At 55.1% G+C, this 139,015-nt stretch overlaps 4 protein-coding genes across 8 annotated transcripts in view; all 4 read left to right on the forward strand.

Moving 5' to 3' along the window:
• The first annotated feature begins 10,816 nt into the window (after positions 1–10,816).
• ZMIZ2 (zinc finger MIZ-type containing 2) lies at positions 10,817–60,315 on the forward strand. Of its 3 annotated transcripts, XM_045002806.1 has the most exons (20): positions 10,817–11,113; positions 38,033–38,157; positions 39,333–39,450; positions 39,967–40,169; positions 40,552–40,613; positions 40,659–40,744; positions 44,639–44,902; positions 45,460–45,639; positions 46,140–46,205; positions 46,937–47,108; positions 47,709–47,850; positions 48,725–48,935; positions 51,628–51,733; positions 52,577–52,734; positions 53,058–53,125; positions 53,557–53,625; positions 54,765–55,012; positions 55,436–55,608; positions 56,265–56,519; positions 58,643–60,315. In XM_045002806.1, the coding sequence occupies exons 2-20, from the start codon at positions 38,108–38,110 to the stop codon at positions 58,748–58,750; spliced, it is 2,739 nt and encodes a 912-aa protein (XP_044858741.1). In that variant the 5' UTR covers positions 10,817–11,113; positions 38,033–38,107; the 3' UTR covers positions 58,751–60,315. The 3 variants fall into 3 exon arrangements, with proteins under 3 accessions (XP_044858741.1, XP_044858740.1, XP_044858742.1); XM_045002805.1 differs by having other exon boundaries at positions 40,552–40,744; XM_045002807.1 differs by lacking the exon at positions 46,140–46,205 and having other exon boundaries at positions 40,552–40,744.
• Positions 60,316–92,959: 32,644 nt separating this feature from the next.
• On the forward strand, positions 92,960–97,007 carry LOC123364700 (peptidyl-prolyl cis-trans isomerase A-like). Of its 2 annotated transcripts, none has more exons than XM_045007026.1 (5): positions 92,960–93,113; positions 95,399–95,429; positions 95,577–95,665; positions 95,983–96,155; positions 96,678–97,007. In XM_045007026.1, the coding sequence occupies exons 1-5, from the start codon at positions 93,042–93,044 to the stop codon at positions 96,811–96,813; spliced, it is 501 nt and encodes a 166-aa protein (XP_044862961.1). In that variant the 5' UTR covers positions 92,960–93,041; the 3' UTR covers positions 96,814–97,007. The 2 variants fall into 2 exon arrangements, with proteins under 2 accessions (XP_044862961.1, XP_044862962.1); XM_045007027.1 differs by lacking the exon at positions 92,960–93,113 and adding an exon at positions 93,835–93,852.
• A 26,134-nt stretch (positions 97,008–123,141) lies between these two features.
• On the forward strand, positions 123,142–126,974 carry LOC123364570 (phosphoglycerate mutase 2). The gene is made up of 3 exons (XM_045006798.1): positions 123,142–123,614; positions 125,272–125,452; positions 126,778–126,974. Exons 1-3 carry the CDS (start codon positions 123,201–123,203, stop codon positions 126,945–126,947), a joined length of 765 nt encoding a protein of 254 aa, XP_044862733.1. The 5' UTR covers positions 123,142–123,200; the 3' UTR covers positions 126,948–126,974.
• A 10,235-nt stretch (positions 126,975–137,209) lies between these two features.
• LOC123364431 (melanin-concentrating hormone receptor 2-like) overlaps positions 137,210–139,015 on the forward strand; it is a 5,437-nt gene continuing 3,631 nt past the window's right edge. For both annotated transcript variants that reach the window (XM_045006560.1, XM_045006561.1), the window contains exon 1: positions 137,210–138,326. In XM_045006560.1, coding sequence (XP_044862495.1) covers positions 137,791–138,326 — 536 coding nt within the window. In that variant the 5' untranslated portion in view covers positions 137,210–137,790. The remainder of the gene's footprint in view (positions 138,327–139,015) is intronic.

Here is a 139,015-nt window from a genome sequence, read left to right on the forward strand (position 1 = left end):
CTGGCTTTCCCCCCCACACCTCGTCAGCCCTGTTTAGCTGGTCCAGGGCCTGGCGGTCCGGAGGAGGCCCGAAAAGTTCTTTTAACCAGGGCCCGAACCCGCTCTCGGTGGCCCTGGTACCAATGACAGAGGGAAGGATAGGAGAGAGGTCCTGGAGGCCAAATTTAGGCTGCTAGGTAAGAGATTGAAGTCCAGGATGTCTATGGTAGCATTCTCTGAGATGCTCCCAGTTCCATGCACAGAGCCAGTTAGACAGGCAGAACTGCAGAGTCTCAATGCATGGATGAGACGATGGGGTAGGGAGGAATGGAACCAGATTGCTGGCACTTAATATTAAAAAAGTTGTAGAACACTTTTTAAACTAAGGGCTGGGAGAAAGCTGACAGGTGCGGAGGAGCACATGGTTCGGACATCCTTTGGGGAGGATCTATTAATAGAGATTCTCTGTGCTCTAGTGAGGATGAGAGGATGGAAAATGATAAAACACCGGCAGAGTCTGATCAGAAACAGTCAAATAAAAAAAGAGTCCCATTCAATTACATTGTGTAATGGCAGACAGCTAAAAGGAGTCAAGTTTTTAAAGTGCTCATATACCAATGCTAGAAGTCTAAATAATAAAATGGGTGAATTAGACCCTAGTATTAAATGAGGATATTGAGATAATAGGTGTGATGTTGCACCCCATAATGCTTCATAGAAATATGCTTATGAATGTAAATATGACATAACTGGACTATGTTTTATGCTAGATATGCCATGTAACATATCTGTGCAAAGGTTATGTTCTTTGCATGTATTCATCCTATCTGTATGAATGCATCATTCTTGTATCCGAAACTAGAAATAAGAAATATAACTCTGAGGCCCTATTGTAATTATGCAAAGTGTGGGCCATTAATGGTGGTTTGGAATCTTGATGGCTCCCATTAACCAGGACAATTGACTGCAGATGGGTGTGTTTTACCTGTAAGTCTTCCTGTATACCTGTGTGCTGGCAAGTGGGCAATGAAGTCTTGCAGTGACCTGTAATCATGTCACCTGAACTGGAATCCATCTTTAACCTGCTGCTTTTCCATTTAGAAGGAGGGGTGGGAACCCAGAGAGGGACAAAGGATTCCCACCTTATGCAACAGATATATAAGGGGGTTGAACAAAACAAAAGGGTCTGCAATCATGAGAAATCCCCTAGCTACCACCTGAGCTGGAACAAGGACTGTACCAGGGGAAAGGATTGGGCCCAGACTAGGAAGGAGGCTAGTCTGTCAGAGAAGCTTATTGGAACATTTCTGAGGGTGAGATTTACCTGCATTTAGTTTCCTACTGTATTAGGCTCAGACTTGCATGTTTTATTTTGTTTGGTCATTTACTTTGTTCTGTCTGTTACTTGGAACCACTTAAATCCTACTTTTTGTATTTAATAAAATCAGTTTTTACTTATTAATTAATCCAGAGAATGTGTTAATACCTGTGGGGGCAAACAGCTGTGCATATCTCTCTGTCAGTGTTATAGAGGGTGAACAATTTATGAATTTACCCTGTATAAGCTTTATACAAGATAAAACGGATTTATTTGGGGTTTGGACCCCACTGGGAGCTGGCTATCTGGGTGCTGGAGACAGGAGCACTTCTTAAGCTGTTTTCAGTTAAGCCTGCAGCTTGTGGAGGACGTGGTTCAGACTTGGATCTGTGTTTGCAGCAGGCAAGTGTGTCTAGCTCAAACAAGGCAGGTTACTGAAGTCCCAAGCTGGCAGGGAAAACGGGCTCAGAGGTAGTCCCAGCACATCAGGTGGCAGTCCCAAAGGGGTTTCTATGACCCAACCTGTCACAATAGGCATCACAGAAACTTGGTGGAATGAGGATTATCAATGGGACACAGTAATACCAGGGTACAAAATATATCGGAAGGACAGAACAGGTCCTGCTGGTGGGGGAGTGGCATTATATGTGAAAGAAAGCGTAGAATCAAATGAAGTAAAAATTGTAAATGAATCAAACCGTACCATAGAATCTCTATGGATAGAAATTCCATGCTCTAATAATAATAATAAGGGATATATTACCGACCACCTGACCAGGATGGTGATAGTGACTGTGAAATGCTCAGGGAGATTAGAGAGGCTATTAAAATAAAAAAATGCAGTAATAATAATGGGGGATTTCAATTATCCCCATATTGACTGGGTACATGTCACCTCAGGATGGGATGCAGAGATAAAGTTTCTTGACACCTTAAATGACTGCTTCTTGGAGCAGCTGGTCCTGGAACCTACCAGAGGAGAGGCAATTCTTGATTTAGTCTAAGTAGAGCACAGGATCTGGTCCAAGAGGTGAATATAGCTGGACCACTTAGTAATAGTGACCGTAATATAATTAAATTTAATATCCCTGTGGCAGGAAAAACACCACAGTGGCCCAACAATGTAGCATTTAATTTCAGAAAGGGGAACTCCACAAAAATTAGGAAGTTAGTTAAACAGAAAGTAAAAGGTACAGTGCAAAATGCGAAATCCCTGCAAGCTGCATGGAAACTTTTGAAAGACACCATAATAGAGGCTCAACTTAAATGTATACCCCAAATTAAAAAACATAGTAAGAGAACCAAAAAAGAGCCACTGTGGCTAAACAACAAAGTAAAAGAAGCAGTGAGAGGCAAAAAGGCATCCTTTAAAAAGTGGAAGTTAAATCCTAGTGAGGAAAATTAAAAAGGAGCATAAACACTGGCAAACGAAGTGTAAAAATACAATTAGGAAGGATAAAAAAGAATTTGAGGAACAGTTAGCCAAAGATTCAAAGTAACAGCAAATTTTTTTTAAGTACATCAGAAGCAGGAAGCCTGCTAAACAACCAGTTGGGCCACTGGACGATCGAGGTGCTAAAGGAGCACTCAAGGACGATAAGGCCATTGCGGAGAAACTAAATTAATTCTTTGCATCCATCTTCACGGCTGAGGATGTGAGGGAGATTCCCAAACCTGAGCCATTCTTTTTCGGTGACAGATCTGAAGAACTGTCTCTGATTGAGGAATCATTAGAGGAGGTTTTGGAACAAACTGATAAATTAAACAGCAATAAGTCACCAGGACCAGATGGTATTCACCCAAGAGTTCTGAAGGAACTCAAATGTGAAATTGCAGAACTACTAACTGTAGTCTGTAACCTATCATTTAAATCAACTTCTGTACCAGATGACTTGAGGATAGCTAATGTGATGCCAATTTTTTTTAAAAAGGGCTCCAGAGGTGATCCTGGCAATTACAGGCCTGTAAGCCTGACTTCAGTACTGGGCAAACTGGTTGAAACTATAATGGACAATATTGTCAGACATATAGATGAACATAATTTGTTGAGGAAGAGTCAACTTGGCTTTAGTAAAGGGAAATCATGCTTCACCAGTCTACTAGAATTCTTTGAGGGAGTCAACAAGCATGTGGACAAGGGGGATCCAGTGGATATAGTGTACTTAGATTTTCAGAAAGCCTTTGACAAGGTCCCTCACCAAAGGCTCTTACGCAAAGTAAGCTGCCATGGGGTAAGAGGGAAGGTTCTCTCATGGATCAGTAACTGGTTAAAAGATAGGAAACAAAGAGTAGGTATAAATGGTCAGTTTTCAGAATGGAGAGAGGTAAATTGCAGTGTCCCCCAGGGGTCTGTTCTGGGATCAGTCCTATTCAACATATTCATAAATGATCTGGAAAAAGGGATAAACAGAGTAGGTGGCCAAATGTGCAGATGATACAAAATTACTAAAGATAGTTAAGACCCAGGCAGACTGTGAAGAGCTACAAAAGGATCTCTCAGAACTGGGTGATTGGGCAACAAAATGGCAGATGAAATTTTATGTTGATAAATGCAAAGTAATGCATATTGGAAAGCATAATCCCAATTATACATATAAAATGATGGGGTCTAAATTAGCTGTTACCACCCAAGAAAGAGATCTTGGAGTCACTGTGGAGAGTTCTCTGAAAACATCCACTCAATGTGCAGCGGCAGTCAAAAAAGTTAATAGAATGCTGGGAAGAATTAAGAAACGGATAGATGGTAGGACAGAAAATATCATCTTGCCTCTATATAAATCCATGGTATGCCCACATCTTGAATACTGTGTGCAGATGTGGTCGCCCATCTCAAAAAAGATATACTGGAATTGGAAAAGGTTCAGAAAAGGGCAACAAAAATGATTAGGGGTAAGAAACTGCTTCCATCTGAGGAGGGATTAATAAGACTGGGACTTTTCAGCTGGGAAAAGAGACGGCTAAGGGGAGATATGATTGAGGTTTATAAAATCATGACTTGTGTAGAGAAAGTAGATAAGGAAATGTTGTTTACTACTTCTCAAAACACAAGAACTAGGGGTCACCAAATGAAATTAATAGGCAGCAAGTTTAAAACAAATAAAAGGAAGTATTTCTTCACACAACGCACAGTCAACCTGTGGAACTCCTTGCCAGAGGATGTTGTGAAGCCCAAGAACATAACTGGATTCAAAAAAGAACTAGATAAATTCATGGAGGGTAGGTCCATAAATGACTATTAGCCAGGATGGGCAGGAATGGTGTCCCTAGCCTCTGTTTGCCAGAAGCTGGGAATGAGCAACAGCGGATGGATCACTTGATGATTACCTTTTCTATTCATTCCCTCTGGGGCACCTGGCACTAGCTACTGTAAGAAGACAGGATACTGGGCTAGATGGACCCTTGGTCTGACCCAGTAGGCCCATTCTTATGTTCTTATGACCAGACCCTGGTGTCCTGCACCTGGCTGGAGGGGGTTGGGGGTGCTTTCCCTTAGCCCAGCTTGAGCATGTGAGGGGAGCAGAGTGCCCCTGGCTTGTGTGGATTGGGGTGTGCTTGCCCTGCACTCAGCTTCAGTGGTGGTGGTGGGGCTGGGTGCCTCTAGCCTGGGGGCAGGGATTGGGGATGCTTGCCCTGTGCCCGTCTCTGGGTATGTTTGGGAGGCAGTGTCATCCCCTTGTGCGCAGTTTGGGTGCTGCAGTCAGAGGGGCCTCCGTGGCCCAGAGTCTCCCTAGCTCTCACATCCCTTGGTGGGGGTGGGGTAGCCGCCTAGAGGCTTGTGATGTTCCCATCAGTCCTTCTGGTTTGAGGTCCTCCTCAGGCCTTCCTGGGGGTGGGGGGTGCTGGGGGCACTGCAGCTGGGTAACCATTGGAGAGGAGGGACGCAAACGCCTGGCTACTGGGAGGTGGAAGGGTGTGTTCCTCAGCTCAGTGGCTGTCTACAGGTCCAGCAGGTGTCCAAGGCTTCCTGCCTGACATCCTATTGATCTGCCAGTGAGGCTCCTGTAAAGGAGCCACAAGGCAGGGGTGAGGGCCCCTCTGTGCCCCTGTGCTCAGCTGACTGCAGAAGCCCTGGGCATGGGATGGGCCAGAGGAGGAAGGGGGTGTGGCTGAGGTGGACCTGTCCTCAGAGATTCTTGCACCCCCGCAAAGCTCCAGCGAAATAGGGTCACAACTTAGGGTAGCCCTCAGGCCAAAGCAGCTGCCAGGTGAGGGAGGCAAAAACCGGTGCAGGGGTGACGGGCTCAGAGTGCGGGTCCTGGCTTAGGGAAAGCCAGCAAGCCCAGGCTGTTCCAGAAGCACCGGCTCCCAGCTGTGACCATGTCTCCTCTCACCACGGAGGAGGTGCTGCAAGAGTGTGAGGGGTCCCAGACAAGAGCTCTTCTCCCTCTGCAGCAGCTGTCCTGACTCTGATCTGCCCCTTGCCCCTCTCTCTCTGCGCCCCCCCACCCATCGCTAGGAGCTCCTTCTCTGCCTTGCACTGGCTGCCTGCTGAGCGCTACCCTTAGCCTGGAGGGATGGTGATGGTGCACCGTGCTCTCTAGGTTGCCCCGGGGCTCCCACTGGTCATTGTAAGAGCTAGCTGGACTCTAGCATCATGTCTGAGCTCCAGGCCGGCCAGCCCAGTAGCTGGGGGAGACAGGCTGGCTGGATGTGGGCTGAAACATTGGCCTACACATTCAAACGGAAGGTTCCACTTCAGCAAAAAGCACAGATGCTACAAAGTCTGGGGATGAACCTCAGGGCTCGAGTAGTGAGCGGAGATCCAGGGCCTCACTGGCTTGTTTCCATGAGGAGGGGAAATTGACGATATGAGGTAGATATTTCTCTGGTGCCATCCTGTTCACTTACAGGGAATGTACACCATGTCCTCTTTCCCTGCACGCAGTAGAAACAAAAAGCAGCAAGCAGTTTCTTTGCTCAGAAATCCCTCAGTCCACCTCTCCAGAGGGCTCTCTGCTTCCTCTCAGGGCCAGGCTCATAACTGCTTCTCTCGATGTCGGCTTTTTCTGCTCCGGCACACAAACTGCTTGCCAAATAATCCCTTGGCACCCACATTTGCAACCAATTCCAAGGAAACCCCTCAGACCATACAGCCTAGTGCTTTGGGTGGTGACTTCTATTGCTTCCAGCTATTGCTACATAAAGGGCAATTTAATTACTCTTTCAACTTAGCCTGAAAGAAAGGTGCTTAGCACACTACCTGTGTGATTGTCCATTTATCAAAGACCCACTTCATAGCAATCATTAACCCTTTGCAGCATGATGCGACAATTCTAGAATGATGAACCAATTCATCACATCAGTAACTGGGAAATCAGCTAACTAGACCGTATCTTTGATCTGTTAACAGGCTCTGTGCTTTCTCAGGGAAGCACAGAATTCTCCAAGTGCCTCCCCCTAAGGAAGGTGACACACAGAAGTTAACAAAGATTTTTTTCCTGGTCATTTTCCCCATGTACAATTGGCTTTATTCTCTGTTTGCAAATTGCTGCGCTGGCCCAGTTGTGCCTTGGCTTCATGCTCCAGGCAGGGATTGAGAGAGTCAAATCATGTAACATTTGCTGACAGGTCTGGAAACATTGTTTCTCTGAGGGATCTCCAGGGAGGTCACAGCAACAGCAAACCCCAGCTCTGCTCAACAGCCTCCTGGAGGGAGAGTGAGCTTGGAGGGGGATGTTCCAGAAAAGTGACCTGCGAAGGAAATAACAAGTCTGTAACTTCTTGGCTGCTGCCTGATAGCGAACAAAGGCCTGACATGAGCTTGCAGGAGGACTCCTTAGAGCTCTCTCAGCCTTTCTCTGGAGGGAGCAGAGAGCTTTTTCCCCAAGGGTTGGGCAGGCATTTGAGAGAATGGCGAGTGGTCTGAAGCAGTCAGAGCTTGGTTGGCGTCGTAACCCTGCCAGATCTCCAGACATCTACAGGGCCTTCTGGGACTAGACCTGAATTTACAGTGTGAAAAACAACTGGGGCCCTCTCCAACCTGCGTTATCCAACATTCAGAAATGCCCCTCCCTCCCCCGTTGTTGTTGACTCAGGAGTGGGGTACAAGGATCTGAGCTACCCTGGGTGAGTCTGCACCGCATACACGTTCCCTGGAAGTCCTGCCGCAGCATGCAGCGGCTTCAGTGGTTGCTCTGGAGTCCGGTGTCATTTGTTCCAGGGCAGATCAGGGAGGGGACATCCTCACATCACTAGCTCCTGGCTTCATACCAGAGCAGTGCCGTCAGGGGTCAGGCAGTGAAAAGAGCCTTGACATGGTGCCTCTTGTCTCAGCTTTGAACAGTGGGTAAAAATTAACGTGTTCTCCTGTATCCAGGGCCAATGGGAATAACTGCCTCAGAGCCCCTGCCCTCCTCTGAATGAAGGTCTCCTGTGGAGGGGCAGGAGTGAAGTATCCAGTACGTCCTGCCAGATTTCAGCTTTCATTCAAGCAAAGCCCTTTTTAGCGGGGAAGGAGAAAAGCTTCTGTGTGAGACCAGGCTGCATTCCTGAGTCTGCAGCCAGCCAGTGTGAAGCAGTGTGCAGCATCCATTTAATAGGGCTGTTGATTCTGGAACCTAATGGTGGCAGTGCAAATGGCTACAAGGTGTCATTACTGCTCTGCTACTAGAGTTTTATCCCACTTAGTAGAATCTATACAAAAAGTCTAAGTTTTAAAGGTGAAATTGAGTGAACGTTTTATCAAATACTTGGTGTTATTTCTCAGTGTAGGAATCTTGGAGGGAGCAGAAAAGATGGACTTGTGGGAGAAAGGGAGGTGAGAATAATACTGTAGTGTGGTCGGATGTCCTTCCATGACTAGGGACTCTGGGCCAAAACTTGGATAGACCCTCAGTCTGTTGGAAATTTGGATAGGGTTCAGCTTGTCAAAAAAAGCTCAAGAGGTGATGTGATTGCAGTGTGAGTATTATTATTATTCAATCTTTGTATTCTCATAGCACCTTAGAGCCCTTGTCCTGGACGCTTTGTGCCCAGTGCTATACAAACACACAACACCCTTCCCAGGGAGAAAACACCAGGTGCTAATAGAGAGAAAGGCAGAGCAAGAACCAATGGCTGGAGGCTGACACCAAACAAATTAAAATGAGAAATAAGGCACAAATTTGTACTAGTGCTGGTGAGTAACCACTGCAACAAACTCCTCAGGGAAGTGGTGGCTTCTACCTCTGTTGATGTCTTCAGATCAAGACTGGCTGCCTTTCTGGAGGATTCTTTAGCCAAACACAAGGTATTGGGCTGCATGACGAGGTGACTGATAAAATTCTCTGGCCCATGTTACACTCCCAAACCAACGGGCAGCAGCACCCTCCACTGGGAATAGGCATGGCTGCTGTCTCCAGAGGTGCTAATACCAAGGAGTCAAGGAAGTGAAAAAGAGGGGTGAAAAAGATAAAGAGCTGAAGAGGAAAAGGCAGGTGGAGGGTGACCAAACAGCAAGTGTGAAAAATTGGGAGCGGGGTGGGGGATAATAGGAGCCTATATAAGAAAAAGACCCAAAAATCAGGACTGTCCCTATAAAATCAGGACATCTGGTCACCCTAGGTGGAGGAAGTATAAAGGTGGGACTGGAGAGGCCTATAACATCATTATCCCACCAAGCCCCATGCCTGCATTTATTCTGTAAGATCCATAGGTGACTAACTCAATCCATAGTGCTGAAACAGAGTTGTGTGCCTTGATTGTTCATTCTGAACCCTAATGAGAAATCACACACAAGTGCTGTGCACTATTCCACTGTGGATCAGCCAGGGCCTACTCTGAAAGCCCCGGTGGCTTGTGGCTGGCACTCTGGCACCCTCGCACCCATTTGTTTCTTGTTACAGCTTACAATAGAGACACCTCTGTACGGGGAAAGGCTCATGCATCTGCACATGGAGGGCACCAAAATCTGACACCAAACTGTATTCCAAGCCAGTGCACCATGTCTCTGTGTGTGGGGGGGCACATTCCCTGACTCTTTGGCTGCACTGCTGGAAAATAAAATAGTAATGAAATATGCTGTTGAAACAAACTCAAACAAACAACAAATCCGCTCCCAGGAGACACCCAGATCGTGTCCTGGGGAAAACCCGATTAATTAAGTGACAGGAAGGAACAGGAACCGTTTGAAAAAAAGAGGTAAAATGTTCCACTTTTGCCTGTCAGAGTGGGTGACAGCTGTTCCTCTGGGGCCCTGCAATAGGATCCCCTGCGCATGAGCTCTGAGGCACCTCAGCAGAGGGGAACTGAAGCTGCCGTGTAGGCCCAAAGAGGAATGTGGCCAGGTTTCATAAAAACAGGCCAGAGTTTCCAGGGTCCTTGGAAAGCTCCTGTCCCTAATCGCCTTTAGGGAGCAGTGAGGCCCAGGAGAGGGGGATGGGTTCTTCCCTGCAGTGCTGCCTCCCCTGTTCAGGGGCTGATTTGGGCCCTGTGCATCTTCCACCATCATAGCACCAGGGGGGCTGCAGCAGCAGGAAAACATCAGGTCAAAGGACTGCCCTGGTCCAACCTCCTCTTGCCCCCCTCATCTGACATGCCCCTGCCCCAGGCTATTACTCAGAGGGGGCTTTATGCCTGTGAGTATCCGATGTCATCGCTGGTCCATGGGGCTACCAGGGGCTAAGGGCCTTGGGGGAGTTTACATTCAGAGCTGATTCTACAATATACTGCACCTGAATCTCTACTGTACAGAGCATGGCAGCTCAGCTTGGCTCAGGCAACGCAGGGTGGATCAGGGGCGTGGGGGAGGGATGGGGGTGTTGTGTTCATAACAATAATACATAGCTGTGCTTTTCATCTGGGAATTGTGTGGGGGCGACAGCGTATGGTGGGCGTGGGAGACTGCTAGGGTGAAGTGCCTGGATGCGGGGCCTCTAGGGTGTTTTGCCTGAATTGCGTAAGGTGCTGTGTTGGGGAGCGGAGTCGGGTGCACACATGTCAGGGGTGGGTGGCAGCATCATCTTGGCTGCCATGAGGAACAAAGTTCAGGCCCTCGGGAGATGAAAGCATCAGCAAAAGGGCCAAGGCCTGGATCCCCAAGGCTATTTAGGCTACAAACTCCCCTGGGGAACTGTAGCCGAGGCCTCCTAACTGGGACACATCGCCCCGCTCTCTGGCGGGTCACAATGCCAGGGGTGGGTGGCTGGGAGGCACGCAACCAGGTCCTGTGGGATGATCCCGAGCTCATGGCGAGGTGTGCGGAGCCCCCAGAACACTGTCCTCAAAAAAGGGGGCCACCCGCACAGGTGGCAACCCCTGTGGGGGCGCGCAGTCGCCCTTTCCCTGCATGGGCTGAAATCCCAGTGCCCCTGTGCAGCCAACCCGGCCTCCAGCAGAGAGCAAAGCCCTTTGTTTGTCTTTCCCACCCCGAGTGGGGGTGGGGGGCTGCATCCAACTCCCTCTCCCCCCCCCCAAAATCCCCTGCCTGCAGATAGGAGCTCCATTGCTTTCGCCTGGGTGGGGGAGGGAGGGCTCAGCCTCCCAGCAGGCTATGAATATTGATGAGGCTGCCGGGCTGCTATTGTGCAATTGGAGCTGGGAGGGAGGCAGGATGGAGGTGGGGAGCTGCGCGCAGCGGCTCACTCACCCCGCGGTGGCTCAGGCAGCGGCAGCGGCAGGAGCGGAGGCAGGGCACGGAGGGGCCGCAGAGCCAGGGCTTTGTTAGTTGCACCCGCCGAGCTCCCCCCTTCCCCCACCGCCGAGCCCCCCCGCCCCCCAGCCATGGAGCCGGGCCAGCAGCAGGCTCAGTGAGCCCCCCCCCCCCCGCCTCCCCCAGCAACGCCGCGCAGGGAGGAAGAGGGCGAGGAAGGCGAAGGGCCATTTTTGTCTCCTTGGAAGGTAAGTGGCTGGGCCGGAGCGGGGGCTGGGCACGGCCCGGGGGGAGGTTGGGGGTGGGGGGCGGTGGCGACCCCGGGCTGGGGTAAGGGGATGCCCGCCGGGGGCTGGGGAAGGCGCCCCCCGAGGCCGGGGCGGCGGGAAGGGGGGGATATTTTGCGCCGTCTCCTTTGTTGCATGGAAGGAAAACCCTTTGCAAGCGGCCCGGTGCCCGCGGGGAAGGAGGTATCGGGGGGCGGGCTGCTCCGGGGGCGCTGGGGCGGGCTGCTCCGGGGGCGCTGGGGCGGGCTGCTCCGGGGTGGGGACGGGGTCCCCCCGGCTCCCCCCGCCTGGGAAGCTGCCATTTTTGTTGGTATTTTTTTTTTGTTTGATTTTTTTTTAAATGCTTCTGGTTGCGGTTGAATTCGGGTTCGGGCTGATGGATGCCCAGGAAAAGTGGGTTTCCATGGCAACAGAGCTGATGCCATGGGCGAGGTGGGTCGGGTGCCATCTGCGGGGTGGGAGCGGGGTCGCCATCCGGGGCCCCCGCTGGCCGCCCAGCTGCAGCTGCCTGCGCGGTGTGGGGCAGGTTCTGGGGCGTGCTGGGGCGGGGGGACGCTGCTCCGGGCATGGCTGGGCGAGGCGAGGTGGGCACTGGGCAGGACCCCTTCGGGGGATGCCGGAGGGAGCCGGAAGAACGGGCCCGGAGTGGGTCGGGGGCTGTGGGCCAGCCCTGGGGCCTGGCTGCCTGCAGAGAGGGGGCAGGTCTGCAGCTGATCCAGGCGCTGGCGGAGGCCGGGGTCTTGGGAGGGGGCCCCCGGGGTGGCGAGAGCTACCAGAGAGCCCAGGGTTGCTGGGAACTCACACGCGAGGCTTCCTGGTCTGCGTGGGAGTGGGCTTGGGGGTTTCCAGTCAGTGCCTGCGGTCTGGGGGCTTCCCCCCTCTTGGCTCCAGCCAAGGACTCCGGCCCAGCTGAGTGCAGATGGATGGGAAGGGAGAGGCCTTGGGCTGGCGGAGGGCGGGGGGGCGGAATCCTTGAGCTTGTCCTAGATTGACACTCGGGCTGTTCCAGCCGGTTTTCAGGCCCTGGACAGTGTCTCTGTGGCGTGTTGGTTTAGGTGCATGAGCTGCAGGCTGCTTCTGGTTTCTGCCCAGCAGCGCCCAAGCAATGGCTTATCTGTGCCACCAGAGGTTTTCTGCCTTCTTGCTGTTGTCTGGTACGCCGTTGGCAATGGGGGAATCTCTCCTCCTGCAGACTGGCCATCACAGGTCCAGCTGGCTTCTCCCGACTGGGCCTGACCCACCCACCGCATTTCCCAGCTTGGAGGATGCTGGGTTGGGAGCACAGAGAGTCTCTCCAGGTGGCGTGGGTGGGGGGCTGCCTGCCCCTGCAGGGCGCATCTGGCGTTGTAGTGTTGCCTTTTCCTTCTCTAGGGCGACACAGGCCCATGGGTCCTGGGGCATGCATGGCTGTGACCCTCCAAAGAGGCTGCTTGCTTTGCTGGGCCTTGGGGACAAGCAGCTGACCCAGCAGCAGCAGCTCTTGGCTTCTGGGGATGTTTTACTTTGAACAGAGGATCTGTGGGTACTGATTGGTCACCGTGGGTGCCCAGCCCTGCTGTCTGATGGGCCATCCACATACCCAGAGGCTTTTTTCCTGCCAGGGATTTCATGATCCAATATAATATCAGCCATAATTCAGAAGTGGTGCGGGCAGAACCCCCAGTTTGTCACAGCTGGGTGGACTGAGAGGCCGCAGACAGGGGACGGGGCAACTGCTGCATGAGTCTTTTGCGGTTTGGTCTCTAAGCTGGTCCGTTTTACCCCAGCTTTAGGACGGCTTTGTACCAGTGCATTGGGTTTTTTTGGCGGAGATCCAGGCCAGGTGGGGACATGTGGCAGGAGGTTGGAGGGGGAGCTCGTTGGGGGAGGGAGGTGGTGGCTAGGGATATTTACTGTGATGAGCGTTTGTGGGGCTGAAACATGGTATCTGCGCCCCCCCCCTTCCCCCCGGACAGCCTGTTTGCACTCTGTGGCCACCTGACAGCGGGGTAATGCTTTGCAACATAATCAGGCAACCTGGCTGGTCCGGCGCTTTGACTGCCAGCAGTGCGGCAGGTCCATTGGCCCAGCTTGTTGGGACCAGCCCCAGCCTTACCATCAGCGTAACACAGTGCACACTGGGAATATCTCCTGACCTCTGGGCTCCTAAATTCCACCTTCCCCCACCCTCCTGGAGGCCTGGCCTCTGCTTAAGTGTCTTCTCTAGAATCTGCTAGCTTCAGCCCTGGCCTGGCATGCCCATCTATTGTCCCTTTGACGCCACCCCTTGGGCACTGTAGCATGACCTCCTGGAAAGGGTTGGTTGGTTTGCACTGTGGGATGCACTGGGATGGGGAGGCTGGGTGGAGCCTGCTGCTGTGGTGTGACTTTGTTCCCTGGTTTCCTAAGAGTTGGCAGCACTGGTCCCACAGATGAGAGATGGTCCAGAGCCGTGGTGCAAGGCAAGTTCGTGTCCCACTGCTATGAATGGGCTCACGTTCCGGTGACTCTGCATAGGCACTGTCCCAGTGGACTAGCTCTCCGGTAATCGCAGTGTGTTGGCCCTTCACCATCCTGTCCACACACGGGAGGGATCATAAATCAGGTGCTGGAATCCATGGCAAAGCCAGAGGTAGCTTTAGGGGTGGGGGCATGGCAGCTTCCAGCTCCGGGGCTCTTTTGAGCAGTGCCCACACGTGGATGATTGTTATGGCCAAGACTCACAGAGAACATCCGTTCCCTCCCCCTAGCCTTTTGAGAGACTCCTGTGGTTCCCCTCCTGTCCTGTGCAGGGGATTTCCACGAGCAGGAGGGATTTGGGGAAGAGAGGGAGACTTCTTGTCAAGTGACATCTCCACCATCTTTCAGCCCCATGCCTGTGGATCGTGAGCTCCATCCTGAGCATGGCAATGCAGGCTGCTCTGGTGTCTGCTTCAGCCCTGCCAGAACTGCCCTGGCTCCTTCACGACTGCCCCCTTCGCAGTGTGACTGCTGCTGGAGCCCCAAGCTCAGGCTGGGCTCCGGCCCAGCAGGAGGCCAGACATGCCGGTCTTAGCATGTCGGGCTGCAGGGGGGCAGAGCTGTGAAAGGAGGGCCAGAAGTCTGGATTGGCTGTGGGGAGAAGGTCTTCTAACTCCAGGCCCCCGAGCCTGGCCCACTAGCGGCCATCCCAGGGGATGGAGCCCTCAGACAGTCAGACCCTAGCAGAGCCTTGTGCTTTCATTGGAAGGCCCTTTTCCCCAAGCCCAGAGAGGGGCAGAAATGGGATAGACGCTGCCTCCCAGCCTCCGCTGCAAACCCTCCTCGCTGTAATCGGATGAAACTCTCCCAGGTCCCCTGCTCTGCCCCTCGCTGTTGCTAGAACAGTGGCTGACTCCGTATCTGCCCTCCCCCACTGGGTGCGGTGCCCACTGTCCTGGCAGGTTCACAGCTTGCATGTTGGCTCGGGTGCGCGTTGAAAATAGTTCACTAGGTAACTAGGTTAAGCAGAGGCTCATCCACCCACCCACCCACTTATATAATGCTGGGCGGGCCCCGGGTGAGTGTCTTGGAAAGTCAGGGTGTGCTACATCCCTGGCTGCCTGGTTGGCAGGAGGTGGGGGGACGGCAGAGGCTGGGTTGAGCCCGAGGGGCGGTGAGGGGAGTAAAGGAATGTGAAGTGATGCACTCAGGCCAGCCATAGGTAAGTGGGCAGCGGAGCCCATCGGTCATTAATCTTGCTCCCTAGTGAATTGGTCCTGCTGTGTCAAGCAATGGAACTGGCTGCCAATAGATCGGAGAAAACAAACAGTCAGCATCCGTGTGACAGCCCCTCACCTGCGATCAGTGAGCGTGCTGCAGCACCTGGCCCCTCTTGATGGCCGGGACTGTATGGACATGCCGCTCGGGCTGAAATGCCGGCAGCCACCTGATGAGTCTGATCTTGACCCATGGGGGCCCCGAGAAAACAAGGACAGGACAGGGCATGCACAGGCCAAAGGGCAATATGCTTTCTCTTGGGGGAGGCTGGGAAACAGAGGGTCCCCAACCTTTGCTGAACAATATCTTGGAGCAGTCTCATGCCACTATGTCCCCTCTGAATGCTAGCCAGGCACAGAGCTGCTTAGCAGTTAAACTCCAAGGCAATCAAGCCACCGCCTTCACGCTTCCAGTCACTGTTGCAGAGACTCCCATGATCTGTCACCCCAGAGTGATGGTGTACCTGCTCTACCGTGGCTTGTTCTGTAGATCTTTGCCAGAGCATTCGTGTGCCATCAGGCGGTGCGCAAGTGGCTGGCTGCAAAGTTAGAGAGAGAGAGAGCTACAGAGCCAGGTTACTGAGCTGTGTTTGCCAAGGGGAAAGTGTCAAGCTCTTGGGGATCATAAAAGAGAGGGAGTGTGTGGGCCCTGGGGAACCTATCACTTCCATTAGCAAGGGGAGTGAAAAGTATCTGTGAATGACCCACTCTTCCCCCGCCCCCCAAGGCATCGCTGGATTTCCCTGGTTGGAGATTCCCGCCCCCCCCCCCCCCAAAAAAAAAGCCAACAAGTGAGTTTGGACTGAAAAGTTACAAGCAACTGAGAAGGCAGGTTTGGAATGGAAGCATCCCCGAATCCTCTGGTGTCTAGAACCTCTGTGAATGGGAGCCCAGACACCTCTCTGTGCTTCAGCATCTGCACCGGTAACACAGGGGTGCCTATTCTTTATTGTCGGGAAAGGGCTTGGAGATCCTTGGCTGAAGGCCGGCTCATGGAGAAGGCTTGTGAGTTAGACCACTGGGTCCAGAGGGGTGTATGTGTGGGGGGAGGTCAGGGCTGTAGCTCTGCTTTCTGCCCTCCTGGGCTTGGGGTGCTGTGGGTGCCCGGCATTAGGTACTATGGGCATGGGGAAGCCCTTGCTCCAATCTTCCTGCAATGGTGTAATGGCTTAGCTAGTCCTTGCCCTTTGTGCCAGGTGCTGTATCCCCACAGTCAGCTGAACCTGAGCTCCCAGTGCATCGCTGTGGCCAAAAGGGGCTAATGTGATCCTGGGTTACAGAAGCAGCAGAATGTGGAGTCGGAGCAGAGCGGTTCTTTTCCCTCTGTAGCTGGCACTGATGCAACCACTGCTGGAATCCTGTGTCCGGGTCTGGTGCTCACAATTCAAGGAGGATGTTGATAAATTGGCAAGGGGGGCAGAGAAGAGCCAGGAGACTGACTCAAGGATTAGAAAACCTGCCTTCTAGTGAGAGACTCCAGGAGCTCCATCTATTTAGCTTAATGCAGAAGGTTATGGGAGGACTGGATCCCAGTCTATCAGCATCCTAAGTCAGTGTCCCAGCACAGTCCATTTTGCTGGGCCTGTTGGTCCTCCGACATCCAGACAGTGGATGTTTTCACTGACTGGGAGCTGCGAGGGCCCAGTGCCTCAGAAAACTTGCTCCCAGGAGCCTTGCGTCAGGCTCCCGAAACCAGCAGCTTCTCTGGAACACATAACCAACCTGCCGTTTCTACACACTCGCTCCAGGCCAGGAGGATAAATGGGGATTTATATGCTGCAGCGGCTCCGGATATATAGCTGCTCCCCCAGTCAGTGTCAGAACGACTGGAGATCATCTCCCATGCAACCCGTGCCCAGAGCTTGGTACCAGGCCACTCAGTGCTTCATGCCCTGGTGGGGAGAGATCCCTTAGGGGGTGGGTGGCTGGAGTCCCCCAATCGGAGAGGCTGTGATTCCAGCATGGCCCAGCCAGCCTGCCGGGGCGGGCTTAACTAGCACCAGCAGAGTCACAGGGCCTCGGGCAACTGGGGAGAGAAACTTCCCTGGGGTTGCTCAGCCAGAGCCTCTCATGGCTATGGCCCTTCCTGGCCCTGGAAGATCCCTTCCTGGACTAGGAGCAGATCATGTGTTTGCGTGTGTCCTGGTGTGTATGCCTGGGGAGGGTCACACGCATGTGCATGTGCCCTGGAGGAGGAGGAGTGTGTGTGCACGCCCATGTGTGTAACAAGACCCTGCCCCACTGGGGCACTGCCATGGGGTGGTGGAGGTGAAAGGTCCTGGGGCCAGCACACAGATTCTTTTCCATGACAAAGGAGCCTCTGATGGCAGAGCCAGTCCCTTTGAGTGGGAGGTACCCCCTCCCTATGGGGGTGGGGTCGGGCTAACAGCTTCCATTGCATGAGGGGCTCTGCCCGGCAGGCCCTGGGGGGATTGGGCCTGTCTCTCCTTGCTGCTCCTAGGTGTGGGGTGGGGGAATCGGAGCCTGCCCCTCCATAGTTTATTCCTACCTGGAGGTGGGGGGGGGGTGACCTGGGAATGGAATTGTGAGTAAATTCCGAGCTGCATCCGGGTGACCCTGACCTCCATCCCTTGGGGTGGGGAGCATCCCGGGGAGGAGGGCAGGGTTGTGCCACCTAAGAGAGCTCCTTAAACACCCAGTGGGGACCTCTGACCCTGAAGTTTGACCCCATCGCTTTCCAGGCCACCATCTGGGGCGGGATGGGGAGGGTCCCTCTGGCAGGGACCTTCGTGTCAAGGGGGCTGGGACAGCGAGTCCACATATTCCCCCCCCCACCCCCCCCCCAGCTCAAGGGGACCTGGCTGCAATGTGACTGCACCTCAGATCTTGCCTTGTCACTTAAGGACCCTGAAGGACGGGGGTGTGCCCTCACTGCTGGAGGGTGATTGGAAACAACAGGTGGGCTCTGCAGAGGAGGAGGCTCTGGAGGGGAGAGCCGGGCGAGCGGCCGGGGGCCACGCATGGAGCTGGCCCGTTGTTTCGTTCCCCAATAGATTGCAGTGTCTCGGGCCCCTGGGAATCTGGGTCAGAGCAGATCAGATACCCTGCACTGGGGGAGGGACAGCCGAGTGCTGGCTCAGCTGCTCTGGATCTGAGCCACTGTGCGGCTGGCTGGGTGTCACAGTTGCACTGGGGCTCAGCACCTCCCACCAGGAGCGGAGACCAGAGGGAACTGAAAGTATCTGCATCTGGCCTACAGCAGAAACCCAGCCATCAGCCTGGAATTACCCCAGCCCCACTGGGGCGGGCCTAGGGGAGGGAGAGACTCTTCTTAGCTCCCCGTGGGGCCCGGCATCACCAGTGCTCGGTGCCCTGCCTCTGTGTGTGAGGGTGACCAGGAACCCTGCAGCGAGTTAGGGGAGTAGGGTCCCCAGGCAGGAGGCCACATGCCCCTGCCAGCCAGCCAGCTGCAGCGGGGACATGGGCCCTGGAATGGCTATACCTGAGGCCTCTGTTTATTGCCCGTCTGGGTGCAGCTCCTCTTGCTGCCCTGGTGCTACCAGCCCATACGCAGCCCGCTCCCTGTGATGGAAGGCTGCCCCCTGGCCTTGCCTCTTTCCCTGCTGTGGCCCCTACCCTGCTGATTTCTCTGCCTGTTGCCCCTTCGCTGTCCCATCCCGCTCCTGCATCCGACTGTTCAACGTTAGCTGCCGGGTGCTGCCAAGGGGCCACAACGGGGGCCAGTGCCAGAGGAGCAGGGAGCACAGAGAGAGCAGACCCCACCTTCACCAGCCTTGTTCTCAGCCCCTTGGCCAGCTGGCACCCAGGCACCAACCCAGCCTGAGCCCCTAGGCTTAGGTTCTGCGCTTCCTGATCTCCTGCGGCCCTCGCAGGGACCCCAGCAGGGCATCCTGTCCCCTGAGGATGGAGCCTGCCCAGTGCTGGATGTACACATCTGTGTGTGGGGGGTGGGGTGGGGGGAGAGTCCCATGGCCCTGGAAAGTGAACGCTGGGCTGGGGGAGCCCCTGATACCAGCCACTGCCACAGGCTGGGAGCAGAGCAAGTCACTGCAGAGCCCCCACCCTGTGGGGGGAGGGGCAGTGTGGAAAGTCCCTGTGATTTCCCCCTCCCCTGCGTAGGGGGGTGTGAGTGCCCCACAGGGGAGTCGGGTGGGGGATCCAGCCACGCAGGGAGTGGTGGGTGGGTGGGCGGGTGGCTGGTACGCTCATTCCTGGCATTCTCTGTAATAATTAGCATGATCCCCCCCATGTGTCATTTCCCCCCTCCCCCCATGGGGGCAGTACAGGCTCCTGGAAAGCTGCTGCTGTGTGTGAGTGACTCCTCCGTGTCCCAGCCACCCCACCCCATCCCCAGGGGCTCCCAGAGACGCTCTGGCTCCCCCTGCTGCCCTCCCCCCAACTCTAGTTCAAATAGATCAGCTGTGTTATTTACAGGATAAAGGAGAGAGAGAGAGACTGGAATATTTGTGTGTCACTGGGAGAGCATGAGACAGCATGTGTGTATCAGGGACAGCGTGTGCAAGCCATGTGTGATCGTTTCTAGGCTGTAAATGGCCGATTTTATTCTGAACTCCAGCGCCATCCCTCCAGGAACACCCTCCGCCCATCCTCCCGGGGCCTGGCTGGCCCGGGGTCAGAACCCAGAGGATCGGTGGCAGGGGGCCTTTCCCAACCCATTTGTCAGTCCAGGTCCCGCCCAGGTGGATAAAGAGCGAAGGCCCTGCCCCCGGAGTGGGGCCTAGGCACCTAAGCCGCTGAGAGGCCAGAGGTTGGTGCCTTCCTCCGCTTGGGCTACCCAGCCAAGAACCATCTGTTGGGGTCAGGCACCTCAGCCAGGCCAGCCGCCCTGGCTGGGCTGTGCCCTGGCAGCCCAGCCTCTCTCTGTCCCTCCTCCGGCTCAGTATCTCTCTTATGCCTCCCCCCACATTCGTTCCCTGTGCAGTGCTGGGATGCCCTGCCCCACCTGTGTCCGGCCCTCCTGCTGTGGGGACTGGCAGTTCTCCGGCCTGCTCAGAGTTCCCCTATGGGATTGGGCCCCACTAGGATGATAGGGCCTCCCCATTTGTGAGAATCCCGCTGCAGGGTGAACCCCGAGGGTGTGAAGGCTAAGACAGCCTGGCAGATGCCAACTGGATCAATGTGTTGCGAGGCTCCGACGTGCTGGGCCAGAGAAGGACCTAGAGAGCTGGGGACAGCAGTGGGGGTCACTTAGCCCCTTGTGTTCTCAGCACACATGGTACTGCCCCATCAGCCCCCATTTACTGGCAGCTTCCGCAGGATTCCAGGACCCCCTGACCCCAGAGACTGGCTGGTTTCTCCAGGGGAGGGGGGATATGGTGGCAGAAGCAGACTACTCTGCCTGTATCTGGCCAGCATCCAGGGCTCTCCAGCCAGCTCCTGCGACCAGCACTAAATCCAGCCATGCGACTCTCTAGCCATCCCCATTCGGCCTGTGTGTGCCCCCTGCTCCTGCAGAGTGTTGGAAGGGGAGGTGCTACCCCACCCACCCTGCACTCTGGGCCCATCTGGTTCCAACCCGGGTTCTGCCGAGTCCTCAGCCCTGGAGCTGCTTCCCCATAGCTCGGTGCCCCCATGGCATATCCGAGTTGGATCTGCTGCCTTTAGTTGCCTCTGGCTCCTGTGAGCACTTGCACAACCTCTGGAAGAGCCAGCTGAGCTCCCACCTTGTCAGTAGAAGTGGTTAATGAGGTCCAGGATCAGGACTGGCATTGCAGGGTGTGGGTGGGGGAGGGGCTTTGCAGGTATTGCCAAAGTTAGGACTTGGCCTGCAGGGTTTTTGGTGGAGGACGCAGGAGGGGGTGTTCTCTGCTAGCCAGGCCCAGCATTTGGCCCAGGAGTGGGATTAATGCCCGGCCCCTCAGGGCCACCCGAGCTCTGCTCTGCAGGGAGGCAGACAATAGCCACAGCGCAGTGCGTTGTACCCACTCTGTCCCTCATGAAGTGCCCTGTGCATGGCACCCTGGCCAAGGGGCTTTGATGCCAGGCCCTGAAGGAGTTTGCAGGTGGTAAGGGGATGGCATGGCTGGGCACATGGCACTCGTGGGGTTGCTATGGTCAACAGAGCCACACTCTGTACCTGTGATTAAACCCAGGGAGCCCAGGCACCACTGCCATGTCTCTCAGTGCTGGACCTGTGCCCATGTCCTCACTTCCCTGCCTGAGGAGGTCCCATTGCTGTGATGGGACAGAAACCCAGCCCCTGCTTTGCTGTTGGTGCTATCCCCTCGCACAGTGTGGGTCCTGCTTCTGCTGGAGCTGCCGCTGGGCAGCACAAGTGTCTGCCCCTTGCCCCAGCATGCTGCTCCTCTCCCACCAAGCGGTGGGGCTCAGGGAGGGCAGTGCCATTGTGCGCTGTTGTTGCCAGGGCCTGCACCTCCATGTTAAACACAAGGGCAGCTGCCATCTGCACTCCATGCCAAAGAGCCGCAGCTCTTGGGTTCCTGGCAGGCTGCCAGCCGGGCTCTGCTGGGCAGGGCTGGGGTGCCTCTCCCCTTTCCAGGATCAGGTTACCTTCCCTGCCTGGCTGCACACAAAGGCCTCACGGCTGCTTCTTGGCTGAGAGCTCAGTGCACAGAGTGACTTGCATGGATCCGTCCCTTGGCACCAGGCTGCCCAGCAGAGAGAGTTGCTGGAGAGGGACACTGGTGGGGAGCAGAGAGGTGGCAAGTCCCAGGCACCGGGTGGGGATGCTGCATCTTTTACATGGGGAGCTCCCCAATGCGCAAGGCTCAGATACTGCCCCAGTGCTCCCAGTTCAAAATCCCCTTGCCCCAGCATCCCAGGAGACAGCGCTGCAGCCTGCTGGAGCCAGCGGTTCTGCTATTCAGCCTTAATGTCACCCCATTCCTGCTGCTCCCACCTTTGTGCCTCCACTTACCATCCCGCCCCTCCCTTTTGGCCGGGCACTGGCCCAGCTGGAGATCAGCCATTGACTAGCTGTGCGGGTGGTCTGACCCTCCTGTGGGCTGTAGGCACCTCTCCCTTGCCAGTGTGACGCCACACTCCAGAGGGGGCTCTCTCCGAGTGGGGCTGGGGGGATTCCCTAGCAGAAGGGGCCATTGGACTGTGGCCGGCACAGTTTGCTGGGTGACACCCCCACCCCTCCCCCCACGCCGAGCAGCTGTGTGTGGAGACTGTAGTGCTCTGCCCTGCCGTGGGGGCGTAGAGACCACCGGGGCCTGCACAGGAAATGCAGATGCCGAGGCACATCCGGGAGTGCCCCCCTTCCCCTCCCCCACTGCCCCAGGAAGTGGCAACTGCATTTCCAGGTGCCTGGGCCCCCACTGCTGATGATCTCTCCCACCCGGGACAGCCTGGCCCTGAGGGGCAGGGAGGGCTGTGCCCATTGGGCCCCTGCTCCTTACCTTGTGCTCAGAGTCCTAGAATCTGCGCCTGGCGAGGGAGAGGGAGGCACCTTCTCCTCCCCACCCACCCACCCTGCAGGCCACGGAGCATGCAGCATCCCAGGCTGTGTGGGGAGCTCCCGGCTACTCCAGCCCCAGCCTCTCCCAGCAGGGGGTGCTGTGGGGAGCGGGGTGGGAGCTCCTGGCTACTCCAGCTGTGGCTTCCCCGAGCAGGGGGCGCTGTGGGGAGCAAGGCAGTTGGCTGTTGGGGGAGCTCCCAGTCCCGGCTGCTCCCAGCAGGAGGAATAAGTTAATAGTCCCAGTTAGAAATCACTAAACCCTGTGAGCCTGGCCATGACCCCATATGCACGGAGGCCTGTGCATGCAGATCCCGGGGATCCCCGCTTCAGCAGGGTGGGGAGGGAAGCTTCAGGATTAAAGCCCACGCTGGGGCGACATGCCAGAGCGGGTTTCATCCGCAACTGCTAACGTGGAGCAGCTGAGCCTGATGCCCGCAGCATGAGCCCCTAGCTCCAGGCCGGCACTACTTCCCTCGAGCCTAGTGGCTCAGTGCACCTCAGGACCTGCAGTCTCTGTCCTGCTGCTTCAGTGGCCTCCTCTGCGGGCAAGGTGCCAGTGGCTCTGGGGGTGCCAGGGCACCTACTCCACTTCTCCCCATGCATCCCCACCGCTGGGTGGGTTTGCTGACAGCTCCACAGAGGACTGCATCGGGGTGGTTCCGTGTGCTTTGGCCTCCAGCAGCTTTGCCAGTTCCCAAGACTGGCCTCCCACAGGAGCAGAGAGGGCCTCAGGCCTGCTGCAGAGGGAAGGGGTTAAGGCAGCAAAGCTCGCCTCTGCCCCTGGGCGCAGGGAGGAGGCCCCGTGTCCTACTGCTGATTCACAGGTCGGCCCCCCTGCCCTCTCCTGCGGTGCCTCCTGGGCTATAATCCCTGGGAAGGAACAGGCTGTTTCCTTGTTCCAGGAACATGTTCTGCAAGAAGCACAGAGGGCACAGATGTGCGCTGCAGGGGAGCTATGTGCAGGCAGACGGTCAGCGCCAGGGAGCACAGGGCAGGCCCACCTGGAGGGGCCTGCAGCACAACTTGTCCACCTGCACCCCCCCCCCCCATCCAGCCAGCTACCGGAGCCCAGCACTTACCCCCCCCACCCCCCAATCCCGTACTGCACCTGCAGAGGCCCTGGCAGGCTCAGGACAGGGCTCTTCCCCAACCCAGCTCCCCAGGAGGAGCAGCACGCAGAAGCCAGAGAATTGTGCCCTAGGGGAGAGTGGTCCTTCCCTCCAGGTGGGGGCTGGGGAAGGAGCCTCATCTCCTCCCAGCCACCAGGGTACCCCCAGCACAGGGACCCCCAGCCATCCCGCTTCAAGACCGTGGATTAGCTCTTCATCCCTGGGATGGGAAGGGGATGGGATTGGATTTTCTGCTATTTTACAAAAGGCTAATGCACGGGCAATTGCTAATGTGGCAAACTGGCATCCCTGCCCAGCGGCTAGCAGGGGGCTTGGGTGCAAGGACCTTGCCCCATGCTTCAATTTCCTAGTGAGCACCTGGGGTGAGCATGTACATACAGAGCTGTCCCCCCTCCCCAGACCCCTCCCCAGACGTTGCTGGGCAGGAGGGCATTCTCCCCTTGACTCTCTGCTCTCCAGAATCCTCCCTGGGCCAGTGCTGAGGACGTCCCTTTCTTGCCAAGCATTGGCCTGGAGTTGGAGAGGGCCAGCTGCTACCCACGCTGGGGAGAAGCTGGTTTAAACTTGTCCACTGCAGGACATTGGTTTGAACTGGGAGCAGCTCCTGAAGGACAGCGCATTTCTCCCCCCCTCCCCACCATGGGAATGCGGTGCCCGTGCCGGGGTCAAAGCTGCAGGATGTGCCATGGCCCTGTTCCAGGTGCTGGCAGCCAAGTGGGAGTAGGGCCAAGGCAATCGTGGCTGTCCCCGCAGAGCTCTGCCCTGCCATGGCACAGGCCAAGCTGTGGGAATAATGGGAGGGAGAGACACTGGGCCGTGCCCCAGAGTGCAGGAAGGGCCAGCTGCTGATGGATGGCGCCCGGGTCTGAAACAGGGCACTGGCGCCCCATGGGCAGGGGTAAGGTGCATCAGCACCCGGATGGGGCTCAGCATGCCCAGTGCCTGGGCTCCCTCCTGGCTCCTGCTCCCATCAGGGCAGCCAGAGTCTGGTAGCTACAGTGTCCCCAGTTCTACCAGCAGGCTCTGGTGCCCCTGTGTGCCAGGGAGCCGGGGCAGGGCTCGGCACAGGTGCAAGTCAGATGGGGCAGGCACAGCAATAGAAGAGTGGTGGGGGCAGAGTCAGGGCCGGCTCTAGGTCTTTTGCTGCCCCAAGCAAAAAAAAATTTGGCTGCCCCTCATCCCCATCCCTGGGCTCTCACCCCCACACACACCAGTTCCTTCCCCCACCCGCACCCCCTGCCGCCCCAGCCCTGGGCTCTCTCTTCCCCCCCAACCCACACCCCATACCCCCCCTTCCGCTCCCCCCCACCAGTGCTGACTCCACCCGCTCCCCCCTCACCTCCAGCCGGTCCGGCGCTGGCAGGGTCGGGATAAGTAGTGGGGCTCCCAGGCCGGGCCTCAGCCCAGGGTCCCTCCAGGACCGGCCAGGACCCGGGAGGGCAGAGCTGGGGGACCGCCCTGGCAGGGGGCTGAGGAGCTGGGGCAGGGCAGCCCTAGAGGGAGCAGAGCGCCAGAGAGTGGGACAAGGACCCTACATGGCAGTGCCCCGCCCTCTATGGCCCTGCTGCTGCTGCTTCTGGCTACCCTGCCGCAGTCCCTGGGTGGCTCGGGCCACTTCGCCCAGCCCTGGCTGCGGCGCTGGGGGGCGGACACTCTGCAGCACCTGCAGGTGGCTCCCCCCAGCCCGAGTGTCCCCCACTCAGAGCCTGCCCAGCCCAGCAACAAGGTGCGGGCGCTGCTCCCCTGTGGTGCAAACTGTGCCCCCCACGCATGACACGCTGCTGCTGCCAGGGCCAGCTCTAGGCTTTTGCCACCCAAAGTGCAAAAAAAAAAAAGTGTCTGGAATGCTGCCCCTGAAAATGTGCTGCCCCAAGCACGTGCTTGGTTTGCTGGTGCCTAGAGCCGGTCCTGGGCAGAGTGCCACCCTGGCATGTGGGCAGGGAGGCAGAGAGCCCCCCCAGGGCTCCATGCCAAGGCCCCAGGCTTTGGGCATCGTGCTGTGGCCTACCCCCACAGAGCCAGTCGCAGGCCGTGGGGCCTCGCTAGTGACTCAGGGCTCCATGGAAGGGTTAGTCACTGCCCCCGCTAGAGCTGCCAGCTGCCCCTTCCCCCAGGCTGAGCAGGAAGGCAGGGGCCTGGCTGCAAGCGGGGTGGGAACCCCAGGACCTGGAGACAGATGCCTCCACCGCCCCTTCTGCATTGTAGCCTGTTATGCCCGGCTGTGGCTTGGTGTGAGGCTGGGCCTGGGCCTGGGCCTGCCATGTCCCTGCAGTACCAGGGGAGCGGCCTGACCCCCTGCCCTCCCCCTGCTGCACTGTCCCAGTCCAAAGCCCTGTCTGGGCAGGGGAGCCCCTGCCTGGCAAACACTCTCTGAGGCCCAGGCAAGGAGAGGAGCTGGGGGAGCCAAGCCTGCCACAAAGTGCACCCTGCACCCTCCCTCACCCCCTCTACTGTGTCCAGGCCCCTCCCAGGCTCAGCCGTGGTACTGGAGTGGCTCTGATCACCCCTGCAGCGCTCAAGCCACCTTGCAGGGCTCTCTATGCAAGCTTGGTGCTGACCCCCATCACCTGACCTACTCCCCTAGCAAATGGACCCTTTGGGGGTAAGATCCCCCAGCTCTCTGCAGCTGGCACTCTGACACATTGCAGCCACCTCTGGGATGGTGCCATGCACAGCAACATAATGCCAGGCAGGAACCCCTTCCCTGCCAGCGAGGAGGTTTGGGCCAGACAGCAGGTTTAGTGCCCACCCTCTTGCAAAAAGCTCTGGTAAATCCTTCCCATCCACACAGTGGGCAGGACTCTGTGTCACCACTCCTCCTGGATGCAGAGCCATCCCTGACTCAGAGAGGAGAGTGCCCACACAGAGGCACCTGTGCTACCGCCTGGGTGACACTCTAAGCATTTGCCAGCTCTAGTGCTGTTTAACTTGTTCGACCTGCTCCAAAGACCTTTGCTTGTCCTTAGATCAACCCAGGACATGATTAGCCTGTGGAACTCACTGCCATCGGATAGCACTGAGGGCAAGAGTAATGATTGACAGAAGAGACTTGACCTTGTATCTGGATAATGTGGCTGGGCAGAGGATGGTGCTGCTGTGTGAAACTGGGGTATTACCACTTACTCGCCCTCCCAGCCCCTGTCTTCCTGCTGGCTGTATAAAGCAGCTGGGCCCAGTCACCTGGTATCTCCAGCTGCCTTGACTTCCCAGCCCCATAACCCTTTCTTGTCTGCTCCTTGTGACCCAGAGGGGCACCGTGCACTCCCCTGGCACTGATACACACCTTCCTGCTAGGGGGCATGAGCCAGCTGCTGATCAGGGTCAGGAAGGGATGTTCCCCATGGACAGCTTATTCCAGAAGGACCCACCAGGGCATTTCTTGCCTCCACAATCCCAGCCGGGGATGGAGCAGCTCCAGGCTGAGTGCTTATTTGTGTCATGTTGCCCCTTGTACCTCAGTCCGTCGTTCTGTCCTACTCCCTCCTGCCCTGTGTCTGGCATGCCCAATTCTGCTATGGGCTCTGGCTGAGGAGTGCGATTCCAGTGTTTATATCACACAGACTGGAGCTGTTTGGAGTTTCTGCATAAGGCCCACAGCTGGGCTAGCAGGGGCTGCAGACTGGGATTGAGGGGCACTGGCAGAGCTGTGGCAGGGAAAACCGCAGGCTGGGGTTGCAGGGGGCTGTGGGTCAGGATTGAGGGGCATCAGCAGCTCTGAGGCAGCAGGCAGAGAACCCATGTGTCAACTCCAAGAGCAACCCCCTCCCCATTTTACTTCCCACGGAACGAACACGTGGCTGGAGGCTCCTTCCCAGGGCACTGACAGTGGCACAGGCTAGATCAACAGGGTGGCTACACCTCGTGGCCTTGCCCTGCAGCCTGGCAGCTGGGTGGGTGCTGGAGTGGCAGGGCGACCTGGGGAGCTGATGGATGGGGCAGAGCATGGCCATTCCTGGCATGTTCCTTGACCCTGTGTATTGCTTCTCCTCCCCCTCCCCTTTAAATGCAGCCTCCTCCACCAGCCCTTGGCAGGGTCCCCTCCCGGGGGCTGTTGCTGTCCACAGCAGGGGGGCCTAGCAGCCCCTGTTTCCCCATTTGTGGCAGGATCCATCTCCTTCCATTGCCTTGCAAGGTCATTTACAAGTGGGAATGGAGTCCTTGCCCGCCTGTCATGACTCCGTAAGGGGCAGGATCAGGCCCTGAGTCACTTGCTTCTCCACTCGGCTCCTGCCTTGTCTCTGGCACTGGCATTGGCACTGTGAGAGCCTTCTCCTCTGCAACGTCGGTGCTCGGAGCAGCCCCCGGGCTTTGTCTTAGTGGCCCTGCAGCTCAGCCACACAGCCAGCTCGCTGTCCCTCTCTCTGCAGGGTCCCGCTGCTCTTGCAGAGCCGTCTGCCCTGCTCTGGGATGGGTGGCGGGTGACGAACCCTGGGCCACCTGTGGCGAGGTGGCCCCGTCTCTGCATTTCCCCGTGGTGGGGCTGTGTCACCCCTTCACACTGCTCCCCGCACAAGGAGGTTACGGAGAAATCTAATTCAAGCATTTCCTCCCCCTTCCCACCCTGACCTCGGGCTTTGCCAAGGGGCGCAGGGCTGGAACACTCAGCTGGCCGGCTGGTCCCTGGAGGGCAAGTAGGGCAGAGAGAAGGGATTGTGTTGGGGGGATCAGAGGGGGGCATTGGAGGGGGCTGTTGTATCTGAGCCATCACAGAGGCACTGGTGATCACACACACACACTCTCTCTCTCTCTTTCTCTGCAATATGGCAGAATGCCCCTCCCCACTCAGCATGGGACAACTGGGACTGGCATCTGCTCTGCTGGTGCTCGACCTGCTCACTCAGCCAGGCTACAGGAGATGCGGGGGATCCCTCTGGACGCACGGCCTCCCTCCCACCAACTATTTTCATGAGTGTGATTGATTTTATAGTGCTATGGGGGAGGCAATGGGAGAAGGGTGGGGGTGGCAAGCTGGCCTTCATCCTGAGGGATAGGACGGTCTTTGTGCGGCATGGGGTGAGGTGCCCTGCATTGTCTTTACACCCCTGGGAGGTCATCTAGTGCCTCTCCGACACTTAGAGAGAGGATCGCCCTGCAGCGGCTCCCCATGGTCTCTAACACACAGTCGCATGGTCCTTATCTCTGCCCTGCTACAGAGGCCGTGCCAGGGTCCCAGGGCAGAGGGCAGCATAGAAATGCTCTGCAGGTTAGTGAATCTCTGGTGTTTCCAGGAAGACTGGGAAGTCTGTGTCCGGTTTGGAGAGGGGCTGCGGGATCCGTGCTAACACTGCAACCCTCATTCATCCATTAACAAGGCTAATCATGCAGCTTACACATTGCACAACGAATCAATCAAGAGTCAGGACATGCCCAAATCAGAGTGAACAGTTTAACCAAGTGCCTCTGTCTGTGTTCTCCATCAACTGTGCCCCTGTAGGTGCTTGCATTTTGACACAACTTTCAACTGTAGGGTCTCATAACCCAGGATAACACTGTCTTTCATTTCTGCAGCTACACTTGTATCCAAGAGAATGTGGGCATGACGGTATAATGCAAATGACCCAAGGAGGCAGAGTTAAGGAGATATGTGGTCGGCCTGAACTTTTGCTGTTCTTGACTTGAATGCATATAACAGTGGACTGTAGTTTTGCATTTAATTTCCTAGTTGTTTAAAGGAAAATCTCATGTCAGTAGTGATCCCTAAACATTCAAAACCACTTCTCTGTTTTTTTCAAACTTGGCTTCATTTTTAGATCTTGCTGAGATCTGCCAAACAAGCCAAGTCTGAAGGAAACCATTGGAATTAGTTATTTTGTTTGTCTTCTAAACTTTTTATTAAGGCAAAGTTACAATAAAACATTGCCATACTATATCATACATTACTTTTTACTTATTCAGGATCAGATTAATAGTCAAAGAACCTGGCTAAAGAACCTGGCTCGCTGGCTGGGGAGCCCTCCTCCTTTGAGTACACTAAAAAAGATGACCAAGTTCTAAATAACTATCTTCTTTTCAATGTCTCTTGCATGTGAAAGCTTTTCCGTGACAAGGCCAGTTCATATTTTACTATACCACAATTCCATAGGAAGAGAAGTCACGTTTTTCCAATACAAAGTCTTGCTGATAACAATAAAAAAGAAATAAATTTGTCATTCTGTTTAAAAGGTAGATCCTTTGTGGGAACATTAAGTAAGCAGGTCAAGGGGTCTCTGGGAAGCCGGCATTTTGTTATAAGATGAATCTCTGTAATAATTTCCTGCCAAAACCCATTTAATTCCTGTGCAAGTATGTTCCTTTTTCCCTTCAGCCCTTCCAACAGAGCACTTCCCTCGTGGCAAAAATACGCCAGATCTTAACTGGATTAAAATGCCATCTGCACAGTCGTTTCTAAAAACGTTCTTTGTGAGCTATGCAAATTGAAGGTGTGTAGCTCCTTTCCCGTGCTCATCTTGAATTAGTTTGAAAGGCTAGAAGTCAGCAAAGTGGGTGCCAACACAGTAAGTGTACTTACAACCTGCGTGAAAAGCATCTGTATTCACCGAGTCTCCAAGGCCCAGATCCTCAAAGACAGGCACCTAAATATGAGTATCTTAGGGAATCGTAACTCAGGCTTTTTGTCAAGGGACTGGTCTCGTGCAGATAGAGCAGGGAAGAGAGCAGAGTTTGGGGGTCTGCAGACGCCCCCCTCAATAGCAGTCTGGATAGAACATGCCCTGGTGCAGGGAAGTGGATTTGTTTTGGTTTTTCAGTTTTGCTGAAAAACTGTTTAGAATTTTGATCACTTAAAAAAAACCCAACTTCAGGTGATCTTGTGTGAGGAGCCAATGAAAATGGAGGGGGAGAGAGGGGAGTCTGAAAACTGATTCTCAGCCTGAGTGATCAGGCGAGACTGGATACCAGCTGCAGTGCTGCCTAGCACTTCTCCCTCCCTTTGGCACGGGCAAAATCCTGTTGTGTGGTGTTAGTGTGTTAACATGGGACAGGCGGAAGGGAGGGAGAGCTAGCGGTTAGAGCAAGGGGGCTGGGAGCCAGTGCTCCTGGGTTCTATCCCCAGCTCTGGGAGGGGAGAGGAGTCTAGTGGTTAGAGCGGGGGAGGGGGGGCTGGGAGCCAGGACTCCTGGGTTCTGTGCCAGTAATCTCAGTCAAATCCCGTCACCGCTCTGTGCCTCAGTTTCCCTCACCTCCTAACAGGGATAATGAGCCTGGGGCTGTATTGATTAATGTTTGCTTGGAGCTCTTTAGGGAGCACTAGAGTTGGATAGAGATGTTGTAGGGTTTGCCCCACCCAGGTGGCTGCCTGGGGCTACAGCCCCCAGCCCTCCCCAAGGGTGCCATGGGATGGAGGTGGCAGGAGTTTTCCTGCAGTGAAATCCCTTGTTTGTAAGCTCCCCTCTGCAGCCTCTCTTGGTGCTGGCTCCTGCGGGGAGAAGGCCATGCTGTTCCAGAGGGGCTGTGGCTGGGAGGGGGTGGGTGGGTGTCCCTGCTGCTCCAGCTTGTCTCCATCACAGGACAGACTCCAGGGAGGGGCTTGCAGGGAGAGCCCCCTGGCTGGGGCCAGCCCACTGCAGCCGGAGCTAGGACTGGGTCTTGCTGTGCCCTCATGCTAGATTACCAGCGCTGGCCTGCCAGCCTTGGGGAAGAGGGTGCAGAGCCCAGCTGTAGGGGGTCACTCGGGAGGGAGGGGTCTGGCCTGGTGGGGCTTGCCATTGTGCAGAGATCCCTTAACCTGATCTCTGCCTGGTCTGACCCTGGCCCCCCTCCCCCATTGGCTGGTTGGCTCTGGGAAGCAGGGAGCTGGTTAAAGCCCCACCCCCATTAGCTCAGTTGTAAGGGGGGAAGAATGGTGGAGGGGGGGTGGTTGGGATAGGGGGAGACTTGGTTAGTGGATGTCTCTTGTTTGGGGGAAGGGCAATGCAGAGCTGGGGTGGGGAGTAGCAGGATGTCCTGGGGGCCATGCCCTGGAGGCTGGGGTAAGGATTTATTTTACATCTGGCTGTCTGCCCCACTGGCTGGATTCCCCAGGCCGAGACTGAAAGCAGAATTTCAGAAGCTGATCCCTGCCCCATGGAACAGGGGCTGGGTGCAGTCCCTGGGAGGAGAACCCAACCTGGCTCTGCGCCCCTGAGGCGGGCTCTGGGTGCCCAGTGCTGGGACAGAACCTGACCCGGATCTGTGCCCCTGGAGCGGGTTCTGGGTGCCCAGTGCTGAGAAGGGAACATGACCTGCATCTGTGCCCCTGGTCCGGTGCTAGGAACGCAGGGTTGAAGTGGCTGTTGTGTTGTGGGCAGTCAGAGCCGAATCGAATTCCCTTCTCTTGGGTGTGTGTGTGTGTGCAGGTGGGCATCCCAGGGCTTTGGAGGAGAGTCCTGGCACTCCTTCCCTCCCCCCTCCGCCCCCCCCCCCCCGTGCATGGGTCCAATCAAGGTCTGCTATTTGCTGGTCAAACCCCAGCCCGGCCCCTTGCTGAGCACTAGGGAAGAGGGTGCTGTGTTTGGGCAGTGCCAGGAACCACACTGCCCCAGCACTGCTAGCTGGGATGGCAGTGCTGGGCCTCTGGGGTGCTGGGTGTGTATGGGTGAGGGGGTCACAAACAGACCTGTGTGCAGGGCCATCCAGAGGATTCAGGGGGCCTGGGGTCTTCGGCGGCGGGAGTCCTTCTGTTCCGGGTCTTCGGGGCACTTCAGCGACGGGTCCCGGAGCAAGTGAAGGACCCACTGCCGAATTGCCGCCGAAGACCCGGAGCGGAAGAAGCCCTTGCTGCTGAAGACCCGGAGCGGAAGAAGCTCTGGGTCTTTGGCAGCGGGTCCTTCACTCGCTCCGGGTGTGTTTGGCGGCACTAGAAGGACTTGCTGCTGAAGACCTGCCGAAAACTCTCATGGGGGCCCCTGAAAACTCTCTTGGGGGCCTGGGGCAAATTGCCCCACTTGCCTGCCCCCCTCTGGGCGGCCCTGCCTGTGTGTGGGCCAAAACACCTCTCTCTTTCCCCCAGTGAGTAGGCTGGGCCTTGCAGTGGAGGAAGGAGCCTGATTATCTGAATGTACAGGAGACAGCTGAGTTAGGTGGGTTCATAATGCTGATATTAGGAAGGTTAGACATGTGCTTTGCACGCCACTGGACTTTAGTCCAGTAACTACAGGGTTAATTTATAATGGCAGTGTGTGCATGTGACCTACTGTGTTTCTCTCTTTGGGTGATAAAAGGGGACACATTGTTGCAACTGATGTTCTAGCCTGCAGCTGTGCTTAGTCTGGAAGAAAAGCTATGGGGAAGGGGAAATGGGGTCTGACACTGGACCAGAACGTGCTGTTTGCTCTTCTAAATGGCTTTGGGAGATTTTGTTTCTACGTTTTAATCCAGACGAGCCCTTGGATGTTCACAGTTTTCCAAAACATGCGCTGTCTGGGGCAGGAATTTTCCAGGCTTGGGGGGTTTGCTTGAAGGAAATAATTGGTTTTTTAAAATTATTTTATTTTGGAAAATTTGAGCAAAAGCCCTTTGAGTCACTGGAGGTGGAGAAAATATCCAGCCGTATTCAGGGCAAAGTCGGCTGAGGTTTGACTTCAGGGCCGTCCTGGGGACTGTGGCCTTGGCTTGGGTTGGAGACCAAATATTTTTGGTTTAGTGACTGAGGTACGAATGGTTGAAAATCACACGCTGAGCTTGAGCAGTAGATATTAAGTCTCAAGGGCTGGGATCCTGCAAGCGGATCTGTGTGGACGAAGCCCTGGTGAGGCTCTGACCCTGCTCATCTGGGACTGTTTGCAGGATCTGTGCACAGCTAGCGAAGATTGCCCTGGAGAGGCTGTGTGGCCTAGGGGATATAGCACTGGATAGAGACTCAGGAGCCTGGGTTCTATGGCCAGTTCTCCCACTAGCCTGCGAGATGCTTGGTGAAGCCACTTCCCTAAGTTTGGATTCCTCTCCTGGGGCTGCACCCAGGGAGGAAAGTGACTGTGTGAGGGGAAAGTGTGCCTCAGTTTCTCCCATTCTTTGCAAAGCAATGAAGAGTGCAGGTTAGTAGTATTAATATTATTGTTGGTTGAAGGGACATCTGAAAGCAATGGATTTTTTTCCTCTTAAAAACCTAGGAAATTCAATTCAAATAACTTTTTTAGCGCAGCACTAAATTCGCAGAGATCAGAGCAAAAAAATACATGCAGAATTGATGATTCCCTGTTCTGTTCATTCCCTCTGAAGCACCTGGCATTGGCCACTGTCGGAAGACAGGATACTGGGCTAGATGGACCTTTGGTCTGACTCAGTCTGGCTGTTCTTATGTTCAGAACTTAAGACTCCCATGGCACTGCCACCTCAGCCCCGGGGCTCACACCTGAATTCTCTGTTCCTCTCTTTGGGATCAAATGTGCAGCATAACATAGGTGCTGAGCTGATGCTACTAGTGGGACCTTAAACTTGAGTACTTTCTATCTTACTCTATTAATTGCACTGTAGTGGTGCCTAGGAGTGCGTCACGGACCAGGACCCCAGAGTGCCAGGTGTTGGACAAACCTAGAACAACAAGTCCCTGACCCAAAGAGCTGGGAATTTAGCTGGGCAGCCGGCACGTTGCAGCCGGGGGACGGTGGGTTGAACTTAATAAAAGTGAGGTCTTTGTTAAGGTGCCTGGTGGGTGTAGGCAGAGCTCAGAGGGGTGTCTGGAAGCCTGGTGGGTGCTTGGAGTTGGAGATTGGGGACATCCTGTCAGTTAGGGACAGGGTTCAGCACAGTTCACTGGGGCTGGGTCATTAGTTAAGGACCAGCTGGTCAGGGGAAGGGGGCGTGGGGCTCAGTGCTGGAGATGTAACAATCCTTGCTGTAGTTTTCCTGTCACAAGCAGAGCACCTGTGAACACCCCTCCCCCAGCTCCCCTCTCAGGCCTCCCCCTAGCCCTGCAGCTCATGCGGGGGGGGGGGGGGGATGTGCAGCTCCCGCCCCTGCAGCCCCTTTGCATCCTGCCCCTGTTCCTGCAGCTGAGCTCATGCGCTCCCCTCCCCCATTGAGAGCACCAGCCAAGCAGCGTGCCATTGAGGGCCCAGCCAGCAGCCCCCTTCCCCCTCCCTCCAGACAGGCCTCCTCTGTCTGCTCAGCCAGGCACCGCCCATATGGGGAGAGGATGCCCCTGCCCCTAGCCGGTGGAGGGGCAGCAGGCAGACAAGTCCTTGCTGAGGCAGGATCCCAGGCTCCCCACGGGGATCGGGAGCCCCTGACTGGGGTGTGGGGTGCTCTGGCCACAGGCCTGTCTCCGACACACAAGGGAAGCGGGCGGTGGCAGGGAGCCAGGGTTTACTGTTTCCCCTGCTCTGGTGCTCCATGGCTGAGAGGTGGAGGCTGCTGGGCGGAGGGGGGGCTTCAGTTATTGCCCCAGGCCTGCTTCCCTTCCCCCCCCCAGCACCAGGCACAAAGGGGGAGGGCAGCCTTTGCCCCGCCTTCCCACCCCCTGCTCCAGAGGGCCGGGCCGGATTCCCGCGCTGCCGGCTCCCTGCCAGGAGGCCTTGGCTCCACTGTGTTTGCAAACAGGATCCAGGAGCTGGTCGGGGCTGTTCCAGCCGGAGACGCTTTCCTTCCTCACTGTGCGTGGGATGGCATGCTGCTGCATGCGGGGACGTTGGGCACGGGACGTTTCAGGGCGCCCCACAGCCAGTGCTCCTGCCCTGCTCCCCACAGTGACCCTTGCTGGGAGAGGCTGGGGCTGGAGTAGCTGGGAGCTCCCCCCACAGCCAGTGCTCCTGCCCTGCTCCCCACAGTGACCCCTGCTGGGAGAGGCCGGGGCTGGAGTAGCTGGGAGCTCCCCCCACAGCCAGTGCTCCTGCCCTGCTCCCCACAGCGCCCCTTGCTGGGAGAGGCCGGGGCTGGAGTAGCTGGGAGCTCCCCCCATAGCCTGTGCCCTGCCCTGCTCCCCACAGCGCCCCTTGCTGGGAGAGGCTGGGGCTGGAGTAGCTGGGAGCTCCCCCCACAGCCAGTGCTCCTGCCCTGCTCCCCACAGTGACCCCTGCTGGGAGAGGCTGGGGCTGGAGTCGAGCTCCCCCCATAGCCTATGCCCTGCACTGCTCCCCACCGCGCCCCCTCCTGGGAGAGGCTGGGGCTGGAGTAGTTGGGAGCTCCCCCCACAGCACCCCCTGCTGGGGGAGACAAGGGATGGAGTAGCCAGGAGCTCAACCCACAGCCAGTGCTGCTGCCCTGCCCCCGACAAAGCCCCCTGCTGGGAGAGGGCGTTTCCTAAAGAGACCTTCTCTCCCTGCCTGCTGTGCCCGGGGCGTAGTGGCCCCTGAGCCAGGCGGCGGGTGCTGTGGGTTTTCTCTGGTTGCGTCATGCCACCGGCTGCGAGCTGTGGGCCAGGGAGAGTTAACCCAGCAGAACTAGGCCAGCCCTCCAGCCCGCGCATGCCAGGACCTTGTTTTGCCAGATATGGGCAGGACGCCAAGTTCCTGCTGGCTGCGCTGTGAAGCTAACGTAGTTGGTGCTGCCGAGCCAATGTGACCACTTCCCCTCAGGAGAGCCCCCGCACGTCATTGGGGGGGCAAGAGAGGAGTTCTGGGGGCCCAGTACAAGGGGATGGGTGAGACCAGGGGGCCAGCCTAAGGCGGTTGAACTGAGTTGAAGAGTTCACCTTATCTGACCCGACCAAAGGTCTGGGACGCAAACACTGTGCAAGGCGCCAGGGTCCGCCCCTGCCCGGCCTTGGGAAGTGGTGGGGAGGCTGTGGGGTGCCAGGGATGGACCGGGAGGAGGGCAGGTGCGGCCTGGGACTCAGGACTCCAAGGTGCCGTTCCCGGCTGAGCTCCAGCCTCCCTGGGTGACAGCTCCCTCCCCACGGCCCTCTGCCACCCAGGGATAAAGATACCGTCCTTGCCTGATCATGCTCATGAGATGCCATGGGGCTGCGTGGGAGCCTCCATTGACATGGAGAGGGAGTGCAGCGAGATGGAGAAACATGGCCCGTGGGAGGGGGCTTCAGCAGGCAGAACAGACGTGGGCGAGCGCATCGGCCCTGTGCCTAGCCTTGCCCTGCTCTCTCCCCAGCGCTGTCTGAGTCACAGCCCCTGCCACCACGGCCCAGTGTCCAGTACTGCCCTGTGAGTCTCCTAGGGGCAGCATGGGGCCACCCCATGGACCCCCAAGGAGGTGGCACAGCATTAGCACCTTGGGGAAAGGGTTACTCAGGCCAAGACGGGCAACGCCCTGGCACCTCAGCCCCTGGGCAGAGGGGCATCACTGTGTGTCAGGGAATGTGGGGGTGCAGAGGGGTTGGGGGCTGTGTGAGCAATCGTGGGGGGACAGGTTGTGGCAGTGGGCAGATTGTGCAGCGGTGGACGTATTTGCGGTGTCCATGGGGGTTGTGTGTCTGCGGGGGTGTCTGCGGGATTGCACCTGAGTGGGCTGCATGCGCAGAGGGCATTTATTTGTGGGCAGGGCTCATGCGTGCGAGGACCAGTGTGTGTGCTTGCAGGGGGTTGGGGGTGTGGGATGGGGGGGTGCTTTTATGTGGTGGGTTGTCTGTGCAGGGGGCTGGGGAGGGAGATATGGGGGAATGATGAATTAAGAGCATGCATGTCGCTGAATTGGAAATGACCCCTTGACCCCTGCACTTGCCTCCATGCCCACCCCGAGCCCTGGGATGAGTGCCCTCCCGGAGCCAGGCCTGGGTGCTCTGGCAGGGCCTGATTCTCTCTGGGAGCTGTGGGGGTCTGCTAAGTCTTGCCCTTGGTTCCAAGCAACTGCTGCTTTCTGAACCCACCGCCTGCTCTAGGCACCCATTGGCCCTCGGCTGTGCAGGGATACCGGCTGGGCGGCTGTTTTTCCATTAAACGTTTTTGTGTTGGTGGGAATGGATCAGTGTCACCGACGCTTGCTCCAGGGGGCAGGGGGCTGGCAGGGGAGGATCCTCAGATTTAGGATGGCCTTTCTTGGGGCATGGGGGGAGGAAGGAAACAGAGCGAGCCCCAGGAGAGCAAAGCACCCACGTGGTTAGGGTGCTTGGTGGAGAAGGGGGAGGCTGACATCTGTTGCCAGGTGGGCAGGCATTCATGTTCCCTCCCTTCCCCTGCTGAGTTTGGAGGAGGGATTTGAATGTAAGTCTCTTCTCCGCCTCCTCTTCCCCTCCCTCCCCTCCCCCTCCCCACGCTCACCACCACCACCAGTGCTCTAATCCTGGCCTGCTGGGGAAGGAGAGGGCATGGCCTCTCGCTCTCTGTTTTCTCATTACAATGTTGAAAGGTCTCCATTGTGTTCTGACATGGAACGGGAATAATTTTCACAGGGAAAACCATCCCCAGTGCAGGTCTAGCGGGGAGCTTCCCCCCCCCCCAGCCAGAGCTGCTGCCCCATTCCTTACAGTGCCCCCTGCTGGAAGAGGTCTCCCCACACAGCACTTCTGCCAGGCTCCCCACAGCTGGCGCTGCTGGGAGAGGCCAGGGCTGCAGTAGCTGGGCGCTCCCCGCACAGCTGGTGCTGCTGCCCCGTTCCCCGTAGTGCCCCCTGCCGGGGCTGGAGTAGCTGGAGCTCCCCATGCAGTGCCCCATGCCGGGAGAGCCTGCCTAGGGAGCTAACACTCCATGTGGCTGCTGCCTCCTTGTCGTGTTAATGCCTTGGCGCTCTGTCCATCCCTCCCCAGTCTGGCTGGAGCCACCCAGCAGCCGTCGCTGTTCCCGAAGACCCAGCACGCAGCCCGCTCGCCTGCCTGCAGCCAATGAACTCCATGAACCCAATGAAACCATCCCTCCCACCCACGCCGCATGGGTGAGTGTTTCTGTTCATCGGACCGTCTGTCTGTCCCTCGCACACCTTGGAATTTGGGGGTGGGCTTTCCAGGGAGATGTATGGGGAACTGGGGCCCTCCCTCACCGCTTCTGCTGGCTGGGATGGGGGGAGCAACAGAGCTCCCCATGCACAGCTCCAGCATTACCCACCATGTGGCACCAGAGGAGGGGGTGATGTGTCTTGTATCAGCTCTGCACAAACCTCGCTGATAACCACCTTGTGTTGCCTCCTGCCCTGTCCCTGCTCCCCTACATAGACTCAGCGCCTCCTCCCCCGTCATGGATCCCCCCCAACTTAGCACCTCCTGCTTGGCAACAGATACCACCCCAGCTCTTTCCAACACTTATAGATAAACTCATAGACCATCATGATCATCTAGTCTGCCCTCCTGCACATGGCAGGCCACAGAATCTCATCCACCCACTCCTGTAACAGACCCCTCACCTCTGGCTGAGTGACTGAAGTCCCCAAATCTTGATTTAAAGGCCCCAAATTACAGAGACTCCACCATTTCCACTAGTTTAAACCTGCAAGTGACCCAGGCCCCATGCTGCTGAGGAAGGCAACCCCCCCCCACCCCGGGTCTCTGCCAGTCTGACCCGGAGGAAAATTTCCTTCCTGATCCCAAATCTGGAGATCAGTTTGACCCTGAGCATGTGGGCAGGACCCACTAGGCAGACACCTGGGAAAGGATTCTCTGTAGTAACTCAGAGCCCTCCCCATCTAGTGTCCCATCACTGGCTGTCGGGGGTATTTGTTGCTAGCAGTTGCAGATCGGCTCCAGGCCATTGTAGGCAGCCCCATCACACCATCCCCTCCATAGATTTATCAAGCTCAGTCTTGAAGCCAGTTCAGTTTTTTGCCCCCACTCCTCCCCTTGGATGGCTGTTTCAGAACTTCACTCCTCTGATGCTTAGAAACCTTCACCTAATTTGAAGCCCTAACTTGTTTCTGGCCAGTTTATATCCATTGGTTCTTGTGTCCACACTGGTGTTTACCTTAAATAACTTCCCTTTCCCCCCTCCTCCCCATCCACTGGAGCCCCCTTCCCGGCCATGGATGCCTCCTGCCCTGGCCACGTGTGTCTGTCCAGTTGCACCACCACCCCCACCAACCTCCCAAAGGGATTTTTAATGGCCTTGTTTTCTTTCTAGTGATGGTTCATTTGCATATGAGTCAGTTCCTTGGCAACAGAGCACCAATCAGCCTGCAGGATCTCTCTCCGTGGTAACCACCGTGTGGGGCGTCAGCAACAACACGTCCCAGAGCCAGGTACCCGCGGCCACTTCCCCAGGTCACGGGACGCAGCTGGGGGTCCCTTGGGTGTGGCAAGGGCAAGGTCTAGAGAGCTGCCCAGAGCTGCGGTGGTTTTGGGAGCGCCTAAAACATTGCCAAGGGGAAAGCGTCCCTGAGACCTGTCCTGGGACCCATACCCACCTCCTGCCCCTCTGCCAATCCCTTCTCCCCACCCTTTGTCCCTGCCACACCAGCCCCCCACATATGTCCCATCCCAGCTCCCTTCCTCCCTCCAACCCCAGCCCCACACACCACCCCCACTCCATTAGCTCCCCACAAACACCGCCCCTTGCTAACTCTGTGCCTACACGTGTTCCTCCACCAGCCCCCCTCACCCCTCCACCTCCCTCTTTCCTTCCCCCACTCCAGGCACGCTTCTGGGGCTTGGGCTGCAGCCCCTTGGCTAAGGGGTGTGTGGTGAGGGGCTCCCGGGGCTGGGTGCTGCCTCTCTCACCCCCTTACACCACTTCTTTCGGGATCTGTCCTGTGCAGGTTTTTGGAAACCCCATGGGCCCTGGGGGAAACACCTCTGGAAACCCCATGATGCCCGGCATGGCTGGCAACGGCTCTGGAATGAACTCGCCTCAGTTTATGGGACAGCAGCCTTTCCCGGAGGGGGCCACCGGCAAGGGCTACGTGCAGCAGGGGATGTACGGCCGTAGCACGTACCCCGGGGGGCCGGGCTTCACCACTAGGTAAGTGGGGGGCTTGGCATGGCTTGGATGGTGTCATGCCCAGTCTCTGTGTGGTGGGAGTGCTCTCCTGACCACGATGGCTTCTCAGGGTCATGGGCAGCCCTGGTGTGATGGGAGAATGGAGCTATTCTCTCTGATAAGCCCTCAAACACCCCATGCCCACACAAACTGCGGTGCTGTGCTCCCCCTGCTGGCCAGATAAGGAGCCATCCTCATCCTCCCACCATCATTGATGGCACTGGGGAGCCCAGTCTTGGGATGGGATGGAGGCTCCTTCAGGGAGATGGAGTTGGGGGGGGAAACGCCATTACGGCCTTCAATGCAGGGAGTCCCACAGCCCTTTGCAGGAATGGCCCTGTGACTTCCCCCCCCCTTTTTCTAGTTACGCAGGCAGCCCCAACGGCCCCGGCGGCATGGGCCTCCCTTCGCACACGGGCCGGCCCCCAGCCGACTTCACCCAGGCAGCTGCTGCAGCCGCTGTGGCCGCAGCAGCTGCCACAGCCACGGCCACGGCCACAGCCACGGTGGCCGCCCTGCAGGAGAAACAGAGTCAGGAGCTGAGCCAGTACGGAGCGGTAAGAGATGTGCTCCCTCAGCCTGCCAGCTGCTAGCAGGCCGGGGACACTAGGCTGTAGTATTAAATGGGGGTGTCAGCGTAACTCTGGGGCCTAGCAGCCCCGATGGTGGGTACGGGCTGGGGATGGTGCACAGGTGCCTCAGTGTCAACAGGAGCAGTGTTGGCATTCTGGGGGCCCGGCGGTGCTAGGTTGTGCTGGGTGCCCCAGCGGAGAAGCAGGGTGTTGGGGTTGGTGGGAAGATGTGTAGGAGGGGAGATGGGTGCTCTGGCAGTGGTAGGTATGTGTGGGGTGGGGTAGGTGATGTCCATGGGGTGGGGTGTCAGTGATGGGAGTTGGGTGCTGGGTGCATGTGGGGGGGGGTGAGTGATGAGTGCTGAGTCTATGTGGGGGTTCAGTGATGGGGTTGGGGCGTGGGGGGGTCAGTAATGGGTACATTGGGGGGTCAGTGATGGGGTTGGATGTTGGGGGGTCAGTGATGGGTGCATGGGGGGTCAGTGACGGGTTTCGGTTGGGGGGCTTCAGTGGTGTGGTTATGTGGGTGGGGTCAGTGATGGGTGTATTTGGGGGGGTCAGTGATGGGTGCGTGGTGGGGTCAGTGATGGGGTTGAGTGTGGTAGGTGCTGGGTGTTTGTGGGGGGTCAGTGATAGGGTTGGAGGTGTGTGGGGGGTTGCGTGGGGGAGTCAGTGATGGGGTTGGATGTGGGGGGATCAGTGATGGATGCAAGGGGGGGTCGGTGATGGGGTCGGTGTGGGGGGATCAGAGAAGTGTGCATGGTGGGTCAGTGATGGCATTGGCAGTGTGTGGGGGTGTCAGTGATGGGGTTGGTTGTGGTGGGGTTCAATGATAGGTGCTGAGTGTATGTGGGGATTCCGTGATGGGGTTGGGTGTGGTAGGGTCAGTGATGTGTGCGTGGTGGGGTCAGTGATGGATTGAGTGTGTGGGGGTTCAATGATGGGTGCTGAGTGTAGAGGGAGTCAGTGATGGGTGTATGGGGGGGTCGGTGATGTGGTTTGTTGTGGGGGTTCAGTGATGGGTGCATGCAGGGGTCAGTGATGGGTGGATGGGGAGTCAGTGATGGGGTTATATGTGGGTGGGGTCAGTGATGGGTGCATGGGGGGTCAGTGACGAGTGTATGTGGGGGGTCAGTGATGAGGTTGGGGTTGTTTGGGGAGTTCCGTAATGGGATGCTTGGCACGGGTCAGTGATGGGTTTGGGTTTGGTGGGGTTCAGTGCTGGGTGTGGAGGGGGTCAATGATGGGTGTGGGGGGGTCAGTGATGGAGTTGGGGGGGTTCAATGATGGATGCGTGGGGGGTTCAGTGATGGGTGTACATGGGAGGTCAGTAATGGGATTGGATGGGGGGTTCAGTGATGAGTGCATGGTGGAGATCAGTGATGGGGTTGGGTTTGGTGGGGTTCAGTGATGGGTTCTGGGTATGGAGGGGGTCAGTGATGTGTGTATGTGGGGGGTCAGTGATGGGGTTGGATGTGGGGGGATCAGTGATGGATGCAAGGGGGGGTCAGTGATGGGGTCGGTGTGGGGGGATCAGAGAAGTGTGCATGGTGGGTCAGTGATGGCATTGGCAGTGTGTGGGGGTGTCAGTGATGGGGTTGGTTGTGGTGGGGTTCACTGATAGGTGGTGAGTGTATGTGGGGATTCCGTGATGGGGTTGGGTGTGGTAGGGTCAGTGATGTGTGCGTGGTGGGGTCAGTGATGGATTGGGTGTGTGGGGGTTCAATGATGGGTGCTGAGTGTAGAGGGAGTCAGTGATGGGTGTATGGGGGGGTCAGTGATGTGTTTTGTTGTGGGGGTTCAGTGATGGGTGCATGCAGGGGTCAGTGATGGGTGCATGGGGAGTCAGTGATGGGGTTATATGTGGGTGGGGTCAGTGATGGGTGCATGGGGGGTCAGTGACGAGTGTATGTGGGGGGTCAGTGATGAGGTTGGGGTTGTTTGGGGAGTTCCGTAATGGGATGCTTGGCACGGGTCAGTGATGGGTTTGGGTTTGGTGGGGTTCAGTGCTGGGTGTGGAGGGGGTCAATGATGGGTGTGGGGGGGTCAGTGATGGAGTTGGGGGGGTTCAATGATGGATGCGTGGGGGGTTCAGTGATGGGTGTACATGGGAGGTCAGTAATGGGATTGGATGGGGGGTTCAGTGATGAGTGCATGGTGGAGATCAGTGATGGGGTTGGGTTTGGTGGGGTTCAGTGATGGGTTCTGGGTATGGAGGGGGTCAGTGATGTGTGTATGTGGGGGGGTCAGTGATGGGATTGGATGTGGGAGTCAGTGATGGGTGCGTGGTGTTACCTGAGGTTCTTTCAACGCAAAGCTCTTGGTAACTTTTACCCTGTGCGAGGTGGTGTCAGGAAATAAATCAGTGACCGATAGATTGCTGGCACGAACAGGACAACACAAGGGTGCTTTCACCTAAAGCTAAACTTTACTTAGTCTCAAGCACTTACACACATCCACAACAGGTTAGTAAAACACCCCCAACCCTCGATAATTACCGGAGCTGAGTGTGGCTCTCGAATGGCACAGCAGCAGCCTTCTGGTGGGGACCGCAAGATGTGTCCAGAGGGAGAGTCCCTGAAGAGCCCCTCCTGAGGAGTCCAACTACCTCAAACTTTTTCCCCTTATTTATACATTACTAATACAATGACATGTCACTTAAAGAAAACTTATTAAGCAAGCAGTTTCAAAGGTCAAGCAAGAGGTTTCCTTCTGATCATCCATTAACCAGTTGTGGTTTTTTCCAGAGTTTGCACGCCTTGAGGCCCTGACAGACACATTCCTGAGGGCACATATAGACAAGCTTCCTATTTTTCTAAAATGCATATATCAGCAATTTCAACACAATTCTTATCAGGAAGGATGCGGGGTCAAGCTGCCCTTTCTGTGGCACCCCAAACCCCTTCCCCTCCTGCCTTGGTTATGTTATGGCTGCTGCATGGCCATTTTACGGCCTGCTGACTTGGCTGCTTTTAGCAGTAAGCAATAGTGATCCGGGCACTTTACTGGGTTTGCCAAAATCTCCCCTACAGTGAGGGGTCAGTGATGGGGTTATATGTGGGTGGTGTCAATGATGGGATTCGGTGTGGGTGGGTTCAGTGATGGGTGCTGGCAGTGTATGGGGGGTTCCGTGATGGGATGCGTGTGGGCGGGGGGGGGTTCAGTGATGGGTGCTGGGTGTATGTGGGGATCAGTGATGGGGTTGGTGGTGTGTGTGGGGGTTTAATATAGAGATATGCCTATCTCATAGAACTGGAAGGGACCTTGAAAGGTCATCAAGTCCAGCCCCCTGCCTTCACTAGCAGGGCCAAGTACTGATTTTGCCCCAGATTCCTAAGTGATGGGTGGGGGGGGGGGTCAGTGATGGGTATATGTGGGGGGTTCAGTGATGGGGTTGGATGTGGGGGTGTTCAGTGCTGGGTGCATGTGGGGCGTCAGTGATGGGGTTGGGGTGTGTGGGGGTTCAGTGATGGGTGTATGTGGGGGGTCGGTGATGAGGTTGGGGTATGGGGGTGTTCAGTGCTGGGTGTATGGGGATCAGTGATGGGGTTGGCGGTGTGGAGGGGGTCAGTGATGGGTGTATGTGGGGGGTCAGTGATGGGGTTGGAGGTCGGGGGGTTCAGTGCTGGGTGCTGGGTGTGGTGGGGTCAGTGATGTGGCTGGATTGGGGGGGCCAGTGATTGGGTGCGGGGAGGTGTTTCAGTGATGGGTGCTGGATGTGTGGGGGTCAGTGATGGGTGTCGGGGGGTCAGTGATGGGGTTTGGTGCTGGACACCTCAGCAGTGCTGAGTCCTAGGGTGTGAACCAGGAATTGTTGCAGTGCCCCATGTGCTTTGTTTCCTTTCCGAGTGGTTCTGATCTCTCTACTTATTTCTCCAGATGGGGGCCGGGCAGCCATTTAACAGCCAGTTTCTGCCTCACTCGGGCCCCCGTGGACCCGCTGTGCCAGCTGGGATGAACCCTGCCAGCATGGGGGGCGTGATGGGCCCTTCAGCAATGTCTCCCATGAGCATGAACCCCGCCAGGGCCCCTGGCATGACCCCCTTGTATGGAGGACAGAGGCTGCCCCAGCATGGGTACCCCGGGCCCCCACAGAGCCAGCAGATCCCCCGGCAGGGGGTCAAGAGGACGTATTCCAGTGACGTGAGTACGAAGCAGGGATGAGGCCAACATGACCAGTGGGCAGGGGATTTGTGTCCCATTGCAATTAAACAGCCCAGAGTGACCCCTAATGCTGGGACCCAGCCTGCCGCTGCCCAAGGAGGGGGTCCTGGGCCTGGGGAGGCTGGGAGCCCTGCAGCTCTGGAACCTCTTCTGTCCCCTCAGGAGAGACCTGATGCCCAGCTTTAACCCTGAGCTTGCCAAAAGTGATAAGCCGAGAGTTCCCCGGGGCTAGAGGAGAGGGAGCTACTGCAGGCCCCACAAACTCCAGCCCCCAGGGTGGGGGCACACAATGGTGCTGGGGGAGGCAGAATTTTCAGCGAGGCTCCTAGCTCTCAGCTTCAAGCCTGACTGGGGCGACTCAGCCGGGTGAACGGAGATTACTGGGCGTGGCTCTTCTGGAGTCTTGCTCAGCACTGCTGGTCAGTGAGCGATGCATCACCTCTGTGCTGGCCTCCACCCCAGAGGTGGCTGCATGGTGGGGGGTTCCGCTCTTCCTGGTTTCAGGGCTGTGATGCCATCTTCTCTCTCCCTCTCAGGGTTACCCTGGGCAGCAGTACATTCAGGGGGCCCAGTACCCCACCCAAGCTGCCCAGTATGCCCCCAGCGCACCCCAGCCATCTGCCCCGTCCCCCTCATACCCTGGCCACAGGATGCCCATGCAGCAAGGAATGGGCCAGTACCTCTCTGCCTCTGGCTCTGCTGGACCATACTACAAGGTACGTAACTGTCAGGGTAACGCTGCAGAGACTATATGGGGGGAGGGTGTTGGGGGGCATTGTACGGGGTAGGATAAGGCAGCCTCCACTGGGGGGAGCACATTGTCTTAAAGTTGCCCCTCACCCCCAATTGCTCCAGTGCCCCCTGCTCCAGGAGCTTCTGTGGAGTTAACCCTCTGTCTCCCACAGCTGAACCCCATTGTAGAGAGGGCCCAATGGGCTTTTCTGGAGTCAGCCAGCAAGGCAGAATTGGGAAAAGAACCCAGGAGTCCTGGTTTCCAGGCTCAAGCTTTAGCCCCAAGACCATCCTCTCCCGCACCCCATGACTCCTGCCTGTACCCCTGACCCATCTTGCTGCCTACACCCTGAGATGAGGCCCCCCCCAGGATGGGGTGAGGAGGCCAGTCCATGATGGACAGTCTAGCGGGTCTGGGGTGGGCTGAAATCTGAGGACTGGGATGCTCCTCTAAAGTTGTGCCTTGGGGTCATCTTCTTCCCAGCCAACTGACCAGTTCAATGGGCAGAATGCCAGCTTCACCAGCTACAGCCAGGCCTCCATGAATGGGGTGAGTCACCACACCGAGGGCCAGCCCTGGCACCTCCCTGCTCTGGGACCTAAGGGGCAGCCAGGCCTGCTCTGCGCCCAGTACTGCCCCTTGTTCCTGTGTCCGCTCTGCCTCCCCTGGTACTGCCCCATTACTGCACCTGCTCTGCACCCCAACCCCAGTACTGCTTCCCAGTACTATGCCCGCTGTGCCCCCGAGGTCCTACCACCCTAGTATGGTGTCCTCTCTGCCCCTATGGTGCTACCTGCCAGTCCTTTATCCCCTCTGTCCCCCAGCATTGCCTTCCCAGTACTGTGTCCGCTCTGCTTTTCCCGGTGCTACACCCGCTCTGCCCGCCAGTACTGCACCTGCTCTGCAGCTTCCCGCCAGTCCTGTCCCCTGGCACTACACCCACTCTGCCTCCCAGGTGCCTCCACCCAGTGCTGCCCGAGGGGCGTGCTTGTTCCAACCCCGAGTCCCCTGGCTCATCTGGCAGGTTGCTCATGGGCATGCCAAGTAAATTCTAGAGGCACCGGTAGCTCTCCCTGCGCTGCAGGGGTCTCCCAGCCTCCCTCTTTCCTTGGCATCTCTGCCCAGAGGAGCAGGCCCCCTACCTCTACCTCCCTCCCGCTTCCCCCGCATCTCCTGTTCCCCTCCTAGTCCCTAAGGGGACGCGCCCCCTGTGCTAAAGGTCGGGTTCGCCCAAAGGCGGGGCTTGATCTGACGGCCACGCTGTGTTTGTCTCCCTGCAGCCTGGCCGGTCTATGCCTGGCTACCCCAGCTCCCCGCTGCCCGGGAACCCCACACCCCCCATGACGCCCGGAAGCACCATCCCGCCATACATGTCCCCAGGGCAGGACGTCAAGTCTCCCTTCCTGACAGACATCAAGCCCACCATCAGCTCCCTGCACCCGTCGCCTTCGGGTGAGTCCCATCTGCAGGTCTTTGGGATCCAGCCTGGGCGCCGGAAGCAGAGGAGTGCCTTCCCCACCAGCTGGGCCACCCGGGCCCATCACCCATGGGTGCTGCAGAGAGCATGGGGGTGGGGGGATGAATCCAGAGCAGGGGGAAACGCGGCAGCTCCTGGGCTGAGACCCTGGCTGCTCCGTGGCTCACTAGATGTGGGCATGGCGGCTCCCGGCCCACAGGGCAAGGGGGAACAGTGCAGGGGTCTCTCTCTCTGAGCCAGGATGGAATTTGGGGGGCACGGCCCCTAAAGGGGGCAGATGGAATGTTGAGGGACTGGGGGTTCCATGGCAGTTGGGGAGGTGGAATCAGGTCGGGGGAGGAGCTAGCAGAGGGGGAGGGGCATCCGGGGCTCCACCCAAAGAGGGGAGGACAGGACGCTGCCCCCCCCGATCATGTTTGGGAGAGGAGGAAGGGGCAGGGGGCTCCAGGCCGGCCCCATGGCCTGGCGCTCCCTGCAGCTGGTGCCCGTGGTGCTGCGGGTGCGGTGCCTGCCGGTGCCCAGGGCCCTGCACCGCTGGCCCATCCCCAGCCTGAGCCCCCCTCCCCCCACCGCAGGCAACCCGTGCGAGGAGCTGCGCCTGACCTTCCCCGTGCGGGACGGGGTGGTCCTGGAGCCCTTCCGCCTCCAGCACAACCTGGCCGTCAGCAACCACGTCTTCCAGCTCCGGGACTCTGTCTACAAGACGCTGATGCTGAGGTGAGGCCTCCCCCCGGGCTCCGCTCGCAGCCCCCCTCACCCCTAGCGCCGGCAGGGTCCCCCCCCCATCCCACTGGGGTCATCGCAGAGCCGTAACAAGGGCGAGGCGAGGGAGGCACTTGCCTCAGGCGCGCAAAGCAGAGGGGCGCAGCTCTACCCCCCAAGCGCGGCGGAGAAAAAAAACCAAAAACACGATCGGCGGCGCTTCAGCAGCAGCTCTACTGCCATTGCTTCTTCGGCGGCAATTCGGCGGCGGGTCCCTCTTGGAGGGAAGGACCTGCCGCTGAATTGCCACCACCGCTTCATTCATTCTTCGGCGGCAATTCGGCGGCGGGTCCTTCCCTCCGAGAGGGACTGAGGGACCTGCCGCCGAATTGCCACCGAAGATCCTGGAGCCGGCCCTTGCCTCGGCTGCAAAAATTCCTTGTTACGGCTCTGGGTCATCGTCTCACTGGCCTGGCTGCTCTCACGCCTGCTGGTGGAGATGCAGGCTGGCCCAGCATCGGGGCAGTCCTGGCACCAGGATGGTGCCTGGCCCTCCTGGCTGTGCAGCAGCTTTGGCATCCCCCTAGGGGCAGCTCCCCACAGCTGTGTCTGCTCCTTCGCCCACCCCCCAGTCCAACCATCACCCTCTCGTCCCTCCACCCCAAGGCACTGCCCTCTGGCCCCTTCGTAGCTAGGATCCTCACCGCTGAGTCACAGCCCCATCCTGTTTGCCTTCTCTCTAGCAATGGAGAGTACCTGGCCGATGCCCTGGCCCTGGAGCTACCCTAAGTCCCTGTTCCACAGGCTCCTAGCCTATCTCCCTCTACACCCCCCTTGGCCTGTCCAAAGAACTCCCTGGGGTCACTCAGCTAGCTTTCCTCCTGCCCAGGCCTGACCTGGAGCTCCAGTTCAAATGCTACCACCACGAGGACCGACAGATGAACACTAACTGGCCGGCCTCAGTCCAGGTCAGCGTCAATGCTACGCCCCTGACTATCGAGCGGGGAGACAACAAGACTTCTCACAAGCCCCTCTACCTGAAGCAGGTGTGCCAGCCCGGGAGGAACACCATCCAGATAACGGTCACCGCCTGCTGCTGTGTAAGTGACCTTCACTCCCCTGCCTGCCCAGATCCAAGTACATGCACGGACTGACAAGCTCGCAGACCCTGCCAGACGCACACAAGCGTGTGTGTGTGTGTATGTGTGTGCACACATGCTTGTTGTAAAGTTACATCACACCGTGGGCCCAGTCCTGCTCATTTGGCACTGGTGCGACCGCTGCTAGAATCCTGCGTCCAGTTCTGGTGCCCACAATTCAGGAGGGGTGTTGATAAATTAGAGAGAGGGCAGAGAAGAGCCACAAGAATGATTAAAGGATTAGAAAACCTGCCTTCTAGTGAGAGACTCGCGGAGCTCAGTCTGTTTAGCTCAACAACAACAAAAAGGCTATCAGGTGACTTCATCACAGTCTGTCAGTACCTACGTGGGGAACAAATATTTAATAATGGGCTCCTCAGTCTAGCAGTGAAAGGTCTGACTGGCTGGAAGTTGAAGCTAGACAAATTCAGACTGGAAATAAGGTGTAAATTTTTACCAGTGAGAGTAATTAACCAATGGAACAATTTCCCAAGGCTCGTGGTGGATTCTCCATCACTGACATTTTTTAAATTAAGATTGGATGTTTTGCTAAAAGATCTGCTCTGGTCTATCGCCTGGTTCCATTTTTGATTTTTCATCAAAGAAACAAATGCTGAATGTTTCCATTCGACAGTGCTGCTGCCACACCTCATAGGAGTTGTAGTTCATTTTCCTCTTATCCACATTCTACTCGAAGGGCCAGATTCCCGAGCCAAACTCGCTTTCCCATGATGCACCACAGTCAGGGACTCCCATGATACCACCACCTGCTTTCATCAGGAGGAGAAACTGAAGTCCAGCCCATAGAGAATGAGAGCATGAGGCACCTGAACTACAACTCCTGTGAGGCACCACAGCAGTATTGCCCAATTGAAATATTTTAGTTTTCATTTTTTTGACGAAAACCCAAGATTTTTCATGGGAATAAAAACCCATTTCCTGACTACGGCCAGTCAGAGGCCAGATGCCACACACCATCTCTGCCAGGCCAGGAGATGTGGGCATGGCCTCCCAAGGGCACCTGTATCTCACAGCATCCACATGCTGCATCCAGCAGCATCCCAGAGGGGCACCTGTACCTTTGCCTATTGGAGGCAGTGTGGTCTACTGGTTAGAGCAGAGCAGTGAGATCCAGGAGTCCTGAGCTGGAGCCCTGGCGTTAGTAGGGAGGGTGGAGTAATGGTTAGAGATGGGGATGGGAACTCATTCCTTAGTTCTGTTCCTAGCTCTGGGAAGGAGTGTGGCCTAAGCCATGTGCACACTAAACTTACCTTCCAGGCTTGCTTAGTTAACGCATGTTGAGCTCCACCATTTAAAGGCACCAGAGAAGGGCAAAAGATTATTAATGGTTGGGATGGTTCCCAATTGGTTCCTTACTCCCAGCATGCACCACCCCCCAACAGAAAATCTAGCCCTGACTAACCAAGTTCAGCTAGACCAGCAGCATGGCAGCCCCATCGGGTGGAGATACAGTGCATCCTGGGGTAGGTGGATTGACCTCTGGGGCAGGTATTCCAGAAGTCACAGCCTGGATTCTGGGAGGGAGGGGAAGAACCAGAACTGGATTTCTGTGTTCCCTGGAGCAGACTATGAGAGAGAACCTAAATTCACAGCTTATTGAACCAGAAGGGACCACTCAGATTATTTAGGCTGACCTCTGGCATAACACAGGCCATAGGACTGCCCTGAATTAATTCCTGTTTGAACTAGAGCAGATCTTTTAGCAGAACAGCCAATCGTGATTGAAACCTTGCCGGTGACGGAAAATTCATCCCAGCCATTGGTCGGATGTTCCAATGGCATATTACAGTTAAAAAACACAAAACCAAAAAAACCCCAACACCAAAAAAAAAAACCCACACCTCGTGTGAAAAGAACATTAAGGTTGCAAAGTCAAGAACTCAAAAGCTAGGAAATTCCTCAATGTAGGTTGCCTGTGCACTTTGCTTATACCAGAGGGCAACCCCTTGTCACGTTTTAACCCCTGCCCCAAAGCGTGGGGGTGCTAGAGCTTCTCAGCGAAATGCTCGCAAGAGTTTTTTCACCATGGGCAAAACGAGGTGTTATTCCCTAGTCTTGGTCTTGGAAACAGCTGAGCCCTTTTCTCTGAAACTTGCCCAGAAAATGCAGCCTGAAGCAGACTCTCGGTGTGGAAAAGTTCAGCCTGAGCAGTTAACATTTGGAAAAGTTATAAATAGCTAAAAAAGATGCCTTAGAATGGGAAGTGTCGAGCAACCTTAATCCTAGGTGGCACTACTGCTGCCATCCATAATGTCCGCCTGGAAGGGGCTTTGGGTTCAGCCTCTGGGTAGCTGGGAAAGCTCTGCACAGCCTTTGGGGATCAGATGCAGGGTGGCCCTGACCACATATACTGGACACAGTCTATAGCCATGTCATTAGGAGTGTGGGTGGCCATTTAAAAGGGCCAGGGACTCCAGACACACTAGAAGGCTCAACGAGACAGTTCAGTGGAGCCTGTTGGCTGGGATTCTTGTGCAGAGCCCTGAGGATCTACTGGTGCAATCGATAGATGTGGATATGGAAGCCTGGAGGCCCTGGGGGAGAGGCATGGCAACGCTGGTCTGATTTGTGCACACGCACAAATGCTCACCCTCTCCTGGCCCAGCTAACCTCTCTCTCCTCCTCTTTGCAGTCTCACCTCTTTGTCCTGCAGCTGGTGCACCGGCCCTCCGTTCGGTCAGTGCTGCAAGGGTTAATAAAGAAGCGCCTGCTACCAGCTGAGCACTGCATCACCAAAAGTGAGTGCCCCCGTTGGGCCGCAAGATGGCTCCTTTGACGTGTCATCAGCTTGGAGGCCTTAGCCCTGCGGGCAGTGCTCCTGGTGGAGCTGCTGTAGATGGGAGCTGGAAGGAGGAACTCCAAGCAGCACTGGGTTCTGTCTTTGTGGGCTTATAGTTAGAGAAATGGACTGGGAGTCAGGACTCCTGGGTTCTCACCTTGGGCATGCCCCTGCCCTCCTCTGTGCCTCAGTTTCCCCAGCTGTTAAATGGAGATAATGATACTGAGCTGCCACACAGTCAATTAGTGACTAAGGAGCTTGGAGAGCCTCGAGTGAAAGGCAAAGAGGAGGGCAAGGAGTTAGTAATTAGGGCACCAGTCAGTGCTCCCCCATCCAAGCCCAGCTGGTGTGTTCCTAAGGGCTCTCCCCTCCTGCTGGCTCAGGTGCCCATCGCAGTGGGCTAGTGCAGTTCATACACATCTGGGCGTCTGACTCTTGACATTCCAATTCCTTGTGCCAGGGGTGACGTGCATGCCTGTGAGCACCAGGGGGCACCCTAGTGGTGACCAGCACTTACACCCCCCCAGCCTGAGTTGCCACTAGCTGACCCATGAGGGTGGCAAGGCCTGGTCCCAGCACTGCCTGTTAACTCTGCGCTAGCCCCCCCACTCTAGCTAGCCCCCCGCTGGTCTCCCCTCCCAGCCCTGCCATGTGAAGCAAGTCTCCCTAAGGAGTTGGAGTGAGGGGCTGTGCAGCTTCCCGGCAGGCTGGCTCCCCAGGCCTGGAACTTCCCTCCGTCTGAGCCCAGCTCCCCAGGAAGTGACAGTGCTGTTCTCAATGGCCTTTCCCTCTCAATACCTAGTAAAGCGAAACTTCAGCAGCGGGACGATCCCAGGGACTCCGGGTCCCAATGGGGAGGACGGCGTGGAGCAGACAGCTATCAAGGTGTCGCTGAAGTGTCCCATCACCTTCCGGAGAATCCAGCTCCCTGCCCGAGGGCATGACTGCAGGCACATACAGGTGAGACCCCCCCCGTCCCCCCGCAACCCGCACACTGGCTGTGCTCCCCGCCAGGCGTCTGGGCTCAGGCACATGCTGAGAGGTCCAGAAATAAAGGGCTGTGACTAGTGGAAAAGAGACAGAATGGCAGTGAGATCTCTCAGGCGGCAGAAGAGTCTTTCCGGGGAAGGGGTGGGAGACCCCTCACTGGGGACATTGTAAGGCTAGGCGGCTAGCCCAGCGCCTGGGCTGTCTCTCTCCCTGCCACCTGGAGGCAGCACTTTGCTGCCTTCTCCTCCCCACCCCCAGGGTGACTGCTTGTCTCACTTTCTCTCCCTGCTCAGTGCTTCGACTTAGAGTCCTACCTGCAGCTGAACTGCGAGAGGGGAACGTGGCGGTGTCCTGTTTGCAAGTGAGTGGTCGTGCTCTGTGGAGTGGGCAGCCCAGACTGACCTCCCCCACTCCCCACCCCCTCACACACTGGCTGAACTGCTGTCACGGGGCAGGGGAGAGCGGCACCAGTGTAGCAGAGTCTAGTGCTCAGAGCAGGGGGCTGAGAAGCTGGAGAACTGGGTCCTACCCGCAACTCTGCCACTGGGTGACCTGGGACTTGCCCTCACTGTGCTTCAGTTTCCCTCTCTGTATAACGGGGATAAAGATACCAGCCCACCTTTGTACAGTGCTTTATGACCCACTCTCAGGGCCCAGAGGGTTTGTTGGGGGGGGAGCACTAGGTTCCTCTGGCTGTGGATGCTGTTTTGGATTTGAGTCCCCAGCTCCTATGAGGAGCTGAATGGTGTGACTGGGCTCCATTCTCAGACCCCTCCCTTGTCTTGTCCTCAGTAAAACAGCCCTGCTGGAAGGACTAGAGGTGGATCAGTACATGCTGGGGATCCTGATCTACATTCAGAAGTAAGTGCCCTGCTTGAGTTCCTGCACTGTGCTGCACTGTTGTGTTTCCCTCTCGCCACCAGAGGGCAGATGTGTGCCAGAGAGAGAGAGAGCTGGTGGAGTTAGTGTCTGTCTGGGGGCACAACCTGCCCCCCAAAAGCCAGGCTGATTATAAGATTTGCTCTGGAGAGCCCTGACCTGCCCCCTGCCCTTCCCCCTGCCCCCTCTGCACCCAGGCGAGGGCAGATGGTGGAGAGGCTGAAGGGGGAATCCCTCTGTGCGGTGGGGGGACATCCGGGCAGCACATGACTTGGGTGGGGTCAGTAGGGGCTCCTGGGGAATGGACAGCTCTGGGTTGGGAGCACAAGGGATGGGAGAGCTGTGCCTTGGAGGACAGAGCACCTTGCAGTGCTCTCTTATAATCACCCTGCTTAGTGGGCGGGGGGAACAATACGTTTTCCCGGGGGACCCCAGAACAAGACTGAGCTGAGTGCTGGGCTGTGCCTGTCCCCTGGGCCCAGTGCAGGGTTCAGGCAGTGGCTCGGTGTGTCCAGCTAAAAGTCCCATCTTAGCAGCCTCAGCAGAGAGAGCTGGACACCCCTCCCCTTCCACCACGAGAGGGGTCCCTCCAGCACAGCCTGGGGCAGACTGGGGGGAAGGCTGCACCTTGACAGAGGGCTCCAGTCTCTGCAGCTCTTGAGCTGGCCCCTCCCCATGACTAACAGGACAGACCAGCACTAGAGGCTGGGAAGGCTTGGCCCTGCCTGCAGCCGCCCCTTGTACAGAGCCCCCTGCCGGCCCTGCTCCCACACCCCATCTTTCCACAGCCCTTGTCATACCAGCCCTGCTCTGCTGACTCCTCTGCCCAGCTAAACCCAGGGACTTCAGGGAACAGGTCCGGCCCACCCCCAGGAAGGGAGAGGCCGGCTCCAGAGCAGGGGCTAGCGCAGCTCCCAGCACAGGCGACAGGGGTCTCTGGAGGGCTTTGCCAAGATGCAGCCCCCCATGCTCCTTCCTCACCCGTCTTGGAAAGCTGCCACGCCCAGGGCTGCTGCGGCAATAGCCCAGTTGCCCCAGGCTGGCTGATGTCAGGGGCCCTGGCAGTCCCCGCAGGTGTGTGAGCTCTGCCCGCCCTGACCTGCCCCTCTGTGCCCACCCAGCTCCGACTATGAGGAGATCACCATCGACCCCACGTGCAGCTGGAAGCCAGTACCCATCAAGCCCGACATCCACATCAAGGAGGAGCAGGACGGCCCTGTGCTGAAGCGCTGCCGGACCATGAGCCCCACTCACATGGTGATGCCCAATGTCATGGAGATGATCGCTGCCCTGGGCCCCGGCTCCTCACCATTCACGCCCCTGCAGCCCCCGCCCACCAGCGGCAGTGCCAGTGACTACAGCAGCCAGAGTGAGTGACTGGGAGACTGAGGGGGGTAGGGGGCTGGGCCTCTGGGCTGGGAGGAAGGGGAGAGGGTCTCAGGTCGGGGAGGGGGACAGGCAAGGGGGCAGGGAATGGGGCCTTCAGGTAGGGGGGCAGGCAAGGGAGCAGGGAATGGGGCCTTTGGGTGGAGGGATGGGCTAGGCATCAGGAATGGGGGCCTCTGACCAGAGGGAAGGGACAAAGAAGGGGTCTCCACTGGGGGAGCAGGCAGGGCAGGGTGGCCAAGAGGACCCTGCTGCTGGATGAAGTGCAGGGAGGTGCCCTGGAGCTGAGTGTGCCCAGCACCTCGTGATGGGATTCCCAGGGAACTGCCCCTGGGTGTCCTTCCTCAGCGTGCCCCGCCCCACCCTGGCACACCTGGTTCTGCTCTGACAGGGTTTCCTTTTGCAGGTTCCAGCTTCTCCGGCCCCGGCAATTTCCCAGACTCGTTCCCTCCCACAAACCCCGGCACCCCGACGTTAAACGAATTCACTCCAGGGCCTCCCCCCATCTCCTACCAATCGGACATTCCCAGCAGCCTCCTGACCCCTGAAAAGCCACCGGCTCCCTCCATCACCGGACAGGTCAGCTGGGCTTCCCTGGAGGGGGCAGGGGCTGTGTGTGTGTGGGAGGGGGGTGCTCTCCCTGTGGCTGGGGTGACCCCAGCCCTGTCTGTGAGAGCTGTTCCTCCCAGGCCCTTGAGCAGTGGAGCTGGCAGGACGCTGCGCTTCCTCACTACTGTTTGTGCCAGCTCACAGCTGGTTCACTGGATGTGCCCAGGCTGCTTGGTAGCATGTTGCCTTGCCTAATAGCATCCTATCCTTTGATCGGTTGGTTTCTGAAGCGGGCGTGGTTATGTGCCCTCTGGTGCAGGAGAGCCAGAACCAGGGCCCAATCTCCAGAAGTTGGTGAGTGAGAGAGCACCTCGCTTCACCGTGGCCCACACCCCACAGGGGGCAGTGTGGCAGGCTCTTCGGGAAGGTGGGAATGCAGGGGCACCATTCTGCCTGTTCACATCAGCTGTAAAATATCAGGCTCCATGAGGGCCATGGGTGGTTGTGAGGGGAGTGTGGGACAGAGTGCATGGCAGTGGCATGTTTGTGGGGGTGTTAAGGGGGCAGGCGTGTATGCTGGGTGTCCGTATGGCCCTGGGTGTGACGCTGGGGCCCTGCTTCAGGCCTGGCCACTCCACACGTCAGAGAATGGTTTCTCATCGCCAGATTTTCTTCCTCTCTCTCAGATGCCTCCATCTGGCAGGATGGATCCATCCCACAACCCTGTGCAGCAGGGGCTTCATAACCCCAACCTCAGCGGCCAGTCGGGACAGCAGCTCCATCATCGGAACCCTCCCCCTCCGCAGTCCCGGCAGTCCATTGGGCAGGCGGGATCCGGGGGTCCAGCGCATGCAGGGGATCTTGCCTTTAACCCTGGGCCTGGGATGGTGGGGCAGCCAGGCATGCCGGGAGCTGGGGAAGGGCCAGAGCCTTCCCTCGATGTAAGTAACCTGACTCCTCCTGAGTATGCCCTGCCCAGCTCCGGGACTAGTGTGTGGGGCTGCACTGCCCCCCGCACTGAGTCTTCTGTCTCTAAGCAGGGCAGGGGAAGCCCTGAGGCACCGATCTGCACTAGTTGCAGGGACCTTCCGGACTGAGGCCCAGTTCTGTGATTAGCCAACAGTGCCTGGGCCCATTGCTGGCTGAGCCCACTGGCCCCGGCTCCCATGCTCACTGGGGATGGGGTCTGAGAAACTTGTGTGCAAAAGAGACCAGCTCAGTGCCCCCTGCTATCGGAGTGAAAATCCCCACATGCTCAGGGCCTTTGCCCCAGGGCAGGAGGGCTGCAGGGATGTGTGCTCTTCAAAGTTCCCCTGCGCCACTTAAGGCAAGTCAGTTTCAGAGCCAGCAGTATGTGAGGCGGCAATGCAGCCAGCCTCATGGCCGACCCCCTTGGACTGCCCTAGCTCGATGGATCTGCCCCTACCTTGCAACAGGGCAGCTGGAGGTGTGAGACTCTGAGCCACGCCCTCTGGGAGTGCAGTCGAGTGCCTTCGCCACACAGCCCCCGCGGAGGGTATGGTTTGTTCCCCACGTGGTCTGGCTCCCACCGGCTTCCCAGAAGGCTTCCTGGCTGCAGGACTTATGGTCTCAGGCTGGGTAGGAGTAATCCCCACCACCCTCTTGCCTGGGGCGCAGATGGTCTTGGATGGGGAATGGGGCTTGATCCCCATCCCATCCCCCTGTCGGACTCTTCTGGGCAGTAGGTCAGGGGTTTGAGCTCCACTCGGCTGGTGCCCTGCGTTAGAGGGGCGGGGGAAGAGGAAGCATGCCCTTAGCCAGTGCGTCCTCATGCTGTTCCCTTTGTGCATCCCCTTCCTATGTCTGCTCAGAGACCCTCCGGGCATTGGCGAGGCTGCCACCCCATGGGCGCAGCACTGTCTCAGGCCTCCAGCCAGGGCTAGTCCCACTCTGCCCAGCCAGCTGAACCCAGAACCATCTGCAGCGGCTGGAATTTCCTGTCACCTTCCCCGCCACACAGGTGTCTCATTAGTGCACTCTCAGCAGCACCGTGGGGCTCGGCTCTTGGCGTCTGCCTTCCCCAGACGTGTCATCGCTCCAGAGATCTGTGCCCCAGCAGGGACCCGGTTCTCCCCAGCCCTGCAGCACCACATGCCACTGTTCACACTCGCTCTGAGCTTGCTCTGAACCAGGAGCCCCGGGGCTTGGGAGTCTCTCTGGCCGGGGAGGGACTGCCAAAAACATCAGCTGCTGGATCTAGCTGAGGATCAAGTTGCCCCCTCTCTGCTGGGAGCTGGCATTGTTTTCCCAGGGGGCTGTGACTGGACATGGGGATCGTGGTGTTAGTGGGGAAGGTCCCAACACTGGGGGAATATGCTGCCCCCACCCTCTGGCTCCTGATCTCCCTGCAGGAGAGTTTGCAGCTGCTGGCTATTTTGGGGGCTGACATAAAAAGGTAACCTTTCCACATGGCTTCTGTGGGGCAAGGACTTGGAGGCTGCAGCCCCCCTTCCCAGCCCATCCCCCTCTGCTCCATGGGTGCTCAGCTAGCAGTTACTCCTGCTGGGTTTTCAAAACCAGGCCAAAGAAATCCATTGAACTGCCATGCCCAGAGCAAACTGGGCAACACTGGCTCACCACAGCTCTCTGGGCAGCCTTGGGCCCTCGCACCAGCTGTCGCCTGACATGCCAGCCTGGGTGAGATGGGGCCAAACGTCCCGTCCTGGGTAGTGTTTTAACAGAGGGCTGGATGGGCAGCTCCCAAATTCTGGAGCCTAGTGGTGTGCCTGATCAGAAGCTGATCTTTCCATGTGGGAATGCAAGGGTGGAATGCAAGGGTGGAGAGGGGATAGCCCGGAGCGTGGCATTATGGACAGGAAAGGTCACCTGTGATTAGGGGTCTGTTCTAGAGCCGAGGCTGGAGTCAGGGCTCCTGGGTTCTTTTCTGACTTGCCATTTACTTTCTCCTCTTGTCCAGAGCAGTGCCCTCGGCTCTGGCTTTTCCCCAGGGTGCTGGGTGGGTTGTTGCTGGCTATGGGCCGCCTGCGTGGCGTTCTCTGGGCCCAGGGTGCCCTAGTAATTTCGTTCTGCTTCTTGCCCTTAGCTTCTTCCCGAACTGACAAACCCCGATGAGCTGCTCTCCTACCTGGGCCCACCAGATCTCCCCAACAACAGCAACGATGACCTGCTCTCCTTGTTTGAGAACAACTGAAGCCGTCCCTGGTAGAACGCAGCAACCAGGCCCAAAGGCCCTCCATGCCCTCGTCCTTGCCTCTGCCCTGAGGCACCTCCACACTCATCCATCCCACAGCTTCCCAGACACGCGCCTCTCCTCTGCACTGGGCAAGGACCAGGGCTGAGGCAGCCCAGGACTTTGGCCTGAACAATAATCCCCTTGTCTGAACTCTCAGAACCTGCCCCACAAAAAGGACCCTGGAGCAGCTGGCTCTGGGAATCCTTCCTGCGCAACGGAGATGGCCCTCTCAGACCATTCCTGGAGCCTCCGGGACACAGACGCACTCGGGCTATGCTAACGTGCCAGGTCACCAACATGCTGGGTGTACTGGCCCCATTGATCGACCCTGGAGGTGTCCTACAAACCACAGCTGGAGAAGAACAAAGCAGAGCAACTTCTTGGAATGGGGCTGGTGGCACCCAGCCTCCCCCAGCTTCCTCAGCTGGCTCTAGGATGCTCAGCTCTGCCTGGGCGCATGGAGGTTCAGGATGGAGACTGGCGCCAATGTGTACATTGCCGCACAGCCTAAGGCCATTGGGGAAACGTGCTGAAGGAAAGCAGAGAGCCATGGAGCCCAGTATGAGGTTCACTCCCAGGGCCTGGCGAAGCAGACACAGCATTGCCCTTGAAGGCCTCCAGAAGCCATCTTCACCCATCCCAGCTCCTAGATGGGCACAGCACCGAGTTGGCTTCAGGCCCCCCCCCAGTGCTCATGTGCTCTGGCTCCCTGCCATCTCTAGGAGTGTCAGAACATCACAGGAGCATGCTTGGAGATCCACATCCGCTATCTGCTCAGCGGGGTTGGGCCAATGATGAATTGCAGTGGAAGAGAGGGGGGGTCTGGAAAGCCTCTTCCATTCCCTTCCCCAGGACTGCAGCAGCAGCAGCAAAGGAACCTGGCTCCGTCAGAAAGACCAGGCAGTTCCCCAAACACGCCCTGACAGACTGACTCCATCTGGTGATGGGTCATCTACAAGCACAATGATGTACATAGTTTAGAAACACTAAAGGAAACAAACCCAATATATTTAAAGGCAAGTGGGTCGCTCTGGTGTCTAGTTCTGGGGTCCCCCAGCCCCGGGGCAAGAGTCCTCTGTATAAATGTGCATATGCTCCCTAGTTTGTAATATAGACCATTCCATGTGGGACCACCCGCGCCACCAGAGACTGCTGCTTCAGCCAGAGCGGGACCCTTCCCTCACATTCGAAATGTCTGTCCCACCCAAGCCAGGTCTGGCTGCCGAGGATGGGAACACGCCCAGCCAGCCCTGGAAATCAAAGCGAAGAGTCAGTCCAAAATGCTGTGGTTTTGGAACCTGCCGCCCCACCTCTCCACCCCCAGTCAGCGCCCCTCTCCAACCAAGGCTGAATTCAGTGTGGTGGAGAAGGGGTCCCAAAGGCGGCCTGATGGGGGAAATCCAAACCATTGTCCCTGGCCGGATTTCTTAGGCCGGAGTCCTGTGTCTGAGTGCTGATGACTGTTTAGTTTTGTGTATCCCGTTTCATTATCGCTATATATTAAAGGATTTCTTTTTGGTGGGGCTCACTGAATCACCTATGTGCTGTTGGTCTGAAGTGATGAACATGTATTACAAGATCAGAATGGGAGCAGGTTGAGGGATGAGAAGGCTCCAGACATCTCTGATCGGGAAGTGGCTTTAACATGGAACACCAGAGAGAGAAAGAAATAGGTGTAGAGGAGGGCAGGTTCCAAATCTCTCCCCTCACCCTGGCCCTCTGCTAAGAACATGCAGAGTCCAGTTTACACATAGCCCTGCTAGCAGATGCCAGAAACGTGGGCTAATTTAGTGCTGAAGCAGCCATGGGAGATGCTAAGTGGAACGGCATCCCAAGTTGTAGTGATCCTGATTGATTTGGGTCAAACTGAAATCTGGTGGGATGGGAAGTCAGTGCAGTGGGGCCAGTCCAGACTGGAGAACTGGATGGGGAGGAGATGGTCGCTGGGGTGTTACACAGCAGTGATGTCTGCAATGCCAATGAAGGACAACCTGACCCTGAGGGGTTTACCAGGGAAATTCCTTGAATATTTTTTGTCAACCAAATTTCTTGGTCCAGGTATTGCCAAGGTCCAGACTCCAGAGAAAATAATACAAAAATAATAATGATAAGTAAATAAGAAGATTTTGGGGTCCATTCAGAAGCATCTGGCAGTCCAGCTTTGGCCCCGTTGGCCGCCTAGTGACTCTCCCTGGGCTAGAAGAAATGAAAGGCAGCAAAGTGACAGGTCAACTCCCCACCTGGGAGGGGAATGGGAATGGAAAATCGGGGGAGTAGCTGTAAGGGAAGATGACTTGGTATTGAGAGGCTGGGACCTACCTGAGGAGATTTTGGAGCGCAGAGAGCTCTCCAAGGCAGAAAGAGAGCCAGGGGCTAGAAGCTGAAGCTTTTAGACTGGGATTAAAAGATGCCCGTTTTTAACAGTGGGGGGAAATTAACCACTGGGCCAGTTTCCTAGGGATGTGGTAGATTTCCCATCACTTGGAGTCTTAACAAGGAGTGTCTTTCTAAAAGATACACTCAAGCTCAGAGTCATGGACTGGATGCAGGAATCCCTGGGGGAGGTTCTCAGGCCCATATCTTGCAGGAACTAGTTTAGATTATCATCATGGTCCTTTCTGCTCATAAGACCCCTGAATCTTCCACCCTCAAACCAACCCAAAACTGTTTGTGGGGGTTTTACCTGCCCTGGTATTTGCTGAATACCAAATAAGTCTTACCTAAGCTACACCAAAGGTGACTTGCTATCCAAAGAGCAAAGAGACTGGTTGATGGGGGAGCCATCCCAATCTGTATCTTCCCAGGAAAGGATCTGACAGAAGGAAAAGAAAGCACGAAGCCCCTGATTTCAGCAGAGCGAGGGATATGGTCTCGGCCAGCAGCCGTACCAGGACAGTAAGACAGCAGGTTGGAATGAAGGAACCCAGTAAGTGCAGGAGGGCATATGAAAATCCAACAGTGGGGAAGGTGGCTGGGGAAAGCTGAAAGGCAGCAGTTTAGGAGCAACACATCCAGCCTCATCCAAGAAAGCAGGATGTGTGGAACAAGAGGCAGCCAATGCAGCTGCCCCAGGAGCTGCTCAGAGATCTGAGGTGGGCAAAAGGAGATAAAGGAGAGGTCACCAGACCAAAGCCCACAGGGGAGCAGCAACGGCACCACTGGGGGCACAGGAGTTAATGCTGCCAAGGGGGTTACCAGGAATGAGCTCAGAATCCTAAATCTACCAGCAAGAAAGAATCATAGAATATCAGAGTTGGAAGGGACCTCATGAGGTCATCTAGTCCAACCCCCTGCTCAAAGCAGGACCAATCCCCAACTAAATCATCCCAGCCAGGGCTTTGTCAAGCCTGACCTTAAAAACCTCTAAAGAAGGAGATTCCTCCACCTCCCTAGGTAACCCATTCCAGTGCTTCACCACTCTCCTAGCGAAAAAGTTTTTCCTAATACCCAACCTAAACCTCCCCCACTGCAACTTGAGACTATTACTCCTTGTTTTTTCTCTTACTTAATTGGCCTCTCAGAGTTGGTAAGACAACTCCCACCTTTTCATGCTCTCTGTATGTGTATATATATATCTCCTCAATATATGTTCCATTCTATGCATCTGAAGAAGTGGGCTGTAGCCCACGAAAGCTTATGCTCAAATAAATTTGTTAGTCTCTAAGGTGCCACAAGTACTCCTGTTCTTTTTGCGGATACAGACTAACACGGCTGCTACTCTGAAACTCCTTGTTCTGTCATCTGCTACCACTGAGAACACTCTAGATCCATCCTCTTTGGAACCCCCCTTCAGGTAATTGAAAGCAGCTATCAAATCTCCCCTTGTTCTTCTCTTCTGCAGACTAAACAATCCCAGTTCCCTCAGCCTCTCCTCATAAGTCATGTGCTCCAGCCCCCCAATCATTTTTGTTGTCCTCCTCTGGACTCTTTCCAGTTTTTCCATTCCTTGTAGTGTGGGGCCCAAAACTGGACCCAGTACTCCAGATGAGGCCTCAACAATGTTGAACAGAGGGGAATGATCACGTCCCTCCATCTGCTGACAATGCCCCTACTTATACAGCCCAAAATGCCATTAGCCTTCTTAGCAACAAGGGCACGCTGCTGACTCATATCCAGCTTCTCATCCACTATAACCCCTAGGTCCTTTTCTGCAGAACTGCTGCCTAGCCACTCAGTCCCTAGACTGTAGCAGTGCATGGGATTCTTCCATCCTAAGTGCAGGACTCTGCACTTGTCCTTGTTGAACCTCATCAGATTTCTTTTGGCCCAATCCTCTAATTTGGCCCTCTGTATCCTATTCCTACCACTCCTCCGAGTTTAGTGTCATCTGCGTACTTGCCGAGGGTGCAGTCCACGCCATCCTCCAGATCGTTAATGAAGATATTGAACAAAACTGGCCCCAGGACTGACCTGTGGGGCACTCCACTTGATACCAGCTGCCAACTAGACATGGAGCTACTGATCACTATCCGTTGAGCCTGATGATCTAGCCAGCTTTCTATCCACCTGATAGTCCATTCATCCAGCCCATACTTCTTTAACTTGCTGGCAAAAATACAGTGGGAGACCGTATCAAAAGCGTTGCTAAAGTCCAGGAATAACACATCCACTGCTTTCCCCTCATCCATAGAGCCAGTTATCTTATCATAGAAGACAATTAGGTTAGTCAGATGTGTGTGTGTGTAGGGGGGTCTCTACGAATAAGGGGATGAACCAGGACTGAAATGGCTGGAAATAGAGCTCTTGAGAGAAGCCATCCTCAGTGAGAAGCAATCCCTTTGAGCTCGGGCATTACGGAGGAGCCTCTGCTCTAGCACGGTAGATGTACCCACAGCCTACCCTGGGCCAGTGCCAGACAATGCAGTGAGGAATTAAAGGGATTAGCAAACTCTTTTACTGACAGACAGTGCTGGAAGGGGTCCAAAAGCTGAAGCAAAGCAAACATGGTTCCAGCCTTTACAAAGAGAAGAGGGAGCGGGGAAGGAGCACACTCCCAGTCCGATATGCTGGGGTGGCTGAGGAGACGTACAAGCAGAGGGATTACCAGGCTGAGCTGGCTAGCCCAGTATCCCAGCTCCTGCTCCCAGTAGCTGCTTGAGAGGAAGGTGGGAGAACCTATGTACTAGCAGATGATGGATAATACACCCCACACTGGAGTGTTCTCTTAAACCCAGCTAGAGACTGGTTTAAACCCTCAAGCAGAAGGGTAAGGATTTACTGTTGTAACTGGAGATTCTTGTTCTTCATATAAACCTCCAATCCTGCTCTGCAGCTTGCTAAAATCATTGAAAAGGCTTAGGGGTCACTGAGATGAGGACTGGTATAGCAGGTGGAATTAGGGGCACAGAGCTGATGTGGGGCAGGACTGGTATAGCAGGGGCCTATGGATCAGGGGTGAGGGGCACAGAGCAGGACTAGTATAGCAGGGGGCTGTGGGTCGGGGTGAGGGACACAGAGCTGGTGGGGGACAGGACTGGTATAGCGAGGGGCTGTGGGTCAGGGGTGAGGGGCACTGTCACATGGGCCACAGTGCACCAGATCCTAACAGTGCTGCCAGCTAGTAGGAGCAGCAAGTGTTCCCCGCCTCTCCTGGGTGAGCCCTCCAGCCAGTCCCTCACCCTGGAGGATTGCAGGGGTCCCGGCCCCCTGCAAGCAGGGCTGCCGCCACCCAGCGCAAAATACAGGTGCAGATCCAGCCATCGCCAGGGAGCAGCTGGGAAGACACCTGGGATGTGTCCTGCAGAGAGCAGCCAAGTTGCTACCATAATGATCTTTGCAGGTATAACCTCCTCCCCCCCCCCCATGTGGCACTGCCCCCCTCTAGGGATTGGGGGGAGGCTACAGAGTTAGGTGGGGTCGCTCAGCTCAGGCGGGGTGGGGCAGGGCGGTTCATGCTGGTACAACTAGCTGGCCTCATGTCAAACTGGCCCAGGGTGACCCTTTGACATTTCAGCTGCCCCCAGCCCGGCCTTCTGCCCCATAAGCCTCCGGCTCCTGCAGGGAAGGAGGAGCAGCTCCATGTGGGTGGGCACAAACCCCCCTGGCAGGGAGCCTCACGCGGTTCCCCCCACTTCCACTGCGGGCTCTCCCCCGCCCCATGCTTCCCCCCCCCCGGCTTTCCCTGCCCCGCTTCTATCCAGTGACCCAGCCCCCCACTTCCTCCGGCGGTTCTCCCCCCTCTAACCCTCCCGGCCCAGGCCCCCGGACTTTCCCCGCTCCCTGGGCTTCCCTCTGCCCCCTCTACACAGCCCAGATCCACCCCCCCGGTTTCCCCCGGCGGGCGGGGCGCCTCCTCCGGCCACAGGCTGCGGTGACGATTGGCCGCCGCTGGGGCTTTACCGGGCAGCTGCGGGCGCGTTAGCGAGACCGGGCCGAGCCGAGCCCAGCCCAGCCCTGCCCCCAGTCCGGGGAGAGGCCGCCTCCACGGGGGAGGCCCCAGCATCAGGGACCTTCCTGCCGGGCACCCCCCTGCTTCCTCCTCCCCAGGGCACACCCAGTCCCTCCCATGACCAAACACCCACAGGAGACCCCCTCTCCCAGGGCTCCCCCTCCCTTATGGACCCCCCCAGGACACCCCCCAGTCTCCCCGATGACCAGACACCCCCAGGGGGCCCCCTGTCCCAAGGCTCCCCCTCCCTGCTGGGCCCCCCACCAGGGGACCCCTCCCTCCCAGGGCACACCCAGTCCTCCACCAAACACCCACAGGGGACCCCCTCTCCCATGGCTCCATGACCCCTCCCTGTTGGGGACCCACCCCCAAAGCTCCCCCTTTCTACTGGGTACTCCCCAGGGGACCCCCTCTGTGCCAGGTATCCCCCAACCCCTTCTCTGTCAGCACCCCCCCCCGGGCTCCCCTCCCAGCCCCACACACACACACACACTCATCCCGAGGTGCCCCGGTAGCATTTAGTTACACACACAGCTGGTTCTCCAGGGCATTCCTCTCCCCCCATGCACAGCAGGTGCCCGGGAGCCCACCCCGCCCAGCACTGTGCTATTCCTCTGCGCTGCAGCGGGCTTGCATCCCCCTGCCCTGGCTGCCAGCATGCCAATCGCTCCCCCTCCCCACAGCCATGTGCCCTTTGCTGTTCACCTGTGATCCCCTGCTCCCCCGCTCCCCCTCCACTCTGGCCCCACAGCCAGGGCAGAACAGAAGAAGGGAGAGAGTATATCTGGGGTCACTCCCTCCTTTTGCTTCAGGACATGAGCAGACCCCCTCAATGATGAGGAGGGTGAGTCCATAGGAGACATTTTCCCTCCTCCTCTCCCTCCTAGAGAACAATAGAGAAAGTCCTGGCCCCACTGAAAACAATGGAGACCCCCCCCCCCAGAGAACAAAGGAGAATTCTCCCTTCCCCCCCATCAGGGTTCTTTCCCCACTCTGAACTTTGGGGTACAGATGTGGGGAATCACATGAAAGACCCCCTAAGCTTAGGTTAAAACTTGGTTAAAACTTTCCCAAGGCACAAATTCCTTTTTTGCCTTAGTATCGCTGCCACCACTAAGTGATTTAACCAAACATTCAAGGAGGGCCACTTGGAGCCTTACCTTCCCCAAATATCCTCCCAAGCCCCTACACCCCCTTTCCTGGGGAGGCTTGAGAATAATATCCTCACCAATTGGTACAGGTGAACCCAGTCCCAAATCCTTGGATCTTAAGAACAATGAAAAATTAATCAGGTTTTTAAAAGAAGAATTTTAATTAAAGAAAAGGTAAAAGAATCACCTCTGTAAAATCAGGATGGTAAGTACTTTACAGCAGTGGTCCCCAACGTGGTGCCCGTGGGCACCATGGCGCCCGCCGGGGCATTTATGTGCGCCCGCCTAGTGCCCAGCAGGGGAAAGAAGCCACAGCCGGGGACATAGAACTCAGGCTGCGAGCACGAGCACGGCGTTCTCTGTTCCCAGCAGGCGCGGGGCCCGCCTAGTGCCTGCAGGCTGTGGGCGCTGGTGTTCTCTGTCCCCGTGGCTTCTCTCCGACTTCTCTCTTCTCTCTGGATTCATATATTATGTTATATTAAATATGATGTTTTTCGTATTATTTAATGTACAAATACAAAATAAGCCTTGAAAATGTGTTGGCGCCCACCACACTCTTCTGAAAACATGAATGTGCTACTGGCCACAAAAAGGTTGAGGACCACTGCTTTACAGAATAACAAAAGACTCAAGAACACAGAGGATTTCCTCTCTAGGCAAAACCCTAAAGTTACAAAACCAGGGATAAACCTTCCTCTTAGCACAGGGAAAATTCACAAGCTGAAACAAAAGGTAATTTAACACATTTCTTTTTTGCTATTACTTACTATGTCTGCCAGCCTAGATGCTTAGTTTAGATATGCTTAAGGAGATATAAATTTCCTGTCCTGGTTTCTTGGCTGGCTTGAAGAGAGACAGACCAAAACCTTCCCCCACAGATTTGAAAGTATCTTCTCTCCTTATTGGTCCTTTTGGTCAGGTGCCACCCGGATTATCTGAGCTTCTTAACCCTTTACAGGTAAAAGAGGAATTAACCCTTTACAGGGTAAAGAGGGGTTTTATGCTACCCTTAGCTGTATGTTTATGACACCCCCAGAGAGGATAATTGAGTATTCCTGCTCCCCATAGACAACAGTTCCCCCCCTTGTTCTCCTGGGGTTTGCTGGCCCTGCTCTTCTGCACCAGCTGTTCCTGGCCCCTTCCCAGAGAGAAGACGGGGATGGAGGGGCACTTGGGCTAAGAGCTTGTCTGGCAGCTCCTACTGACCCCACTTTGCCTGCTCTCACCTTCCTGGTTCTTCCCCCTTTGGCCCTTTCACCCCCTTTCCATGCCCCCTCCCCTGCCCCCCTCTCTCCACTCCTCTAGGGCTTGCCCGCCTAGATCCCTAAATCGCTAACTATCTGCACCACCCATACACAACCTAGACTTGAAATCACTCAACCAGGGCAGGCCCCGCCAGCTGCAGGTGTGGCTGCCTAGCTGCCCTGGGCCCCCTCCCCCAGGTCCCTGCATTTGTCACTGTGCCAGGGAATGCTGGGTTTAGCTAGGCATGTCTCAGCCCGGGCGGAGGAAGGTCAGATTGGGAAGGTGCCCACGCCCCGGAACACCCTGCAGCTTCCCCCAGGGACAGTTGCAGCCGCTCGTCCAGGCAGGGCTCAGTCAGTAGTGTGAGACTCTATCTCTGCATAGGGAAAGGGGCTGAATAATCCAGCAGAGGGGCAGTTCCCCCACTCAAACCACTAAGCTCTGAGCCAGCAGCACTGGCAGCCTTAGAGACCATGGCTGCTCCCTGAAGGTGTTTCCAGCTCCCTCTAATAAGCCCTGGCCTTGGCTTGGTAGAAAGGACTTGCCAGTGCAAGGGCCACGTTGCTGCACGGCTGGAGCTTTCCTGGCACTGGGATGTTGGCCCTTGTGCTGGGTCTCTCCTAGCAGCTCAGCTCTGCTGGCCCCTGCCATCCTCAGGGGATCCAGGCTCCTGGAGGCTGGAGCCAAGGTTGGCAGGCAGGGCTGGACTCCAGACAGGGGCAAATCTTTGGTGCACCTCGGTGCCGCCTGTTCTCTATCTGTGGCATCCAGTCTAGTCTCCAGTGGGCCGTAGGACTGTGGTGGCTGGGTTTGGTGGACAGGTGCTGAACAGTGTGGGTGGCCTGTGCCAGACTGAAGATCAGACTAGAGGATCTGGAGGTCCCTTTTAGCCCAAAACTCTGTGACTCTGCCAGGGATGGGTGCTTCCTTCCAGGCTGTTGCACTCCAGAGCAGGCCATGCTTTAAGCCCGATGCCTCCACTTTCTGGCAAGCCCTGAAACCTGGGCAGGTTTCTGGCTTGAGATCACCCAGCTGGTTTCCCAGTAGGCCTAGCACAGACCAGGTTGGCCTGTCTCTGGCCCCTACAAGGCCAAAATCCTGAGTCCAGATTACTTTGTCCTATAGAAAAGGCCACTCTGCAGCCTCCTCTCCCCCTCCCCCTCCCCCAGACAGCCAAGCCCAACTCACAGCCACCTGGCTATAGACAAAGCAAGGTGGCAAGGCCCAGAAATCCCTGCCCAGACAAATCCAGCTTGGGGAGTCGATGCTCCTGCCGTACAATATCCCAAATCAGAACAGACAGAGCCAGTGAAACCCAGCAGATGCCAGGGACTTGCTGCTCTGTGCCAGTGCTATTGTGCTGTGAGCCCCAAGTTCAGGGGCATCTCAGTGGGATGTATCCCTAACCCCCAGCAAACCCTGACAACTCAATGCTAATGATCCCACTAGCTTTTTGCGTGGGAAGCAATCCAGTGACCTGGGCGGTGCGCTTCCGATCAGGTTCTCCACCCTCCCCGCCCTGGGCTGTCTGAGCACCTTGGAGATCCTCTCTACCCAGGAGATCCCAGCTCAGCCTGCTGACTGGGCCTGCAGCAGGGCAGAGCTCTTTCCTGGCAATTGGTATCATAATGATATCTTGGCAGCTTCAATGAGAAACTCAGACATCACATACTGCGGCTGACTCCTGCCAACAGGGAGAGGAACAGATGGCCACCACGACAAGTGACGATACGGGAGAGCTGCTGCTGGGGATGGGGGAAGCTCAATACACGGGTAGGAGGGGGAGTCAAGGGCTAATCCCAGGGGATCAGAAACACCCTAGTGGCTGCATAACCCCTCTAGGGAGAGGAATCATACATTGGGGCAGGAATGTGCCCTTTGGAAGTCTCCATAGCACCCTGCATGTCCCCGGGGCCATATAAATAACAGTCATTGTAAGGGACAAAATATCTGGCAGTAGGGTGTAGACAGTGGTCCAAGCACAGGCCTGGCATCCAGCACTCCCACCTCTGGCCCTGGCCAGGCCTCTGTGTCTACGCAGAGGGGGCACATGAAGCTTCGCTGAGGTGCGATGCTCTGCGCACCCTGACAGCTTCACAGTTGGAATCCGAGTCTCCCTGCATCTTTCCTGCCATGCTGCAGAGTCCTCCTACCCACTAGCCATCACAGATCCTCTGCTCTTCCTCCTGCAGGAGCTGGGGAACCAGCCCATCCCTTCACAAACTCTAGGCAGATGCCTTTTGCAGGGAGCTCTGCCATCTCCCCCAAAGAAGCATCTTCAGGCCTCGCCCTATTTCTTCCTTTCTGCTCAAGCTTGCAGAGATCTGCGCGCTTTGCGGAGCCCTTTCTCCCCAGGGCAGGGTGATGAGCTGCTTTCCCAACCTGCTGGGGAGAGGAAGCCTGGCTCCAGACGTACTGTCCCAACTTGTTTTTCAAGTTACCGCTGGTGCTTTGGCACAACAAATCCAAGCGTGCTCTCCTGCTTTGATTACTATCTTTGTGGGAAACTGAGGCAAAACCCCTGCATTCTGCACCACACTTGGTACAGGTAGCCAAGGCAAAATCCTCACTGCCAGTGCCTGGGGGTGTCTATTGGATGGCCAGTGCTGCAATAGCTGGGCCTCTTGGTCTTTAATGTATTTATCCTCACACACCCCTCCACAGCAGGGCAGGGCATGTCCCACCATTGTATTGGTGGGGAAACTGAGGCACAGTGCTGCTAAGTGACTTGCCCACCATCACACAGGGACTCTGGGATTTAACCCATTCTAGTCTATTCTCTCACTGTGCCCTGCCCAGTGATTGCCAGGGCGTGGCTCCCTCTGCACTGATCCTTACAGTTACTGGGCTGCAGCCCTTGAAATGGGTCCAGGTAGTTGGGAAAATCTCACTCTGCTTCCCCGCCACAGGGAGAATAGAACAGTCCACCCCACCCATGTGGCTGTTCCCACACAAACCTGCAAGGGGGAGCAGATGGGGCAGAGATTTTTTTCAACCCCTTCCTGGTCCGGTCTAGGCTGTGGAATGGGGGAAGAAATGCACCAGCTGCACTGAGCAAACCAGCAGCATAAGTCACAGGGGCAGCTGCGCGCTGCCCCCTGGGTCAACGCCAGAGTTTGGCCAACTCTCTGTGTTACACTGATGTCAAGGGTTTCATGGGAAAATTTGCAGGTAACAGTCAACTGTGGATTTAGCACTGGTGCAGCCCTAGTGTGCGAAGCCTTCAGCATATGTACAGGGCTGTAGCCTGATTTGGAGTATGTTAGTAGTGTTGATTTTATTCACTTAATTTAATCTTATTCAACTAATTTTTAATTTTCTCATTTTCTATAGCATAAGAGTCTAATTTCCAGTGAGCTTTTACCTTTTTTAGTTTAATTGTCCGCCCTGGAACAGTAATTATTACTGCTAACCAATGGATATATTTAATCAGTGATGCACACCTAATAGGTGTGCGATCAGAAGATATAAATCCATTTGATTCCCAACATGGTAGAAACTCTGTGAGAGAATTGCATACCCGTGCAGAGTCTGAAAACAGACAGATATTTTGGTATGTGGTGGTGATGGAGAACTGCACACAGTACTCCAACACACAAGCCACTGCAGCTAATTCAGCATATTGAGCCGAATGTGGAGTGCATGAATATGCCTTCTCCCAAGGCTCTCCTTTCCCCTCGGGAGGAACTGCATAGATTCCGAACCCGGTATAGGGTTTGCCTTGATGGTAATAACTAGAACCATCAACAAAGAAATGATACCTATTAATGGAATCTGTCTCCTGGATCAAAGGTTGGAAGAGCTTTTGTTTTTCCTCCCCCCTTAGCTCCAATTGATCAAAATTGGGACACATGTGTGGCTCTCCTTGATACAATAGAGCAGTTGGTAACAAGGATGGTGTCCTAATAGGTTTGACTGCAATATCTTTCCCTTGCAGCTGTAATGCCCAGTGGGCTAGGCGAGCATTTGAGACTTGCCCGTCTTTTACCCTATTGGACAGTAAAAACTGAAGAGGAGTGTGCGATGAGTGTAATATGATCGGGCTGAGGCCAATTAGAAAAGAAAAGTGTTGTATGGCCCAGCTGGTTGCCAATAGATACTTTTCACAATTGTCATATTTAAGTTCAATTGATGACATTGAACGTGAGGCATAGGCCACAGGTCGGATTTTCCCATGCCTTTCTTGTGAGGCCACAGCCACTAACGCATTAACACTCACCGCTACCTCCAGATGATAGGGTATTTCAGCATTTGGAGTGATCAACACCGGAGCCTTGACACTGGCCTGTTTTAGCTGGGATACTGCTTCCGTGTGTTGCTCAGACCATTTCCATTGGACACCTTTCTTTAGTAGTTGGTACAAGGGACCTGCAATAGAAGCAAAATTGGGGATGAAATCCCTGTGGTACCCCGTTAAACCTAAAAAGGATCTTAAAGCCGTTGGGTCCCATGGTAAAGGCAATGTTTGGATTGCATCTACTTTCTGTTGCACCAGGGTTCTACCCCACTTTGTCAGGGCGAGGCACAAGAAAGAGACACAATTGGCCATTAGCTTGGCCTTGGCTGGATTGCACTTTAACCCTGCTTCCTTTAGAATTTGCAGGAGCTCGTCAAGTTTTTCTAAATGCTCCTTTTTCGTCTGTGTTGCTAAACATGGGTCATCTACATATTGAAATAGAACATTTGGTTTAGAAAATTGTGACAGTACCCACCTCATTTGTGCATGGAATAAAGCTGGAGAGTTTTTATATCCCTGGGGTAAACGTGTCCAAGAATACTGCACTCCATGAAAACTAAATGCAAAATGGTACTGTGAAATGTGGGCCAATGGCAATGTCCAAGAGCTGTTACTGATGTCTAATACCGTAAACCACACAGCCTCTGGATCAAAGGCTTTGATTAGATCTGGCATTTTGGCCACTGTAGGGGCAAAAGTGGGTGTGACCTGATTTAGGCATCTGTAATCTATTGTGAGACACCATGAACCATCTGGTTTCTTGACAGGTCAAATAGGGGAATTAGCAGTGGAAGTACATCTACGTAGTACTCCCTGTGTGAGCAAAGATTTGTTAGTCTTTTCTATATACAGATTTGCCTGTTCTGGGTAAGGATACTGTCTTTGGGCTGAAATTTCTCCTCCTTCCACAACAATAGTGACAGCCATGCATCCACAATCATGTGTGTGTTTAACAAAGGCATCTGCATGCTTGCGAAGTAATGCCTGTAACTCAGGTTGATCTGCATGCTTAGCCACTATTTTGTTCAAATCATACCCCTCAGGTTCAGAGTCCTCCACTGGAGATACCATGCCACACTCAGGTATGACTATTGGAGAGGCATCCTTTGCCTGTTCTACTGAAAGACACAATAATTGGTTACACCAATCAAGAACACATCCCTGTTTGTATAAGAAATCAGTTCCCAATAAACAATTCTTTGGGTCTGCTAATTTAATCAGTGCAAAAGTATGATCCTTTCTTATGTGACCTATTTGTACTTCAAGGGGTATAGAAAGTGTGGTAACAACCTGATTACTTGCAAAAGTTGCAAGTGTCTTTGTACATCCTGATGACAGAGGAGAGGATCTAGGATCCTTGACATGGATAATACTAATTGCTGCCCCAGTATCTATAATAAACTCCAACCCGCTGCCGTAGCCCTGAGCCCCTCCAGCACCCCAAACACCTTATCCCCAGTCCCAGCCAGAGCCCTCATCCCCCACACCCTGACCCTCTGCCTTAGCCCTGAGCCCCTCCAGCACCCCAAACACTTTATCCCCAGTCCCAGCCAGAGCCCTCACCCCCACACTCCTACTTTTGCCCTGAGCCCCTCCCACACTCCAAACCCCTCATCTGCAGCCACAGCCCTCACCCCTGCACCCCATCCCTCTACACCCTTCCCATCCTCAAACTCCCTCCCAGAGCCTACCCCCCAATCCCCTGCCCTAGCCTAGGGCCTGCACCCCAGACCTCCTCCCTCAGCCAAACTCCCTCCCAGAGCCTTGGGCGGGTGGAGGGCGGAGTTTGGGTAGGGGCGGGTTCTGAGCACCACCAAAATGTCTACAGACCTGCCACCCCTGATCCTGCCCTGCAGACCTGAACTCCCAGTATTCTCAGGACACATGCTGATCCCTAGTGGCCACTGCTGATATCCAGCACCTCCCTCCTCTCTTAACCTGTGAGTCCCTCTCTGGACTGGAACTGGACTGGACCCAAAGACCATCTTGGAAGCAACATTACCAGCCCAAGCAGTCAAAAATCATGAGTTAGATTCCCCCAAATCACAGGCTCTACCACCGCCCCTTCATTCATTCTTCAGCGGCAATTTGGCGGCAGGCCCTTCCCTCCGAGAGGGACTGAGGGACCCGCCGAAGAGCCGGCTGTGGGGGAGGGTGCAATTTTATATTCGTGCCTCGGGCACAAAAATACCTAGTTATGGCTCATTTCTAAGTCAAAACCATAATACAAAACTGGAAATACTGGGACTGCTGCCAAGCTGCAGTCACAGTAAGTTAAGCTTACTGCTTTTCTTAAGAGAGACAGGGTTTGCAAATCTCTGTCATTTTAACCATTTACTTATGCCTCAGGTAAGATTTCTTAAGGGTCTAAGGATGCCTGGAATCCCTAAAATTCCTGTAACACACTTCTCGAAACTCCTGGCTGGCTCACCAGCCTGTAGTCTGATTTGGAGTATGTTAGGTAGTGTTGATTTATTCACTTAATTTAATCTTATTAATTAATAATATAATGTTAATAATAATTATTGGATATTAATTAATGTGGGTTTTGGCTCACCAATATGTTTGATCAGAAAATAAAGTTCGTCCTGAATCAGGCTTCACAGAGTTTATAAAAGGAACTTCAAGGGTATGACAGGAAGCTTACACTGAGACAGATATAGTCATAAAGACCTTTTATTAAAATCAATGAAATAGCAAGCAAATGGTAAAACAGTTGGAATTACAGAGTTACAATTGTCTTACTGTTATTCGAGAGATACAGATGATAATACAATATTATAAGCTGCAAACGTGGTTAATACTCACACTCTGTTTTAATAACCTGGTGTTGGAAGAGACGGGGCCACACCGTGGCAGGTCCGTTTTCATACCTCTTAGCAGAGGAAGCTATATGCAGAGCTGTTAAAGCTGTTTATTCTTTAACTTAACCCAATAAATCTTAAACTAAATAAAATATAGGCTTAGGGAAACCAAGTTTAGCCTAGTCCCTTAAACTTACAGTTTGAAAAGAAATAAAGTACGGACTATTAATAGTTAATAGCCGTCGTAGATGGGTAGCATCGGTACGTTGTTGAAGGTGGAGGCAATGCAGAGTTGACGGGAGTAGATAGGTGGGTAGATTCCCTGCCTAATGGTGAGCTGCCTCGCCTTTTTATAGGGCATTAGTCGGAAATCCTTCTCCTTATGCCCAAATGTCATCCTTCCCCCCCAGAAATGTTAGGGTACACTTACCCCATAGGCTAGTATGTATGTGCGTATGGATGACAGGTAAGTACGCATTTATGGTGTACTTGTTACATTTGTCATACCACTTTGAAAAATCCCCTTTGTCATCTTCCATTATTCATTGGTTTAGGCAAAAGGGCTCTAGACATCTGTGTGGGTGTTTTGTCTATTATTACTTTCCTGGGTAAGGGTCCCAAAATGTGCTAACTTTGCCTTAGCTTCACATACAGGGTTTTGGCCTTGCATTACAGCCAAACTTATTTTAATACAAATCTATAAGCCTATTACATCAAATACTCAAATTTATAAGAAAAAGATATATTTATACAGGCCAGCAGATTAATCCTTAGGGCTACAGGGCCCGCACAGGGCCAGCTTCCCCCAGGCATGGCCTTGCCAGCTGGCCCCTAGCCCTGATTTGGGCAGGGGCCACAGGGCCATTTCAGCACATGTTCCTTGTGGTTCTCAGCCTCTCTGCTGAGCCTGCCCCACTAGTGCAAAATGTGGAGGTGAGTTTGTGATGCGGGAGCTGGAGCTGAGACCCACCAAACTCATCTCACATAGTCCCCCCTCCAGAAAACTGCTAGGAGAGGGGAACTGAGCAGGGCTGGAGTTGGACTGGTTAGAAGCTTTGGAGCTCAGTGCACATTCCCGAGGGCTTCCAGGTGCTGGGGAAGAGACGGGGCGGCTCTTTGTTTTTTGCCACCCCAAGCACAACTGTCAGGCGGCTTTCGGTGGCGCGCCTGCAGGCAGTCCGCTGGTCACGCAGATTAAATTGCTGCTGAAGCCGCGGGACTGGCAGACCACCCACAGGCATGCCACCGAACGCAGCCTGATTGCCGCCCTCACAACGACCGGCAGGCCCCCGCTGCGGCTTGCCTCCTCAGGCACGCGCTTGCTGCGCTGGTGCCTGGAGCTGCCCCTGGGAAGGAAGATGCTCTGTTATGTAGCCCCAGGGCCGGTGCTACCATTAAGGTGAACTAGGCGGTTGCGTAGGGCGCCAAGATTTGGGGGCGCCAAAAAGCGGTGGCTCCAATTTTTTTTTACAGCGTTCCTCCCCGAGCGTGCGGTCGCTGCTCCACTTCTCCCGCCTCCCAGGCTTGCAGTGCCAATCAGCTGTTTGGTGCCGCAAGCCTGGGAGGAGAATTAGAGCGGGGCAGCATGCTCGGGGAGGAGGCAGAGCAGAGGTGAGCTGGCGTGGGGAGATGCCACACGGCTCCCCAGGCCGGGGGAGGGGGGGAGCAGCTACGGGGGGGCACCTCAGGGCAGGGTGGGGGAGCTGCCGCGGAGGGAGGCGCCTCAGGGTGGGGGAGGGGGGCGGGGAGCTGCTGCAGGGCTGGGGGGAGGGCGCAAGGTGGAAGTTTTGCCTAGGGTGCGAAACTTCCTTGCACCGGCCCTGTGTAACCCTGTGTGACACACAGAGCCGGTGCAACCATTAGGCAAACTAGGGGGCCGCGTAGGGTACCAAGATTTGAGGGCGCCAAAAAGCGGTGCCCAAAATGTCTGGGATGCTCACCCGGCACCGGCTAAACATGTAACCCTCTTCCCGCCACTGTGCGAGGGGGCACTGCGGCTTTGATCAGCTCCGGCTGGCCGGGAAGTGATGTCATTTCTCCTTTGCGCTGCTCCCTGCCGCTCTGGCTCTGCCCAAGGCCCCCCGTCACTGCTCAGCCCTGCCCCGCTCCCACTCCCCTGAGCTCTGCAGCAGGGCCGGGCCTGCACTCACCAGCGGGGGGGAAGTGCAGATACTCGGCCCCAGCCGTGCCGCCGGGGGAGTGCTGGGGGGTGGTTCCCCCCTGTCCCCCAAGCCAGCTCTGCCCCCCCAGAGGCCTGCCTCCCCCCTCTCGCCCCCCCCAGAGGCCTGCCCCCCATGGAAGCCTGGGGTGCCCCTGCCCCCCGCCGAGGATCCTCCCCCCACGGAGGCCGGGGGCACCACCACCCCCCCCGCGGGGGGGGGCAGCGTAGGGCCCCAGAATATCTAGGGATGGCCCCAGTACCCACCACTCTGCCCGCAGCCAGCCCCTGCTGCACCCGCTGCCCGCAGCCAGCCAGCCCCTGCCACACCCCCTGCCCTGCCCCTACCCAGCCCCACACCCGTCTCCAGCCAACTTCTGCCTTGCCCGCAGCCAGCCCTGCACCCCCTGTCTCCAGCCAACCCCTGCCCTGCCTCCAGCCAGCCCCACACCCCCTTTTTTCCAGCCAACCCCTGCCACACACCCCTGCCCAAAGCCAGCCAGCCCCACACCCTGTCAGGTTATTCATTTATTTTCATTAAATATGTAGACTAAATAATGAAATTAATAAATTTTCAAGTCAAACGTGTATTAATTCTAATGAACAATGCCATATTATGCAGTTTTCATTTTTGAAAGTTTCTAATCGATGCTCTGGGGGGAGGGGTGGGGGTGGGGGCCGCAAGGTGGAAGTTTCGCCTAGGGTGCAAAGTATCCTTTCACCGGCCCTGGTGACACACCTACCAAGTGTGTGAGTGTCACATGAAGGTCATGACACTGGACAGGGCTGCCCTGAAATCTGACTCACTCTCCAGCCTGGGTTATCTCACTCTAGGATGACCAGATAGTAACTGTGAAAAACCGGGTTGGGGGTGGAGGGTAAGAGGGGCCTATATAAGAAAAAGTCCCAAACACGGGACATCTGGTCACCCTATCTCACTCAGATCTAGGTTTCCACCCCGTTTACACAGGGAGGAGGGGAAAGTTCGCCACAAGAGTCACCATCTTTTGTGCTTAGCTTTAGGAGTGATGTCAGGTGGCTCAGGCTGGATCCACTCACAAACCTGCACCAGTTTAATGAAAGGGGTGATTTGAAGTTGGTTTAGTTCAACTGGCACAGCTTTGGGTGGAGGCTCTTATATCTGTTTAAACTTGCATGGATCAGCCGATCTCTTACAGGGGCAAGTGAAGCTAATATAAACCAAGTTAAAGCAGAGAAAGAGTGCTCACACAGGGGTTTGCACGGATTTAATTGCATTGTTTTTTAAACGGATTTTAAATTAAACTGTTGTAAATTCTCAGTGTGGATTGGAGCAACCTGTGTGGAACCTGGAGCAAAGAGTGAAGGAGGGAAGAGTTTGGGGGAGGCACCACCAGGGACTCAGTCTGCATGAACATGTCTGGAATGTTGGCTGCAGTTGCAGCACTTCTTTAAATCATTCTCTGAGCAAAGATCTGGTTTAGTTTTACTAGTGTGGAGACCGTTCATGGTACAGGAGACAGGGTGGCAGTGGACAGTCTGATGTAGTGTAGTCTGTAGTCGCGCTGAGAGCTAGAAAGCCAGAGGAACCCCAGCATCCAGCAGCCTCATTAGAAAATCCCCTTTGGATTCATTACATCAGAATCCTCTTGGCTGAATGCCCCACCAATATCTCAGTGCCCCCTGCTGTCCACGCTCCCTCCTGAACCCCAAGACTAGTGCTCCTGTCCCATGTCACTCACTAACAGCCTTTCCCAGCCCTGCTTAGCTTGTAGCTCCTGGTACGGCGGAGAGCTGAGCCCTTCCCACAGGTTAATGAATAATCAGGCTATTTGCTTTCAGGGCTTTGCTGTGATCCTGTGTCTATGGCAGAAGCAGGAATAGCTTTCCGAAGGACACCCAGCCTGAGGTAACCCACTTCCACCAGTGACCAGTCCCAGCCCACCACCAGTCTGAGGAGGGGCCATCCCAGGCGTATCCCCAAAACAGCCACAGACCCTCCACACACCTGTTACACTCCACCTACCGCATACAGTGGGCCTCCAGTTCATGTGCCATGGGGAGATTTGGGGGTGTTGGCAGAGCCATGGATTCAGGGGGTGCCCAAGTGTGGAACAGTGGGGTTGTTGTCAGGAGGGGAGTGGAACACAGAACGGAAATACCCAGGAGATGGACTGTGGGTCAGGAACAGGGAGCATCTGTGAACTGGGGAGGAGGAAGCCTGTGCTTGTAATAGCAGGAATAGCTGTGGGTCAGGATTGAGGAGCACTGGCAGAGCTCAGGCCTGGTCTACACTAGGACTTTAATTCGAATTTAGCAGCGTTAATTCGAACTAACCGCTCAACCGTCCACACCAGGAAGCCATTTAATTCGAACTAGAGGGCTCTTTAGTTCGAATTTGGTACTCCACCCCGGCAGGTGGAGTAACGCTAAATTCGACATGGCTAGTTCGAATTAGGCTAGGTGTGGATGGAAATCGAACTTAGTAGCTCCGGGAGCTATCCCACACTGCACCACTCTGTTGACGCTCTGGACAGCAGCCCGAGCTTGGATTCTCTGCCCAGCCACACAGGAAATGACCCGCGAAAATTTGAATTCATTTTCCTGTCTGGGCGGTTTGAATCTGACGTTCTGGTTGCACATCGGGGCGAGCTCCGCAGCACCGGCAGCAATGCAGAGCTCTCCAGCAGAGGAGTTCATGTAATCTCTGAATAGAAAGAGGGACCCGGCATAGACTGACCGGGAACTCTTCGATCTGATCGGTGTGTGGGGCGAGTAGTCTGTGCTTTCGGGGCTGCGCTCCAACGAACGGAATGCAAAGACCTACGAGAAGGTCTCCAAAGCCATGATACAGACAGAGGATACAGCCGTCATGCAACGAAGCGCCGCGTGAAAATCAAGGACCCCAGACAAGGCTACCAAAAAATCAAAGCGGCCAACGGACGCTACGGAGCCTGCCACCACTGCCCCACCAGTGACCATGGACTCTGATGATGGGACAGTGTCGACGGACAGTTCCTCGACGATGTTCACGGATGGGGAAGATGAGGAAGGGTTTGTGGAGGACGAGGCAGGCGATAGCGCTTACAACGCTGGTTTCCGCGACAGCCAGGATCTCTTCATCACCGTCACGGAGATCCCCTACCAACCCTCCCCGGCCAGGAACCCGGATCCTGAATCAGGGGTAGGAGCAGTCGGTAAGTGCTTTAACCATGTTAACTTTTATTCTTAATATAACAGGAATCTGAAGTGTGTGAAAAGGAGGTCTCTGTATATATGGTGATAGAACAGAAATCCTCCTGGGAGAACGCCACGAAGCTCTCCTGCCGTTAATCGATAAGCATCAGCAGGAGGTTCCTGGGGAGAGCTGCCTTATTGGGTGCTCCGTGATAGCACACTTTTGCGCGCGAGGCTTTCATGCGGTATTCAGGGAGCACTGCCTCCCAGAGCACGGCTGCATAGGTCCATGGTTCGTGCTAGATTTCACGCAGCATGCGCTCTCTATCTCCTTCAGTGCCTGTCCTCACGGTGATCTCGCTCGGAGACTCCTGCATCTAAGTAGGGGAAGAAATGTTACGTTACGCCTGGTCCAAAGTATTTTTAATAAATAAACGGACAGACGGCATAGCACAGACTCAGCACGCAGCTGCGTGACGAGCGTAACGGAAAGCCAAAGAATCAAATGGACGCTCATGGAGGGAGGGGGGAACGAGGACGCAAGGTATCCCACAGTTCCTGCTGTCTCCGAAAAGCATTTGCATTCTTGGCTGATCTCCAAATGCTTCTAGGGTCAAACACAGTGTCCGCGGTGGGTCGGGGCATAGCTCGGCAATTTACGCACCCCCCCGACCCCCAGAAGTTAAAGGGAAAACAATCCTCTGTTGACTCTTTTACATGTCACCGTATCTGTACTGAATGCTGCAGATAGACGCGATGGTGCAGCACTCAACACCAACATCCTTGCTCCCCCCACGCTATGGATGGCTGATGGTACAAAACGATGGAAATCCATCCTCATCAGCCTATTGGCACATGGGGCAGTGCAAAAGGGCTGGTAACCATGACAACCGTACCAACTTGCTTGGGACCGGTCGGTCAAGGCCGCCTGTTGCTAATTTTTCATGGTAGATGGTGCAGTATGGCTGGTAACCGTCCTCATCATTGCAACAGGGGGCTGAGATCCATCAGCCCCCACCCTTCATTGTAAAGAAAAGATTCAATTGCCCCTGGACTAGCAGAGGGATGAGTGGCTCCCTCCTCCACACCCCTTAATGTCATCTCTGGACTATCATTGCAGCTGGAGGCTTCCTTCCACTCATTTCTCACAAACGACTACCTGTGTCTTATTCATGCATTCTATATTACTTCATCACACAAGTGGGGGGACAATGGTATTGGAACCCAGGAAGGCTGGGGGAAGAACGGAATGAACAGCTGGGGTTGTTTCAGGAGCACACCCTGTGAATAGCGTTCAGCTCAAAATTTATGCAGGATTGGACAGAGAGCAGCTGTGGTCTCTGGTTGTATGATACAGTGGTTCTCTAGTACACTTGCACATAATCTAGGCAGGACTGATTCTATTTTTAGATACCCAAAAAGGAGGGATTGACTCGGGGAGTCATTCCCAAATTTTGCTTTTGCGCCCCTGGCTGATCGACCAGGGGCACTTATGACAGCACCAAATGGCGCAGTGCAAAAGGACAGGTAACCATGACCATCTTATTACCGTCTTCTTACCAGTTCATGGTATGGTAGACGGTGCAGTATGCCTGGTAACCATCGCTGCTGTCATGCAAAAGCATAAGCATGCTGCTGTGTAGCGCTGCTGGTCCGCCTCTGTCAGCGGCATACAGTACACATACGGTGACATACACAAAAGGCAAAATAGGGTCCATTGTTGCCACGCTATGGCGTGTGCCAGGGCATTTCATGGAAAACGTGATCGAAATGATTGTCTGCCCTTGCTTTCCCGGAGGAAGGAATGACTGGCGACATTTACCCAGAATCCACCGCGCAAATGATTTGTGCAACAGCAGGCACAGGGGTCTCAACAAAAAATTCACAGAGACAGCCTAGACTCAGTTAATTGTTCGCAAAAAAGTATCATTGCAAGGAATTAACTAACTGTTTCCCATCTCACAGCTTCCACTGTCTCCAGACCTTCCACAGCATCCCCCTCGCAGAGGGTGGCGAAGATTAGGCGGCGAAAGAAAAAGACAAGGGACACGATTTTCGATGAATGTGTGGGCTGCTACCTAGCCGAGGCGGACCAGCAGAGGCAGTGGAGGGAGAAAGTCTCTCTGTACCAGCGCTCACACAGCGAATGGGAGGAGAGGTGGCGTGAGGAACACAAGCAGGCGAGTCAAGCAATGCTTGTACTACTGAGGGAGCAAACGGACACGCTCCGGCGACTTGTGTATGTGCTGCAGGACCGCTGCAGGACAGAGCCCCCGGCAGTATCTCTGCAACCGCCCTCCCCCGCCACAAAGTCACATACCCCCCTCACCCTAAATAACCAGGAGGATGCCCGCCCTGGGCTGTGAATACTGTCACTGCACCCCAGCAGAGTGCTCAAGTAACCAAAAGCTCTCATACCCAACGTTTGCATAAGTCCTTCCCTTCCGGACTCAAACAAGTCCCAATCCCAGTCCCATCCCATAACTGTGTACTTAAGTAATAAAAATACTTTGCTGTTAAGTACTGTTTCCGTCATGTTTCCTCACTGAAGACTGTTTGAATGGGGTGCGTGGGGAAGTGCGTTGCTAATTGCATAGGACAGGCACCTTTCGCAGGATACAGACACGGGGGCCGGATCAGCAGCGGGTAACACACACAGTGCAGTCAGCAGGCACCGTGGTCGGTATGGGAGGTGATTTCCAGGTTCTGTGTGGGCGGTGGGGATGTGACTTTTTAGCGGGGGAGGGCGGGTACAGATCTTATACAGCGGTCCTTGTCGTGGACCGCTGAGTCACGCAGCAGAGGAATCTGTATCCGTCCTCCTCCGCCACAAGGCCACATAGCCCCCCGCACACAGAATCCCAAAAAGGAGGGATGGCAGGCTCCGTTGAAACAAGCAGTCCGGCAATGCGGACCGCTGTAGGAGCAGGAGCCTGTCATTCCTTGAGTTTAGAGGCGGTCTTTACATCAGCGCACACCCTACCCACCGCAGTCTGCGTTCCAGTTTCGACCCTTTAACGAAAAGTCATGAATAAAGAAACCTCTCCTCAGTAACAGTGTGACATGTATTTTATTTTTACACGTGTCTTGGAAGTGGAGGAAACGGGGAGAACGGGGTATTTAACCGAAGAGGAGAGTCAACAGTAACTGGGTAAAGAAACAGGGGCAGGTTCAGCTTCTCTGTAAAGAAACTGAACAGTCACAGGTCACGCTGCTCGCTGGTATTTAAAGAGTTCCTTGTCGCTGTCCCAGGCGCCTGTATAGGGCTTCATGAGCAAGTGCATTAGCGGGCAGGCTGGGTCACCGAGGATCACTATAGGCAAATGCACATCCACAACAGTTATTTCGTGGTACGGGAAGAAACTACCTTCCAGCAGGCGTCTGAGCAGCCCACAGTTCCTGAGAACACACGCATCAGGAACCTTGCCCGGCCATACGACGTTCATGTTGGTAAAAAGGCCCCTATGGTCCCCCAGTGCTTGCAGAACCATTGAAAAGTAGCCCAATTTCTCAGCAGCTGAATGTGGAAGAGGTGGACGATAAAGTGCGAGGAGGAGAAAACGGCGAGGATTGCAGCGGGCTCCATGCTTGCAGTGCTGTGGCATCCACGCTGTCACTGACCAGAAAAGTGCACGAACAGATTGCCCGCAGGCGCTTTCAGGGAGGGAGGGAGTGAGGGCGTGATTGACGGTTCAATGACGACAGTTACCCAAAACCACCCTCGACACATTTTTTCCCCCAGCATGCATTGGGGGGAAATCCCAGAATTCAAATGGGCAGCGGGGACTGCGGGAACTGTGGGATAGCTTCCCACAGTGCACCGCTTCGAAAGTCGACGCGGGCCCCGTGAATGTGGACTCAGAAGTTCGAATTAGTGTATTTAGTATGGATACACAAATTCGACTTCATAAGGTCGAATCCACAAATTCGAATTAAGTAGATTCGAAATAGTCCTGTAGTGTAGACAAGGCCTCAGTGTGAATGACAACTAACACTTAAAACAATACTTTCGAAAATCTGCTTCTCCCTCTCTCTCTCCCTCCCTCCCCATGCACCGGAGTGGGAGGAAGTGCTCTTTCTGGGGCGCATATTGCTGCAGCGGTGCTCGGAGAGCTGGACCCCCTCATTAGAAAGAGAGGGGGTGGGCTCTGGGAGCCTGGAACTTGCTTCCCCCCCACACACTCCAAAATAGCTTGAATTTGGCAACTTTCACTCTAAAAGATGCCTGCCGTCGAGGGTCTTTCGGGAGGGTGGGAGCATGCTGCTGAAGTGGTATGGGGGGGTCGGGGGCCAGCTGAGCTCCTGTGACATCAATGATTTGAAAGCTGCCGAGATTGGAGTTAGTTGAACTATACTGATTGTATAACTACCTGTCAGGGCACCCCAGAGCCTGTAGTATTTTAAATCTAAATAAAGAGAGGGGGAATAACTCCGCTCCTGGCCAGTATGTCAGAGCAGGGCTAGCTTTCCATGAACTCTGTCCCATGGCACCAAGCCTGCCAGAGACCCACAGCGATGGGAATTCACTGTTGTTCCCCTGCTCGCTGTGGACTGTACCGTTTCCCAAAGCTCCACCCTACTCACGCCTAGTGCGCAGGCACCCTTGGCCTGGCACCTTGGCTTTGATACAAGGGTAGCTGCCTTGTTCTCCAAGATGGCTTTCTGCCTTCCCAGTGGTCATGTGCCCTGAGGCTAAGGGACTATCCCTCCAGGGCACTGGAATGGGCTCAGCAAAGACACCACAGTGTAGTGGGTTCTGATTCCAGCTCACTTACGGGCTTCCTGAAAAGTCCCTCCCCATGACTCAGCTTCACAGCCTGTAAAATGAGGCTACACTGCTTCCTTATGTCCTGGAGGTGTTGCCAGGCTGCTTAAAATGTGAGCTCTTTGAAGCAGGGACTGCCTCCAAATAACAAATGCAGTGGTGTTTGTAAAGAGCTTTAAGATCCTGATGTGGAAGGGACTAGGGGAGGGCGAAGGGTTAATATTATAAGGTGGTGACAAACCCAGTATGACCACCTAGGCTTGTGTGTTTCTCACTGAGCCACGCACCAGCCACTGAAAAGATTGTGGCAGCAGCAGAATCCAGCCTGCTTCCTTCTGCTCCAAAAGCACAAGGAGAATCTCCATTAGGTGTTAGCAGTACAGGACCTCTGACACACAGTTGAGCAGCTCAGATCCAGCTTTCCCTCACACACTTATACTGTTCGTAGCCCTTCCCTGTTCAGGTGAGATTGAGTGGTGCTAATGTCTCAGGTTGTCCCTGGTTATCCCAGGACTGAACTGGCACAGATTTTCCAAAGAACTATGGAAGAGAAGCCAGGAGCCCAGCTTCCAGACACAGGCTCTGTCCAGGCTGCCCCCATGGTGTGATTGCAGTGAGGCATGGATGGTCTCCCCAGTCCCTGGGATCAGATGCCGCCGGCTTCTCACTGTGGCGACCACCTGAGGGGAACTGGGCTTATTTAGTCTGAAGAAGAGAAGAGTGAGAGGGATGTGATAGCAGCTTTCAACTACCTGAAAGGGGGTTCCATAGAGGATGGAGCTCAGCTGTTCTCAGTGGTGGCAGATGACAGAAGAAGGAGCAATGGTCTCAAGTTGCAGTGGGGGAGGTTTAGGTTGGATATTAGGAAACACTATTTCATTAGGAGGGTGGTGAAGCACTGGAATGGGTTCCCTAGGGAGGTGGTGGAATCTCCTTCCTTAGAGGTTTTTAAGGCTCGGCTTGACAAAGCCCTGGCTGGGGTGATTTAGTTGGGGTTGGTCCTGCTTTGAGCAGGGGGTTGGACTAGTTACCTCCTGAGGTCCCTTCCAACCTTGATATTCTATGATTCTATGATTCATGCAGCAGCCTCATGCAGTGGTGTAAAGGGCAGCTTGGGCCAAAGCCTGGCTTCTAGATCAGATTAAATGCAAACACCAGACACGCACTCACGTGGAAACACACAGCCCAGCTCCTTCCTTAATTCTCCCCTCCCCCATAACCCACCTTCCCCACCACTGTGTATGACCCATCTAGAGATGGGGCGGGTCTCTGCTCCTAGTGCCCCCTATGCAAACTGCTGGAGTCTATGGGCTCTCCCTAGGCTCCCCCTCTGCTATTGAGGCCAGGTGTTGTGGGCTGCCTGTCTCTTGGGACAGGATGGACCCCATGAGCCATGAGGAGGCGGTTCCCGCTGTGCTCCTACCTCCAGCTTTCCTGTGTTGCCAGGGGCGGCTCCAGGCACAATCGCAGCAAGCCGCGGGGGGTGGTGCGCCGGTCACCATGAGGGCGGCAGTCAGGCTGCCTTTGGCGGCATGCCCGCAGGAGGTCTGTTGGTCCCGCAGTTTCTCACTGAGCCACGCACCAACCACTGAGAAGATTGGCTGATCCGCAGAACTGGCAGATCACCCACAGAAACGCTGCCGAATCCGCGTAACCAGCGGACCGCCCACAAGCATGCCGTCGAAGGCCGCCTCACTGCCGTGCTTGGGGCGGCAAAAACCACAGAGCCACCCCTGCGTGTTGCTGCACCCAGGATGCTGCTGTCCAGAAGCCTCAGCCCCAGGGAAGACGGAAAAGGCCTTTAACGTGTCCCACACCGACTGCTTCTGCTCATTACCTACAGGGATACCCAGATGCTCCCTGCCCATGTGCAGCTCTCTGAGTGCTCAATCCCAAGATCCTCCCAATGAGTCAATGCTATTGCATCCGATCCGAATGCCGGTAATGCAGCCCTAGGCCCCAGCGCGGCACCTACTCCCAGCCATGTTTGTTCTGTCTTCACGTCGCTCCGGTTTCGGTAGGAGGGAAGCAGCAGCAGCAGGATCGTAGGGCAACAGCCAAAGTGCATGCACAGAGCCCTGCCACACAGCTCACGGCCAGCGCAGCCACCGCACGCCCCAAGGCATGCAGACATGCCGCTTGGCCCAGTGATGGCGCATTGCAGGCTGGGTATTGTAGCCACCAAGGATGCCAATTAGGTGGCAGTTTGCATGTAATTAATATGTACAAAGGAGACAGCGGCCACAGGCTCTTGTGCGGGCAAAGCTTTGAGAAGGCATTAAATGATTAAAGTCAGTTAATACCAGGGGAGTTGGGAGGATCTTTGGAGGTTGTTTTATTGAGTGCGTGACTCCCACTGCTTCCCCCGCCCATCTCCAGGCCTTGGCAAGCCTTTGGAACGAAAAGCATTCCTGTCCTTTCGCAGCTTGCTAATGGGCATGCTTGGGGGAGCTCAGTTTCCCTCACCCTTTGCCAAACAAAATGCACTGCTCTCTGCCAGATGTAGTCCAGCTCTTGCAATAGGTTTGCTCTGTGCTGTCAGCTCGCCTGCAAATGAACTGCCTTCTGAGCCCACCAGCCGTGATGCCGCAGACCTGAGCAAGAGCTAAATTGTCTGAATCTGAGCTGTAATCGGGTGGATCTAGACACCAAATTGTCTCCAAATTCATCTCCTACAAGCTCTGAATCATATGCCGTAGCTTTATATCCTGCAGGTCTGTAACCCATGGTCAGGTCTAGCACAAAACAGCCCATTTCTTGGAAAGAAGATGTGTTTTTCCCAGAAGACACCCTGGTATGATTCCTCCTGAGTGATGCTGCCTAGCAGTTTGCATCATCTTTCCGCTCCAGTGGGGCGTACTGTAGCTGTCCAATGCCCTGGGGGTACAAGCGAGCCTCCCAGCCGGGGTCGACAGACTTGGGCTAGTGGGGCTCAGAGCAGTGCTCTAAAAATAGCAGCGTAGACAGCACCTGGACGTTGCAGCTCTGACTGGAGGTCTTGCTCTGAATCCCACCCCCTGCCTAGGCTTCAGAGCCCAGAGCTCTAGCTCTGAGCACGCATTTATTGCAGCCAGTGGGAGCGGAGGGGGCTGGCAGCTCCAAAAATCAGGCCATTACTGAGTCACTCTGTGATGCTGCTCGGAGGAGTAAAGCATTCTGGGAGGGAATGTGACATCTCAGCGTTCATTTTTCATCAAGATGCGGAAATCCTTAGGGGAGCATCCAGAAACCTCTGGGCATCACTGCGTTGTATTGGGGCAGGAAGGTTCCCTTTCCACAGCATGTCTGCTGAGTGCCCACTCTCTGTGTCCTTATTAATACAGGTGTTTGCAGGGAAATCGTCCCTGCACTGCTCTCCGGATGGGGATGATTAATTATTGCTAATAATACACTGTGATTAAACTGTCAAGCATGGAGCTTTAAAGACAAATCAGCAACTGCCGGTCCCTTTCCCCAACCAGCTTGCTGCTTAAATTAAACATAACAGTGTGTGGGCAGGTTTCTCTTTCCCCTGCTCCTTCCCCAAAAGCAAGGTCTGACTCAGATTCCAGAGGTGAAAAAAAAACTCCAAACCTTGAGCTTAAGCAAAAATCCCAGTTTTTTTTTGTGGAAGATACAACCGTGCCTATTGAGCTGGAGAGACGCAGATTTCAGTGCATCTAAACACACCAGTGGTGTCCTAAAATCCTGGGTCATGGGGACGTATTCAAGAGGGAAGCCTTTGATACTTCAAGCTGGGTTCACTTCCAGCCCCGGTGTGTTAGTTATATCATCTTAAGAGTGCCTTAGACACAAAGGGCCTGATTCCAACCTTACATGGATTTTACCAGACTTCAGTGGAGTTACTGCTGAATTCTACAGGTACGAGACCAGAATGAGGCCCCCAGGGGACCAAATTCAGACGACCTGGGTAAGGGGAAAAGAGTGTAAAACTAAGGGAGCATGACTCTAGCACCTTGGGGGAAGGTGTAGATTATTGAGCTCTTCACCTCTGTATTTGGCCCAGCCAGTCCAAGCTGCTTAGGTGTATCAGGAGGGTCTGCTCATCAATGACTTTGGCGGCCAGACTCCCAATTGCCCTCAGTTATAGTCATGCAATTTAAGTGGGGTTGCCACGGGCTCATATGGGCAGAATCTGGCCACCTGCATTTAAGGAGCTGCTGATTTCTTCTCTGGGCTCACTTGGCCGCAGAAACATGAGGAGGTCTGGTTGCTACCGTCTCCTTCCTTTGCAAACCCAGTCATAGTGCTGTTGGACTGGCTCGTGGCCTCAGACCAGGCCTATGCTTTACACACCTCCAGCTGTATAGCACACTAGCCTGGGGCTTGGCAGACAGGATTCAATTCCAGGTATAGACTTCTTGGGTAAGTCATGTAGTGCCTTGTGCCTCAGTTTCCCCTCTGTGCAATGGAGGCTCTCAGATGCTCTGGAAATGGAAGCCTTAGAAGTGCTGTACATAGGGTTAGAGTGGTGCTGGGGGGCCTAGGGTGGCTGTCATTAGGCACCTGTGTTTGAAATCTTTGCCTCAGTTTTCACCTGCTGTTGTTCATGGGTTGTTAGTTGCAAGTTGGAAGTTGAAATCAGTCTCCAGCCCAGATCATTTTTCTCCCCTGTGTGGAGACAGACTGGACCCACGTCTGCCTTCAGTCACGCCTACACCAACACCGACTTCCTTCCCTGGTGTGTGTTTGTGGGGCACTCACAAGGGCTGGGCACATTCCAGGCCAGAATTCCCAAGAGGTGCAGCACCCAGCTGGTCTCTAAGTGGGGGTAGGATTCTCCATGGTTCTTGGTGGGCACTGGACCTTTTGGGCAAGCTGGCCGCCAGTGGTATATTACTGCAGTGTTGCTCAGTAGGGCTAAACTTCTGGCCATGCACATTTATTATTGGGGCCACCCCCAGGCTGAGGGACTTGAGCTAGAATCCTAGGACAAAGGTTCTAGTCGTGGGTCCCTTCTGCTCTCTGTGGGCCCAGTAGCGAGCCAGCACTAGCTCCTAGCAGGCAAAGCTGTACCTGAGGAGCCCAGGTTCACGGAGAGCCAACCCAACAGCCAGCCACCAAACTGCAACAAATGAACGTGCTGCAGCCAGCGACCCCGGGAAGCAGGGCACCACCCTATGGGCACAGGCCCCAATACCGGAACTTGCAATGCCCCTATGGAACTGGGAGGGACTGGAGACAGAAAGGGCCACTTTCGGCATTCAGCCAAGGGCTCCCTGTGCTCCAGTCCACGGTGGCCTACGGACAGCTGCCAGGTGAGTGCTTTACTCGAGGCAACGGGGACCCAGCACATTTCAGGGTGGCTGCCATGGGACCTCAGCCTGGAGTGCTCCGGGAGAGCAGCTTAGGGCACAGGCAGGACTGGGCGAGCAGATTCTACATGTTTCTTGTTCACCAAATTTGGGGGAGGCAAAGGGGTCACAGCTGAACAGCAGAACCCATGGTCTCCTGACTTGGCTCCCATGGCCTTTGCTCCACACTCTCTCTCCCCTTTAGATTTTCTTTTCTCCAGTTAATTCCTATTTCACTCTCACTGGGGGTTCTTCCCCTTGATCGCTGCTCCCTGCCCACCGGTAGCACCAGTGCCAGGAGACATTTCCATGCAAGGCCTCCACGAAGAGCTGCCTGCTTGGCGGGGGACACGTAGAGCCACTTGTCCTGGATGTCGCTGTGGGTTAAAAATGACCCAGGGGGTGAAGTACCTTAATGTGACAAAGGAAGGAAGGGCAGTCACATGGACACTTGCATGGTTCATAGGAAGCCTGTGCTATTGAGTGACCTGTGGCATGGACCGTGGGCCGGACTCGTAGAGGTGCTCAGTGTCCACAAAACTAGCTGAGGGGTGCCCTGAGAGTCAGATACGGTCTCCTAATTGTTTTATGGTTGGCATCACCATCCTCACAGGGGAAAAAAAAGCCCTTTTCACTTCCTCAGGCTCTATAAACTTAAGAACATAAGAATAGCCATACTGGGTCAGACCAAAGATCCATCCAGCCCAGTATCTGTCTACTGACAGTGGCCAATGCCAGGTGTCCCAGAGGGAGTGAACCTAACAGGTAATGATCAAGTGTTCTCTCTCCTGCCATCCATTTCCACCCTCTGACAAACAGAGGCTAGGGACACCCTTCCTTACCCATCCTGGCTAATAGCCATTTATGGACTTAACCTCCATGAATTTATCTAGTTCTCTTTTAAACCCTGTTATAGTCCTAGCCTTCACAACCTCCTCAGGCAACGAGTTCCACAAAAGGCCTGAAAGGCTTTATTAATTATTATTATTTTTATTGCTTGTTTTTTTGCCTTAGGTATGTCAGGCATGTCATGCAGTGAAGGAAGAGACCCCTTACTGTATAGATGCGGGGAATGCCCTGAGATAATGTTATTTCAGAGGAAAACAACAAACAGAATTTTCCAGATTGCTAAAGGCAGGCCACCCTTAGTAGGTCCATTAGGTCACTGTCCAAAGAAAGTTATTGATTTATGCTAGGCAGTATAGCCCAGTGGACTCTGGACTGGGACTTGATCTGGGTCCAATTCCCAGTTCTGTCACTGAACTGTTCAGTGACCTTGGGCAAGCCCCTTCCTGCCCCCTGCCTCAGTTTCCCCTTCTGTAAAATGGGGGTAATATTCTGTTTTAGCAAAGAGACTTTCTCCAAATTGTTGCTCAGGTGTTGGAGTTGAGTAATAAAAAACAAACATTTTTGGGGGAGGGATAACTCAGTGGTTTGAGCATTGGCCTGCTAAACCTAGAGTTGAGTTCAATCCTTGAGGGGGCCATTTTGGGATCTGGGGCAAAAATCTGGGGATCGGTCCTGCTTCGAGCAGCAGGTTGGACTAGATGACCTTCTGAGGTCCCTTCCAACCCAGCTATTCTATGATTTCAAATAAAAATCTCACCCCCTCTCAGTTGGTCAGGTCACCCTTGCATGATGGGTCTGGTGTCACAATCCTACCAGGTACTTGTAAAGATAATTAAAGGCCCATCCACTGAATTAGGGGAACAGCTCAGTATTTGTTCACACAACTAACCATTTTGCATGAACACTTGCATGTGTGGGCTATGCACATGTCAAACAACTGCTCCAGCACCATTTGCACATGCAGCTAAGGAGGCCAAAATGCCTCATAGAAACACAGCAAAATCTGTCATCACACCCAAAATATGAATAAATAAATCAACGGGGCTATTCCCCAGGTCTTCTTCCCACCTCTGTGCCCCTTCCTTCCATAGATCTGTCTATTCCCATCGCTCATTCCAAAGTCCTACTGTGCCATGGCCCACTCCATTCAGGAATCTCCTTTTTATACCTCCAAGCCCCTGTCCCCATGCTGCATGCCCCCTTATCCCATGGGGTCTCAGCCTGCAGGGTCATGAAGAGGTCCCAGGGGAGTTAGCATTTCTATATGGCTAGATGGTCAGGACAGTCCCAATGATTTTTTTTCTGGAGGGTGGTATCTGTATAAGGCCCAATCTGTGCAAGGGTGGCAATGGCCTGGGGGGGAGGGGAGACGTTACAGTTTCTGGGAAGGGAGGTGCTATGTGAATGTCAGGAAGTCTCATGAAAACCTTATTAGATGCAGAGGCACTGCCCTGGCTCTCTCACACACACACACCCCACGCCACTCAGGTGGTTACACACAATTTGTAGCTGCACAGTCCCAGCTTCTCCCCCTCCCCCATTCCTGCCCCCATTCCCAGCCCATCCCTCTCCCTCCCAGCCCCAGTCCAATCCCTCATTTCCAACCCCACAGCCTAACACCTAGTCCCATACCCCTAATCTCAGCCCCAAGTCCCAGACCCCCATTCCCACTTCAGCCCCTTCCCCCAAATCCGCCCATTTTCACCCCCAGCCTCTTCTCCCAAATCCCAGCCCCCCATTCCCACCCCAGCCCCTTCCCCAAATCCGCCGCCCCATTTTCACCCCAGCCTCTTCTCCCAAATCCCAGCCCCCCCATCGCATCCTACCCCCCAAAAAATCCCATCCCACCCCAAATTCCAGTCTCCTCGCCCATCCCATCCCCCCAACCCCCATCTCCTCCCAGCCCCGCCCTGTGCAGAGCCGCAGTGCGCATGCCCGCCATCTCCCTCCCGCTTCTCAGCGGGCACCGCCTTGCCCGAGCACGAAGGCTGTCGCGGCCCCGACCCATGGCAGCGATTGGCTGCGAGAGCCTTCACTCGCCGGCGCCGCGGGCGGCGATTGGCAGCGGCCTGCGGGTGGGCGGGCGGAGCGGCGAGTATATAAACTCGGGGGGCGACCGCTCTCTTTCCGCTGCGCCGCGCCCGCTGTTCAGGAGGAGCCGCTGCTGCTGCCGCTCAAGGCCCCCCCTTCACGCGACGCGCCATGGCCGCCAACCCCATCGTGTTCTTCGAGATCGCCGCCGACAGTGAGCCGTTGGGGCGCATCACCTTCGAGGTACTTGGGAGCAGGGAGGTCCCGCGAGGGGTCCGGCGGCGCCATTTCCTGGCGAGGGCACGAGCACGAGGCCATTTTGGGCGGGAGGGGGGCGCGCGCGCGCCCGGCGAAGGGGGCCGGCTGGGAGCGCGCGCGCGGGCGGTCTCGCGGGAGCGGGAGGGAGCGCGCGCCTGGTGGCCGCTGTGGGCTCCACGTGGCTGAGGCAGCCCGGCGCGCGAGGCGCTGCCCCCGGCACTGGGGAGGCCGGGCGCGCGCCCCGCTTCCGGAGGGCGGGTGCCCCGAAGGCGGCACGCGGGGCCGGCCCCACCCCGCGCCGCATTGGCAGGGATCGGAGCGGCGGCCCCTCCCCCCCAATCGCCTCTGCAGTGAGGCCGCGGCCTTGGCGGCGGCGCCCGCCTCGTTCCGGAGGCCGCATCGCCCCGCGCCGTGGCTCGCTCGCTGACCGGCAAAGGCTCCAGCCTCCCGCCCTGCCCTGCGCCTGCGGGTTTCCGGGCGGTCCCGGGATGTGCCCTCGCTGCCCCGGGGACCTCGGGCGGCTCCTGCGCTCGCAGACCCCGCCCTTGATGAAGAGCTCGTGGTCGCTCATTAGCCCCAGGCTGTAATTGACGCGCCCTCACGCTGCTCTTGCGCCCCAGACCACGTCCCTCTCCAGACCCTGCATTTCCGAGCCGCCTGTTAGCGGCGAACGGGGTGTGCTTCATGCTGGAGTGGGAGTCTCCGAGCCCTCATCTTGCCTCGGGTACTTCTTTTGGAGGGGAAAATATGCTCTAGTCCCCAGGCTCTTAATCCTGTAGCCGCTCACTTTAGTCATAGTTAAATCAGCAATCATGGAATGGCGGTTATAGTACTTTGAACCCAAGGACTGCATGCTAAACTGCCTGCTTGTGTAACTGCCCCTCATTTTGGGTCAGAAACTTCACTTTCTGTGAGCTTGCTCAAGCTGAGGTGTGAAAAGGATAGCCAGGTTTATTGATGAAGAATTGACACATCACTTCTGAAGGAATGTCTGCATTTATTCACTCAAATTTAAGGTTTTGCATGCCAGAATACATTTTAACAGCTTTAGAAGGCCTTTCTATAAGTCTGTAATGTATAACTAAACTATTGTTGCATGTAAAGTAAATAAGGTTTTTAAAATATTTAAGAAGCTTCATTTAAAATTAAATTAAAATGCAGAGCTGCCAGGACCCAGCAGTGTGAGTGCTGCTGAAAAGCAGCTTGTGTTGCACACGCGCCATAGGTTGCCTGCCTCTGTTCTAACATGTAAGGGCTTGTATGATATGGAGCAGAGAGCAAATGCCTAACAGTTCTGGGAGGGGGTGTTAATGTTTTTGTAGACTGTTGTGAAGACCACTAATTCTCTGTAGCAATACCTTTCATTGGGGCAACAAAGCACTCTGTAGATCTTAAGCAAACCAGAGTTCAGACTGTCAGTAAGTGCTCTGACAATTGTACTCCATTAATCATTGGTGTTTGATTGTCAAACTTGAGGTTAATAGTAGGCTCATCACCAAAAGAGATGGTTACGTAAATCAGATTCTTGACTCTTTGGTATGCTTGTCATATAGCAAAACCTGTGTCCCAGTGGTTGAGAATAAGCTTTGAGCAAGACTTTCTAACTGGTCTCATTAACCACTCAAATAACTTTCCTTTTGGAACATAAAGGCTTCTCCGATGGACAGGTATGTAAGTGCATAGACTGTAGTCAACAGACAGTGTATCCTTTGTCCAGCGACTCCATTTTGTCTGAGTCCCTCTGACACAGTCCAGTCCCACAGAAAGAATAGCGGAAACCTGCTGCTGCTTCCTGCACACTACTGTACCAGGAAATGAGCCTGACTTAATAACCCTTCTAACAAGGCTACAGTTGGACCAAGTGTATGCTTTTGTCTCATACAAAACTATCAGCTTCATAAAAGATGATACAGAATCTTGTGAATGAATTTAATAATGGAGTCTAATCCTTGTTCCAGCTGCCAGGTTCTCCTCATAAGGAGGAGCTGGTGGCAAAGGCCATGGAACAAGATCTCTGAGGGAAGTAAAGCATGGGTTGCAGAATCCTGGATTGCATTTAAGGAAACCATTTCAATGCCATGTAGACTTCTGTCATGGGTTTCAAGTGATGGAATGTAGCCATAGCACAACTTGTATTTAACCAACTACAGCCACTGCAAGGTTCTCCCATAAATCGTTAGCTGTAGTATACTGATTTGTTTCTCCTGTTTTAGTAGTTGGCAAACACTCTTTAAGCAAAATGACTTAACTGACTCTCTTTTCTTCTACAGCTGTTTGCAGACAAGGTTCCAAAGACAGCAGGTTTGTAAAAATTACTCAAGTTCATGGAGGCTGCATTGCAGTCTTCAGTTTTCAAACTTATTGTTGTTAAAAGTAATTTTCACCCAGAGGCTTGCCAGTGGGTGTTCCTATAAATTCCAGCTGGTAATGACTGTCTTAAATTAACAGAAAACTTCCGTGCCCTGACCACTGGGGAGAAAGGATTTGGTTACAAGGGGTCCTGCTTTCACAGGATCATTCCTGGATTCATGTGCCAGGTATGCATCACTGACTTTCTTACTACTTGGTTATGGCCTCTTTCAGTAGTTTTGTTGCAGCGCCTAGACTTTGAAACAGTCAAAAAGAAGTGATTCTGCAATTTTATAGGACAGTCTTGCTTAGGGGTTCAAGACTGACAGTAAACAGACCAGAAGGCTGTCACTAGCCTTCAGGTTTTGTGCCTGGTTGAGTAAAGGGGTGGCCTTGACTGTACCTGGTAGCTTGAGCAGCAGTCTTGTGTAGATTAGAAGTCTGCCTGACCAATTAGAATGGCAGGCATCACTGTATTTCACTTGCAGTACTTGCTTTTTTGCAGGGTGGTGACTTTACATGTCATAATGGAACTGGTGGCAAATCCATCTATGGTGAGAAGTTTCGTGATGAGAACTTCATCCTGAAGCACACAGGTGCTGGCATTTTGTCTATGGCAAATGCTGGCCCCAACACAAATGGATCCCAGTTCTTCATCTGCACAGCTAAGACTGAGTGGTAAGTACTGTTGGAATCTGTACTCTTCATTCATCTCTGAATTTACTCAACACCTTTTTAGGGTTTTATTAACTTTCCCATAGCCCTCTAATGCATTGTCTAATAATTCTAGTATAGTGTGGCCTGTTCATAGAACATACTGTCCCCAAAATGTTCCTGTGATCCTGATCAGCATACATAATGAAACCTCAAGCAATTCTGGTCTCAAGGTTTCTATGTAGTGAGGCTGCACTGAGCCCTAAACTACAGTTGCTGTAACAGTGCCCAGAAGCAAGTGTGTAATCCCCAGATCCTTTCGTATCTGACAAATTTTGAGGGTAATACTTCCTGTCTGGTGGCTCATCTCTCACTTTTCCATTGAGCATGATGGGAGGCTGGTAACTTTTATAGCAAAAACTGAGTACTAACAAAGTTGCTGATTATGCAAGCTTATTGAAATCAGTGGTTTAATACAGTAGGTCACAAGCAAGTCACACTGGTGCTTCTCAGCAACATGATCCCATAAAATGTGTTTTATCTTAGGTTGGATGGGAAGCATGTTGTCTTTGGCTGCGTCAAAGACGGGATGGAGGTGGTGAAGGCAATGTCTAGCTATGGAGCAAAAGACGGCAAAACAAAGAAGAAGATCACCATTACTAACTGTGGGCAGCTGTCATAAAATTCCTTTTTGTCTTAACCAACCATTCCTTCTGTAGCTGGGGCTAACATACCATGGTGTTTAGCCCCTTGTAATCCTTGTGTTCCTGACTTACTGCTGCATTTCTATTGGGTTTCATTTCCCTTATCTTCACAAGTCTAGCTGCACTGCAGAGTTAAGTTTATGATTATGAAATTAAAACAAGCTAAACCACACGAGTTTTTTTCCTTTTTTATAAGGAAATCTGCTTAGGGCATTTGTGTAGCAATCATGTATTTTCCTAAGAGTGGCAAGAAATCCCCTTCTCTAAAGAAGTGTAGATTGGCTACTACAATCATTATGTAGTATCAGTAGCTAGGTTTTAAAACTGTCCTACAGGGATTCCTTTAGGGAAATCCCTAGATCAAGCTACAGATGCTTCCAAAACGGTTTTAATGTTGACCTGTCCCAGCAGCATGGGAGTTGAGTTGGCAGGCATCCACTGTAATACTCTTAAGGCCACTACAGAATGAATGGCTAAGCAGGGATTTAATGGTAAAATGTGACTAGAAACAACCTCTGATACTCAAACTCCTATTTAGTTAGCTTGGTGCAGGGTAAGGTCCTAAGTGATTAGATGTCTATTTGCAAAAGCCCTATTCTGTGTTTGTGAAACACAGCACAATGAGACACTGGGCAGGTTGACAGACACTACAGCTGGGATCAAGACTCTGGGATCAATCCACCAGTTGTTGATTTAGCAGGTCTAGTAAAGACCCACCAAATCAATTGTAGATTGCTCTCCAGTCAACCCTTGTACTCTACCCTGAAGAGAAGTAAGGTAAGTTGACTGAGATTTTTCTCCTATTGACCCCCATGGTAACTTGACCGAAGGTACATTGACTCCAGCTATGTTAGTCATGTAGATTGACTTACCATGCTAGTGTAGACATAGCCACTGAGTAGTTCATCTGCAAGCACTGCAACCTCTTGAATTTACCGCTCCTTGTGCCATCCAGGCCAGGGGTTGCCAAACTTTTTGAGCCACATATGACAATCTTCAGAAGTTCAAGAGCTGGGGCATGCTTGCCAGGGTTGGGAGGGGAGGGCCTGGACCTCTAAATTGTACTCACCATTCTCAGCAGGTACCAATTGTCTCTGGCACAAACCTCTAGTCCCACCACTCTGCAGAAGCCCTAACTCCCCCTGCAGTCTGGTAGGCAGAGAATGTGTGTGGGGGGTGGGGGCTCATGAGTTGCATTTTAACTGAAAGAGCTGCATGTGGTTAGCCAGCTGTGGTTTGGCCACCCCTGATTAAGGCTCCCTGGAGGCATCCTGTCAGTACTAATGTACCAGAGCATTTACATTCAAAGCAGCATATAAAACACTAAATGGAAACCCAATTGGAGAGCGCTTCCCTGGCATGGCTAAAGAAATCTAATGAAAATGTGATTTATGCATTGCATAGTCTCCAGCATCAATGTGTTCAGTTAGCCTTGTGATCATCACACTAATCAATAATTCTAAGAGACAATGGCATAATGTCCCATAAAACAAATCTTACCCAAGTAAATACTGAAATTTAATGCCAGCAGTGGAACTGCAATGTTACATATCCAGTGGTGTGATCCTTTGATACATGGCATGGTGTACTTAGTATGTTGTATCTCAGCCCAATGCCATGCTACTAGTCATTTGTCAGTAGCTGTATGTATCAGTGTCTGGCATTAACACTAAAAGTAATCCTGCTTTCTAGAGGCACAGTATAGTGTGACTCCAATTTGAAATGAATAGCTGTTGCCAACAATGGCAACTTCACAAAGATTTTGCATTAATACCATCGCTGTTTAGCTATTTAATAGTCTTCCTAACCTACTTGGCCTTTTTTAGGCCAATAAAGATCTTTATTGATATGTTCATAGCTACACAGTAGAATTGCATTACTTTAAAAAGCAACAGTTCTGTTAGTCTATAGGGTGCCACAGACTTATTGGAGCATGAGCTTTCGTGGGTGATTGCCCACTTGGTCAGATGCATACAGATCCAGACTAACAGCTCCTCCTCTGATACTCAACATTAACTTAAACAGATGATGCAGGCAGTAGGTGGGTCTACTTGCATCAGCCTTGTGGTATCTCTATTATAAAATGGAAATTGAGGGTTGGGAGTCAAGTGGGGGTAAAGATTTTCTTGATAAAAAATAGATGTAGAGGAAGCAGGAGAAATTCTCTTTTCAATGGGTGTCAATTCTATTGCAAAGAGAAGTAGATCGTGATCTCTTCCTCCCTTCCCCAAGTCTCTTGGTACTGTAGCTGATTTGAAAAGGTACAAGTAACTTGTCTGCAACAGAAAGCTGCTCTTCCTACCTTCCACTTCCTTTTAGCACAAACTTGTGCCTGGCTTTTGCAACTAACACTTGCTGACAGTGGTTCTTGTTGCTGCATGACACATCTGTTTCTGGAGAGCTGGGAAGGCACTAGCAGCAGCTCCTTGTTCACAGCTGTTACACACTGAAGAGCCTGCATGCTAAGAGCCTAATCAGTTGGAAATGAGTGCTCTCCTAGCTGCCTGTGGAGGAGGCTGCTCTGCTAGTAGAAGAAGGAATGAGCAAGTGAAAGGGAACAGCAGAGGCATAGCCCTGGGTAACAGTGGGGTGTTGAGGATGTATGGCAGAAAAGCTGGATGGAGTCCACAAGATACTTGTGTATACTTTTCCCTTTATCGAGGAAAGAGGGGGAGGGAGGAACAGTAAATGTATCGTTCCCTTCAGTCTTGCTTCTGAGGCTGCAGGGGTGAATGGAAACACCCTGCACTGGCTCATATCCTTCAGAACTGACTGAATTGGCATGGGCTTATCCCCCCCATTAGTCAACATCTAAACAGCTACTTGGAGAAGGATACTTGCAGGAGCACCAGCACTAGTCATCTGACATCTAGTGCCACACTACCTTAACACCAAATGCATCAGTTCTAAGTGCCTAGTATAAATAACTGATGATCAGCTGCCTAAATTCAAACTAGGCTGGGAAGCAGTTTGAAGAACTTGCCTGCTTTATAATAGCACCTGCTACCAAAAGCATTTTCTCTCTGATTCTTAAATCAGTCTGTAGTTACTGGCTTCCTTTTGGCTGCCCAAACAGCCAGATAGCAAACTCCTATTGCCATTTGATTGGCCTAAATGTTGCACCCCATTCTGTCAGCTTGCCACTTTAGAAATCAATATTATAGAAAATCAATGTAGCACATTTAACTCATGTCAAAATTGCAGTGGTGGTGTAGTAGTGTCAGTCCAAGAATATTGGAGACAAAGTGGGTGAGGCAATATCTTTTATTGGGCTGACTTCTGTTGGTGAGATGAGCTTTTGAGCTCCAGAACACTTACTTGGGCCTCAAAATATAACTTTGGGGGCTTAATCTAATGGGGTCTCATAGGATCTGTTCTTTGGCCCTATACTGTTCCATGTCTTTATCAGTGATTTGGGGGGGAAATCCTGGTAAAAATTGTGATGACAAAAAACTTGGAGTGCTAAATAATGACAGGTCAGCTTTAGAGATTTCCTGGGTAAGCTAGGCACACTAGCGTACCCAGGTTTTAATACAGGTAAAACAGACGTATATCTAAATACCAAGGTTTTAGGTCATACTTACAGGATGGGAACTGTGTGTGGGAAAGCAGGTTCAGAAAAAATGTAGGTTGTGGTGGATAATCACCTGAATGTAAGCTCACAGCGCCATGCAGTGGTTAAGAAGAAATGTGATCCTTTGGTGCATAACCAAGATGATATTGAATTAGGACAATGCAGTGTCCATGAGACCTTTAGTGGGGATACTGTGTCCAGTTCTGGTCAGCTTTAAAAAGATTGTTGGTAGATTGAATCATTCTTTGAGCTCTTTCCAAACTCTGGAAAACCTGCCACTGAGACTAGAGAAGCTCAAACTATTTGATCCAAGAAGAGGTTGAGGCAACTTGATCAGTCTATAGGTACCTAGGTGGGGAAGAGATTGCTGCTAGCAGAGTGCTCTTTAATTAGCAGACAAAGGCAGAACAAGATCCAGTGGCTGAAGACTGAAGGTAAAATCATTTCAAACTAGAAATGAAGTGCAGATTTTTAATAGGGTAACTAACCTAGGGGTGTGAATTCTCCATCACTTAATGTCTTCCTAAAATATATGCTCTAGAGAGCAACTAGGAACTGTACCTGCTGCAAGAATCGTCGTGAAAATCTGGCCTGTTATGAAGGAGGCCCTATGCCAGGGGTTCTCAAACTGGCGGTTGGGAGGTTATTACATGGGGGGCTGTAAGCTGTCAACCTCCACCCCAAATCCTGCTTTGCCTCCAGCATTTATAATGTTAAATACATACAAAAGTGTTTTTAATTTATAAGGGGGGTTGCACTCACAGGCTTGCTATGTGAAAGGAGTCACCAGTACAAAAGTTTTAAGAGCCACTGCCCTACTCATTATGCTCTCTGATAGTCACATACGTTAAATCTGGAGCTCCACTCTGACTCCCTTTGAATTTAGAGTCCTGTTCAAGGTTTGTTTGGGACATGCAGAGCCCTCTGGGACTGGGCATGCTTACCTAAGGAATGCCTTTCTCTGTTGCCGTTACTTCCCGTAATGGGTACATTCCAGTGGAATTATGAGACAATTGAGGCCTATGAGTGTAGGAGACAGATCTTACCCTCAGTCCAGATCTTGGGAATGGAACTCACCTTGCCGGGGGGGGGAACCTCTCTAGATAATTGCTTTAGCACATAGACACATATCACACAAGCAGACACATACCCTGAAGCCTAATTCAACTGTTTCTTTTGCAGGCTGGAAAAAGTTTCTATTTTAAAATTCTTGTGAGGAATTGAGATATTTGGGTGATAGGAGCTATATGTAGTCACTTAGTTCAATACAGCAGTGCTTCCTTCAGATTCCCTTGATCTTTGTACTCTAAGTTCATTCATTTTCCCCAGGTAACTTACTCTCTAGGTTTGTTTTCTACCCTCACTCTGCCCAAGTTTTCAATTTGGCCAGTTCCTCCTCTCTGTGCCAGTGTTTGGACATCAACGGCATGAACCATTTCTTGACTTCACTGATCCCTCCTCCCCTGCCCCACATGATGATTCCTCACCAGTGAGACCACATTTTGCTAAACACTCACCCATCCACACTCCTTCTGCAGAGCTTTGTGCCCCTGGTTCCCTGTTCGTTAGGATTTTCCTGTGGGCAGCCAGTCATGCCATGCTGTGGTGCAATATCTTGCACGGCTGCTTTTCCTGCACAGGGTAATGTTCTGTTTTGGCGGTTTTTTAATGGCCTTTTAATGTTGAGTGAGCAGAGCAAAGGATTTTGGGTAATTGTATTTTTTTGTACCACCTACAGCACTTTTTAGGATTTATGTCAGTGGACTTATTTCCTAAATAGGCACTGACTTATTTCCTAAATAAAGCATCAGTGACCAAATTTGCATTCCCTTTCTCATGCATCACTTCTATCGTGGAGCACCAGGTTCCATCTTAGCAATTTAGCATTAGTCCTTTACATTTGATGCAACCACATAAGAGGTGAGTGTAACAGATATTGCAACCCTGTGCAGTATTTTTGGGGGACCATTGTATTACTTTTATGAATGGCATACTTATGATTGTGTTCTACTGGATGGTTAAAGAGCTACTTACAGGAATGAAAACAGTAGGGGGTGGTTCCTGAGATTGCAAACAACTCCAGAGATGTTCCACCTCCCGGGTGGTTTGCATATGCAGATTCAGACTGGGTTTTCCTAGAAACAAAGAACAGGCTTTTGTTATAAAAGGCTGAGTTGAAACTGAGGTTGGGGTTTTCCTGTTGAGTCAACAAACTGACGGGTCTTCAGGTTCTATGGGGACCCCAAGCCCTGCTGCAGAGCATTGGAAAGACTGACAATTATTACAGCCTTATATTGGAGTTGGTGTGGCCTCAGGTAAGCTTTTAGTAAGGTCGGAAATATGTGTTTTTTTTTAATATGTTCTCCTTCGAGTCATTGTGCATATATACATTCCAGTGCAGGTGTATATATGCCCACTGCACTTAAGGCGAAGTGTTTCGTCAGCAGTATCAGTAGGCAGTGTTAGTGCCTCTTTTCTCCTTGTGCTCTCAGATGAGGGCATGAAATGGGCGTGGTCGCTGCCTCCCTCTCAAATCCTTCTCACTGCCCAGGGTGACAGTTGGAACTCCCTTTAGCTATTGCTGCTGTTAGCCAGCCTTCCATACTTTTAGTGCGTGTAGTTTAGTAGTTTCCCTGAGAGACTAATATGAATAAATTCCCTATCACAGGTAGGTACAACAGTTGTGTGATCTGTATAGGTGAGGGACAAATGCCCTCGGGGCACCTCTTTTCCACACCAGGACTAAAACTGAGAGAAACACAATAGTGAATTCCCTCAGACACGTTTTCTTGGGCCAACATGAGTGGTCAATTGGGGAGAACATTCTCCTGATTTTCCAACACTGGGGATATCCAATAATAGATTTGTCTGTGATCCATCTAAACAACTCCAGGCCAGGCTACAGGCTGGGTTCCATCCCAGATGTTTTTCTTCTTTCATGGTCCAGTCATTTATATGCATTTCCTCCAGTTCCTCTCATTCCAAGGATAGTCAGGAAGCTGAAACGAGACAAAGCATCATTAGTCCTTATTGCACCAGCTTCACCAGGACAGTATTTGTTCATGGACCTGCATCAGCTCTCTGTCCGGTCATCAATAACTTTCTCTGAATCCCAGTCTCAAATCTCTTCACTTTAAGGCATGGATGATTTCTGGGTGAATACTTGTACTCCTGAGAGGTTCAGAACATATTGGTCAGCAGCAGAACTGTGTCTCTTAAAGTCGTGTACACCATGAAGTGGAAAAGATTTTCATTTGGGTGCACTCTCAGCATTTTATCACATGGCGATTACACATGCCCTGAACTATATTTTACACCTAAAATAGTCAGGCCTTTTGTTCACTAAGTGTGAGTTCATCGGGCTTCTATTTCTGCACTACATCCCTCCAGTGGATGGATTTTCCATGTTTTCTTTTTTTCTCATTTTTTGAATGGCCCAATGAATGTTTACCCTCCTGTGTCTCTAGAAGGAAAGCTTCAGGCTCTCCTAGCTCACCCTGCTTTCACAGGTATCCCCAAAGACAAGGTTTCCCTTAGGGCTCACCCTACATTTATGCCTAGGAAGTGTCAGTGTTCCATCAAAGCCAATGATTAATCTTCTAGTGTTTTTTCTAAAAACTGCATTCATTTAAAATTGAGGAAATACTTCACACTTTGGATATTCGTAGATCCCTCATCCTTCAGGACTCCCCCCTGCCTCCCCTGGCTTTTTGTAGCCCGTGCTGAGAGAATTAAGGGTCAAACAATGTCATCTCAGCAAATCGCATATTGAATTTCTGACTGCATTAAGCTTAGCTACAACCTTGCAAAAGTCTCTCCGCTGTGAATAATGGCTCAGTCCGCAGCATCAGCTTTTCTCAGCAGTGTTCCAATAGCTGAGATCTGCAAGGCAGTGACGTCCGTGTGTACCTTTTCTACTCATGCCATCACTCAACTCTCTGTTTGCCAGAAGCTGGGAATGGGTGATGGGGGATGATTACCTGTTCTGTTCATTCCTTCTGCAGCACCTGGCATTGGACACTGTCAGACAGGATACTGGGTAGATGGACCTTTGGTCTGACCCTGTATGGCTGTTCTTTTGACAATACCAACTTTGGCAAATGAGTGTTAGAGTATTTGTTTGGGTGATCCAAAGTCTCTCCACCTGTAAGGGACGGGGATATTGCAGTGTATGGCAGGGGGCTGTGAAGCCTTAAGCCCCTGAACAGAAGGTGTTTGGGACAAGAGTCCCTGCCCAGAGACAGGTGACTGCTGCAGACCTCAGACCTTACCGGGCACTCCTTTAGTGGCCCATGAAGGAGGAATATGGGTGAAGTTATCCTGAAACTGTTGTAGGAGGTGATCAGTGTATACAGCATAATGTCCAAAATGACAGGGCTGTAGATTTCTGAAGGCCCACACCATTGCTAGACATTCAGTTATCTCATGGTTTTTCTCTTGAGACCAGTAGTGACATCCCTTAGCATTCTTTCTGACATCTCCTGGGGGCGCTGGGTGCAGCTGGTTCCACACCTCATCCATTCCCCTGGTTATATGGGGAGTCTCCAAGACCTTTGGATAATGAAACTTTAATAGTTCTGGGTCCCATCAGCAGGGATGTTGTCCACCAGTGTCCCCTTGCCCTTGTCCATCGTAATGGGGGATTGTAAAAGTTTGGTGAATTTATCAGGCCTTCGTTTATATAATCTGCTAAAATGAGGCCCTGACCAGGTAGAGGGGGCTCTGAATGCCCAGGTGTTTCTGAGAACGCTGGAGCTTGTTAGTCAAATGACTCTGATTTTATTCACATGCTCCTGCTTATGGGTTTGAAGCAACTTACCCCCATTCCTCTCTGCACTCTGCAGCTGAAGATCTTGGTGTTGCCTCGCTGCACTGCTTGTTTACAGCCCTGGAGGCTAGTCCCTGCTTGATGCACAGGTACATCATGGGCAGAGGCACTGCAGGCTTCCCTCCTACCATTCTGCCAATGCGTTTCAGCCGTGTCCTGGGGGTGGAGAGAGGGCATCTATGTGGAGTGCAAATGAGCAGAGACCCAAGTGTGGATCCTTAAATCCAAACCATGGCAAGAACATCCATGCTGCAGCATCATATCAAACCTGAGCCCCTGTGCTCAGCCATTCTCCCAGACACCCAAAGATACTACAGCCATTGTGTTGGCCTTTGCACCCTGGTTAGGCCAGCCCGCCCACTGTTGTACAGACCTGTGCTTAACCAAGACTTGCTTGCTAGGGACTGTTCCTAGGGAATGGATTTATTCCAAGGGATTCTTGGTAGGAAGGAGTGCCACTCAGCGGGGATGGCAATACTACTAGGCAATTCTAGAGGGTTTCCGGATTCTCTGATAGCATCTGGGCAAGATTCTTACTCCTAGGATTTCACTCATTAGAGTGAGCCTAGTGCAACTTTGCGAGTTCTTACATCTTCCTTGTCTTGGAGCGCAGTAGTGCTAGAGGCTGGTGCAAACCATGCCCTCAGCTGGCTCTTGTGTGCCACTCCCATAAGGGTCAGTTGGCAAAAGAACTATGCCGGATACTGAGCTTCTTCACTGGTGGGTAAAGCCTGAATCAGTGAAAAGTGAGTCAGCCAGGCGTTGCTCCTGGACTTGGCCCCCTCTGGCAGAACCAGCCTAGCTGCTTCCCCACTGTAGCAGCCAGCACCTCACCAGTGAAAGAAAAAGTTGGCTACTTCCTAACATGCCACAGACTCCGGGCAGCTCCTCTTTGAGGCCTCTGCATGCGTGGAATCACTGATTCCAGACAGCAGTATGTGCATGGCCAGCTGCTCTTTGTGCTGAATCTGCTAATGCACAGGGAATCAGTGTAACGTTCAGCACACTTGAGCCATCTTTTAGTGCTCATCCCCCATGTCCTTCACTTCCATCCCTTTATTCACAATGCCTGTGCCATGGCGGGATTGTCCCCATTTCACAGATGGGGATATTGAGGCACAGAGTCCAAAATCACACATCAGAGCACAAGCCCCCTTGCCCACACTGCTACCTGTAGGAAATACTGTCCCTGGGACTAGGTCTGATTGTTTCTAGCCATCTCCAAAAGATGCTTCACACTAACAGGCTGTGCTGCTTTGGCAGCCTACGAGGCTATAGTTTGGAATTCCAGAGGTGTGATGGGAGTTGAGCAGATGACATAGACCCTTGTGAGGGTGAGTCACCAATGGCAGGGTCACCCCCAGGCTGCAGTGGTAGAGGCTGCTCCACCTTCAGTTGCAATTTCATCTTGGCCATCTGTCAAAAGGTTTCAAAGCTCAGTGCCCAGATTCCTGCCCTGCAACGGGCCTGGGATGACTGGGGGAAGGGGGTGTATGAAGAAGATGGGGGAGGTATGAAATCAGGCAACTTAATTAGAATAATAGAATAGAATGGAAGGGACCTCAGGAGGTCATCTAGTCCAACCCCCTGCTCAAAGCAGGACCAACACCAACTAAATCATCCCAGCCAGGGCTTTGTCAAGCCTGACCTTAAAAACCTCTAAGGAAGGAGATTCCACCACCTCTCTTGGTAACCCATTCCAGTGCTTCACCACCCTCCTAGTGAGAGAGTTTTTTCCTAATATCCAACCTATACCTCCCCCACTGCAACTTGAGACCATTACTCCTTGTTCTGTCATCTGCTACCACTGAGAACAGTCTAGATCCATCCTCTTTGGAACCCCCTTTCAGTTAGTTGAAAGCAGCTATCAAATCCCCCCTCATTCTTCTCTTCTGCAGACTAAATAATCGTAGTTCCCTCAGCATCTCCTCATAAGTCATATGCTCCAGCCCCCTAATCATTTTTGCCCTCCTCTGGACTCTTTCCAATTTTTCCAAATCCTCCTTGTAGTGTGGTGCCCAAAACTGGACACAGTACTCCAGATGAGGCCTCACTAATGCCAAATAGAGGGGAATGATCACATCCCTTGATCTGCTGGCAATGCCCCTACTTATACAGCCCAAAATGTCGTTAGCCTTGGCAACAAGGGCATGCTGCTGACTCATATCCATCTTCTTGTCCACTGTAACCCCTAGGTCCTTTTCTGCAGAACTGCTTCCTAGCCACTCAGTCCCTAGTCTGTAGCAGTGCATGGGATTCTTCTGTCCTAAGTGCAGGACTCTGCACTTGTCCTTGTTGAACCTCATCAGATTTCTTTTGGCCCAGTCCTCTAATTTGTCTAGGTCCTTCTGTATCCTATCCCTACCCTCCAGTGTATCTACCACTCTTTCCAGTTTAGTATCATCCGCAAATTTGCTAAGGGTGCAACCCATGCCACCCTCCAGATCATTAATGAAGATATTGAACAAAACTGGCCCCAGACCCTTTAAATTGCCTCCTGAGGATGCCGGGCCACCCTGGTACAGCGAACCGACTCTTGCCGGTACACTGGATTCAGGGGAATTGGTTGAATTGGCCTAAAGCCGGCCTTGGCTGCAACCACGCCCCGTCTTCCTTCCTAAGATGGTGTCTGCCTTCCATGTCAACCAAGACATCTTCCTTCCAGTCTTCTACCCAAAGCTGCACACTTCTCGACGAGAACAACAGCTGCATTCCCTAGACGTTCGCAGGGCCCTCACCTTTTACATCATACAAACGAAACCCTTTAGGAGGATGACCCAGCTGTTCGTAGTTGTGGCAGACCGGATGAAGGGCCTCCCAGTCACCACACAGCGCATCTCGTCCTGGATTACATCATGCATCTGTGCGTGCTATGACTTGGCTGGTGTCTCAACTACTCACCTTACTGCCCACTCTACTCGGGCTCAAGCTTCGTCCTCCGCCTTCCTGGCTCATGTGCCCATACAGGAGATCTGCAGGGCAGCAACTTGGTCATCAGTACATAGCTTCGCTTCCTACTATACGATAGTGCAGCAGTCCAGGGGTGATGCTGCATTTGGTTCAGCGATCCTTCACTCTGCAACATCTCACTCCGACCCCACCGCCTAGGTAAGGCTTGGGAGTCACCTAATTGGAATCGATATGAGCAAGCACTCGAAGAAGAAAAGACGGTTACTCACCTTTGTAACTGTTGTTCTTCGAGATGTATTGCTCATATCCATTCCAAACCCGCCCTCCTTCCCCTCTGTCGGAGTAGCCGGCAAGAAGGAACTGAGGGGGCACGGGGTCGGTGGGGGCATATATCCGGCGCCATAAGCGCGCCACTCCACGGGGCGCCTCAGCTGACCCACCAAGTGTTGCTAGGGTAAAAATCTTCTGACGATCGTGCACGCGGCATGCGCACACCTAATTGGAGTGGATATGAGCAACACATCTCGAAGAACAACAGTTAAAGGTGAGTAACTGTCTTTTTTGAGGAAGCACGGTTACTGTAAGGTAAGTCTTGAAGGGACTGTGACCAGTTATCATCTGTTTAAAAGAAACAACCAGATTTCCTTTGGGTTACTAAAAACAGGCGACAGAGGTTATCTCCACTGATGCTGTTTTACCTTCTATCTGTCTATGGTATCCTTACGGCAGCCATCGCTGTAGTGTCTGAGTCCTTCACTATCTGTAATATATTTAGCCTCCCATCCCCTTGTGAGCTACAGCCTCAAAGGTACTTCGCAGGGGCACTGTAGACGGGTCAGGACTCACCCCTGCGGTGCCTCCTGCTGGTGATTCCGGGAATTAGCTCTATCCAGCGCTGGAGCGCCCTCTGCAGGCCGGTGATCCGCCTGTCTTCAGGCCCCCCCGTGTCCCTCCCTGGACCCGGTGCCCTCTTACTTGGGGAGCTGCCCCTGGCAGTAACCCCTTTCTCTCTGGGTCACCCCTCCTTGGGGAACCCCCACCCTCTGTCCCCACCTTGCCTCAGTGTATGGCTACTGCCAGTCATTGTCTAGCCCCACACTCTGGGGCAGACTGCAGTATCAGCCTACTCATCACTGGCAAGGAGGGTTTGGACCTGCTGCCTTGGCCTACCCCTGGGCTGCCTCTGCAACCCCCAGTACCTGTTAGCCCAATGCTAGGCCGCAGCCTGGGGCTTTCTAGGCTGGAGCTTCCCAGCTCCTCAGCCTTTCCCCAGCCCTGCTTCACCCTAGGTACCTTGCCTATAGTCCCTGCAGCCAAGCCCTTCTTCCTCTTCAGGCAAAGGAAGACTGCCTTTTTTTTTCTTGCCTCCCTGGCCTTTTTATAAGGCCTGTGGCTCAGTGTGGGGCGTGGCCCCAGCTGCAGCCACTTCCTCAATCAGCCCAGCCTTGAGAGCAGCCGCTCTCAAGCCCTGCCAGGCCACTTTTAAACCCCTCACAGCAGGAGCAGGGTCCACCCTGCTACAGGCACCAATTGAGAGGCTTGGGGAGGAGCGAATGTGGGGCCCCCCTGGTTTTTGCACTTGCTCTAAGTTCCATAGGCTGTGAAGCCAGAGGAGGTGAGGCACAGATCCCAGCCACTTCTAAGTGGTGGTCCTGTCCTAAATCAGCACAGCTGCTGCCAGAGTGATCTGGAGTGTTGCTCTGGCTGCATGGTTGAAACACCACCGATATTCGACCCAGCCACCCTGCCATCCAAAATGAGGGGCTGCCAGGCCACATTTCAGTGCGTGGCATTGCCACCTGCTGTGGGGTCACAACGCCACTCAAAGTTGGCCTGGCCTTCCATCCCTTCGGACAGAGTGGGGTGGGTGAGCAGGGAATGGAACAGGGTCCCTGCCCGGAGGAGCAGAGACTGGAATTCCCCCTGGGCCTCACCCCCAAGAGAATTGGCACCACTGTTATTGGGGTGCCTGACTCTCAGTCAGGACCCTTGGAGGACCTGGAGCCACGGTCACGCAGGCAGTCTGCGGCAGAGCAGGGACTAGCTGGACTCTGAAGAAGCAGATTACTGCCCTAACCACCTTTGATCTCCTGCCCACCTGAGACCATGGAAATAGGCAAGTCGGTTTCACCTGTGCTTGGAGTTAGCTTTTAGTCAATTTCACTCTCAGGTGCTTAATATTGCAAACACAGTTGGAGGCTGTTGGGTGAAAGATACCGACATTCATTTCTCTTGGTCCTGGTTCTGCAAAAGCCCGTTCACAAACCCACCATGTGGACCCGCCTCTCCTTCTGCAAGGATCAGCTGCCAGGTGCTGTTTGCTGGGTTCTCCCTGAACAGAAGTGCCAGTAGATTCGCTTTGCTTCCACCCAGTGCAATCAGGCTGTGCTCAAAAACCCTGTGTGCATTTTTCTCTGTAACCATTTAAGGGGGCAATCACTTTGGGGGACATTGCTCTTCATACACAGACCATCTGGCTCTCCAGAGGGGAACTGATTTCACACACTGGGGAGAGAGTGGCTTCCTGAAGTGAAAAGCTGGCTAATTAAATATAAACCTGAACCAACAAGCCGGCATCCTCATTATCTAAGGCGACCGAGGGAGGGTGTTCAGGCATGACAGGACTTGGAGATTCCTACCCTTTCCTGCAATCTGTGCTGGAATCCGAGATAGAGGTGTCATGGAAAGTCACTGTTTGGTTTATATCATCCCTCTGCTAATTTACCGCCCCCAAGTCTGCAGTTTCAGAAGCAGCTCAGCCGGATTCTTTCCTGTAGCTGCAGCAGAGGCAGGGCTTCCTTTCCAGCTGGGCAGGGTCTGGGCTGGCCCTTGGCCAGGGATCTCTCTGGCCAGCTGTCAGAATCTTGGCTGCCACTCAGCAGGGCTGGGATGTGTGTGGTGGGGGTCTCACGACAGGTCAGAGAACAGGCATACATTTCCAGAGGAGTCAAAGTAAAGAGCCCCAGTTAGTGCCTGGGGCTTCCTTCTGCATGAGCAGAGACCTCCACTCACTTTTTGTTTCCGTCCCTCCCCTCCACACGTTCCCAATTTAGCCTTGGGGTGTAGGAATCCGAAGCTCAGCTCCCTTTACCTGGTCTGTGCTGGTTGCAGGGGACTGGCGGAAGGGTAGAAAATGACACCTTTCCAGCCTTGTTCACAGAGCAGCCAGCAAAGCACTGCGAAAGCTGGTAGGGCTACCCCTGGAACAGACTGCTGAGGTAGCTGAAAGCCCTCCTCCCTCCCTAGCCACAGTGATAAGACTCAAAGGATCCCCAAAGAAGAGACAAGTGATCCAGGGTTCCAATGAGACAAGTGGATTTCATCAAAGGGCAGATGCTGGAGGCTGCGATTTTAGCCCTGTGCAGAGGTCTGTCCAGTCACGGTATCACTTCAGCCCTCATGTGGCATGTGAAATGTAAGGAAGAGTGATACTGCAAAGCTTAAACACAGGCTCCCTTGCCACAGACATGGTAGCAGGTACGGTTGAGCTGGCATCAGACTGACATGCATGGGAATCAGTGCCGGATCTACACAGAGTTAATATCAAGCAGAGCAGAAATCATGAGTGCATTGTGGATCTCACATTTTGGGGGGCCTTGCCTTCCATTTTGTGCACTTTCAGAGCGTTTGGTTTGGAACTAGTTGATATTTCTGTCTTTTGCCTGCAGAGATGTGGGCATTGTGCACCGTCTGCACAGCACCTGGCTCTTGGCCATGTGGGGCTGCGGCCGACGTGCAGCATGGGAGCACTGCTGCAGTTTGCAGAAGATGTAAGCTTGGGTGCTTGGGGAATGATAAACTCAGCAGGAATAAAGCTTCTTCCTGGAGGGCTGTGATCCTGCAGGAGCACAAAGATTTCAGCAGGGAAGGCTGGACTGACTAGGCTGTGTTGCTCCGTTTGCAGCATTCAGACAGCAGCGGATTAGCTGCATGTCCTCTGCTGAGGAGACCCCCGCACAGGGAAGTTCCCAGCTGGCACTAGTTAGCTCCTACACATCTACTCCCCAGCAGTCCTTGGCATAGGGGTGTTAGGTCACATCAGGGATGTGGCCAGAGTACACTGTGCTCCAGCAATCCCCAGCTGGCACAGGGTTCCCTGGGGCCCTCACCAGCTGCCAACATTTAGAGCAGCTCTGGGAAGTGAAGCAAAGCTGGTCTCAGAATCAGCGGGCATGGCCAGCTCCCATATTTTTCCTAGGCCTTGAGCTGTGGAGGCCAGCCTGTTTGAACAGCAGTGGCAATATTGCTCACTGCACCAGCTTTTGGTTGCCTCTCTGCCCCCGTGGCTTTCCCCTGAGTACCCGTCACTTGCTGCCCCTCCCTGTCCATGGCATCCAAGTGCCTCTCCTCTCAGCCCACACTACTAAAGAACTGCCCTACCGCCTTCATCAACAGGGCGAACTCTCCGCAGAGCCCCATGTGCTCTGTGCAGCTGGGCCTCACTTTCTCACACTGCTCCAGTGCAGCAGCTGGGAGAATCCACAGCAGCTTTAGTGCAAGGGTTGATAGGAAAAGGAAAAACACAGAGCATGGGGCCCTGGAGCCCTTTACATGGGTCTCAGACCTTTACCATCCATTCCATTGCTGCTTTATTTTTCCCTGTGCCAGAGACTTTTGCACTCGCCCCACCTAGCACGTTGGGGGCAGAAGCTGGAGGCTTTGTAATAACACCTCGCTCTCCTATAGGAATCCTATCCCTGAGCGCTTTACAAAGATCATGGTGTGGTGTTTGTCAAAGCGCCCAGTGGGACTTGTGTTCCCCCTTGGGTGCTCTTGGAAATGTCGCCCGTTATCCCTGTGTTACAGGAGGGGAAAATAAGGCTCAGAAAGGGGCAGGCTCAGAATCCCAAATCTAAACATAGGCAGCTAACTCCCTTCAAAAGCGTCTGATGTTCAGAGGTTTCCAGCCAGGAGACCCGCGGCTCTGAAAACTTAGTGCTTCCTACCAAAGTGGGTAATGGGGCTTCGCTTTAGCCACCCAGATGTGAAACTTGCTCACAGCCTGTCCGCAGCACCAAACCCAGGTGTCCTGGTCCCCACCCAATGCCCTCGCCACCAGACCACACTCCCTCCTCTCCCACATTTGGCAGCTACATAGGGGAATGCTGAGCTATCTAGAACCCACAAGATCGGGGGCGGCCTTCTGTGGTTTTGGCACCAGCAGATGCTGGAGGGTTCAGATGCTGGGGACAAGACACTCTGTCTCCTTCCCACCCATTGTGGATGGAGCACAGGGGGACTATGCTTGAGTCATCGATTTCAAGGCCAGTGCTCCAGTGCCCTGGTATCTTGCATGCTGCCCCATGCACTGCATGGAGCTGCATTCCCCTGGTGACTGGCATGCTTTCCCATACCCAGTGGTGCACTGTCTTGATGCTCAGTGCTGCAGTACCCCAGTGCCTGTCACGCTGCTGAAGGCACTGCCTGGTGCTGCAGTGCCCAGGTGCCTGGCATGCCACCCCAGGCACTGCCCGGCGCTGCAGTGCCTGGCATGCCACCCCATGAACTGCCTGGCGCTGCAGTGCCCAGGTGCCTGGCATGCTGCCCCATGCACTGCCCGGTGCTGCAGTGCCTGGCATGCCACCCCATGCACTGCCCGGCGCTGCAGTGCCCAGGTGCCTGGCATGCCGCCCCATGCACTGCCCCGCGCTGCAGTGCCTGGCATGCCACCCCATGCACTGCCCGGCGCTGCAGTGCCCAGGTGCCTGGCATGCCGCCCCATGCACTGCCCGGCGCTGCAGTGCCCAGGTGCCTGGCATGCCGCCCCATGCACTGCTCGGTGCTGCAGTGCTCTAGCCCAATGTGTAGCCCACACACATGTTTTCCAAGCAGAGGTGCAATGCAGACGCCCAGCTGCACTTGAAGGAATGACATCACCGCTGTGCCTGAGAACAGCCCTCCCAGGGGGATGGCACAACCTTGCTGAAAAACTGCTGCCTGCTTACTCGCTCGCTCGGGGTTTCTCTGGCTGCAGAGGAGGCTGGCGGGGAAGCTGGGAACCCGCGGTGCCTCTTGCCTGGTGGGGACTTTCAGCTGTTTCAGCCAGTGCACAGCTGTGTCTCTCTGTGTCTCCATCTCTGCAGCGGGGCACTGCTCCTGAGCCTGCTCCCATGCCGCTTCCAGCCATTAGGTGCTGGAACTAGGCAGCTTCCACACCCCCTGGCTTGAAGTGGTTTCCATCTTATCCAGGGTTTACAGTTTGGTTCAATGGCTCTCAGCACCCCTGCTCCCAGGCCACAGCAGTGACCTTCTCCAGGCCTGGAAAAGCGCCTTGTGGGAAGTGGTGGTTCGGGGTGGGGGGCAGGAGATGCAGCCGCAGGAGTGGAAAAGTACCGCTCCCTCCCCCAGGGTTGTCATTCTGCGGTGCAGGCAGCCGGGATGTTTCTTTTTGCTGCAGTGAATGGATCAGCGGCGCCCTCAAGTGGCCGAATGGGGTTAGGGTCCTAAATGGGAGAGCCAGAAAAGCCCATTTAGTCTGACCTGACCAGAGTTCCTGCATCCAGCCCAGCACCCCGGTTGAGCTAGAGCAGATCTCTGACAAAGAGACATCCAACCTGCTTGTTTCCAATCTCCCCTTCTGCCTTGCATGGAGGCTGCCTGAGACTTATTCCAGCTGGGATACAGCCACAGCATTTGGTTCGACATCTGGCCCCTCTCACTGCCGTGATGTTCAACGTACGTGTCCTCAGACACCCCGGGAGGCAGGGCAGTGCTATTATCTGAGGCGCAGAGAGGCTCAGGCATTGCCGTTCCTAATGTCCATTTGCAGTGGCGATCAGTGCCTCTGAGGCTCGAGGTCTAAGTGATGTAGCCAAGGTCACACACAGAGGATGTGGCAGAGAATTGAACCCAGGAGTGCCAAGTCCTAGCTGGTGCCCTAACCACTTCGCCACCCTTCGTCTCTTCATCTTTCAGGCCTGAAATGACTGGTTCTTCTTTGAACTATTGCAATGAATGGAGGGCGGGGTGTTCTGCAGTAGCAGGAGAAGCCAGCTGCTGCATGATCAGCCCCAAGCCTTGCAAAATCCTGAGTCAGGCCCCCAAAATCCAGAGATTAGGTTAAAAATAAAGAGATTTTAAAAAAACCATTAAATTCTGAGTTTATTTTCTATGCTGGTTTCTGAGTCTACAGTTGCATTCTCAGTCCTTTCCCTGCCACTGGAAGGAAAAACACTTTATTTTAAATGACTCTGTGCAATCATAGGACTCCAGGAGCTTGGGGCTTTACAAGCAAGTCACCAAATACCCTGAGGCTCACTGGGACGCCACTGGGATGGCAGAATCCAGGACCAGGGCAGTCAAGATGCCACGTGGCAACTTTGTGCTTCTTTAGCCACCACCGGAAACACCATTAGCTGAGAGTTGCCCATTTCCATTACCAGCCAGAGGAATGGCACACGAATGGCCGTTTCTATTGATTCCCCACGTGTTCCACCAGGCAGGAGATGGATGGGCCGTTGCCTCTCCAGAGAACCGCAGGGAGCATGCCTAGCTTGTTGGTTGGGTTAACTGGTAAATGGGAGAGGAATCAGAGAAGAGCCACGAGAATGATTAAAGGATTGAAAAACCTGCCTGACAGGGACAGATTTCCAGAGCTCCATCTATTTAGCTTAACAAAGAGAAGCTTGGGGGGTGACTCAATCCCTGTCTGTAAGTACCTCCAGGGGGAATAGCAATTTGACAGTGGGCTCTTCAGCCTTGCAGACAGCAGTCTAACGAGATCAATGGCTGGAAGGTGAGGCCAGACAAATTCAGACTGGAAATTGGGCGCACATTTTTAACAGGGAGCGTAATTAAGCATCAGTGGCACTTTGAAAATGAAGACTGGATGTTTTTCTAAACAGGAATGAATCCAAGGAAGTCCCCTGGCCTGTGCTGTACAGGAGATCAGACACGGTGATCACAATTGTCCCTTCCAGTCTTTGAATCTATGTACCAGGGTCATTGACTTTAGGAGAGATGAGAGACGGTACTGGGAAGGGGCCATGCAACTAACTCATGACATTAAAGCTTCTGTGCACTGGGGCAGAGGGCCAGGGGCAGGGCTAGATTGTTTGGCCTGTGGCCTTTGTCTCCCTTTGTTCAGGAGGCATCTGCTTATCTCTGTGTTGTCAGTGGGTGTGCCTGGCTGGAGTTTCCACTCCAGTCCCCTGCTCCCACACGGAGGTAACTTTCCAAAATGCTCGCCCTTTGGGCTGAAATTTTCCAGACTTGGCCTCTGCTTCTCAGGTCAGTTCCCGTGGAAAGTTTGAGCCAAGTCCCGTCAGCCACTGTGGCATGAAGGAAAGCAAGGAGGGTACATGCTGCCTGGGGCAAAATGACTCCTGCTGGGCTATCTCCGACAGGCCTGTGGCCAACACCCCTAACGCCCGAAGCTTGGCTTGGACCTGGGCCTTAGCTTGGGCTGCATTTAACTTGCACTCTGTACCGAGGGGTGACAAAGTGGGGGGGTTTCTTCTTTTTTCTGATGGGTTGCTTGCAGAAGGAGTGGGACTCCGTGTCCCTGGGTGTTACTGGTTTAACGAGGTGAGGGAAGAGGGAGTTTGTTGTTACAGAGGGCCGGCAATGGAACTTGGGACCCCAGCCAATGGCCTGGAGGATGGAGACCCCAGCGACTGGTGACCTGGTGACCCAGAGGCCCAGCTCAGGAGTCACAGCCGGTTCTGGCCAGTGGGAGGACAAAGAGAGGACCCCGGTGACCTGACCAGCCGGTTCCAGCCAGAGGGGCCCAGAGGACAGAAGAGAGGAGAGGAGGCCCAGGTGACCCTGTTTACCTGGATAAAAAACAACGGACAGAGGCGGGGCTTGGGGCCGGGGGTATCAGATGCCCAGCTGGGAAGCAGGGGGGCTCTGGGCTGGAGAGGGGGAGCAGGCAGGGCCCACCTGGATGCAGGGGAGACTGGGATGTGCTGTGCTGAGGGAGGCCAGACCTGAGGCCCTGAGAGTTTCCTGTGCTGTGTTTGGTCGCTCAATAAACCCTCCTGTGTTACGCTGGCTAAGAGTCACTCTGGTCTAGAGAGCAGGGTTGCATTATTCCCTCTGGGAGTGGAGGCCCCAGGGAGCCAGAGCGAGGGGACTCCCTGAGAGGGCCCACGGCGAGAGACAGGTGTGCTAAGGCTCAGAGAGGTGCAGGCTCCAGGAGGTGGAGGGGTCTGACCCCGAGAGAGAGTGGACCCCCCGAGAAGGGCTGTCACACTGAAGGGGGTTCCCCCCAGGGACCATACGGAGCCAAGAGTGGGCACGACCTGTGAGTCTGTGACACAAGGACACTATTATTATTATTATTTGCATTGTGGTAGTGCCTAGCAGCCCCAGGAACCCATTGTGCTAGATGCTGGACAAACACAGAGCAGAACCAGCCCTTGCCCTGTCCCACCACGACACTGGGCACAGCATGGGGCAGCATGCTGGACAGTGCATGGAGTGACAGATTCTGCCTAAAAGGGTGGGGACCATGAGGCCGCATCCCCTTTGTGGCCCTGCCCCTGCCTCTCCTCTTTCCCCACAGGCCCCCCCCCCCACACACAGCCAAGCCAGAAGCTGGAGCTAGGCCAGGCAGCCCAGGCCGCTCCACCTGCCCGGGAGAGGGGGGGCGGCCCGAGAGCAGCCCCCAGCCCATGTCCCTGGCCTTCAGGCTGCCCACCGAGGGCAGGTGGAGGGTCCACATCTCCTCACAGCTGCCCAGGCTCTTTAGGCCAGGCTCCATTTCCAGCCTGGCCTGGGGACTGGGCCTCAATGGAAAGATGAAGGGCAGGGAGATGGGCCTGTGGCAAAAAGTGGACGGGCCATGGTCCTTTGGTCCAGCCCTGTTCTGGTGCCCCTGCACCACAGCCATGCCAGGGGTAGCACAGGGCTGTAGCGGCTCTGTCTGCGATGCAACAATGCGGGGGAGCCCACTGGGCCCTACGTCACCGATACGGCCCTACCTCAGGGACCAGTGAGATGAGTCTGATAACTCTAACAAGCTGCCATCACAACACACCAGTTGCTGGGCCATTGTGTAGCTTCTCCCAGCCATTGGGTCGTACTCTGCCTTTGTCAGCTAGATTGAAGGGCCCTCTAGTATCAGAAATCTTCTCCTCGTGTAGATACTTAGATGCCAATCGAATTGCCTCTTAATCTTCTCTTCAAGTTAGCTGGCTAACCGGAGCTCCTTCAGTCTGGCACTGCAAACCTTTTCTCCAGACCTACGAAGCCCTCTCCCATTTTCCAAAATCCGTTTTGAAGTGCGGACGCTGTCTGGAAACAGGATGTGGTGCTGGTCTTGCTAGTGCTTACACATAGGTAATGTAATCTCCCAACTCAGTGTTCCCCAGCTTATCCATCCAAGAATCGCATTAGCCCTCTTAGCGACAGCCTCGCCCTGGCAATTCATGTTCAGCTGATTATCCACCCGGAACCCTCAGTCCTTTTCAGAGTCACTGCTTCTCAGGGTAGAGTTCCTATCGGGCAAATGTGACCTACATTCTCTGTTCCTAGATGTCTGACCATGCGCTGAGCTGTATTCGAAAGTCTGTTGCTTGAATGAGCCCAATGTATCCACATGATCGCTTGCTCCGTAGAACAGACCTGGCCTCCTAGCTGCTTACCTCCCTGACGGCCTGTGTGTCCTCTGCAAACATGATTTATTTTCCTCCAGATCATTGGTAGAAATATCACTCCAATCCCGCCCACCACCAGATGTCTGTGGCAGCAGCCAGGGCTGGTTTTAATAGCACCAACAACTCCCCTTCACCCTCCACCCCCCCAAAAAAAACCCCAACCCCAACCTTATTCTCTGCCAGGCTTTAGGAATTAAACTCGCTGGTCCATCCCCATTCACAAGCCTTCGGGAGTCCTTGAGAACATGGACCCACAAATACCTTTTCTCTGGGAAAAACACAATCAGACATTTGCACTAGAAAGTTAGGTTGGCTTAAGTACATCGCTCAGGGCTGGGAAAAATGTCACACCCAGAGTGATGTAATTAGACTGACCTAAGGCCTGGTGCAGACACCACTAGGCAGATGGAAGAGTGATTCCATCAGCCTAGCTCCCACCTCTTGGGAAGGTACATTAACTACATTGCCGGGAGAACCCCTCCCATCGCTATAGGAGTGTCTACACTACAGACAGGGCCGGCTCCAGACCCCAGCGCGCCAAGTGCGCGCTTGGGGTGGCATTTTGCCGGGAGGGCGGCGGGCGCCTCCAGCGGACCTCCCGCAGGCATGACTGTGGAGGGTCCGCTGGTCCGCGGCTCCAGTGGACCTCCCGCAGACGTGCCTGCGGAGGGTCCGCTGGTCCCGCGGCTCTGGTGGACCTCCCGCAGGCACGCCTGCGGATGCTCCACCGAAGCCACGGGACCAGCGGCCCCTCCGCAGGCACGTCTGTAAGAGGTCCCCCAGAGCCGCGGGACCGGCGACCGCCAGAGCGCCCCGCATGGCGCGCCGCCCTGCTTGGGGCAGCGGAATTCCTAGAGCCGCCCCTGACTACAGAGGCACAGCTGCAGTGCTTCTAGTGTAGACATACCCTGATGTTGTGTATTGGGGGCATGGTCAACTCAACAGTCCCAGCTATTAATTACCCAGCTTTGTTGAGGTCCAGAGCTTTCAATCACAACAGTCCCCAGCCACCCACACCCTCACTCACCAATCCATATTGCTTCCTCATTCATCTCCTCCAGACAGTTCCCCAGGGCCTGCACTGATCTGCTACTATCCTGTTCAGTTTTGCAGATTCAGTTCCACTAGGTCAGCTACCACCTAGTCCAGCCCCACAAAGTCAGCTCCACCAGTGCCAGGCAAGGTCAGCTCTAGCCAGGGTTGAGAGTCTTGAGGAGGTGTGTGTCCTACGCTGGCAGCAAAAGAATTAACTGGAGCCAGTGAGCAATTAGTGCACCTGATTCAAGCTGGGGAGGAGCTGGATGGCTGAATTAAGGGTATGTCTCAGCCTGGCAGAAGGTAAGTGGCCTTGGGATACTCCCCTGAGATGGGAGTTCTGGCAAAGGGCTAGGTGAGTGACGCATGGGTGGAGCAAACTCTTGTGATGAACCTTGACACAAGGGCAAGACCCCTGGGAGGCAGCCTGGGGATTGGGGTTCTGGAGGACAGAGACATGGAGAGCCTGGGGGAGAGGCTGATGGGGAGCTGGAGCTGGAGTCTCACCTCCAGGGAGAAAGTCCTGGGAGGCGTCACTTGGTACAAGAGAAGAAAAGCACTCTGCAGTGTTGGGGGGAAGGGGGGAAGAGTTTGCAGATAAGTGAGCCCAGGGAGGGGCTGGGGGAAAGGGCCAAGAGATAATTGTTTATCATCTCCACCTAGTAACAGATCTATACCACTGCTGGGATTTGTATCATGCCTGTTATATCTTTACAAATTCCTTCTTGTTCTTAATCCAGCTGACTGATTTTTTCCACTGATACCTTTAGCTTCCCTTATCAATTACCTGCATTTCATAATTTATTCATTTATATTCATTGCTGTCAACCTCCCCATTTTACATTTGTTATTGACTGATTTTTAATTTTTGTCAGTTACTGCTTTAATTACATCCATTTAATAAGATGTGGGTGGGGGAGACCAAAGTAGCCTTTTTCATGACTAAAATGTTTGTTGGGCACCTAGTACAGTGCTCATAACAACTCACTTGGGATGTTTATTAGAAAGTTATTTGTGTCTTTCTCGAATAGCAATATAGAAACCTTAGGGCGTCTCCCCCACTTGGTGCTATATGCCAAGGTTCAGAGTCACTGGGCCAGATCCAGAAGAAAAAGGTCTTTAATGCCAGCTTTGTCCTCAATATTCTTCAGGTTGGGGGGTGAAAAGACCCTTGCCTGTTATAACTTACAGCAGTTGGTTCTAGGCTACCTGTAGGCTGCAGTGAAGCCTAAAGTCCCTGTGTGTTACTTGGTTCGTGGAAATGTTCCTGGACAGTGAATTCCAGGCAGTGGCCGAGGTTCTAGTCAAAGCAGAAGCAAAATTTTCTATGAGTTGAAATGAAATGATGTCTTCATGAGAATGACAGTAGTGTATGAAAAGGCAGGTCGCCGATAAGGGGACAGATGTGAGCTCATGTCATGTGGCAACAACCAACTACATTAGCTACACCAGGATCATTTGTTTGGTTATATGAGAATATAAACCTTCCGGCTACTGGACACAAACCTGCCTGGGGCCCGGAAAAACCTGGCCTGGAGCTATCACAATCGACCACTAGAGGGGGCTCTTGCATCTTCGGCTGAGCCCCTGGCATTGGCCACTGTCAGAGGCCCGATCCTGAGCAGATGGACCCTTTGGCGCTATCCTGTCGGTCAGTCCTCGTGCTCCCAGGACTCAGGCTTGTGCAACACAGTGCTTGCATGACTGGGGGACAGTGCTGCTGGTAACGCTTATAACCCTGGCTGTCCAGGAATAGCCATACTTAATGGCTCAGCGCCCACCTGCTGAGCTCCCCCAGAAACCCACCATGCAGCCCCCAGCACCAGGAACCTCCAGCCACCCCATGCCCTCCACATACCGTCCAGCGTACACCCACCCAGTACCCCCGCAAGCATCACCTGGCTAACTCCATTTCGCTTAGCATCCTTCAGCCAGCCCAGGACCCCCAGCGGGCCCAGGGCCTCGGTGACTCATCGGGGTGTCACCCATGGAGCTGGCAGGTCTGGCCTCACACTGCAGGGAAGCTAGAACCCCTCTCACAGGCTGGATTCCAGGCCAGCAGCCAGCTGTGAGGGACATATTGCTTGGCCCCCCTGTTCTGCCCCTGCAGGTTGTTGGAGAAACGAGCCCTTGCCTAGGTTCAAGCCAGCCCCTTTCGCTATGGCATCGGGGTGGCAGGACATAGCAGGGCAGAGCCCTGGTGCACAAGCAAGCTCTGAATTCCTTGCAATTCAGATCAGGGCATGTGAAGGTAGCTTTCGGCCTTGGATCCAAGAGTTGGCTCTGTGCTCGGCTGGGGGCTCATCTGGGCCGACAAACTAGAGCAGCTCACAGTCGGATTTGTCCTCACACTCCCCTGTGGGGCAGGCCAGGCTGGTGTCCCCATTGGGCGGGTGGGAATTGAGGCCTGGAGAGGCTAAGTGACTTGCTCAGGGACACACAGAGTCTGAAGCGGATAGGGACTCAAACCAGGTCTCCTACGTGTGAGGCTAGTGTGCTAATCATTGCGCCATACTTCCCTGTCCTCCATGCCCCCTCCCCCCTGACACTGCACTCACCCTCCAGTCGCCCACAGGAGTGACAGTGCAGTGGGCGGGGAGTGGGTGCCGTGGGCACAGGGTATAGACAGATACAGAGATGGGCTGGGGAGGGAAGAAGCCAGCCCATGCCACCTGCCCCCTGGGGAGTGACAGCCGAGACCTCCTGGCAGACAAACTCCAGCAGTGCTCTTACTGGCAGGACAAGCTGGCTAAGCGCTGGGAGAGCCTGAACCCCCAGGTGTGTGTCAGGGGCGGGCCCAGCCCCTTCCTCCACCTGCCCCCGCCCTTACTCAAGGGATCTCCCCCCGGTGCTGTGACCCTTGCGGCACTGCGCAAGCCAGTCTTGGGGAGTGGCTCCTCCAGCTGGGTGCCAAGGTGCAGGAGGGCACCACCATGGACAAGGCAGGCTGGCATCCCTCCACTCCCCCCACCCTTTGCATCCACACTGCCACCTCTCCAAAGAGGCCCAGGGGCCAGTGGCCCTCCCAGGCTGGAGAAGCAGCTCTGGCTTGAACCATTCTCTGCCCCCAGACTGGAGTGTTACTCTGTAGCCAGGTCCTGGGCCCAGCTCCCTCTTCCAGGCGGCTCCAACAGCCAAGGTCACAAGGCTGCCCAGCTCCGGGCTATTTCTGTCCTGGAACCGTGAGGGAGCCCCTGGCCTGGCTGTTACTGGAGCCTGGGAAGAAGTGGGGGGGGGGAAAGGGGGACCTGCCCTCCCAGCAGCACCATAACTGGCTGCCTGCAACTGTCTATCTGCCCCAGAGTGGGTGCTGATTGGGCTGGCGGGATATAAAAGGGGCACACAGGGCCATGGGGAGGTGCTGTTGCAGCTGCCAGAGCTGGGCTCTCCGGGCACGCTGCCCTCCCTGCTCTGAAGATGTCGACCCATCGGCTGGTGATCGTGCGCCACGGCGAAAGCACCTGGAACCAGGAGAACCGCTTCTGCGGCTGGTTCGACGCTGACCTGAGCGAGAAGGGGGCAGAGGAGGCGCGGCGTGGGGCCCAGGCCCTCCGGGAGGCAGGCTACGAGTTCGACATCTGCTACACCTCGGTGCTCAAGAGGGCCATCCGCACCCTCTGGGCCATCCTGGATGGCATCGACCAGATGTGGCTGCCCGTGGTGCGCACCTGGCACCTCAATGAGCGCCACTACGGGGGCCTGACCGGCCTCAACAAGGCTGAGACTGCCGCCCGGCATGGCGAGGAGCAGGTGAAGATCTGGCGGCGCTCCTACGACATTCCCCCTCCCCCCATGGACGAGCAGCACCCCTACTACCAGGTCATCAGCAAGGTGAGTGCCAGCCGGGCACCCCGGGGAGGGGCAACCAAGCACCTGGGTTGGCGGGGAGGGGGACTGTGGGGGTTGCTAGCTGGGCACCCAGGAAAGGAGGGGTGGGGGTGCTAGCCGGGTCCCCTGGGGGCTGGGTGGGAGGGGAGAGACAGAGGGAGTGCCAGCTGGGGTTCTGTGAGGTGGGTGAGTTCCAGATGAGGGGCCAGTGAGTGCCAGCCTGATGTCTTGCTCAGCATCCTGGGGGGAAGATGGGGAGGGTGCCCAGCCTGGTACCCCAGGCAGGGCCAGCACAACCCATTAGGCAACCTAGGCGGTAGCCTAGGGTGCTAACATTTGGGGGGCGGCAACCGTGGCGGCTGGATCTTTGGCCGCCCCGATTGGGGCGGCATTTCGGGGGGGACCTTCTGCCGCCTAGGGCAACAAAAAAGCTGGCAGCATTCCTGACCCCAGAGGAGGGCTAGGGGGTGCCCAGCCAGCTGCACTGGGGCGGGGTGGCACCGGGAGAGGCAGACGGAAGCATCCGCTTCCCGGCAGGCTGACACCCCTGGCAGGGCCAGCAGGTGCTGGGGTGTTGCTGAGTCAGTGCTCGGGGGGAGGGTTTGCTGGGGTAGCACAGGGCTTTTTGCTAAGCAAACAAGGATCTGGGGAGCAATGGAGGCGTAGGTACAGGAGGGCACATGCTCACCCAGCGCTGGCCCCCAGGCCTCTCCCTCCCAGGACATGGGAGAGGCCGGATCAGGGTTCAGAGAGATGCCTGAGGCTCTCACCAAGCAGCTGGGCTGGTGCAGCTGCTGCCTGACCTCTCCCGGCACAGACACTGGGTCTGTGGCACGAAGCCCCCACCCAGCCGGTGGGCACAGGGCCTTCAGGATGGGCATCAGCCCTGTGGCTGCTGGCAAAGCTCTCTGGGGCAGCCCCCCAGAATCCCCATCTCAGTGCTGGGGGGCATCAGGCTGGGGAGACCCCCACCCCTTGGGCAAGATGGTCAGGCTGATCCATTGTTCTCGATCACAGCTGGATGGGGTTGGGCTGACAGTGGAGTCCCTGTGCATGGCCTCGCAGCCCTTCCCTCCCCCGCTCCCCCCCCACACACAGGAGGGGTGATGGCTCCAGCCAGCCCGCCTGTCCCTGCAGGGTAAATAGTCTGCTAGGGCCATTGTCTGGCTAATCCCTGCTGTGAGGTGGGGAGGGGGAGGAACTAGGATCCCACCCTGCCAGAAGCCGCCAGGCCGGATCTGCCTCTGGGAGCGAAGCTAGGGACAGGGTGATACAGGCCCCGGGGTGCCAATCTGGGTGGGAGGTTTGGGTGCCTTGCGTGGTGGGGGAGGGCAGCTCATACACTGTGGGACAGGGCTAGCGAGGAGACCCCGGTAATCCAGCCCCTTCAAGCAACAGGCTCACGCTGGGTTCTGGGCTGAGCCCAGCTTTGGTTCTGATTAGAAACCCCTGGCCCCCCAGTCTCCTGCCTCTGGCTGAGCCCCAGGAGGGCTGGGGGGCAGGGGCCTGTTCCCCTCCCATGTTAAAATGTTCGTTGTTACCCAGGTGTCCAGCCCGATTGTGTCCCCCCCCGCATCTGCCCCTGGGCTGGAGACCCTGGGGGAGGGGGTAGTGGGGCTTGTGTCCCTAGCGCTACCTGGGTGTCTCCCCTGCCCCCTAGGAGAGGCGCTACGCAGGCCTGAAGCCCGGGGAGCTGCCCACGTGTGAGAGCCTCAAAGACACCATCGCCCGCGCCCTGCCCTTCTGGAACGAGGAGATCGTCCCCCAGATCAAAGCCGGCAAGAGGGTGCTGATCGCCGCCCACGGGAACAGCCTGCGCGGCATCGTCAAGCACCTGGAGGGTACGGCCCCCTGACGAGTGACCTTTAGTTGGGCCAGGTGCCAGGCCCCATGCTCTCCTAGCTATGCGCCCTTTGTAAGGTCCCCAGGGCTCGTTCCCTCTAGCCTTGGCGTCTGCTCCTGGGGACATGGGGGCCAAACTGGTCCCCATCTGCCTGCTGGAAATTCCCTGCCTGTCACCTTGCTCTGGGGGAGAGAGGGTCCCCAGGGTGATTAGCAGGGCTGCCAGCGAGCTGTGGGGGCTGGTTTCCCAGCCAGCGGGCAGGAGACTGCTCTGGCAGGGGGCCTGGCGAGGAAGGGGGGCAGGGAGTGCCAGGAAAGGAGCTGCAGTGCGACTAGAAGGGACCCAGCAGGGAGGTGCCCCCAAACTCCTCCCCTCCCCCTGATTTGGTTAAAGGCTCTAAGCCTCTTAGCCAGCTGGGATGGGCTGTAGGGGCAGCAGGTCTTATCCACCCTGGGACCTGTAGCTAGAGATGGGCTAGGTCTAATATGGGCATCAGGAGTCTGGGGGGCAACTCCTCCACCCCCTCTGTGTCTCAGTTTCCCCCACTGTATCATGAGGCTGACGGTCTGGGGCTGGGAGGTCTGATCAGCGGGCAGGTGAGGACCCTGGTGCAGCACCCGCAGTGAGCGACTCCCAGCTCCGGCGCAGGTGCAGCCCGGGATGGGTATGCCGCGTATCCGAGGCCCAAGTGAGCCTCGTGGGGCAGGGGGGAGTAGGAGCTGGCAGCTCCATGACCGGCTGCCGCAGAAGGTTGTTGCTATTTTGAGGCGGGCGTCACATTTCAAGGCTCTGGGAGGGGTCTGGTTTCCACGCTGACCAGCCTCCCCCTCCAGTTCTGAGGCTGGGATTCGGTTTCCCTGGCCTCTGTGAGCCCCCACCCTAAAGGTCACTGAGGGAGTCCAAGGAGCTTTTTCAGATGCAAGTGGATGGAGCTGCAGGACCCAGCCTGTGAGCTGTGAGGCAGCTCCTCAGGGGACTCCCCACAGCGCCCCCCTGCTGGGAGAGGCTGGGGCTGAAGTAACTGGGAACTACCTCCGCAACCAGTGCCCTGGCCCACCCCCACAGCGCCCCCTGCTGGGAGAGGCCGGGGCTGGAGTAGCCGGAAGCTGTCCCCACAGCCAGTGCCCTGCCCTGCTCCCCACAGTGCCCCCTCCTGGGACAGGCTGGGGCTGGAGTGGCACTCCCCCCACAGCTGGCACTGCCATCTCACTGGCTGTGTTTCTGCCTCTGCCAGCAGGAGGCGCTGTAACTTTGTTGCTGTGCAGTGGGCCGGTCTGACCATCCTCCGTCCCCCCCCCCGCCCCCCCCCGGCTCTCCCCACAGGGATGTCTGACGCCGCCATCATGGAGCTGAACTTGCCGACCGGGATCCCCATCGTGTACGAGCTGGACGGGAGCCTGAAGCCCACCAAGCCCATGCAGTTCCTGGGTGATGAGGAGACCGTGCGCAAGGCCATGGAGGCTGTGGCTGCCCAGGGCAAGGTCCAGAAGTGAGGGGGAGGGAGAGCAGCTAGGGCAATAAACCCGTGAAACCCAACTGAGTGAGTGCAGTGCGGGCATGGGGGCCCTCGGGGCCTGATGCAGCGTGTGGAACGGGGGCCTCAGGGCCTGGAACAGCTCGGGGGGGGTATGTAGTCCAGTGGCGGGGGGCTGGGGCCAGGCACAGCTTGTGGGGGGTAATGTAGCCCAGTGGTGGGGGGCTGCGGCCTGACACAGCCTGGGGGGGGGGGTATGTAGCCCAGTGGTTGGGGGCTGGGGCCAGGCACAGCCTGAGGGGGGTAATGTAGCCCAGTGGTGGGGGGCTGCGGCCTGACACAGCCTGGGGGGGGGGTATGTAGCCCAGTGGTTGGGGGCTGGGGCCAGGCACAGCCTGAGGGGGGTAATGTAGCTCAGTGGCGGGGGGGCTGGGGCCAGGCACAGCCTGGGGGGGGTAATGTAGCCCAGTGGCGGGGGGGCTGGGGCCAGGCACAGCCTGGGGGGGTATGTAGCCCAGTGGTGGGGGCTGGGGCCTGGAACAGCCTGGGGGGGGGGTATGTAGCCCAGGAGGGGAGAGGAGTATTTAGGGGGTTCACCTACAGCCTGGGTGATCCAGCTTGGGGTGGACCTCACTTGACACAGCCTGGGGGCCCTCGCCCAGTGGCAGAGGGAAAGTTTGGTGCTTGGCACCCCTGGGAACTCAGGGCCTGTCAAAGCTTGGTGGCTGTGGAGGAGGAGCCAGCGTGCTGGGGGAGGGCAGCTTGGGGGTCTGGCTATGCTGCTCCCTCCCCGGTGGGAGGGAGAAGTAGGGCTGGCCTTGAGGCCCATTGGTGTGGGGGCCCCGTGTGGCCAGGGAGGGGTTACAAAGGCATAAGGCTGCTCCAACCTGTAGCAGGGGACTAAGTGCCACTCCCTGGCAGGTTCTCTCTGGGCTCCCAGCAGGGAGTGAGACAAGCAGGGAGCTCCTGGGTGGGTATGAACAGGGGGCCTGGTACCGCCTGTCCTTGAGGTGAGTCATTTTTCCTGGAGAAGGAGGCTGAACCCTACTGCCTAGGCCTGGAGCAGCTACCATGCCGGAGGGATCTAGAAACCTTCTGCATAGGCCGCAAGCTGGGTTTGAATCCTAGGCCTTCAGCACCAAAGCACAGGCTGCTGCCTGTGAGCTGAAAGAACAACCCCATCAACCAGCACATTAATAGGCTCTTTTCCATGGACCAGATTATAGGGGACTGCCGCACACTTCACAAACATTCCTCGGGGTGCAGCCAGTATTTGCGCAAGGAGGGGCCCTGGGAGAGGTGCCTGGGCAGAGAAGATGGTGGGGCACACGGTGCCACGTGGGCACGACACAGCTTGGTGTATAGGACGCAGAGGGCAGAGCCAGCCATAGAAAGGCTTGTGGGGCTGCAGCCAGGGGCAGCTCCAGGCACCAGCGCAGCAAGCGTGTGCCTGGGGCGGCAAATCACGGGGGGGGGCATGCCGGTTGCCGTGAGGGTGGCAGTCAGGCAGCCTTCGGCGGCATGCCTGTGGGAGGTCCGCCAGTCCCGCGGTTTCGGCAGCAATTCGGCAGTAGGTATGCTGAAGGCACGGGAACCGGCAGATCACCCGCAGAAACGCCGCCGAATCCACATGACCAGCTGATCGCCCACAGGCGTGCCACCGAAGGCCGCCTGACTGCCGTACTTGGGGCGGCAAAAAACATAGAGCTGCTCCTGGAGACACCACTGCCCTCTAGAGGGTAGATGTGGAACCACCGAGCTGTGTGTCACAGACCCTGTACTGCTAACAACTCCTGGGGCTTCTCCTTAAGCTCAGGTACAAGGACCTGGGCTTGTAGAGCTGGGCTCTATCGCCACTGCCACCAGGCCTGGCTGTGGGGAGCAGCAGAGAGGAAGCGTGGCTTGTCCACCTGTCTAGCCGGCCATGCATCCTGATCTCCTCCCAGCTGGCAGGCAAATGCCCCAGCTCTGGGCTTGCTGCCACCAGCTGTGGGTTTGTGTGTCTCCTGCTTGTATCCTCTGACAATGGGGCAGAGGCTTATGCTAGACCTCATAGCAGCCTACTCTAAGTGCCCCTCACAAGGCATCCACCACACTGTGGCACCAAGAGAAATAAACACAGACTGCCCCCACCCCCACCCCACTCCGTGTCTGGCTGGTTCTGGCTGTTTCCTTCATTCCTCCTCTTTCTTTCCTGGGGCATTTCTTCTCCTTCACTAGCTTCTCTCTCCCTTTCCCCTTTCCTCTTCTCCCCCAGCTGCTGCTGTTTGGCCCCTGCTTCCCACCCTCCCCACTTGCATCCCCACAGAGGAGCCGGGCTAGGCGCCTGCATGCTCCTTCTCTGTGTGGATGGGGCAGCTGGCCTAGCCCTCAGCGTGGGCAGCCCCTGTACAGTTGATGTGGAGCAGGTCAGAGGCTGCTGTTCCAGCCCATCGGGTGTGTGTCTGTGTGTGTGCATGCACTGGGCAGGTGGCCACGCTTCAGGAGATGCTATTTTGCAGCAGACCACGGTCTGGGGTCCAGTGTCTGAATCCCAGCACCCCCTCACATTTACCTTGACTTGCTAGTGCCTCCACACTGTGATGTTGGTTACTCCCTGGCCAAACCCCTTGTTCCATAGCACGGACGTGCCCCGAGTTAGTTGTGATTCCAGGAACAGGACGTCCAGTAGCGGAGCTAAAAATCTTATCTGGACCCGTCAAACTCTGGAGAGCCCTTGCTGGGTTTTCCCACTGTCTCCCTGGGTTAGCCTGAACCCTGCCCGCAGACCTGTGCTGGGGGGGGTGGGGGGAAGAAATGCAGACAATTTTGGATGAAAAATTGAAAATGGAAATATTTCGCTTTGGCAAGTCGACTGCAGTGCGTGTGGCCCTCGTCCTTCGGGCGCCCGTTCTCCACCCACTGGGCAGACTACGTCCCTCTTGGTGCCACCAGGGTCTTCCCCCTTGGAGATGGCAGGCAACGAATCATGGGAGTCCCTGGCCACAGTGCATTGTGGGAGAGCTAACCCAGAGGGCAAACCAGGCTCTTACCCCCAGCGTGCACCCTCTGGCTCTTCAGCACAAGTAGGAGCAGCCCTTGGCAGCTGTTGTCTGGCCCCACCTCTCCGGGATGCCATGGTGTCAAAGTTAATTCCCTACTCTGTCACTTTGAGTGCAGAAGGTGGGGGCCCGCAGTGATTTAAAAAATTAATACTGGCCACACCAGGCTTGTATTGAACTCCCAAGGTTACAGCTCTTCTCTGACTTTGGCTTGGTAAACACTGCCACCACCCAAATGCAAAAAAACCCTTGAACCCAGGAAGGAACACTTGGTAATTCCTCCCTGTGGGGTACCCTCAAGCCTTTTCACCCCCACTCTGGGGAAGAGCTGAGAAGAAAACAAAGGAAATTAGCTGTGGCCACCAGCTAATTAAACAACATATGCACAAACTTAGGACACCAAAAATCCAATCCTGTTCTTAAAAAAGGTAAATTTTATTAAAAACAAAAAGGAAGAAAATACATCTGGGACTCAGGCATTTGCTAGATTTTAAAGAAGCAATTCCAAAAATTAAGCTCCCAAACTAGCTTTCTTGGGGGTTCAGCTTAAAGGTTACAAGCAAAGAAAAGCATCTGGGGTTAGCACAGTGATCCACAAGCCAAAATAAAGAAATAAACATGATCGCATCTAGCTAAACTTTCCCTGTCCCAATGATTCCTTTTAGGTATGAAAGAAAACTTTTCATACCTGGTTCAAACCTTCCACAGCATTCCTGCTTATAGCATTGCTGCTCCGTGTCCCTGCAGCCCAGAGAGAACAACAAACAAAGGGAAAGTTTCTTTCCCCATTTTAAAAAGTTCTAGCCTTCCCATTGGCTCTTTTGGTCAGGTGCCCACTTCTTTTTCTTTACCTGGGGGACTTTTAATCCTGTACAGGTAAAGCAAGCAGAGAACAGCTACCAAGAGGGATTTTACAGCTAACTGGCTGGCTGGGTGTCCATAAAAGGGAGCTACCCCCACCCCTTTCATTTATCACACATGGCCACACTGACTCTGATCCCAGGGACCATGTGGCCCCAGGCATGGCTGGATGTCACTCCGCTTCCATCCTCCTGCTCCGTCCCCTCCTCCCATGCCCAGACCTGCTTGTGCCCCAGGTGCCTCCCTCCTCCAAACGCCTCCTTAAACCCTGTGCCCCTGTAACCCACACTTTCTGGGTGTGGTGTTCTGTCCCATCCAGTGGCACTGAGACCACTTAGAGAGAGTTAAATGAGTCTGCTTCACACCCTTACCTAATAGCCAGCTGGCTTTTAGCTCATGCAGTAGAGGCTCATGCACTAAGCTCCAGAGGTCCCCGGTTTGAGCCCACCCGCCAACGACCATGGTCTGTCAGCATTACACCAATGCCATGGCCCCTTGTTTCTCGCCCCACCTGTGCTACTGCCCTGCGTCCCCTCTGCTGCCTGCCTCTCTAAGACCCACTGCTTCTCACTCAATGGCATGGGAAGAGCCCCACTCACTCCCTGATACTCAGGCCTCCCGGAGTCCCCAGTGAACCGGCTCTGCAGAGCAGTCATTCCTGAGGGGTCCTCTGCTCAGTCCCGGGGTTCATGGGCGACTCCCTGAACTGGTTTCCATGTGCTGGTCGCCTTGCCTGCTCTGGCTCAGGGCTGGCATGCTAATCAGCTCCATTTCACATCAGGGAGCACAGGGATGAGTCAGCCTTGCCCGCCCCCGGCCTCAGCCCCGCAACCAGGCAGGAGCTTGCGGTTCCTGCTTTTGTCTCCACTTAATCCCAGCCCTAAATGCAGGAACAATGAGCGTTGCTGACAGCTGCATGCGTCACACCCCACTGGGGAAAGGGCTAAGCACTGCTGGCATCTTCTGGTCCAGTGAGCCCCCAGTGCCGAGATAGTGGGGAGGACTCATACACTAGCCTGTAGCTGCAGCTACACCTCTCCCGGGGGCTGAGCTCCTCCAGACCAAACTCTGGGTGGAGGCCTGAGATACCATGGTGATGGGCACAGTGTATAAAAACAGAGAGATATATCTGGGGATGGAGGCTTGTAGGGGAGGCTGTTTAAGGTCTCTCGCCTCTTCTCCCCCCCGCCCCACCCATGGCACTGTGGGAAATAGAGCTTCCAGGATTGTTAGCTCAGGGCAGTTCTGTGTGGGGCGGGGACTCCTCCCTTGGCAAAGAAGCAGCAGATGAATTCCCTGCAAGGATCCCCCAGCCTCTGGCATCACACTGGCCCCCAGTCCTGGGGCTGGCTCCGCTGACAGCCCCGGGGCACTATCTTATCCCCCCCAGCCTCCCCTCCCTCTATGAGACCAAAACTTGCCATGATCAGACACATCCAGGGCCCACAAAACCCTCTCAGCAGAGCCCTTGAGGGTTTGGATCTCACCTCTCCCCCACCCGAGCACTCCTTGGCCCCCGACCTGCCGCCACGGGGTGCTGCAGTGTGTGTGGGTTGGCATAACATAGAGATCCCAGACCAGCATCATGGCCTGCTGCATCTGGGCTCACTGACTGCAGCCCCACAGCAGCAAAGAGAAGAAGCCAAGCCGGGTGGGTGGTCAGGAGGATTAAATGGAGGTGCAGGCCTCTCGTTTCTAGGCTGACTCAGCCAGCTGAGAACCATGTGTCATGGGCACGTGGGGTGAGCGGGTGCTGGGTGTATTGCCAAGATCTGCACCCCGCAGAGCGGACTCACAGCAGTGATGTACACCAGGGCAGAGCCCAGTGTGGGCAACTAAACCCCAGCAGGTGGCTCCTGTGGATGTTTTGGGAGAGAAGTGGGAAGGGGGTGTTGCCTGCTTGCGTTTACACTAGAAATTCAGGTCTTGTCTACCCTGTTTCTCCTGGCAGATGCCAGCGAGTGGAGAACCAGGCATCGCATATCCTGGGAATGGGGGCTTTATCTGGACTGTTTAAAATACCTTGTTTATTGTTTGGGCTTTGATGCCCATTTAACTCAAAGGCCTGAGAAACAGGTGGAAGGAAAGCGCTCTCTGTTAAGATTTGGCACTCTGGACTCTTCATGTGAGGGACCAGAGAGCTCCCAAGCAATGTATGTGAGATCACCAAGGAGTCTGTCCCAGGGTGGTTGGCCCTTCAACAGGAAATGGGTCTCTCTGCCCCACCTGCGACATTGTTAACTCACTGCCCAGGTGGGAAAAAGGATAATGACTTATGTGACTAAATTAGGCCTGGCTTGGGGATAAATAAGGGAGTGTTAACCAGGAACTCAGATCTTGCCTATGGTTAACTGGATGTGCTCTAAGGTCCACACCTCAGAGTCCCCATCCAGCAGACTCGTTCCCCCAAACCGCATCTATCAACGGAGAGAAAACTAAGGACAGGATTAACTATAAAGCAAACTGGTTTATTAAACAGTGACTCAAACAGGACACAGTAACGTATAGGACCCACAGCAAAACAATATACAAAGGGCATACAGGTACAGGTTGGCATAACAAACTGGCTTAAAGTCAAGGTCCCAAACCCATAAGGACAAAGGGGAACTTACTACAGGTAAGGTACAGATGTATACAGCATACTACACCAAGTTCAGAGGCAGTGGCGGATTCATGATTTTTGCCGCCCCTAGGCCCAGGGTTTTTTGCCACCCCAAGATCCCAAAGCAAAAAAAAACAAAAACAAAAAAACTTCCGAGTAGGCCATGTGACCCTTGCTCTTTCCCACCATAGAGAGAAAAAGGCGCCAGTTCCCTCAAGAAGGTCACCAACATGGTGGACAAACAACAACTCCTTACAAACAAAATGGCGATGGGCCTAAACAAAATGGAACTTGTAGTTTTTCCCCTACAGGAGAGGCCAGAGTAAAGGGAAAGGGACATTTCAGCAAAGGCCTGGCGAAGATGGCTGAGTAGCACCAGAACAGCAACAGGGTTTTTTTGGCTTGCTGGCATCTCTGAGCCGGAGTGTGCGGAGCGACAAGAAATCCTGGGGGGTGTGGCTGGAAAGAGCGAGAGAGAGCAGAAAGCCAGCCTGACACTTTGTTTCTATCACTTCATTGGCAGAACTGAAATCAGCCCCTGGAAAGGGAACCTTATTTTGAACTGTGGTGGGGAGTAGTTCAGGTGCCCTGTGAAGAGGGGAAACTGAGGCAGAGCCACTGCAGCACCAAGGCAGACCACGAGGGGGTGCTTGGGAGGTAGCCAGCCCTGTTCCAGTGTCCATCTACAGGATCAAGCAAGCAGATCTGACAGGGCTGCGAAACAAGCAGAAACATGAACCCTGGGCTCCCCTACCCTCCAACACCATCTCCTCTTTCCATCCCAAAGGTGGGTCACCCAGCTGTGAAAATGGGGCCCCTGGTGATGCTGTGGGGGTGGGCTCTGGGCAGTAGGGGCAGGGCTGATGTGGGGTTAGTAGATGGTGTATGGGCCTAGGAGCCAGGACCCCCGGTTTCCACTCCTGGCTCTGGCACTGACTCACTATGACCTGGGCCATGTCCTGTTAGCATCTGTCACAGGGAGCTAATGATCTCAGCTCTCCGGGAGAGCAGTGCAATGCTGGGCTGGAGGAGCTCTGCTCTGCACATGCCAGGCAGTCCCAGAGTGCTGCCCCCACACCCTACCCCATTACTCCTGGTCGTGCGGGGGAGGCACCTCCATCCTGCATGCACTCCCATAGCAAACACTCCCATAGCAACAGACAGCAGGGTGCGCTGGGGGTAAGCAGCCTCCTCCCACCATAATGAGGAATGAAAAGGGCTCGGTGGGGGTAGGGGAAGATGTGGGTCTGGCCAAAATCAGAGAGATGCAGCAGCAAGCTCACTCTGGGCAGCCCAGAACCTCAGTGTGGGCCCCTGAGCGTAAGCAGAATGAGCAATCGCTTAGGGTCCAGGGTAGCTCAAGGGGGAGGGGCCCTGTTCACTTTTAAATATTATTGGGGGGGACAAAATATTCCTGCTTAGAGCCCCCAATGGGCTGGCACCACCTCTGCATGACAGTGAGCGCCTGGCCCTGCAGCAAGAGCTGTCGATACACACCCGCCCCCTCAGACAGCTGGTACATACACATACAATCATGCATGACAGCCTCACTACCCCTCGCACGCACACACCGCTGCTTACACTCTTCGCAAATGCCTGGTCCAGCCCTTCTCTTCAGCTGCTCTGGGCAGCACGCCGCCCGGTACCCACCCGCCTGCCCACCCAGCTCCTGTCTCCGTTCCCCCGCAGGAGACACAGTCCCACAGTCTCAGCTGCTAACAGCCTGGCAGACGGGGCCTGAGCTCCACTTTGCTCAGGGCTGGAGGTGTGAAACTCGGTACAGAGCCAGCTCACCAGGGATCCAGCACCTCAGGCTATTAGATCCAGAGCCCAGCGGGGAGGCCAGGGGCATGGTGCAAGCCTGCCTGCCTCCCAGGCCTTTTGCCAGCTCTCCAAGCCGCTCACAAATCCATGCAGCTCAGCAATCACCTGTAACAAGGGAGTTTCCTATGGACGCATTTCCAGCCCCGCGCAGGACCAGAAGCTCCCCACATGGCCCCTTTTCCAGCCACCCTGTGTGACCAGCAAGGTGTGTCCATGGCTTCTTGCCACCATCCACACAGGGTAATTGTCGGTTGTAATGACCAAGCCCCTGTCTCCCTGGTGGGGGTTCCCTGTGCTGCCATGGGGACTAGATCCCAGTAGTCTGAGGAGGCTGGAGACCTGTGGTGGGGTGAATCCCCCCTTCCTTGGGCAAATCCTTAGTGCAGGGATTCTCCACCCGTGCAATCTGGAGACAAGAATCCACCCTCTTCAGGCCCGACTGAGCCAGACACAATCTCTCTCTCTCCCGGCTCAGGTCCACATCTCAGTCCCTCTTTGTAGATCGCACCATGGCTCACTCCTAGTGCTGGTGGCTCACTCCTGCACCCTGGCAGACCTAGGAGCTCCTGCTGGGCTGGAGTTGACTCTGCGACACTGGAAATCAACTCCTCTTGGCCTGCGAGCCTCAATGCTCTGTGGATGGAGCCGTGGCCTGCCTGACACAGGAGCAGTGGCGCTGGGGACCCGGCTTGGGAGCCAGAGGCAACCAAAGGGTTTGTCTGGGACCAGCAGCCGCAAGTGAGAATAACTTACACACAGCCTTTGTGCTGCCGCCACCACTCTCCAGAGGCTGCCATTTGGCCTGGATGATGCCCCGGCTGTGCTCAGTGCATGGGACCAGGAGAGATGCTGAAGGTGCCCGGCTCCTGCATAAGGATGGAGAGAGCAGCCTCCACTGGGGAGCTGGCACCTACCTCATGGTCTCACAGTGTCCCCTGCCCTGAACCTGACCCCACCGGTGGCTAGCAGACAGGGGAACCAAGAGCCACGCTGCCATTGGCCATGCCCGCGCACACCTGCCCCTTTGAGCCAGCAGGGGGTTAGCGCCCCTACGACCAGCCGTCACCAGAGCACTGAGTATCCGGCCCCACGCTGGCAGGGTTGGAGTGCTGCCTACAACGTCTCCTACTGCCCTGTCCCAGGTGAGATGTCACAGGGCGGCTCATCTTCCATGCAGGTAGGCACGGCTTGGGGATTCCACACCCCTGGATGGCGAGGTAGCGGGAGAACTGGCAGTGCCCCTGCAGCACAGGGAAGAGCCCCAGAACTGGAGGCATCAGGGGAGCCTCCCACTTTCCTGCCAATCCAGTTACCCAGGCATGCCCCCCCCCCTCCGGCCAGGCTGATGTTACCGTGGTGCCTGCTCCTGCTGCACTAAGGGATGTGGATGTGATCTGGGCCACTGACTCACCACCAGAAAGATCAGGGGGGTATTTGCTGGTTTCTCACACCGGGTTGAATTGCTGGGCTCAGGGGACAGCCGGTTCCCCTTTCTCCAGTGCACAGTCCCCGCTCCCTCTGGGCTGCATTCACCTCCCCCCGCCCTCCCCGTACCGGCTGCACTGTCTCCCCTCCCCCCCATCTGCATTGTCGCCCCTGCTCCGCCCAGACTGCGTTCTGCCCCTAACCCCCCACATCCGGCTGCACTGTCCCCCCCCGCCTGCCCCCATCCCCCTGCCCGGCGGCTTCACTCTCCCCTCCCCCATCTGCACTGTCGCCCCCCGGCTGCGTTCTTCCCCCAGCCCCCCTCACACCCGGCTGCATTGTCCCCCGCGACCGGCTGCGCTTTGCCATGACCCCCCCGCCCCCCCGGGGGCCTTGGCAGGCGGCTCTCTGGGCTCCGCCCGCTTTGTTGGGAGCGGGGGGCGCGGACAGGGGCTGGCTGCGCGGAGCTATCTGGGGGGCGGGGGCAGCGGCTCAGCGGATCTCGGCTGCCCCGATCCCGCCGGCGGCACCGGCCGGGCCCAGCCCCAAGGGGGTCCCGGAGAGCCTGGGGCTCCGCGAGCCTCTGCCCGAGCCCTGGGCGCGGGGGCGGCTCCATCCGCCGGCGCCGTTAGCCTGCGCAGCCTGGCCGGGGCGGGCTCCGGGATCCAGGCACCGGTGAGTGGCCGGGCGGCTCCCGGGCAGGAGCAAGTGGCTCCGGATCCGCGGGGATCGGGCCCAGCCGCGCAGCGCAGCGCCCCGGGGAAGGTGCCCTGCTGGGCGTCGTCTGGCCGCGCAGCTCCCGTGGGCTGGATCCGGCACTCAAGGGGGCTGGGGTCCCCCCGGTGCCTTTAAAGGCTGGGGGTGACGGGGCGCCACGCCCCCCCCCCGCCTGGGGACAGCCAGGGGAGCGGGCAGCAGCTAGCGGGGAGCCCTCGTGGGGACGCTAGCTGAGGAGTCCCCGTCTAGGGGCCACCCCTATTCCCAAGGGCCCTCTGCTGGGCCAGCAGCGGGGCCCCGAGTGCTGGCAGGAGAAGGGGGCTGGTGCATTCTGGGTCCATCCCTGGACACCCTCTGACCCAGACTGGGTGCCCCCCGCCCCAGCCGTGGCCATGGCGCAGTACTCGGGGCAGCCTCAGGAGCTGCATGCCAACGCCTCGCACCTGGGGCCAGGTGTGGCTGCTCTGCTGGACAGGAGCAGTGACTTCACCCTGGGCCTGAACATCTTCTCTGGCGCTCTGCATGCCGGGCCCCCCAATCTCTCCCTGATGCCGTGCGAGCTGGAGCCGCTGGGCTCCCTACCCCTGGACACGGAGGGGTCTGCAGCTTGGGGTAGCCTTCTGGGGCCGGCCCTGTCACTGGTGCTGCCTGTGGTGTACGCCCTCATCTGCGGCTGCGGCATCCTGGCCAATGGGCTGGTGATCTCCATCGTGCTGAGCTGCAAGCACAAGCTGGTGTCGGACGTCTACATCCTGAACCTGGCCGTGGCTGACCTGCTCTTCTTGGTGGGGATGCCCTTCATCATCCACCAGCTTGTCCAGGAGCACGGCTGGATATTCGGGGACTTTCTGTGCCGTGCTGTCACCACCCTCGACCTCAACAACCAGTTCACCAGCGTGGCCATCGTCACCGTGCTCTGCGTGGACAGGTACCCATCAGGGCACGCTCTACAGCACGGCCCTGGCCCCATGAGGTGTCCTGTTTTCCCTTTGGGAAAATATGGTCACTTTACTTCTGGGCAGCTAGCTTCACTCTCACAGCTGCGGTGTTGGCAGCCATGGCACAGGCTGTAGCCTGTGGGGTTGGGGCAACCCTGCGGGGTGGACAAGCCCCCAAAGGCTGAACTCAGACAGAGCCCGAATGGCTGCAGAGCTGGAATACTGGAGGTGGGGCGAACAGGGCTAGAATAGTGGGAGGGCTTCAGGATAGAGGAAGAGCTAGGGGGTGGCAGGGCTGGAATTGGAGGGGGCACCGCAGGGCACAGGTGGAGCTGGGGGCGGGGCAGGGTTGAAATGAGGATGGGGGCTGCAGGGCTCTGGTGGAGGTGGGGGTGTGGCAGGGTAGAGAGGGGTGAAGTTGAGCCCCAGCAAGCCCCCCTGCCCAGCCCCCTCAGAGAGTGTTAAGCTGGTGAAGGGGGTCTGCACCCCCTGCTCAGGGCCTGTGGGTAGGGACCCCCTGCATCAGCACTTGGGTCATTGTTTCCTGGCCTCTCCAAGCTGGGGCAGCTGGGAACTCTGTCCCCTCTTTGAAACAAGGGGCTCAACAGCTGTCTCATCCCCAGCCCCATCATCACCCCTAGATCTCCCTGCCTCACCTCCCCATCCTGCCCCGTGCCCC

This window comes from Mauremys mutica, chromosome 2, assembly GCF_020497125.1.
Source record: "Mauremys mutica isolate MM-2020 ecotype Southern chromosome 2, ASM2049712v1, whole genome shotgun sequence".
Classification (NCBI taxonomy): domain Eukaryota; kingdom Metazoa; phylum Chordata; order Testudines; family Geoemydidae; genus Mauremys; species Mauremys mutica.

Bases quoted from the DNA above. Each gene is read 5' to 3' on its own strand.
- ZMIZ2 (XM_045002805.1), top strand. From the start codon at position 38,108: ATGAACTCCATGAACCCAATGAAACCATCCCTCCCACCCACGCCGCAT. The intron at 45,640-46,139 runs GTACGTAACTGT...TCTTCTTCCCAG, and splicing joins CTGCTGGACCATACTACAAG to CCAACTGACCAGTTCAATGG. The intron at 53,126-53,556 runs GTGAGTGGTCGT...TCTTGTCCTCAG, and splicing joins TGGCGGTGTCCTGTTTGCAA to TAAAACAGCCCTGCTGGAAG.
- LOC123364700 (XM_045007026.1), top strand. From the start codon at position 93,042: ATGGCCGCCAACCCCATCGTGTTCTTCGAGATCGCCGCCGACAGTGAG. The intron at 93,114-95,398 runs GTACTTGGGAGC...TTTCTTCTACAG, and splicing joins TGGGGCGCATCACCTTCGAG to CTGTTTGCAGACAAGGTTCC. The intron at 95,430-95,576 runs GTTTGTAAAAAT...TTAAATTAACAG, and splicing joins CAAGGTTCCAAAGACAGCAG to AAAACTTCCGTGCCCTGACC.
- LOC123364570 (XM_045006798.1), top strand. From the start codon at position 123,201: ATGTCGACCCATCGGCTGGTGATCGTGCGCCACGGCGAAAGCACCTGG. The intron at 123,615-125,271 runs GTGAGTGCCAGC...CCTGCCCCCTAG, and splicing joins ACTACCAGGTCATCAGCAAG to GAGAGGCGCTACGCAGGCCT. The intron at 125,453-126,777 runs GTACGGCCCCCT...CTCTCCCCACAG, and splicing joins CATCGTCAAGCACCTGGAGG to GGATGTCTGACGCCGCCATC.